This window comes from Urocampus carinirostris, chromosome 18 (assembly GCF_059441175.1).
Source record: "Urocampus carinirostris isolate Australia breed hairy pipefish chromosome 18, RoL_Ucar_1.0, whole genome shotgun sequence".
Taxonomy (NCBI): Eukaryota; Metazoa; Chordata; class Actinopteri; order Syngnathiformes; family Syngnathidae; genus Urocampus; species Urocampus carinirostris.
Genome location: NC_142366.1, coordinates 25,065,125 through 25,209,303, shown reverse-complemented (window position 1 = coordinate 25,209,303; position 144,179 = coordinate 25,065,125). Strand labels below are relative to the sequence as shown.

General features: G+C 43.1%; 1 protein-coding gene across 1 annotated transcript; it reads right to left on the bottom strand.

Annotated features, from left to right (window-relative positions):
• Positions 1-34,339: 34,339 nt before the first annotated feature.
• Positions 34,340-117,567, bottom strand: vstm2a (V-set and transmembrane domain containing 2A). The gene is made up of 5 exons (XM_088322248.1): positions 117,194-117,567; positions 116,473-116,633; positions 64,535-64,585; positions 51,752-52,088; positions 34,340-35,451 (listed from the first exon to the last, which is right to left on the bottom strand). The coding sequence occupies exons 1-5, from the start codon at positions 117,270-117,272 to the stop codon at positions 35,375-35,377; spliced, it is 705 nt and encodes a 234-aa protein (XP_088178374.1). The 5' UTR covers positions 117,273-117,567; the 3' UTR covers positions 34,340-35,374.
• Positions 117,568-144,179: the final 26,612 nt, after the last annotated feature.

Sequence of the window (144,179 nt, the reverse complement as noted above, 5' to 3'; positions counted from 1 at the left end):
AACATAACACAACCAACATTCCTCCAACAATCACGCACGCTCGTTTCTTGAGAGAAAAATGATCACACGGGAGGGGATGTTTATTTTTCCTAACAGGAGAACTAAATGTACTCAGGAGACAGCCGAAGAAGTGATGTTGAAGTCTTTGCGGGAAGTATTTTTCTGAAGTCCTATAACTATTTATTATTGGCTCACGTCTCCCTCCAAGACGGCGTCTCGGCTCCTCCCATGGGCGTGCCAAGCAGTTGTTTTGCGCCCATTGTTCTCACGACACAGCGCCTTGATGTCTGGCTTCCTAAAACAACATCTACGAGTCCTGTTATCAAAATTCCCTTGACAAAATATTATGCATTTCGAACAGCCTGCCCTGACCTTGTACATTGAACTTAAGCCCACTCAGTGAAAATCTTCATTGCATTAAACTGAGTCAATCGTATGAAATCCTTTACAGTGGAACCTGGGTTTTCGAACGCCTCTCAGTTCAAACAAATCGGTGTCCGACCCAAAATTTCCAGAAAGTCTTGCTTCGCTCTTCGGTCAAAAAATCGGAAATCGAACGCCGGTAATGCGTGAATGCGTACGCTAGGGTGCCATGCTGAGCGACGTACGGGTGTTTTAGCCCCTTATTATGCCTCAGAAGAAAGTCAGTGCAAGCAGCAAAGTTGCTGCAGGTGAAAAAGGAAAAGTAGTGCGTACAACTATTGCATTTAAGAAATAAATAATAGCAAAATGGGAGCGCCTTCTGCTGGCCACCACAAAGGTAAGAAATCCTATCCATAAGATTACGAGCCCATCCCAGCCATCTCCGGGCAGTGGGCAGGGGACACCCTGAACTGGTTGCCAGCCAATCACTGTATAGTCAAATGTATAAAATCATTAACTACACTAATCTAGATTGCACTATATTGTTTTAAACAAGTAGTTCCTCAAATCTAATCTTCTTGATCAGGGAAGCTTAAGAGACTTAGTCTCAGAGAAATATGTTTTGGGGATAAAATCATCGATATAAAATACTCAACATGATACAAAATATGTTCCCTGTTGGGCAGCACGGCGGCACAGTGGTTGGCGCATGTGCGGCACAGTTCTAAGGTCTTGGGAACCTCCTGCGTGGGTTCGAATCCAGCTCCAGACTTCCTGTGCGGAGTTTGTATGTTCTCCCCGTGCTTGCGTGGGTTTCCTCCGGGCACACCGGTTTCCTCCCACATTCCAAAAACATGCATTTCAGGTAAGTTGGCCAGTCCAAATTGTCCCTAGGTGGGAATGAGAGTGACTTGTCTAAGATCGAACCTCCTGTGTGGAGTTTGCATGTTCTCCCCATGCTTGCGTGGGTTTCCTCCGGGCACTCCGGTTTCCTCCTACGTTCCAAAGACATGCATTTCAGGTGACTTGGCTGGTCCAAATTGTCCCTAGGTAGGAATGAGAGAGTGACTTGTCTAAGATCGAACCTCCTGTGTGGAGTTTGCATGTTCTCCCCATGCTTGCGTGGGTTTCCTCCGGGCACTCCCGTTTCCTCCCACATTCCAAAAACATGCATTTCAGGTGGATTGGAGGGTCCAAATTGTCCCTAGGTGTGAATGAGCGAGTGAGTTGTCTGTCTTCGTGTGCCCTGCGATTGGCTGGCAACCAGTTCAGGGTGTCCCCTGCCTACTGCCCGATGATTGCTGGGATGGGCTCCAGCACCCCCGCGACCTTACTGAGGATAAGCGGTGCAGCTGATGAGATGAGATGTTCCCTGTTCAGGATGAGCCAGAAACTGAAGGTTGTGAACCCAGGGGAATGTTTTTCAAACTGCCGATAACATCTCACCCGGGCGATGACAGTGAAATATTTGTTTTCCGTCTATAATGAAGAGGCGGCGTCTCGGTCCTACTAATGTCCTGCTTTGCAGTCTGAGCGCTATTTACACGAGACTGCCGGATGCTAACCGCTGCAGGATTGAGCGTTCACGTCCGTAGAGCCGGAAAATTTATCGTCGCGTTTTGGAGAAGACGCAGGGGAGATAAACTCATGCAAATAGGAGTCGGCGCCATAACAGTAAAGCGCTTCCGGCTTGAGTTGTTTTTTTATAACAGGAAATGGAAAGAACTGTTCATTTTGTTGTCATTCTCAGATGAAAAAGTGTATTTAGTTGTGATTGCTTCAGCAAGGCACAACTACATTGCCAAGTGCTGTAAGCTAATGGACTCGTGTTATTGAGTTATGCTAACAGATACATGCTAAAAAGTTATGCTTAAGGCTAAATGCTAACTGTTTCATGCTAAAAAAATTTGGTAATGCCAATAGTTTAATGACTTCATATTTACAAATTATGCTAATGGGTTCTGGTAAATGAGTTTTGCTAATGGATACATACTAAAATTTTATGCTAACGGATAAATGCTACCTGTTTCATGCTAAAGCATTTTGGTAATGGCTATATTTTAACGACTTCATATTTACAAATTATTCTAATGGCCTCGTGTTATTGAGTTATGCTAACAGATACATGCTAAAAAGTGATGCTAAAGGCTAAATGCTAACTGTTTCATGCGAACAAATTTTGGTAATGCCAATAGTTTAACGACTTCATATTTACAAATTATGCGAATGGGTTCTGGTAAATGAGTTATGCTGATGGTTCCATACTAAAATGTTATGCTAACAGTTAAATGCTAATTTCTTCATGTTAATTTTTTTATATTGGCTATATTTTAACGACTTCATATTTACAAATTATCATAATGGGTACATGTTGATGAGTTATGCTAACAGGTACATGCTAAAAAGTTATGCTAAAGGCTAAATACTAACTGTTTCATGCTAAAAAAAATTGGTAATGCCAATAGTTTAATGACTTCATATTTACAAATTATGCTAATGGATTCTGGTAAATGAGTTTTGGTAATGGATACATACTAAAATTTTATGCTAACGGATAAATGCTACCTGTTTCATGCTAAAGCATTTTGGTAATGGATATATTTTAACGACTTCATATTTACAAATTATTCTAATGGACTCGTGTTATTGAGTTATGCTAACAGATACATGCTAAAAAGTGATGCTAAAGGCTAAATGCTAACTTTTTCATGCTAAAAAATTTGGTAATACCAATAGTTTAATGACTTCATATTTACAAATTATGCTAATGGGTTCTGGTAAATGAGTTATGCTAATGGATAGATACTAAAATGTTATGCTAACAGTTAAATGCTAATTTCTTCATGTTAATTTTTTTTATATTGGCTATATTTTAACGACTTCATATTTACAAATTATCATAATGGGTACATGTTGATGAGTTATGCTAACAGATACATGCTAAAAAGTGATGCTTAAGGCTAAATGCTAACTGTTTCATGCTAAAACATTTTGGTAATGCCAATAGTTTAATGACTTCATATTTACAAATTATGCTAATGGATTCTGGTAAATGACTTATGCTAATGGATACATACTAAAATGTTATGCTAACGGCTAAATGCTACCTGTTTTATGCTAAAGCATTTTGGTAATGGCTATATTTTAATGACTTCATATTTACAAATTATTCTAATGGCCTCGTGTTATTGAGTTATGCTAACAGATACATGCTAAAAAGTGATGCTTAAGGCTAAATGCTAACTGTTTCATGCGAAAAATTTTTTGTAATGCCAATAGTTTAATGACTTCATATTTACAAATTCTGCTAATGGGTTCTGGTAAATGACTTATGCTAATGGATACATACTAAAATGTTATGCTAACAGTTAAATGCTAATTTCTTCATGTTAATTTTTTTTATATTGGCTATATTTTAACGACTTCATATTTACAAATTATCATAATGGGTACATGTTGATGAGTTATGCTAACAGGTACATGCTAAAAAGTTATGCTAAAGGCTAAATGCTAACTGTTTCATGCTAAAAAAATTGGTAATGCCAATAGTTTAATGACTTCATATTTACAAATTATGCTAATGGTAAATGGTAAATGAGTTTTGCTAATGGATACATACTAAAATTTTATGCTAACGGATAAATGCTACCTGTTTCATGCTAAAGCATTTTGGTAATGGCTATATTTTAACGACTTCATATTTACAAATTATTCTAATGGACTCATGTTATTGAGTTATGCTAACAGATATATGCTAAAAAGTGATGCTTAAGGCTAAATGCTAACTGTTTCATGCTAAAAAAATTTGGTAATGCCAATAGTTTAATGGCTTCATATTTACAAATTATGCTAATGGGTTCTGGTAAATGAGTTATGCTAATGGATACATACTAAAATGTTATGCTAACAGTTAAATGCTGATTTCTTCATGTTGAATTTTTTTTATATTGGCTATATTTTAACGACTTCATATTTACAAATTATTCTAATGGCCTCGTGTTATTGAGTTATGCTAACAGGTACATGATAAAAAGTGAAGCTAACGGCTAAATGCTAACTTCTAAATGCTAAAAATTTTTGGTAATGGCTATATTTTAACGACTTCATATTTACAAATTATTCTAATGGCCTCGTGTTATTGAGTTATGCTAACAGATACATGCTAAAAAGTGATGCTAAATGCTAACTGCTTCATGCTAAAAAATTATGCTAATGGCCACATGCTAACGAATTAGCAAAATGAATGGGCTCAATGGATTCTGAATGGACCAACTCAAATCGAACGGCCCATTCTATTTGAACATGTATATTTTAAAAGTTTTTAAAGTGTAATAACAGTGTTATTACTATTAATTTTGGACCTCCACAAGGCATATCCTTGTTGTTAACGATTATGGGCCCATCCAAAATGAACTTGCCAGTACCGGGGGGGTTTGGGGGGGCCCCCCCCACAGAACCAAGTAAAAAAATGACACAAACATCACTCTGGGTTAAAAAAATGTATGCTAACTCATAATGCTAACAACCGGGGTTATATATACATGACGGGACCATCTTCCAGATCAATCACAACTCTTACAATTGCCGCGGGAATCGTCTAGTTGTCTTTAATATCCTCCGCGGTACAAAATAAGAGGCTCATACAGTCACATTTTCTGACAATTGAAAAATCAAATAAATAACGGACGCAAATGAAAATAAACCTTGGCATATGTAGGAAGTAATATCCCCTCATAAGCTGCAATAATATGAAATATTCATTAGCTTCCCCGTGCATAAATCCTCTCTATCTGTTATTTGCAAATTAAACATCCTATTTGTTTTGGACGAAGATCGGTGATAAAAGTAATCCAATGCTCGCTGATTTCTTAGGACGGGATTTTACTCTTGTTCTGGTTTCTGACATAGATATTGATGCAGCCACCGTCAGGGTTGGGTAGGGTTACTGGATTACTTTCAATGACTTTTGGATGACTCCAATAGCAAATATGCTAATAAAAGACAAAAGAAACTAAATGTGAATAAAATGATGACTCACAACACGTGGTAAGCTTTCTCTCCTGGCTTTGATCCCCGGCAAAACTAACAGAAAATAAAAACAGCTTGCCAACATCATTTTTGCCGTTCCATGTATTCCGTTACTCTGCACAAAATTGAGTCATTTTATTCATCTTTAGTTTCTTTTGTCTTTTATTAGCATATTTGGTATTGGAGTAATCCAAAAGTAATTGAAAGTAATCAAGTTAAGGGGCCTGTCACACAGACATTTGCGGCTGAATCACGGCTAAAATTTTGCGTCTTTTTTTTGCCCGTGGTTGCCCGGGATGGAAAATGCGCAAAATTTGACAACCCGCCGTTCGTCTGTGGTATGGCCGGAAAAAAGACGCCGGCGACTGTTCCGCTTCCTCATCGCGTCATTTCTGCGTCATTTTCTCGTGTGGACCACGGGTATAAAAGCTCCCGAGCCGGTGTTGTGCCCAAATCCGACTCCTACGCAACACGATTTCTGCTTAGTCCCTTTTCTCACTATTTACTTTCCAGTTTATTTAATTGGGTTTTCTTCAAAATGTCTGCTGGATTAAGGGCGTCACAAACAGGACTTGACTTGAGGTTTTGAGTTTTTCCTTGCCCTCATATAGGTTTTAGATCAGGGGATGGTGTAATAATAGTCTGTGGTTTGCAATAATCTTTGGTCTGCGCAGCCCTTTGAGACTCTTTGTGAAATTAAGGGCGTAACAAATAGGACTTGACATGACTTGAGGTTTTGAGTTTTTCCTTGCCCTCACGTCGGTTTTAGATCAGGGTATGGTGTTATAATAGTCTGTGGTTTGCAATAATCTTTTGTCTGAGCAGCCCTTTGAGACTCTCTGAGATTAAGGGCGTCACAAATAGGACTTGACTTGACTTGAGGTTTTGAGTTTTTCCTTGCCCTCATGTAGGTTTTAGATCAGGGGATGGTGTCATAATAGTCTGTAGTTTGCAATAATCTTTGGTCTGTGCAGCCCTTTGAGACTCTTTGTGAGATTAAGGGCGTAACAAATAGAACTTGACTTGAGTTTCTCCTTGCCCTCATGTAGGTTTTAGATCAGGGGATGGTGTCATAATAGTCTGTAGTTTGCAATAATCTTTGGTCTGTGCAGCCCTTTGAGACTCTTTGTGAGATTAAGGGCGTAACAAATAGGACTTGACTTGAGTTTCTCCTTGCCCTCATGTAGGTTTTAGATCAGGGGATGGTGTCATAATAGTCTGAGGTCGTTGCAGCCCTTTGAGACTCCTTGTGATAAAGCGCTATACAAATAAACATGACTTGACCTGACTTGATTAATATTATTATTACATCTTGGGCCAGTATTTCCAAGATCTATGTTGTAATTATGTTTTTGGCCTATTCATCCTAAAAGTTTTTTATCTCTATTCTCTTCAAAGTCTCTATATTAAATATTTTTACCCTGGAGTGCCATGTCTAATCTAGCTGCATCCAAATGTTTCACAACGTTGATATCAAAGACAATAATTCTAGTTCTAATATGTCATTTAAAAAAAACAGCAACTAACTTATTGTCACAGACCAGGAAGAAAAGCGGTCGGCAACAGGTATCAGGCAGGAAACAGGACAGGATAGTGTCGGAGAGTGCAAAAGCTTGCCTAGCTGAGAACATAGGTTCGCAGACGATCTGATGAGTTCTTTTCGGAAGACGGGAGTTTAAAAAGAGTCCAGCAGCCAATCAAGTCCCGTGGCAGTAATCATGTCACCTATCATGAATTTTCACGTTTGCTACCGCAAATCGTCATTGATTAATAACTCTAATTCATGGTACCAGTTAAGAAAGTCAGATGAAGGTATTACGGCACAGACTCAAGACGGACTACTGTTCAAAACTATCACTACAGTTGAGAGCAACAGGGAGTGATTTGGTCCAAGTCACGTAACTGCAAAAATAATTGAATTGGGATCCCAAAAAGCGCAACCGAGACAAATATAAGTCAAAACAATAGTATCCACGCAATCATTTTGCTTCTTCTTATGCTGTGCATTTCAATGAATTTCCAAAGATGAAACAAGAGCGATTGTGCAGATGAATTTGGTCATGAAGTACAGAAACCTATCCCTGGTTCACAGTTTTACAGGTTTTAAATTAAATTGTATTTATTTGTCATTGATATCAACTTATTATGTATTGTGTTCTGCAGCAGACAGTACATAGCTAATGCTATCACAGTGGCAGGTTAAGGAGGGCTTTGTGTGTTAGGTATGCGTGACTGTGTGCATGACCATGATTGTCAGGAACAGAACGGAAACAGGACCCACTCGCTTAATGTTTCTCAGTTTTATTGGCAAGAAAGGAAAGGATTACACGATCCGGTGATTGCGGGGAGCAGGTTGCTCTGAACATGGAAGTGGGGCTTCCGGGGCAAGCGATGGCGGTGTCGGGATAGAAGAACAAAAACGTGGTCGGGAACGGAAACAAGTCGAAAGCCCGGAGAGGAGAGTAGACGTGGTCGAGATAAAAAACAGATCGTTATTTGGGACGGGAGAACAGACGTGGTCGATAAAAACAGGTCGTAATTTCGTACAGGAGAGAAGATGTGGTCAAGATCAAAACAGACCGTAACGGGCGGCATGCAGGAGCAAAAAAACGGGACAGGCGAAAAAAGGGCTTGCCGTGTAAAAACAGATCTGCAGACGGACCGACAAAAGGGGACTGACAGGACCGAGTTTAAATACTGACAGGGAGCCAATCCGTCAACAAGCTGCAGCTGGCGCCACACGGGCGGAGCCAATTGGGCGCCATGGCAACTGTGACAATGATAGGCTGGTGTACGTTTTTAGTTTGAAAAATCATTGCTTCAATCGGACTCTGAGGAGGGTCAAAACAGCGCAGAGAAATGGTGATCGCCAACAGGTGCTCTGTGGATTGTTATCAGGTCCTGGAAGCGACTGAGTTGGTGTCATGAGAGAAAGCATTAACGTGGCTGCCTACCGCTAAGCTAAGCTTGGTAACAAACCCCCTCTGCAGAGCCTGTGTCTCAAACGCCAAACCCATTACCCTTAAAACAGATGACCTGGAGCTACAACTCGTGGGAAACTGCTACATCCGGAATTGGTATATTTCAATGATGGCAGACACCCGGTTCAATCTAAGGAGCCCCGCTGCTAGCGTGCAGCTAGCCGGCTGCTCTCTACATCGCTTTCTTACACTCCGACTTTTGTATACAATTCCGCGTATGTGTTTTTGTTCGTAGATTTTGAATTTTTATTAACTCTTAGTCGGTAATGACGCCGTCTCAAGGTAAGTTTGATGTGTCTGGGCTTAAAGAAGCTCTGCAACACTCGACGATAAAAATCTACAAAGACATATTTTTTAAGACGGATAGGAAATTGCCTCTCTGTCTCAAGTGTCATTATGCAAAGCACTCTAATAAGAACTTTAACAAACTCTTGACTTCTATTTTGGTGTCCTACCAAAAGTCACCTTTTATCTCTAGCATTTTTTATTTTATTTTTAAAATGCAATGTCTGTAGAAGCAAACTCATGTCAAACCAAACGAATGATTTTTCTGATAACATTTACAGTGCTGTTCAAAATAATAGCGGGACTGTGTGACTAACTAGACTATCTCAGGTTTTAGTCTATTTTGTTTATTGTTACAAACAAGTTAGCAGCAGATTCTCAGAAAATCAAAGACACGCTCCAAAAGGCTGTTCAATTGGACAAATATTTCAAAGGGGTTTGTTCAAAAAATAGCAGTGTCCGCTGTTGACTGTACAAACTCAAAATGAGTCTGTATTTCCAAAAAGAAAAGTATTATTTAACAATCCTAATATTTAGTTGCATGACCCCGGTTTTTAATTACTGCTTTGCATCTGTGTGGCATAGTCAACTTGTCAGAACCAGAACAGGAGGAGGACCCAGACGCGTCATGTTTTCACACAAGCTTTATTTTACGGGAATGGGGCGGTCATGCCCGTCAACAGAAATGATTTGGCGATCGCTGGGCGGAAGAAGTAAGACAGAAGTCCGGCGTAAAAAACAGGAAGCCAGAGGTCGATGAGATTGATACCAGATACACGAGCAGAAACAGGGAAGAAGGGGTTGATACCGGACAGGACGGGGCGGACAGGACGGGGCGGACAGGATCGATAACAGAAACAAGAGCAGAAACTGGACGGATTGGATCGGTACAGGGCGGGACAGACAGGAACGATATCAGATACTGGAGTCAGATATCAGACAGGATGAGACAGACGGGATTGATACTGGATACTGGAGACTGGCGCAGGATATCGACAGGATGGGGCAGGTGGAATCGATACCGGATACCAGAGACTGTAGCTAGATATCAGACAGGACGAGACAAACGGAATTGGTACCAGATACTGGAGACCAGAGTCAGATATCAAACAGGATGAGAAAGACGCGATCGATACCGGACACTGGACACTGGAGTCAGATATCAGAGAGGAGGAGACAGACGGGATTGATACTGGATACTGGAGACTGGCGCAGGATATCGACAGGATGGGGCAGGCGGAATCGATACCGCATACCAGAGACTGTAGCTAGATATCAGACAGGACGAGACAGACGGGATTGGTACCAGATACTGGAGACCGGAGTCAGATATCAAACGGGATGAGAAAGACAGGATCGATACTTGTTACTGGAGACTGGAGTCAGATATCAGACAGGACGAGATAGACGGGATTGATACCGGACAGGATTTGCAAGCAGGAAACACACGTCATGCGGGGGGAGAGGTTCGTTGACGGACTGACAAAGGGGTGAGTGAGCTCAGACGTCCCTATCCCCAGCCACCTTCTCCAGCTCATCCACCGGGATCCCGAGGCGTTCCCAGGCCAGCCCAGAGACATAGTCTCTCCAGCGTGTCCTAGGTCACCCTCCTGCCAGTGGTACATGCCCGGAACACCTCCCGAGGGAGGCGTCCAGGAGTCATCCTTATCAGATGCCCGAGCCACCTCAACTGGCTCCTCTCAATGCGGAGGAGCAGTGGCTCTACACTGTGTTCTCTGGGTTTTCTACACATTTTAAGGCTTTGGAGATCATTTTAGCTGGATAGCCAACACTCTTTTGCATACTTAGGTTCTTCTCCCTCCAACTTCTTCATCAAAGAACAGTATTCTACGGAGCAGTGTCTTGAATGACCCATTTTCTTCAACCTGTGCTGGGTTCATCGTCCTTAAACAGGCACCACTTGATTCCCCAAAATTGATGAACTCAGAGTTTGTTTGCCACACTGCTATTTTTTGGAACACACCCCTTTCAAGTATTTGCACAGCCTTCGGAGAGTGCCTATTATGAATGCTAGGTCTTGTTGTGTTCTAAGAATCTACTCCACCTACTGGTAACTTAAAAAACAGGAATATTCTGGTTAGTCACAGTGTTAGGGACAAAAAGTATTTTACAAATGTAGCATTTACCAATTAGTTATCTGACTCCATTAACCAAACATAAACTTTATTCTCCTAACAATGCATGCTGTTTTTTTGTAATTTAGGGAAACATATTGACAAGAGACAGGCTTTTCCACACGGGGGCAGATTTATTTTCTTAAATGAAATGAAATGATCTGCATTTCTATAGCGCTTTTCAAGTCAATGACTTCCCAAAGCGCTTTACAGTATGCTTCACATTTCCCAATAGCGGCCGTGCAGCCATGTAAGGCGCTAACCTGCTTATTGCCGGCATTAGGGGTTCAGTGTCTTACCCAAGGACACTTCGACATAGTATTTTACTAAGTGAATTCCATCGAATTTAGCCGAATATTTTTCGAATTAGTCTTATTAGTCTTTGTCGAGCCTCCCTCTTGTCTCCCATCTCTTGTCTCTGCTCCCGTCTCTCTTTTGTCTTTGTCTCACGTCGGGGCGTCGGCGGGCCAGGAACTCCCCACGTGGCACACTACGCTCCGTGGCTGACTCCTCACGTGGCCTCCACCCAGTCGCCACCTCCTCGCCGAAAGGCGCCGCCATGTCTAAAGGACTCACACCAACAAAGCTTATCAGATCACATGTCTCCTTTTCCCTGTTCTTGTTGTTTTTCTGTAAACATAATTCTTGTCTAGGCCACACTGACCCCAAGCCTTCCCTGTGAAAAATCCCCACTGTATTCAAGAAATGTAATTTGTATTATAATAAATCCCTTATAGTCAAATAAATAAAATAAAAAAATCCTTCAACAGTCACACAGATACTCGAGAGCATTTTTGGACCGACCATAATGAAGCTGTGGTGACATTGAATATAACAAGCGCACCCTGAGTGAATGTCTATCCAAACTTCTAAACGTATGTATTAATCCCGAAAATGTATACAACTGTTGGAATGTGGGGTGAGTGAATAGGATTAGCACATTAGTATTTCAAGAGATTATTTATTCCTCATGCCATGAGGCTTTTTAACTCCAACCGGGGAGTAAAAGCCCACATTTGCATAATACCCTATTTTATGACAGTGTGTATTTTCCGTAGCACTATTTAATTACTCTATATTAACACGTTATATTGGGGATTTTTGTATTGTATAGATTTTATTTCATTTTATTTTTCAACACAAGGATACTGCTGGAAGTGTCAATCTAGACAGCTATCCAAACACATATCTAGACATCTATCCGGACATCTAGACATCTATTTAGACATATATCTAGACATATATCTATCTAGACATCTATCCATCCCTCTATCTAGACATCTATGTCTATCTAGACATCGATCTAGACATCTATCTATCCAGACATCTATCCAAACATATATCTAGACATCTATCCGGACATCTAGACATCTATTTAGACATCTATCTAGACATATAACTATCTAGACATCTATCCATCTCTCTATCTAGACATCCATCTATCTAGACATTTATCCATCTATCCAGACATCTATCCATCTATCTAGACATCTATCCATCTATCTAGACACCTATCTTGACATCTATCTATCTAGACATCGATCTAGACATCTATCTCTATACATATATCTATATCTAGACATCTATCCAGACATCTATCTAGACATCTAGACATCTATCTCTCTAGACATCTAGACATCTATTTATCTAGACATCTAGCTATATAGACATCCATATCTCTCTCTCTCTCTCTCTCTCTCTCTCTCTCTCTCTCTCGCTCTCCTTCTCTCGCTCTCCTTCTCTCTCTCTCTCTCTCTCTCTATCAACAGTCACAGCTAATATTTTAAACAACACCGTTTGAAGATTCTTCTTATCGTGATCACATTCGAGGGCAAGTACTACGATTTCAACACTTAGCTTCATTTATATAAGAGATCGGGTATGGCAGTGGAACCGCCGCAGACCGAAACTAAGCTGTTCTCACTTCAGTGCCCTGAAACACAAACACTTTGCTTCATGACAGCTTTTAGGGTCAAAAGACTCGCCGCGTTTTATAAATCGATAGTTCAGACGGTTAAATACAGTTAAACGGCCCGCGGGGGTCAGGAATAATAGCAGGGAACAAAAACACCAGACTTGAATTGCAGCAATAAGAAGCTCTTATAGATGACAGGGTGTTGAGTCCATCACCATAAGAAGAATTGGTTTGTTCTTTGTCTTTTTTTTAACCACCCTGCTTTCATCAGGCTATTTTAGGTTCAATGAACCCTTGACCACCAGGGTCAGTGGGGCACCACCACATCCCGGTGTGTGTCTTGGGTCTGGCCTTTCCCTTTCGTTTTTTGGGTAGGGGTTTGCTTCCCCCCACATGAAACACAGCGTTCCATGGTTACCAGTCACAAGTAAAGCCTCAGCACCCTCATTATCTGGTCGCCGTTGTTTTTTGGTGTAAATTGAGACGTGCTGGACCTCAGGACTGACGGGCAGCAGCCAAAACTGATAAAACTGATACGAGATTCTAAATATTGTTAGTATAGGGAACTACAGGAGACAATAAACTTTACAGGAAAATTAATGACCAATAGTATTTGGAAAAACCTGAAAATGGAGGTAGGGGGTTTGATTCCCACACAAAACATAGAACTGGTTTACATGGTTACCAGGAGCAGAGGCTTCCTGATCCTACTCAGATTCAGCACCTTCATCATCTGGCTGTTGTAAAGCATGACGTGCTGGACCTCGGTACAGGCGGGCAAAAACTGGCAAAACTGATACTGGATCCTAAATCACAAGGAAGGGAAATACCTTTTTTCTCTTTTCTATTCGTCTCTCTATTTCTCTAACCTTCTCTCCCTCTGCTTTTTTTTCTGTCTTTCTTTTTTATGCTGTATTTATGTCTCCCTTTGTTTCTATTTCTTTCTCTCTCTCTCTCTATTTCTCATGCTTTCCTTTTTTTCATTTTTTCCCTCTTTCTTTTTCTCACTTTCTATTTCTCCCTTGTTTTTCTTTCTCTAACACCATCTTACTCTCTTTTTTCCCCTTGTATCTCCATGTCACTCTCTTTTGCTCTTCTTTTTTTTCTCACGTTCTCTCTCTTTCTCACACCCTTTTTCTCTGTCTCGTTGTCACACAATTTCTATTTTGGTCTCTCTCACTTTCTTTCTCTTTTTTTTCCTCTTTTTGTCTCGCTATCTATTGTGCTCTCTCTATTTCTGTCACTCTTTCTCCAATTATCTCTCTCTACGGCTCCCTTCTTCTTTCTCTTTTTTTCATTCACTAGTCCAGCTCCGAAATGTTTTTTCTTTCACTCTGTGTGGCTCATGGCTAAAACGACTTTGACACCCCTGTATGAGCTAATTTCCTCTCAAAGCCCTCGCCTCTGAGTCATACATCAGTCTCTACCACCACATCTTCACACAATCCTCGCTTTGCATCTATTGTCATATCTCTACATTTAACAATCCATTCAGCACACCCAATGCCTCGCACCCTTCGGCCACCATCTAAATCACGCTGAAGTTATATACTATTTTATACACAGTTTTATCTTACATAAAGTCAAATATACTTATCGTTGTCACAATATGTTAACCCATTTTGTAACAATGACAATAAAGGTATATTCTATTCTATTCTATTCTACTTGTTCTAAAATATTACTTCAATGTTTGAGGGCAAACTCTGAGAGACGGCTGTCGTAAAAACGCCTGTGCTTTGGAATATGTCTTTGGTTTCTGTTTGGGTAGATAACAATGACTTATCACCTAGCCTGGGGGCAAGGGCGATCACCTATCACCCTGCTCCCAATGCTTCGAAGGATCATTGGGATAATTACATCAACACGGCGTGGACCAATCAGCCAGAGGCTTGGTCATGGGGCGTAAACATTCCATCGGCATGGGAAGACCCTGCAACCCCGTCGTCTTCTGCACACGATTCTAATTGACACAGGCAGAATTACCTGATTTGTTCAACTCTTTGATTCAGCTAAATAAATTTACATGTGGACTATACTCGTTTCAATAACTTCTCCGTCTCCTGGACATGCTCCAACTGTAAGGCAGTGTTCTCGTTTGCCCGCGTCCCTGCAGCCTAGACGCATCATTTTTGATGGGGACGCATAGTGTCAAATCAACGTGCGTCCCCGGGACCAACTTTTTTAGGACACAAAATTGTCATTGTACAATTTTTAACAAAGATTTACTGTACTCAACATTTCGTGAGGCAGATACGCCATTGATGTTTTGGTCTCGTGGTCCGAGATTTCGTCCGCACGCCGATCTCGGCAAACGAGATCTCGTTGCTCCGAGATGACGTCATTGTTGTGGTAGTTGTTGTCGAGTGAAAGAGAAGTATGCCTCCGAAAAAACAGTTAGTATAAGGTGAAAATCAACACGAAATTGGTCATTTCTTCAGTGTCAATAATAAGTCGAAACTTAATGCAGAAAGTGATAACAACGGCAATAATTCCGGCACGAAAAAACGGCGGAGGAATTCTTCGGAAGATGGCGGAGGCAAGGAAAACACGTGTGTTGAAGCGAACGATTCGACGGAAGAAAAACAAAATACTCCTAGCAAGAAAATGACTTTTCAGCCAAAATGGACTCAATTATATTCCTGGTGATGCTATGAGGAGGATGATAATGGATTGGACCTTGAGAAGGCATTACAACTATGGCGGGACAGCTAACCACGAAGAATATATGAACTGAAAAATCTGAAGCGATAACTGCTTTGTATTACCAATTAACTGTGATGATTAAAACTGCATGAATATATAGACTAACATTTCAGGAATATTTGTATAATGTACAATATTTTGGTGAACTGGAAACTCTTGAAGTGATAACTGATTTGTATTACCAATAAACTGTGATGATTAAAACTGAATGAGTATGTAGATTTATATTATATACTTGTCGCCGATTTACAATTTCAACCTGGATAAGACTCAATTTTGGGGACCCATAGATCTCTCTTGGGACCCATACATTTTTGAGCATGCGAGTCATGCAACCCTTCATCAGCAAGAGCATACACTGGTTTACCCCCTCCGCATCATAGGTGTTGGTATTAGTCGGGACCCATCACTTTTCACAGGTAAAATGAACACTGGTAAGTGTTTTGGACAGTATACGTGAAGTTTCTTGGGGTCCGATGGCAGTATAGGAAATCTTACAACGTCCTCCCCCAAACCACCACCCGCTGCCACATAGCAACCAAACTCGACACCATTCAAAAAAAAAATCTCCGAGCAGTATGATTTACACGACGGGAAAAAAGAAGGAAAAAAAAAGACTGCATTAAGGTTCAGGTGTCGTATATGACTTGCCACCTGAGCGCCCCCAAGCAAATTGAACTTGAACTAATCTGACAGCATAGTGTCACCTTCATGTTCTTATGCTCATGCAGTCTACTTCTTGCTGGGTCTCGGAGGGAATGAAGAGAAATGAGAATACGCTTGGAGGGTCCTTGTTATTGCGGGCTAGAAACAAACAATATTTGACTCCTGGTTTTCTTTTTTTTCTCCCGATACTCGAGAGCATTTTTTGGACTGACTATAATGAAGCTGTGGTGATATAACAAGCGCACCCTGAGTGAATGTCATCTATCCAAACTTCTCAACTTATGTATAAATCTTGAAGATGTAGAGGTAAAGGAGGCGGATCCTTTTTATCATTTACAGGCTTGCATAGGCTAAAGGGGCAAAACAAAGCCTGCAATTGGCCGAAAAAGATGAATGTGAATAGCATGTTGGGTAGAAATACGGCATAGAGGAAACATGTTTTAACATTCTGTATTTGTAAATATTTTACTCTCCTGGATTTACTAAACTCCAATTATAAGAGGACCATGGTTGCGCATTATTATTGACCGCAACGACTTCGGTGAGCTACTCCGGCTATATATTTTCCCAGTATCTTGTTTCAGAGTGATCTAGATGTTTCTGTGATGGGTCTTTTTTTAAATTCAACTCAATTCCAAGTGTTTATTGTCATATGCACAGTAAAGTTGCGAGCGAAAAAGAAAATAGAAACTAAGGAATGGTTGGCATTTCTTGAATCCCAAGACTTTAACCTTCCGAATGATGGAACGATGCATTTGAGTGACATCGTACGGACACCGCATCTGCACGTGTCTACGACACGTATTTGCTTCTTTGCAAGCTTTGGGAATGTTAAGGGGATAATCAGTTGGACTGAACTATCTCACTGTTTTGTCCACGTTCCCATTTTAGCGCCTTATAATCCGGTGCGCCTTATCTATGGAAGATATAGGACCAAAAGCTGTGCGCCCTATAACCCGGTGCACCCTATCGTGCGGAAAATACGGTACTTAAACAATATTTCTTCAAAATTGTATTTAAAACTGATTTCTGCATCAGAAGTCTCCCACAAGAACATGTGAAATGTAAAAAAAATGAAAGTACATCTGGGCTTTATAGTGTAATACGCTCTGAAACTGATTTTTGTGACATTTTATACAGTTGTACATTCGACTTCTGGGAGTATATTAAGCTAGGTTCCGTATACCAACAACATCGATAAACATCTGCTTTTGTTTCCTAGGGGCTTTGGAGCTGCATGCGGCTCTTTGCCACCTTCTAGTGGCTTCGTGGCACTCAACAGTCCACAGCCCCAACAACCTCAGCCAAGGAGAATGCCCAGCAACGCCATTATCCTTGTTCACAATTACAACAAAATATATATATTAAGTGAGAAATATTCCGAAGACGCTGTAGTACCGAGTCTTATTGGTTCCAGACATTAAAAAAAAAAAAAAAAAAAAAATGCCTCCATCTTGGCTGGAACTCTGTGGCGCAGAGCTTTCTGCCAGTCTTCTTCTGGGGTCTTTCCAAAACCTTAATCTTCGTCTGGTGAAGTCGCAGTCTTGTGTACTCCAATTTGCATCTTCTTGAAAAGTGAATTGTCTTCCAATGTTCAGCTTATGAGCCGATGTTTTTTTGTATTTTTGTCCAGAAGTGACCGCGTACTCTTATTCCAACCAATACGAAATACACATGTTTATTTTTCCATGTATTCTAAAAAAACTCGAAAGAAAAATGAGTTAAACGTGCTATGCATGTGAGTTCTGTTCATTTAATGGAAGAGTGTGTGCAAGGGATAGTTAAGAAAGACTAATATCAACACCTATGATGCGTAGGGGGTAAACCAGTATATGTTGTCGGTCCTCCCGCTGATGAAGGGTTACATGGCACAGCGACTCAGCCTTTGTTGCGCTGTGGGCTTAATGTTTGGTGTCAGGTTGGGAAGAGTGAAGTGGAATGAATGTTTGGTGAATTTGTTTTTGACTCTAGCCACCTCCCACGAGAAGCTTTGGTATAACGATAGATGGATGGATAAATATATAGATGTCTAAATAGATAGATGGATAGATAAATCATCTGTAGAATATACTGAAAACACCAAAGCATCATCCCTTGGTTACATTGTTAGGTTTATTCATGAACATGTTTTTTCGGTCGGTGGTCAAAAACGGGTCGTTAGCCGGGACGGGAGATCAGAACGTGGTCGGTGGTCAGAAACAAGTCATAGCTGGAGACAAACAGGGAATAAGGAACAGACGAGTGGTATACGGATGAAAAAAAACGGGACTGACGGGAGTGAGAGTCAAACTGCTTGCCTTGCGTAAGCAGAGGTTCGCTGACGGACTGACTAAGGGCGAGTGAGCACTGAGCTTAAATAGCAGGTAAAAGGAGAGGGCACAGGTGAGTGCAATGAGTAATAATGACAAATACATCTGCAGAATATGTTTCATTTTTTCATTTAAATATTCTTAACTACAATAAAATCTGTAGTGTAAGGGTCGGTTTTGACGAACAGATATTAACTTCAAGAACAAACCTAAACATGTATATTCCAGCAATACAACTTCAACAGAACTATCAAATTTAAACAAGTCAAAGAGGAAAATATACATTTTCAAGACCATACAAACAACAGCGATGAAGGACCGAGATCGACTACTTGTTCCAAAACAAATAACAAAATTAGAGTAAAAGTATCTGCATGTCAGTTGCCATGTCGCTCAATTGGCCATGCCCCTGTGGCACCAGCTGCGGCTCGTTGACTGATTGGCTTTCTATCTATTTAAGCTCAGTGCTCTCTTCCTTTGTCAGTCCGTCAACGAACCTCTGCCCCGCAAGACGTGGGTTTTGACTTGGTCCTGTTTTCTGTTCGTATTTTCTGTCCGGTATTGTTCCCCATCATTTTGCCCTGTTTAATATCGGTTTCCAGTTTCGTTCCCGTCTATTTTGTCCTGTTTATTTTCGATATCCTGTTTTGATATCAATCCCGTTTGTCCCGTTGTTTAATATCGGTTTCCTGTTTTGTTACCGCCTAGTTTCTCCTGTTTATTTTTGATATCCTGTTTTGATATCAACCCTGTCTGTCCCGTCCTGTCGGGTATCTACCCCATCTGTCCGATAACTGCTCGGGCGATTGGTATCGATCTTGTCGGCCTCTGGCTTCTTATTATTCCACGCCAGACCGCTGCCTAACGTGCATGACTCCCGTAAAATAAAAGGCTGGTGAGAGAAACGTCACGCATTTGGGTCCTGATCCTGTTCCGGTTCATGACCCTGCAATAACCTACATGTGTGACACAATAGATTATCTTTTTAGTGTCTTTTTCTGCAGATATGACAGTCCATTATTAAATTGTTTTAATTTGTGTTTTTATAGCTGGTTCAAAACTGACTACATGACAAATGTAACAATTTAAATGAGATGTCAGGAACAGAACGGAGACAGAACCCACTTGCGTTACGTTTCTCTGTTTTATTAGAAGAAAAGAAAGGGTTTCAGCCACGATCCAGTGATCGCTGGACGCGGGAAACAGGTCGTTCTGAATGCGGAAGTGGCACTTCCGTTTCGAGCGATGGCGGTGTCGGGAACGGGAAAAAACGGGTCAGTAGCCGGGGCAGGAGAGCAAAAATTGTGGTCGGGATCAGAAACGAGTCAAAAGCCAGGAGAGTAGAGTGGACTCGGTTAGGATCAAAAAACGGGTCGAAGCCGGGAAACAGACTGGAGCAAAAGCAGGTGGGAGTCAGGGTCGAAAAGAACAGGAATCCCTGACAAATACATGTGTTTTTTCTTGTATTTAATATACAAAACGGGTCGTCGGGGACCCTAACACACGAGACGGGTTAAAACATCGAATCTAATGAAGAGATTAGAACACAAAATGTCCATTTCTCGCCTCAATGAGTCAGAATTACTCGACATTGCGTTGCTCTCGTGTCTTAGATGTTAAGTTCCACAGAATGCAACGCTATAAGTTTTTTCTCGCTTTGTGTCTTCCGGTGACAGGAACAATACAAGTGCCGTATAAACGATGGTGTAAAATACATATCGATACTCACATGAACTCATCGACACGTCGAGATTTGTCGGCCATCTGCGTCTTTGTTTGATGAACCGATACAATTTCCTTGTAGTTCATCGGGGGTATAGTATCGACCTGTCGGCCCAAACAACATTCTCATTCATTTGGGTCCTTTTGTGGAACAAAACAATCAAGCCGGGCTTCCAAAGTCACCAACTACATTATAGTGATGGATTCTGGAAAGCCCAATAAAGAGGCTTTTTATCAATGCCGCTCTCCAATTGATTACTTTTAATGAGTGCAAATAAATAATGCAGGTTGGGCAGACACACACTCACATTCACACACGTTGCCTTTAGCGAAGCCTTTCTTCAGCCTTTCCTTTTTGTGAACTTAGCTTAGAGGTAAGATGGCGCCTGAAATGATTCTCCTCAACCGGACCGGCTGGTACAAAAGCCTAAACCGATTTACTTGATTTGAGGGCCCGAAGTTACTCAAAGTATACACTTGGGCCCCAAAGCGCGTTTTTCGACGCAGAAGTACGCATTTGGCTGAGATATTTTAGAATAATATCACTCAAGTAGTAGTAAATAGTAATCGTCCAAATAATTACTTGAGTAGAAGTTAGTGTATGCTGAGCAGATCCTCCACAAAGAAAAAGAAAATAAGGAAAACACGGCAAGAGAGAAGCTATTTGCAATTTGTGACTCACCTGAAAATCAATTCCCAATCTGATTTAACAAATGACTTGAAATTAATATAATAGCTCGTTTGTTTTTTTTCCCCCCGCTGGGTTCTTTCTTTGTTGCAGTGGTTGCTGTTGTTGTTGGCTCCTGTTTATCTTGGCTGCTTACTGCATGTTTTTTTTTGTCAGCCAGCGTCCTCTTTTTTTCCACCGATCAGTGCGGGTTTGTTCTCTATCGCATCTGGCTAGCTCATTTGGTATATTTACGATTGGGTTTGTGTTTGTTGCTTAAGTTGTTTTTTTGTTGTCGGCTCCTGTTTATCCTGGCTGCTTACTGCATTTTTTTTTTTTTTTTGGCAGCCAGCGTCCCCTTTTTTTCCACCGATCAGTTCGGGTTTGTTCTCTATTGCATCTGGCTAGCTCATTTGTTATATTTACGATTGGGTTTGTGTTTGTTGCTTTGGTTGTTTTTTTGTTGTCGGCTCCTGTTTATCCTGGCTGCTTACTGCATGTTTTTTTTGTCAGCCAGCATCCCCTTTTTTCCGCTGATCAGTGCGGGTTTGTTCTCTATTGCATCTGACTAGCCCGGCGTGCTCATTTGATATATTTACGATTGGGTTTGTGTTTGTTGCTGTGGTTGTTTTTTTGTCGGCTCCTGTTTTTTTGTTGGCTCCTGTTTATCCTGGCTGCTTACTGCATGTTTTTTTTTTGTCAGCCAGGGTCCCCTTTTTTTCCGCCAAACAGTGCGGGTTCGTTCTCTATAGCATATGGCTAGCCCGTTGTGCTCATTTGGTATATTTACGATTGGGTTTTTGTTGTTGGCTCTTGTTTATCCTGGCTGCTTACTGCATGTTTTTTTGTCAGCCAGCATCCCTTTTTTTCTGCCGATCAGTGAGGGTTTGTTCTCTATTGCATCTAGCTAGCCCGGCATGCTCATTTGGTATATTTACGATTGGGTTTGTGTTTGTTGCTGTGGTTGTTTTTTGTTTGCTCCTGTTTTTCCTGGCTGCTTACTGCATGTTTTTTTTTTGTCAGCCAGCGCCCCCTTTTTTCTGCCGAACAGTCCGGGTTTGTTCTCTATTGCATCTGGCTAGCCCGGCGTGCTCATTGGGTATATTTACGATTGGGTTGGTGTTTGTTGCTGTTGTTGTTTTTTTTTGTTGGCTGGCTCCTGTTTATCCTGGCTGCTTACTGCATGTTTTTTTTTTTTGTCAGCCAGTGTCCCTTTTTTTTCCGCCGATCAGTCCGGGTTTGTTCTCTATTGCATCTGGCTAGCCCGGCATGCTCATTTGGTATATATTTTGACTGTTTTTGTGTTTGTTTCTTTGGTTGTTTTTTGTTGTCGGCTCCCAGTATCCCTGTCTGCCTACTGCATGCTTTTGGTCATCCAGCCTCCTGTTTTTCCACCGATCGGTCCTGGGTAACCCGTATTAGCAGCCAATTAGCCTGCCGTTTCCCAGGAAATTTAGCCCCTATTGGCTCTCTGTGACTATTACAAAAAATAGGAGACTCAGGGTGGGAATAGAATTCTAAAAGCCCCTGTTTCTCCTTGCAAGTTCAAATTCCATTGACATATTCTCTCCTTATTTTCAGCGTCTACTAAACTTAAACAGGATGAGTGCTGTTCGGAATCAGATTCTGAACTGTACGGTGGAGGTGTCACATTTGAAGTAGACGTCCTCTTTGCAGCCTCAATCCGTCCGACCTTCGATTGAATAGCCGTCAGTTGCCTCATCCCTCAGGAGCTCACTGTCATTCTCAACCCTGATCCATCCATTTACTTCAAGGATTGCTCGGTAAGCAACTTTGATCTCTACCTTCCTCGCTTACCCTATTCACAACCTCACTTATCCCTTCCCCTATTACCTGTTCTTTGCGTGTCATCGTCTTTTTTGTCTTTTTTGATGGCGTGTTCCGAATGCGGGAGCGGGAGAGCGTAGCGTAGTTAGACGGAAAACACAGGTCGTTAGCCGGAACGGGAAATCAGAACGTGGTAGGGATAAAAAAAAACGGGTCGTTAGCCGGGAAATGAGATCAAAACGTGGTTGGTGGTCAAAAACGGGTCCTAGCTGGAGACAAACGGGTTATCAGGAACAGACGAGTAGTATATTGATGAAAAAAACGGGACCGACGGGAGTCAGAGTCAAAGTGCTTGTCTTGCAAAAGCAGAGGTTCGCTGACGGACTGACAAAGGGTGAGTGAGAGCACTGAGCTTAAACAGGAAGGGGAACTAATCAGGTAACCAGCAGCAGCTGGCGCCAAACAGGGGGCACAGGTGAGTCTAATGAGTAATCATGACAATGCTATATAATCCAAACTACTTGAGATCTGTTTATGTGTGTGCGTGAACATATAGTAGTTCTTCACTCCCTTGGAGTGTCTTTCATTAGAAAGATAGATAGATACTTTATTCATCCCTGTAGGGAAATTCAGACTTCCAGCAGTATCTTCTTGTTTATTAACAAAATAACAGAGTGGCCTTGGGGTGTTGTGTTGTGGTTTAGAAACAGCGGAATGGATGACATCAAATGCTGGGCCAAAAGTTCGACGTCCCTAAATCTTTGTGCCCAGGGTTACACCACCTTGTGTTCACGTAGATAGCGAGTCCGCCTACTCTCCGCTTCCCGCAGGCTTTTGTGTCTCTGTCTATCAGTGCTGAAGCCGGGTAGCTCCGCGTTAGCTTCCGGGATGCTAAGTTTCCGTAGAACACAGCAAACTGCACTCCCTGTACGCTTTGATGTTTTTCACCAGCACAGCCAGTTGATCGGTCTTATTTGGTAGAGAGTTCCTATTCCCCATGATTACGGACAGAACCGAAGACTAACGCCGCTAGCCGCTTAGCTAGCTCCGGCTCTGCATCCATGATAGGGCCCCTTCATCACGCCAGCACGAGAATTCTTCAGGGCAAGGAGTTGATTCCTCGAATGAAGACATTTAAACCCATAACCATAGGATAGAACGTCATCCAAAGTTTAGTTGTCAAACGGGACAAAAAACACCGAAGTTAGAAGCAGACAATTAAAACAATAAATCACAAAAAGAGCTAAATAACATGGAGCTGCTGGAAAGGCTGCTAGGTTTTGTGTTAAAGCACCGTCATAAAAACCCAAACAAAATCGTTGGACATCTACTTTTGGGTACATGTGGCCACGCTGCTCATCGGCACTCCCTAGTGGATCCCTGGCGCTTTTTCAACAAACCATGGCCCCAACAACCTCGCTCAAGTAAAATGACCAGCAATGCTAATCCCTGCAACTATGGGCCATTATGCTTGTATATACCAATGACTGGAAGTAATGGGGAACACGGATTATCTAGTTCTTGTCCCAAATCTAAATTAACGGGAACAAATGTAACGGGTGGAATAATAACTTTTGTTTTATTGAAATTCCTGCTGAAATATGTATATAGTTTTTGGTAAGTGTCCTGCAATGATGAGTCCAACAGTGCCACCTGGTGGTATGGGGTAGGGTTTGTTTTGGCTTCTGCCATGTGACCGGAAGGCGGGTTTTGCTGGCAGTCTACAGAGCGAGCTGCCAACGGTAAGACACATCTTTTGGTGCTCAACAAAAGAAGTTAATTTTAAACATTATAACCACAGCTGACAAATCTCTCAACATGCACAGTAATGTGATTGATGTTGTCAAGCTGTTTGGATTTATTTTCGTTTTGTTTCTGTTGTGCTAAAATGTTAGTTCCCCTTATAGAGATCAAAGAGATCAAAGCCAGCAGAGAGGCTAATGTGTTGACTCATTTCATTTGCAGGTAAATTGTACTCATTATTATACTCATTATTGTTCTTATTTCTATTTTCTCATATGTATAAAAAGGATGATGATGGTTAAAATTCAGACTAAAGAAAAATATGTTGAATTCATTGTAATGTTAAAAAAACAACTATACGATCTCATGTTAAAAGTATCTTGTTAAAATGGGTGTAAAAATGTATTGTGATATTCTAAAATGTATTTTATGTAAATTGAAAATAAAGCTCTTTGATATGCTTTGGGCAGTCTACAGAGCGAGCTGCCAACGAGATCAAAAAGATCAAAGCCAGCAGAAAAGCTAATGTTGTGACTCATTTCATTTGCAGAAACTGTAATAAAAACCTAATCATCCAGTCCAGTGTGAATGTGGATCTTTGGTGGGACAGGTACACCGCGGTTACACACTGATGACGGAAGTAATGTTTAGAATGGAAACCGGATCAAAGAGACCACTTGTGAAATGATTTATTAGTCAGTAACTTTCATCATACAAAATGTTGCAAAGTTTCAATACAGATGTCACACACGACAGCAAATTTAAAGAGGATAATAAAACACGTTTAACAGCTCAGACGACATAGAATTGAATTACAACGGAAAAAAAACAAAACATCGATTGAACGGAATAAAAAACCTAAACTTGATGAAGAAAACAAATAATTATCAGCCATTTTAGCTGGGTACAATTTTTACAAGTAGTGAACCTTTTGCGGATTTTGAAATCAAATCGTCTTTATTGTTATTGTTATTATATCGTGATTGGCAAGATGGCGGCGCCCTGATGGCTGCGGCCGCATCGACTTGCAACGGTTTTTTTACGCGTCGGCCATAAGATCCAGTCTTCGACTCAGTTTTGATGGCGCACAAAGTCGGCTCGAACTGCAGATTAAGTTACGATCGCAGTTTTTTTTGCTGGATATGCGATCATCCAGACATCAAGCGCTTGATGTGTATTAGCCACGGACTGCTATGTCGACAAGACCCAGCAGCCTACAAGGCAGCGAAGCAGAGTGGCAAGACGGCGGCGTTACCGCCGAACGAGGACATCAAGCGCTCGGTGCTACGACCACTCGACATCAAGCGCTCGGTGCTACGACCACTCGGGAGTGTTTATTAGCCACGGACTGCTATGTCAACAAGACCTACAAGACCAGCGGCCTACAAAGCAGCGAAGCAGAGTGGCAAGACAGCGGCGCGAAGAAGAAGCGGGCCGGGCTAACAGCTAGGCTAAAGGCTAACCCCTCGACGAAGCGGGCCGGGCTAACAGCTAGGCTAAAGGCTAACCCCTCTAACATTCGCTCTCTGGACAATAAACTGGACCATTTAACAACTGGAAGAGGCATCGAACCGCGAGATGACGAACTGCTGCGCTAAAATTCTGACGAAGACATGGTTAATCTTATCTATCCCGGCTGACGTTCAAAGAAACTGTGCGGGTCAGATGTATCGACATTTCGTTCTGTATACACGTGTACACGAATGACAATAAAGTAAATCTGAATCTGAATCTGAATCTGATTTGTGTTCAGCAGACAGCACACAGCAAATGCTATCACAGGGGCAGGTCAGGGAGGGTTTTGTGTGTTGGTCGGTGTGTCTGTGTGCATGACTGTGATAGGCTGATATATGATGTCAATAAATGAGCAGGGAGGGTAAAAGAGTAGGCGGGTCAACCCAAAACAAAAATGACAGCTAGTTTTTAGCTGCTTGTTACATTGAAACGAAATTTGTTAAATAAATCGGACTCTGTGGTTAGTCCGAAGAGCACAGAGTAATGCCAATAGCCCGCAAGTGGTCCATGGTCTGTTATTCGGGAAAGGACTGAGGCGGTGTCGTGGAATTCTGAAGTCAGAGCTTATCGACAGATTGAGGCCACACTTGTTTAGACAGGAAATTCCAGGCTTGTTTCTCCCTAGTTTAAAGAAAGCAAAGCAATAACACTCGGCTTGGTTTGGAACAGCTTGCGAAGATGACAGGAAGTTGGCTGGGTCACAGCAACTTCTTCGGGGAAATTGCATGGTTTTGAGGAATCGAAGGGGGGGGAAACACTGGCTTGATAGAAACATGTGGACGATTGCAAAACCGTATTGGCTGGGATTGGTCAAATCCGGGAAAAACATTGTCAATTCTTGGAGGCATGCGGCCAGTAAGAGAAAAACAACACGTGATATGTCGGACGTGATGTTTCTGCTCCGGAGGGTATAAGAAAGCTGATTGTCTCTTAGACGAATGAGAAGGCTGTTTGAACGTTGACGAATATCAATAAACGACGTCTCCCTCTCCGTCAAACTTCTTTGCTCTTTTGTGTATATATTTGGGGCAAGGCCCAGATACGGTCTGCTCCGAAAAGGGCATAGGATGAGAAGCCAGTAACGAGGCAGCAGGTCAGGCCTGTTGCTACAGCTAGGCTAACAACTTTTAAGCCATTCCTGTGCCTGTATGTCACCAACACCGGATCCATTACCCATGAAACCTTGAGTTTCAACTCATGGGAAACCGCTACATTCAGGACAGTTGTATTTTAATCATGATGGACCTGGGTCAATCCGAGGATACCCGATGCTCGTGTAGACAGCAACTCACTTGAATCACTTTCTTCTACTGACAGTAGAATGCCTCCATTTTTTTTTGAATGTTTATTCTTCTGTAGGTAGTTTTTTTCTTACAGGTGTATACTCTAGGTCGGTAAAAACGGCATCTCGAGGTATGTATGGCCCAGGTTCATGAAGGTGTTCTGGATCACATTTACCATGGTAATGGAGAACTCACTGCATTCTCATTTGGCCAATCAGCAACAGGCTGGAATTTTTCCTGTGCATACCTGTTCTAAGAAGGTCATCCGATAGCAAATGCTTAAAACCTTCCGGAACTGTTCAGGATTCCGGGGATGAGACTTCCCTGCCCTTCAGTGCCCGCTCGTCCTGCTCCAGGGCTGAAAGCCTCTTGACAAGTAGCCGTCTCTGATGTTATCGTAGAGCTTCACACACGATCACTCGTTTGAACCACTGCCATGAATCAAGTTCACGTCCTTTTCCTCTCTAAGTGTGCGCAGCTCCTGTTTTGCTCCTGTTTTTGCTCCTGTTTTGCTCTCGCCACGATCGGTTTGATTTTGACCACTTCCGTGTTCCGAGCAACCTACTCCCCGCGACCAACGATCTCCGAATCGAGTGTGCGCTTCTTTCTCTTCTAAAATGACAAAATGTTGTGCAGGCTCGGGGAGTAACGGAACGGCATGGAACGGCAAAAACGATGTCGGCAAGCTGTTTGGATTTATTTTCAATTTTGTTTCTGTGGCATTTGATGTTCGTTTTGCCGGAGATCAAAGAGATCAAAGCCAGGAGAGAAAGCTTACCGCGTGTGGTGAGTCATCATTTGATTCATATTTAGTTTTTAAATATGATTTGACTGCGCCCGTGTCACGGTTGCCATGGTGCCCAATCGGCCCCGCCTATGTGGTGCCAGCTGCGGCTCGTTGACAGATTGGCTTTCCGTCTATTTAAGCTCAGTGCTCTCACTCTTACTTTGTCAGCCCGTCAAACGAACTTCTTCCCCACAAGACGTGGGTTCTGACTTGGTCCTGTTTTCCTGTGACATCTCTAGTCCGGTATTGTTCCTGTTTATTTTTGTACTGTTTCATTTCGGGTTCCAGTTTTTTTTTCTATTCTTGTCCTGTTGGTTAGTCTCTCCAGTTTTGGTTCCCGTCTAGTTTCTCCTGTTTACTTTTGTTACCCCATTCGTTATCAATCCCGTCGGCCTCTGGCTTCCTGTCCTTCTACGCCAGACAGGCTTCCCGGTTCCAGGGTTGGGTAGGGTTACTTTAACTTGATTACTTTCAATTACTTTTGGATTACTCCAATACCAAATATGCTAATAAAAGACAAAAGAAAATAAATAGGAATAAAATGACTCCATTTTGTGCAGGCTTGGGGAGTAACGGAACACACGGAACGGCAAAAACGATGTCGGAGAGCTGTTTGGATTTATTTTCAATTTTGTTTCTGTCGCATTTGATGTTCGTTTTGCCGGAGATCAAAGAGATCAAAGCCAGGAGAAAAAGCTTACCGCCTGTTGTGAGTCATCATTTTATTCCTATTTAGTTTATTTTGTCTTTTATTAGCATATTTGCTATTGGTGTCGTGGTTGCTAACTCGAGTCACCTGGAGCAATCACGTGGACGCCCTCTGATTGGCTAATTCTCCCATCTTAAGCACGCTACGCCCAGACCTCTTTGTCTGAGGATTACGTTTGTACCCTGTATGACTCTCCTGGTTACCTGTTCCGTCTTGATCTGCATTCTGCCTGCCTCCTAACCGACCTGCTTCCGTCCCACGCTACGATCTTCTCTCCAGCCCCGGTAAACTTGACCTGCTAAACTTCCGCACTCCGATTGGCTATGTGTTCCGAAACTACCTTCCCGGCTCCGCCGCTGACGTCCGACAGCCATCGCGTCTCCCGCTAGCCCTGTACGCTTCCCTAAATAAAGAACTGTAACAAACGCTCTGGGGTTTCCTGTTCTGTTCTGGTCCTTCTGACAATTGGAGTAATCCAGAAGTCATTGAAAGTAATCCAGTTAAAAGTAACCCTACCCAACCCTGCATGTTCTTGTGAATAGAAAGTGCTTGTTTTGAGTGCTGACCTGATCATAAAACAGAAGAGAACAGTTTTTTTATTAGCCATGCAAGGAGGTGGATATTCCGTTTTTACAACGGGCCTGCAGAAGCACTCGAAGATAAATCTCATCCAAGTATGTATTTACAACGTCAGGCGATGAGGAAAATGAAATTAGCAGTGAATAAACACTGCAGCAAAGATAGTTAGCAGCATTCAAAGTTAGGTTACTCAACAGACTATTATACAATTCCATAAACGGCCCATTAAAAAAATGAAGAATACATGTGAAAAGGTAATCACTATATAAACAGATTATGGGATGTTACCACCAGGAATCAGTGACAATTAAAACAGAAGTAGGAGTAGTTACAGAGTTGGGTAGGGTTACTTTAACTGGATTACTTTGAATGACTTTTGGATGACTCCAATACCAAATATGCTAATAAAAGACAAAATAAACTCAATATGAATAAAATGATGACTCACAACACGCGGTAAGCTTTCTCTCCTGGCTTTGATCTCTTTGATCTCCGCAGGGTTGGGTAGGGTTACTTTAACTGGATTACTTTCAATTACTTTTGGATGACTCCAATACCAAATATGCTAATAAAAGACAAAAGAAACTCAATATGAATAAAATGATGACTCACAACACGCGGTAAGCTTTCTCTCCTGGCTTTGATCTCTTTGATCTCCGCAGGGTTGGGTAGGGTTACTTTAACTGGATTACTTTGAATGACTTTTGGATGACTCCAATACCAAATATGCTAATAAAAGACAAAAAAAAAACTAAATATGAATAAAATGATGACTCACAACACGCGGTAAGCTTTCTCTCCTGGCTTTGATCTCTTTGATCTCCGGCAAAACGAACATAAAATGCGACAGGAACAAAATGAAAATCAATCCAAACAGCTTTTTGCCGTTCCATGTATTCCGTTACTCCCCAAGCCTGCACAAAATGGAGTCATTTGATTCCTATTTCGTTTCTTTTGTCTTTTATTAGCATATTTGGTCTTGGAGTCATCCAAAAGTCATTGAAAGTAATCCAGTTAAAGTAACCCTACCCAACCCTGAGTAGTTATATAGATAGAAACACATCTGGGAGAAGAAGGGAACCGAGATAGCTTTGACAATGTCCTGGATAGGCAGGAGTCGTAATCTGTTCTCCCCTTTTCTCTTGCAATCAGTCCACAATTTGTCACAGGACAGAGCTGCCATTTCTTTTACCCTGCCAGCAGCTGAGATGCTACCCGGGCAGATCACTCCCCGAAATATGTTTGTTGCTACAAATGTCACAAGTCGGGAACGGAGACAGGACCCAATAGCGTTTTTATTGAGACAGATGGCAGGAACGTGGAAGTGGTACTTCCGTGTCGAGCGAGGGTAGTCGTAGACAGCGGGAAAACAGGTCGATGGACGGGACAGAGGAGCAAAAGCAGTAACGAGTCCATAAAAGAGGTCGGCAACAGGTATCAGGCAGGAAAACAGGGCAGGATAATGTCGGATAGTAGAAACAGGTCCAGAAAAAGGTCGGCAACAGGTATCAGGCAGGAAACAGGGCAAAAGAGGTCGATGGCCGGGACGGAGGAGCAAAACAGAAACGGGTCCAGAAAACAGCTTGGCAACAGGTATCAGGCAAGAAAGCAGGGCAGGATAATGCCGGATAGTAGAAACGGGTCCAGAAACAGGTTGGCAACAGGTATCAGGCAGGAAAACCGGGCAGGAGAATGTCCGATAGTAGAAACAGTTCCAGAAACAGGTTGGCAACAGGTGTCAGGCAGGAAAACAGGGCAGAATAATGTCGGATAATAGAAACGGGTCCAGAAAAAGGTCGGCAACAGGTATCAGGCAGGAAACAGGGCAAAAGAGGTTGATGGCCGGGACGGAGGAGCAAAACAGAAACGGGTCCAGAAAACAGCTTGGCAACAGGTATCAGGCAGGAAAACCGGAGAATGTCGGATAGTAGAAACAGGTCCAGAAACAGGTTGGCAACAGGTATCAGGCAGGAAAAAGGGCAAAACAGGTTGATGGCTGGGACGGAGGAGCAAGGCAGAGACGGGTCCAAAAACAGGTCCGCAACAGGTATCAGGCAAGAAAGCAGGGCAGGATAATGCCGGATAGTAGAAACGGGTCCAGAAACAGGTTGGCAACAGGTATCAGGCAGGAAAACGGGGCGAGATAATGTCGGTTAGTACAAAGCTTGCCTAGCTGAGAGCATTGGTTCGCAGATGATCTGACAGCTTCCTCTTGGAAGACAGGGGTTTAAAAGAGTCAGGGAGCCAATCAGTGACAAGGCTGTTGGCTCCAACGGGGCCACGAATCAGCAATCAGAAAACAGATGAGTCACGATATCCTTCAAGTGGCATTGGACCTTGGTTTCCTTATCTCAGACCGTGTATAATTAGAAATTTTCATGGATTACTTTTGTTTTGCAGTAATTCCTGGAAACAATGTATTTCCCTTGAACGGTCATTGGTGCTTCCAAGTGGAATTTAATCCATAGCTCCTTCATCTTATTCATGTCATGTCCGATTCCTCCATCAGATTAATGTAGTTTTTGAAGTCCCTGGAATGACTGAAGATATCAATCATCACAGACCAGATGTCGGAGTCATTGTTCAAAGCTCTCAATGTACCCCACAGTCAACAGAAACACCTAGTATTCTTGTTGGACTTCAGTTCAACAGATTCCAGTTCACCCTCAATCCAAATCACCAGAACTTTGGAAATGAACAATTAACTTAACATGTCGACGATGAGTTGTTAATGGCGAGGAACGAAGCGGAAGTGGTTTGATGTCCTGTCCAGGTGGATTGTTATTCAGAGGCATCCTGATCCTTGTCAGAAGTTGAAACGTTTTGGCTTGTTTGTGTCAAGATTGTCAAAGCGATCAGTTAATAAATGTTCTACACGGATGCTCATTACTTTTGGATACAGTGGCTTGTGAAACTCGCACAGTGCTCCTTGGGATGTTCAAAGCTTGGGAAATAATATCCAAAATCCAAAAAAATAGTATCCAAATCCAGCTTTGAACTTCTCCACCACACAATCTCAGACCTGCCCGGTGTGTTCCTCGTTCTTCATGATGCTCTCCGCGCTTTAAGCAGACCTCTGAGACTATCACAGTGCAGTGCCTTTATAGAGACTTGATTCCATTTCAGGTTGATTCCATTTATCATTGTTAGTCATTTAGATCAACATTGAATCATTCAGCGATCCTCACAGAACTTCTGGACAGAGTTTGAAAGTAAAGGGTCCGAATCATTTTGCTCACCCACTTTTCTTTTTTTTTTCATTGAAAAAGTTTAAAATGTCCTATATAGTGTGTTCCACTTCATGATTGTGTCCCACTTATTGTTGATGGTTCACAATAAATGACAGTTCTATATCTTGATGTTTGAAGTCTGAAATGTGGCAAAAGGTTACAAAGTTAAAGGGGGGCGAATAGTTTCGCAAGCCACTGTATTTCTTTAAATGTGTTTTTGCCAGGGTTGGGTAGGGGTACTTTAACTGGATTACTTTCAATTACTTTTGGATGACTCCAATACCAAATATGCGGAAGTGGGTCTACCGGTGCAGGAGATCGTAGCGTAGTTAGATGAAAAACACAGGTCGTTAGCCGGGACGGGAGATCAGAACGTGGTTGGGATCAAAAAAACGGGTCTTTAGCCGGAACGGGGGGTCAGAGCGTGGTCGGTGGTCAGAAAGGGGTCGTTAGCCAGGACGGGAGATTAGAACGTGGTCGGGGTTAGAAAATGGGTCGTAGCAGGAGACAAACGGGGACATCATGAATGGGCGAGTGAAAAACGGGTGACAAAACGGGGCCGACGGGAGTCAAAAATGCTTGCCTTGTGAAAACAGAGGTTCACTGACTATAAAAGAAATAAAGTAAACATGAATAAAATGACTAAATTTTGTGGAAGTTTGGGGAGTAACGGAACACATGGAACGGCAAAAATGATGTTGGCAAGCTGGTCGGATTTATTTTCATTTTGTTTCTGTCGCATTTGATGTTCGTTTTGCCGGAGATCAAAGAGATCAAAGCCAGGAGAGAAAGCTGACCACGTGTTGTGAGTCATCGTTTTATTCCTATTTAGTTTATTTGTCTTTTAATAGCATATTTGGTATTGGAGTAATCCAAAAGTCATTGAAAGTAATCCAGTTCAAGTAACCCTACCCAACCCTTTTTGCACATGAGACCATCGGCTATAATCCAGCCAGGCTTTAGCGTTTGTTTTTGCAATCTATCCACAAAATGCAAAGTGATCCCTGTTGGCCAAATCGTCAAATTACCGTATTTTCCGCACTATAAGGCGCACCTAAAAGTCTTATTTTTTTTCAAAAGCTGACCATGCGCCTTATAATACAGTGCGCCTTATATATGGCTCAATATTAAATCGCAAGGTCTCGCAACGTACGCAACAGCCGCCGACTCGATTTTCCCCCGAACGTGGAGTAGTCTGCGGTGTATGCTGGGATTTATATACCGGCGTTTCATTGGCTAACCAATGTGTCAATCATCATTTGAATCGATCGCTATTGGCTAAAGTTATTCGGAGCCTTGGATAGGCTAGAGGGCCGAAACAAACCCTGCAATTGGCCGAAAATATGTGTCAATCATCCGTTAAATCGATCGCTATTGGCTGAAGTTATTCGGAGCCTCGGATAGGCTAGAGGGCCGAAACAAACCCTGCAATTGGCCGAAAAAGATGACTGAATAGCAATCTCGCTAAACTACGCCATAAAGAAACATGTTTCATTAGTCTGTATTTGTAAATATTTGACTCTCCTGGATTTACTACACTCACGGTTGTAAGAAGACCACGATTGCGTATCATTATTGAACGTGAGAACTTAGGTGAGCTATGCGGCTTTCTATTTTCCCGGTATCTTGTTTTAGAACGATCTTGATGTTGCTGTGATGAGTTGAGTGAATTTAACTCAATTCCAAGTGTTTATTCTCATATGCACAGTAAAGTTGCGAGCGAAAAAGAAAACAGAAACTAAGGAATGGTTGGCATTTCTTGAATCCCAAGACTTTAACCTTCCGAATGATGGAACGATGCATTTGAGTGACATCGTACGGACACCGCATCTGCACGTGTTCTCGACACGTATTTGCAAGCTTTGGGAATGTTAAGGGGGTAATCAGTTGGACTGAACCATCTGACTGTTTTGTCGACGTTCCCATTGTAGCGCCTTATAACCCGGTGCGCCTTATCTATGGAAGATATAGGACCAAAAATTATTTTTTGGGGGATGCGCCCTATAACCCGGTGCGCCCTATAGTGCGGAAAATACGGTAATTGTATATTTCTCACAAAGAAAGACCAACTAAAAAAAAATAAAAAAATCTTGGGTCGTAATAAACGATTTGCTGCGTGGTCAAATACCGGGAATTATTCATGAACTGTGACAACCATTTTTATTCATTCAGAGGGTGCAATACAAATAAAAATGGCAAGGACATGTTTTATCCCCCCCCCACATCAAAAGCTAGCACATTGAAATAAAGCTAAATCTGAAATACGGAAACACTGAACTCCAAGTGCTGACTCATGTTTAAATAATGCACTACGTACACTCCTCTCCTTGAAGCCTTGATCGACGAGCATGCACATTTCTAGCACAAACGAGATGTAAATGTATGCGCACTGGCTCTTTAAACAGCTTAAAGACAAATGTAACAAACCAAAGCTAACGGTAACAGTCAGGAACAAAATTCAGGTTTTTTTTTCCTTTTTTTTTTAATCGTTGTCAAAAAAGGGCCTATTCACAATGAAAAGCATGAGCTATGTATACGGCACAAACATGAACTCTAGGTGAGTCAAATAAAACAGATGTATATATAATTTTAGATATATATATATATTTATAACACAAATATAGATTCTTATTTTTTTCTGGTTTGACAAATGAAAACCCGACCCGGAACAGCCAAACCATAAGAAAGAGATTCCTCCGTTATCCAACAGGAGTCCGATCCCACATTGGAGCGTTGCGCCTCGGGTGATGCGAAGAGCACCGAAAGGTAATCCAGTTTTTTTTCTCGTAGTGGCGAATAATAATGTGCTCGGTGCAGGAGTAGTAGTGGCGGGGTTATGAGTCTATAGTGTGAAGTCCGCATGGAGGAAGGACGAAAAGAAAACAAGCAAATCTCTCGTTTACTTTAAGAGCGAACGTAGCAGACGTGAGATCTGGTTACAGTTCCTTGTACCCATCGGTGTTTTATAACAAGGCCTCCCTCACCAGACCGAAAGCCAGAAGGATGAGTGTTAGGAGGGGGCAGGCTGATATTCTTGAACCTGGGGAAAGAAGAAACACAGAAAGGGAAATCGGTCAAGTCGTGTTTATCTGTATAGCCCTTAGTCACAAAGAGTCTCACTTTTATGACACCATCACCTGATACTGTCAACATAAAATCTAGGTTATTCATATGCTATAGAATAGAAGTGTGTTTTAAGCTTAGATTTAAACATTTCCACTAAGGTTGCAGATCCAATCTCAGGGGAAAGAGCATTCCACAGCACAGGGGCCCGAAAATGGAGAACGCTTACGATCCTGCGGACCTCTTCTTGGCTCTTGGGATCACTAGTAGACCAGCATTTTCAGAAGGAAGGCTCCGGACCGGAACTAAGGGGGAAATTACATCTGAAAGATCTGGAGAAGCAATTCCATGAATGATTTGGTATATTTTGTATTCTACCAACAGAACCTTCAAATCACATCTTAAGCTAACAGGGAGCCAATGCAGGTTAGCTAAAATCTGGGTCATAGGATCAAACTTTCTTGTCTTAGTTAAAAGCCTCGCTGCTGTCATGATTACTGATTCAGGGGAAGCCGTCAGACCGTCCTGCAAACCTACGCTTTTGGTAGGCAAGCACCGTACCCTCCGACCATCACCTGCTCCGGTTTTTCCTGCCTGTTACCCGTTGCCGACCTGTTTCTGGACCCCTTTCTGCCCTGCTCTTCCGTCCCGGCCATCGACCTGTTTTGCCCTGTTTCCTGCCTGATACTTGTTGCCGACCTTTTTTCTGGACTCAATTACCGCCTTTGCTCCCCTATCCCGGCTAACGACCAGCTTTCCTGCCACCATCGGATCGTGGAAGCAAGCACTGCTCTGTATTTCAATAAAACTAAGTTTAACGAACGCTATTGGGTCATGTCCCCGTCTCTGGCTTGTGACAGCTGGAGCATTTTGTACCAGCTGAAGGCTCTTGATTTTGGACTCCGGGGGACCGGAGAGTAGTGCATTACAGTCATCGAGACGGGAGGTAACAAACGCGTGAATTATAATCTCCGCATCTGACTGAGACAGCATGGGACAAATTTTAGCAATGTTGCGAAGATGGAAGTAAGCGGTTCTACTAATATTCTTCACGTGTGTTTGAAAGGACAGATCGGGGTTAAAAAAGGGACACCTAATTTTTTAACTGAGTCGCTCTGGGTGATGTGACATTTGTCAATGTTCACAGCAGTTTTTGAGAACAAGTTATGTCATTTAGATGGACCAATAACTAATAGAATAGAATAGAATATACCTTTATTGTCATTGTTACAAAATGGGTTGAACATATTGTGACAACGAAATTGGACGTGGCACTCCAGCTTCACATTTAATATATTGAACCAACAGGGTTGGGTAGGGTTACTTTAACTGGATTACTTTCAATGACTTTTGGATTACTCCAATACCAAATATGCTAATAAAAGACAAAAGAAACTAAATATGAATAAAATGATGACTCACAACAGGTGGTAAGCTTTCTCTCCTGGCTTTGATCTTTTTGTTCTCCGGCAAAACCAACATAAAATACGACAGAAACAAAATTAAAATAAATCCAAACAGCTTGCCAACATCATTCTCATCTCATCTCATCTCATCAGCCGTACTGCTTATCCTCATTAGGGTCGCGGGGGGGCTGGAGCCCATCCCAGCCATCTCCGGGCAGTGGGCAGGGGACACCCTGAACTGGTTGCCAGCCAATCGCAGGGCACACAGGGACAGACAACTCATTCGCTCATTCACACCTAGGGAGAATTTGAACCGGCCAATTCACCTGAAATGCATGTTTTTGGAACGTAGGAAGAAACCGGAGTGCCCGGAGGAAAACCACGCAAGCACGGGGAGAACATACAAACTCCGCACAGGAGGTCTGGAGCTGGATTTGAACCCACGTCAGGTTCCCACGACATGAGCTGTGCCGCACAAGCGCTAACCACTGCCCCGCCGTGCTGCCCAAAATGGAGTCATTTGATTCCTATTTAGTTTCTTTTGTCTGAAGAGCTGTTCACTGTGTAATTAGCAAGACACGGTGTGTTGTTATTGAATCAATTTATTGTGAAGGTTGCAAAACTGAAGTAGTCCAGTAAGTGCCTCAGAACTGGTTTTAAACAAGCAGTAAATTAGTGTTGCTGAGTGAGTCTTTCAGTCTTTCTGAGCAAGTGCAGTGCGAAAAACAGCCTAAGGCAGATGAAAACCATTTAGCCTGTTAGAGAACCTATACAACTGACCTTCCTGTAAGCTAGTCCAGTATCTGGAGCATCATGTGTGGGTGTGATTAACCCCTTACGGTTCTTGTAAAATTCACCTGAAATGCCAATCCAAAGTCGTCTGATGTTATCTCCCAAATTGAAATGATCGCTGCAAGTGCTATTAACATTGAGTCATCCATGTCAAGGACTGGAAAAGTATCAGGACCCAAATGCACGACGTTTCTCACACAAGCTTTTATTTTACAGGGAATGGGGAGTCATGCACGTGAGGCAGCGGCCCGGCGTAGAAAGACAGGAAGCCAGATACCGACGAGATCGACACCAATTGCCCGAACAGATATCGGACTGATGGGGTCGATACCGGACAGGACGGGACAGACAGGATATATACTGAAACAGGATATCGAAATTAAACAGGACAAACTAAACGGGAAGGAAAAATGGAGAGAACAATGAACAGGATAAAATAAATGAAAACAATACCGGACAAGAAAAACCAACAAGGACCGAATCAGAACCCACGTCCTGCGGGGTAGAAGTTCGTTGACGGACTGAAAAAGTAAAAGTGAGAGCACTGAGCTTAAATAGACGGAAAGCCAATCAGTCAACTAGCCGCAGCTGGCGCCACACGGGCGGGGCCAATTGGGCACCATGGCAACTGTGACAATAGAGGTTTTATTCTCCCCTGATTATTTTTATTTTTTGCAATTAAATCCCTGCAGATGCATTTAGCATGAGTAGCTTAGCTGGAAAACAGGTGAGACAATAGCTAGAAGCCTTACTTTGTCAAATTTGATGAAAATCTGAAACGTAAACATTGTATTTTATACACATTTTCACAATGGTAGGTTAAGGCGCTTCCAAAACTGACCACTTGGAATCGACCAGTTTACAACACTAGAACCTTTGCAAATGGGGATTTTTCTCCGGCCAATTTTGTAGATATTGTGAAAGAGTATATGAAATATGAAAATGATATATAATGTGCTTGAAAAACTCCCCCATGTTTATTAGTTAAACATATCTTAATTGTTATTATTATTAGTTTTTCTATTTTTGTTTCTTTTATCATTTTTTTCTGTATTTCTGCTCCCTTAAAAGTTGTTAGTAGTGACTCTTTCATGCCAATTTTTCTTGTAATAATGCAATGCTAAATAAAAATCAATTATGATAGATTTTCATAAAAAAAAAAAACGGTCTCAAGCGCCCTCTACCAGACGAAAGTAGTACTACAGCTCTCTGATTGGGTGCACAATTATTTGTACTTATTTTTATCGATTTAACGTAAGGAGTGGCTCATAAATCAGGTGACACAACGAATCGATGTTCTAATGAGTTGCCAACACTAACACTTATACTCATCGATTTGTTGTTGCAGCCAAATTTTCAACAGTACTGAATTCCAAAAAACATCATGGCATTTTGTCTACTATGTCACCCCACCAGTCTCAGGGGAGCTTTAATGCGATTTGATCCTCCCCTCATTCTTCTTTTGTTGCGTATCCCAGGGGTGCGGATGATAGAACGAAACCTTTTCTTTTTCGTCCACATGATTCATTGTGCCAGTTAGAAATGTCACATCTTTTCAAAGCGTCCCGTTCCTTTTCTTCCGCAATGCCGTCACGCGATGTCTTTATCAATGCGTCCGTGACTCATTCGGATGCCGACTATCTTTACTTATAGTCAAGGCGAATGTGGAACTGAATTGCGTGCAGGAATGGGACTAATGACATGTTTGGGATAGACAGAATGGCCTGGAGCCCACATTGAAAATGAAAAGAGTGTTTCTATCAGCGATTCCGAACGTGAAAAATAAACTCCATTTTGTGTGAGGAATTTACAGCAGATTTAGGGATTTTATTTTGGCATTTTGAGTGATGGTTCTATTTCTGTCCCTCCTGTTGCATTGCGTTTCTCACAAATTTTATTGGAAGAAAGAGGAAGGGCTGCGCCCACGATCCGGTGTTCGCTGGACGCGGGAATCAGGTTACTCTCGTACTCGGATTGTGCTCCGAACACGGAAGTGTATCTTCTTCAAAGCGCTTTACAATGTGCTTCACACTTGCCCATTCACACACACTCTCACACACCAATAGGGAGTCAGCCTCCAAACGGTTTGAGGATAATCAAGATGCCAAATGGTAAATGGTCTGCATTTCTATAGCGCTTTTCAAGTCAATGAAGACCTCCCAAAGTGCTTTACAATGTGCTTTACACTCACACACCAATAGGGAGTCAGCCTCCAAACGGTTTGAGGATAATCAAGATGCCAAATGGTAATTGGTCTGCATTTCTATAGCGCTTTTCAAGTCAATGAAGACCTCTTAAAGCGCTTTACAATGTGCTTCACACGTACCCATTCACACACACTCAAACACCAATAGGGAGTCAGCCATGCAAGGTGCCTTCCTGCTTATGGGGGGCATTAGGGATTCAGTGTCTTGCCCATGGACACTTCGACATATAACACGGAGGAGCCGGGAATCGAACCTGCGACCTCTTGTTCCCAAGACGAGGACTCTACCTCCTGAGCTAATAGGGCAGCAGTTCTCAGGTCATCGAACCTCCTATGTGAAGTTTGCATGTTCTCTCTGTGCGGGCACTCCGGTTTCCTCCCACATTCCCAAAACATGCATGTCAAGTTAATTGGCCTACCAAATTGTTCCTCAGTGTGAATGAGCGAATGGCTGTATGTCTATGTCTCTGTGTGCCCTCTGATTGGCTGGCAACCGGTTGAGGGTGTCCCCTGCCCACTGCCGAAGATAGCTGGGATGGGCTCCAGAACCCCTGCGACCCTACTGAGGATAAGCGGTGCATATATTGGATGGAAGGATGGATATATATACCGTAAATTCCGGACTATAGAGCGCACCTGATTATAAGCCGCACCCACCACATTTTAAGAGGTAAACCGATTTTGTACATACGCAAGCCGCACATTTAAACATGTAACACAACCATAAAATTAACCCAAACCCGACTTCAAGTCCCGCGATTGAAACTAAATGTCCTTCATTAAAGTCCACAGTCCAAAAATCACAGCCGGCAAAATGAACGGAAAATGATACGGTACTTAAGGTTTAATGCAGACTGGCAGAGTCCGGGTCTCGTTGAAAGTAATCCAAGGAAAAAAGTGTATATTTCCAAAGGTAAGGGTGGGAAAAATATATCAGATGACCACATTTACTCACGCAACTCCTTTTTCATTAACCAACTTTTTACCCCCTCTTCTTTCCTTGTCCGTCCCTCACCTTTAGCGGTCCCCACTTAAACTCGGCACCCCGCGTTTGTTCCGCCCCTCCTTTTTCAGTCACCTGTGCAAAACATATCAGAATAAGTGTCTAAAATAAATACAAATACATACATTACAAAAATATACAGTTGCAAATACATATTTTACATGGGTTACACATATTTCGATATGGAGTTTCTAGCAGTATCATGCAGACCCTTCTATGTACCGGGAGAGTTAACTGTGGTCTTTGTGTTTGCTGTTTACTTTCCACCGCTAACCGTTTCACCGGATGCTAACGTTAGCATAGCGCTAAATCTCCTGCCCGCTGCTATCCATAAACAGCAGCTTGCACACCCCAACGGAGCTTTATCGTCGACGGCGACTTTAATCGGGCATGTTTATGGACTGTACTCCCAAATCCATTCAATTGTGGACTGAGCAATTCGGAAAAAAAACACTGGACTATGTGTAATGTACGATCAAACATCAAACATTCCGGTTGTATCCAGCAAATCTGTTTGAACCCGACCCCCCCCCCCCCCCCCCCCCCCCCCCCCCCCTGGAGGAAAACAAAGCCTACTTACAACAAAGTCAGTTAGTTCTTTGTTCCTTTATCTCATTGTTTCCTTATCCTCACTGTAAATGTGGAACTGGAGTCGTAGCATATCCATGTTGTAACAATGACAATAAAGAAAAGACGGTACACCGAGAGAGTTTTCAAAGCTTTGATAATAATAATATAGCTTTGACAGGGCAGTTAATGGTAGCGCATAAATTGGCCGCATCACTGAATAAGCCGCAGGGTTGAAAGTTAGGTAAAAAAGTAACGGCTTATAGTCCGGAATTTAGGGTATATATATACATATATATTTGACAGTGGAAGGTTCGGCGGCACTTAAAAAAACTTGAGTTTGAGACCCCCTGATGTAATCACCAAATCTGCTCTCATGACGATGTCCCGACACAAATAGAGAAATGAGCTTGCCCGCGAAAACACTTCAACTACAAAGTCTGGACAAACAATTTTCCCAAACAGCCGAATATTAGCAAATGGCCGCGGCAGAGGAGACGGACTTCAAACAAACCAGACAACACCATTTACGACGTCGGCAGACAATACGGGTGATAAGTCAAAGAGAAGCACGGCTCCCTTTTAGCCGGAAAGGGACCGTCAGGGACGGATCAAAGTGGCTTCAAACCAGACTGAGTTCCCTAAAGAGGTGATAGTGAGTCAGCTCATTGTCTAGATGACATTTTGGCAAACTTGAACATAATAGAAAAAAAATACAATTGTTACCGGCTAGAACCTGGACTAGACTCAGGGTTCCTCCAGTTTAAGGCAAGTTACTTTCGAGACTTTTTGAGACCTATTTAAAGTCTTTGGAAATCAAATGAAGACCAAGTTCAAGACCAACTTCGTCTATGTCCCAAGTTGCTATGTGTATTGCGGGCAATGTTCCCTGTCATTTTCCTTCCGGGTCTGAGCGTTCACACAAAGTCGGTGAGCAGCGCTTGAAACAACAGTGAGCAACGGCAATCCCAAGTGTGGCAACTAAGTCATTATCAAACATGTCCTAAAATTGACATCACGTTATATTTTGCTGAGTTTCCGGCAATGCAAAACAATTTTTCACTTTGAATGAATTGATTCATGTACGATTGCCTACAAACGTCATTTGTTTTTACAATTCTTTCACAAGATATCCATTTCTTTTTATTTCCTGATAGATTTTCTCGCATAATATTAGCATTTTGGGGGGCTTATTGAGTCAGTTTTAAGATACAGAACTGTACTTCATCACATTTTTGAGTGGAAGTACAATGTTGGCAACAAGATTCACTTGATATCATTGGAAATTATTTGAATGCAAAACAAAATTTTTCTTCTTTTTTCCGTGTTTTTTTCTCCTTTTTTATCATTTTTTTTTAAAGTCTCATTGTGTTTATTTTTTTCCGAGCTGTTACTTTTTTCTTTTTGTTCTCTATTTCCTTTTTTCCTACATTTCTTTCTTATCTTTTTTTTTCTGACTTTTTTCTAAATTTTTCCTTCGTTTTTTTCTCTTCCTTTGGTTTCTTTTTTTCTGAACTTTTTACTACTTTTTTATTTTGGTATTTTTTTCTTTTTTGGTCAATTCCTTTAAGTCATGTTGTGCATAATTCTACATAATATTTGGTCATTGAGGGATGAAAGAAGCAAAAACAACCCGAAGAGTCGTTTAGGACCCGAAAAAGCCGGTTCCTTTTAGTAAGCCGAGCCGGAGAAGCCGGTTCTCAACATACTCTACTAACTTTACCAACTTCGTTCTCCTTCGACTCGACTTCAAAATACCGCATTTAGGACACAACGTCAGGGGAACCCGTGTATTTTCCCCTTCATGCACTGTAACTTTGACTTAAGTCGCTTTTTATTTAGTAATTTCGAGCCCTGATTTTTGTGCGATGGCTCGAATTTCTTTTGCGCTGAGAATGTGCGAGCAGTGCGCAATTGCGCACAGCGCGCAGCTTAGAGGGAACACTGATTGCGGGTAGACCTAAGACATGTGTCTTCTCTGAAAAGCCCGACTGAAACCACATCACCGTTTTATAGTTCTATCAGTGTATTAATAATAAAAAAAAAACAATTCATTAATGTTACTATATCATTTATATCTATATATGGTAGATATGAACATTATTTTTGGGATGTCGAAAAATATCCGCACGTTGCCGCAAGTTTGATTTTGTATCGTGTGCACCTTTTTCCGAGTACAGGACAATACTGCAGTGCTTCGTTCTGCCACTACCGGCGTGTGGTGCTGTGAGAAGTCACCCAGCATCCACCCTGAAGAAGAAATCCGGCTACTACTTCCTAGTTCATGTTTAAACTGTATCTCCAGCGCACTAAGAACTTTGATGCTTTTATTGTTTAATATCTCATGCATCCATTTAATATGGTTGGTGTAAAGTGTAAAGAAGAAAGGGAGGTGGAATAAGAAAGCTTGATGCGGTTGAGAAAATGGTTGGATCGCCCTTTTTTTCTTTCTACCACGGAGGAGAAAATTCCCTAAATCTTAAAGGTCATCTTTCAAAAGTGAGTTAAACTTTATTTGAGTACAAAACAATACAGGTTACTTATTGTAAAGTAGGCTTAAACGTATTTGCTCAAAGGTGTGTATTTCTAATCAGTTGGCCCTTTTTGGCATCTCCTAGTTTTCCTTTCTTTGTTCAAAAGTGTTGGAACTGTCCCAGGGGGGGGGGGGGGGGGGGCAGAGGGGGTTTATTTTCCCGTTTCTATGTCTCAGTACTTCAATAAAACACAGCGCAGTGGGGGAAGGTTTTCAGAAAGGGCACGACCATCTAGACGAAAGGAACCTTTTCTTCAGCTGCAGCTGTCTGTGATTAGTCAATATTTTTTTAGCTCTCCCAAACGTAACTAGTCGCTTTAGACTCGACACTTATACATACTTCCATAAACCTTAAACATACAAAATTTTGCACTGAAGCAACTTACGAACAAATTAATCTTACAAACGATTGTCCAGAATAAGAGCTTGCTCTGTCCACTCCACGCATCGGCCCGGTATTGCAGTACCTCCGGGAACGGTGCATTCGTACTGATCGCTACTTGGCCCTGTGGCTAGGACCTTGACTCAGCCTCTTGGCTGGGAGCAAGTGTCTCGGCCTCTTGGCTTCGTAGTGTCTTATGATCTGACCGATAATGGATAATTGATAAAGAATATAGAACAATAAACCTCTACAAACACCCCGCCTATCTAGTTCGTAAGTAGGGCAGCTTCTGTCTATCTTACATTAGTTTGTATTTTTTAGTGTTTGTTATGTGAACACTTGGCTTTTTTATTATTTTCCATCATAGAATAGTCTGTCATTTTTCCATACATCCAAAAACCAGACGATTAAAAGGAGGACATAAAAAATATTTGCTGATTCATCAAACAATCGATGATGACAACAACTGACTCCAATTTTGCTGAATTCTTGCTAGAATTCCAGTGCTAAAAACCTCTCGCCGTCAGACAAGGTGCCCGTGGCTGCCATGGGTGTAAAACCCGCAGAGACACATTTATCAGTGTCAGCCACACAGCACAAGCGCCACGCGGCAACACGGTCGTCAGCATAACGTTCCCGTCTGATAATCTACGACACCGCAGCCCCGGGGTTTATTGAACTCGTTTCCATCATTCGCTAATAATCTATCTGCGTTTTGCTGCGAGGAGGTCTCGCCTGCCGGGAGCGTTACCGACTTCCACGAACCGTCGGCCCTCGGCAACATGATTGGCATTTAAAGGTGGGTCGGTAAAATGATGACTGAAATTAGTTTGATGGGAAGAGAAATGAAAAAAAATAGCGAGGTAATGAGAATTTCATCTCCTGAGGATAAAATGGAGACTTTTCGCCATACAAGGGCAGCTTCTGCTGAAGGGCATATGCAACATTTCATATGTAACTATAACAACACACTGTTGCTTTAAATTTGTCGGTAACATTTTGCAGAGGAATGCACCAATCCGGTTGAAAATATATTGTGTCCAATATTCTCTATTTTACATTCCTTTTGTATATTTATGTCATGATTACTGATTGGAATCATCTGATTGGCTCCCTGTCCCTATTTAAACCCTGTCCTGTCACTTTCCTGTTGTCAATCCGTCTGCAAACCTCTGTTTGTACAAGGCAAGCCTTTTTCGAACCTGACTCCCGTCTGTCCCGTTTTTTGCTCCCGTTTGTCTCCGGCTATGACTTAATTTGATCCTGACCACGTAAATGGTAAGTGGTCTGCATTTTATATAGCGCTTTTCAAGTCAATGAAGACATCCCAAAGCGCTTTACAATGTTCTTCACACTTACCCATTCACAGACACACTCACACACCAATAGGGAGTCAGCCTCCAAACGTTTTGAGGATAATTAAGATGCTAAATGGTAAATGGTCTGCATTTCTATAGCACTTTTCAAGTCAATGGAGACCTCCCAACGCGCTTTACAATGTGCTTTACACTTACCCATACACACACACTCACACACCAATAGGGAGTCAGCCTCCAAACGTTTTGAGGATAATCAAGATGCTAATTGGTAAATGGTCTGCATTTCTATAGCGCTTTACAAGCCATTAAAGACCTCCCAAAGCGCTTTACAATGTGCTTTACACTTACCCATACACACACACTCACACACCAATAGGGAGTCAGCCTCCAAACGTTTTGAGGATAATTAAGATGCTAAATGGTAAATGGTCTGCATTTCTATAGCACTTTTCAAGTCAATGGAGACCTCCCAACGCGCTTTACAAAGTGTTTTACACTTACCCATTCACACACACACTCACACACCAATCGGGAGTCAGCCTCCAAACGTTTTGAGGATAATTAAGATGCTAAATGGTAAATGGTCTGCATTTCTATAGCACTTTTCAAGTCAATGGAGACCTCCCAACGCGCTTTACAATGTGCTTTACACTTACCCATTCACACACACACTCACACACCAATAGGGAGTCAGCCTCCAAACGTTTTGAGGATAATCAAGATGCTAATTGGTAAATGGTCTGCATTTCTATAGCACTTTAGAAGTCATTAAAGACCTCCCAAAGCGCTTTACAATGTGCTTTACACTTACCCATTCACACACACACGCACACACCAATAGGGAGTCAGTCAAACGTTTTGAGGATAATCAAGATGCTAAATGCTAAATGGTCTGCATTTCTATACAAGTCCAATAGGCATTAGGGATTCAGTGTATTGCCCATGGACACTTCGACATATAACACAGAGGAGCCGGGAATCGAGCCTTGATCCCAAGACGAGTGCTCGACCTCCTGAGCTAGAGAAGGTATGAAACTGACTTGCTAGTCGTAACCTTCCAGTGTGAAAATATACAGTGAAGATGCAACTTCCGAAATGATAGCCTTTAAGACCATGCAGACCAAAACAAACCGGCAAAGGAAAAGCCACATCTGAAACTGTCTAACAAAAGAAATAGATTCTTAATGGCAAAAGAAAACAGACTGCTCTCCCGTCCCGGCTTATGACCCATTTTTGATCCCGACTCCGTCTACTCTCCTGTCTTGGCCTACGACTCGTTTCCGACCCCGACCACGCTGTCTCGGCTTACGACCTCCTTTTGTCCCCGACTACGTCTACTCTCCCGTTCTGGCTTACGACTTGTTTCCGACCCCGACCACGCTTTGCTCTTCCAGTCCCGGCTACCGACTCGTTTCCGACCCCGACCACGCTTTGCTTTCCCAGTCCCGGCTACCGACCCGTTTTTCCGTCCCTGACGTCGCCATTGCTTGCTACAGAAGATCCACTTCCGTGTTCCGATCACTTGCTTCCTGCACCCAGCGAACACCGGATCGTGAGCACAGCCCTTCCTCTTTCTTTCGATCAAATTTTTGGAAAACATTACGCAATTGGGTCCTGTTTCCGTTCTGGTCCTGACAATTTAATGTCCAAGGTCCATGCACGCCACTTGGTGATTGCCTGTTTCTGCTTTTTCAAAGGTTGCTTTTATCATTATTTGCATAATTGCTCGAAACTAATATTGTATTTTCAAAGATTGGAAAGTGCTTTTAAATGCTTGAAATTGTGGCCATGTTTCACAAATCTGCTTAAAAATGATGCGTTAACTGCAGCTGGCATTAGTTTGTATGGCATCGTCCTATGAAGCACCATCGCCTTCTAAGAGTCACGGGAACAAGTGCATGCTAGATCTAAACAGGGTATTATGAAATGTGTACTGTATTATCAATTGTCTGAAGCGCTTATCCTCAGTAGGATCACGGGGGGGCTGGAGCACATCCCAGCTATCTTCGGGCAGTGGACAGGGGACACAGAGACAGACAACTCACTCGCTCGTTCATACCTAGGGACATTTTGGACCGGCCTGGGTGGCAGCAGCTGGAGCTTGTTGAGTATTTAAACTCTGTCCAGTCAGTCCCCTTTTGTCGGTCCGTCTGCGAATCTCCGTTTTTACACGGCAAGCCCTTTTTCGCCTGTCTTGTTTTTTGCTCCCATTTGTCTCCCACTACAATGATCTCAACCACGTCTGCTCTCCCGTCCCGAATTACGACCTGTTTTGACATCGACCACGTCTGTTCTCCCGTGCCTAATAACGACCCATTTTCTGATATCGACCACGTTTTTGCTCTTCCACCCCAGCAACTGACCCGTTTTTTTTCACACTTGACACTCGCCACCTGCTCCCCGTGACCAGCGATCTCCGGATCGTGTGTGCACTCCTTTCCCTTCTTCCCAATCAAACTGAGAAACGTTACGCAAGTGGGTTCTGTCTCCGTTCTGGTCCTGACATAATCAAGCTCATTTTCTTGTGCAGCACAACAGACAAGAGGAAACAATGTCCTGGAAATTCGTTTTTGTTTAAATAGAAGTAAAATCCATTTTTAAGAATATTCCCGTAAACGAATCCCTGTTCCATTATTTCATATAAACCAACGATGCGAGACCACGACTATCTAATTGGCGAAGGGAATCACAATTTGATCCGATTCATAGGTGACTGAGTTCATTCGCAGTGTGCGTGCATAAATAGTCTGACGGATTTAATGGAGATGACTGAAGTGTGGAAAACCCTCAGAAGTGAAACATTTCCATTTTTGTTCTCCCGGACTCAAACGCCAGCCTGGCATTTATCCGACCACACAGCGCTCCCGTTTGTTCCTATTTTCTGCACCTATGCACTCGATTCCCTTCGGACTGATCAAGACTCTCAGTGTGACTGTAACCTATAACTGTTTTTTTAAAGCCAGGGCTAGGGTTGCATAAAAAAATACGATAGCAAAACATTGTCAGGACCAGAACGGGGACAGGACCCAATCGCGTAACGTTTGTCACGAGTTTATTGAGATAGAGAGAGGAAGGGCAGCGGGAAGCCAGTCTCAATCAGATTGGGTTCAAAACACGGAAATGGATCTTCCCTAGCGGGCGATGGCGGTGTCAGGGACGGAAAAACAGGTCGATAGCCGGGACAGGAGTGCAAAAACGTGGTCAGGATCGGAATCGAGTCGTAAGCCAGGACGGGAGAGTAGATCTAGTCAGGATCAAAAATGGGTCGTAAGCCAGTACGGGAGAGCAGACGTGGTCGGGATTAGAACAGGGCGTAGCCGGGACACACGGGAGCAAAAATCGGGACAGGTGGGAGTCAGGGTCGAAAAAGGCTTGCCTAGTGTACACTGAGGTTCGCAGACGGACTGACAAATGGGACAGACGTGGTCGGGGACCAAAAGAGGTCGAAAGCTGGGACAGGAGCACAGACGTGGTCAAGATTAAAAACGGGTCGAAGCCGGGGGACAGATGGGAGCAGAAAACGGAACAGGTTGGATTCAGGGTCGAAAAAGGCTTGCCTAGTATACACTGAGGTTAGCAGACGGACTTACAACAGGGGACTGACAGGACTGGGTTCAAATAGTGACAGGGAGCCAATCAGAACCCGCGGCGGTTGGAGCCAAATGAGACAAATATGGCAAACATAAGATACCCAGATCTTATCCCCTAGACCCCTAGGGATGCTGTCAACGCATGAAAAGGAATTCGCTTTTATCTTATCAAATTGTTTTTCTTACAGTACGAACCAACCGAATCATTGATGTTATTGTGCCGGGCCGCACGAATATTGTCACACATTAAACCGGTTCACGAGGTTATGAACTAAATGAAAACAAAGACATTGTGGGAAGTAATTTGGTTGTTCTGAACTGAATGAAGAGAAAGGCTTTTTGGCCACACATAATGTCAAAATGTTTGTCACCTACAATAATTAGTTTGAGCTGAAGAAAATGTGAAAGAAAATTCTCTCCACTCTAACATATCTAGGACCTTGCCTGTGCGGTCTAGCGTCTTTCATTAGGGTTTACACTGGTGGTGTACCGTGGGATTTATTTCAATGAAAAAAAAAATGTGCATTGGGTTAAAAAAAATGGTTACCTGCATCTACCAGGGTGACCTCTGAAAATACTTATAGTGCTGGGTCATTGTTATTTTCTAGTATTATGTTTTTTTAGGAGTTGCCTGTGTCTATTTAACTCATAGTAACAACATAGTGTCACGGTTGCCATGGCGCCCAATTGAACCCGCCCGTGTGGCACCAACTGCGGCTTATTAACAGATTGGCTTTCCGTCTTTTTAAGTTCAGTGCGCTCTCTCTTACTTTGTCAGTCCGTCAACGAACTTCTGCCCCACAAGACGTGGGTTTCGACTCGGTCCTGTCCCAGTTGGTATTTCCTGTACGGTATTGTTCCCGTTTATTTTGTCCTCTTTAATATCGGTTTTCAGTTTAGTGTCTGTCTATTTTTGTCCTGTTTATTATTTTCTCCAGTTTTCGTTCCCGTCTAGTTTGTCCTGTTAATTTCCATATCCTGATTCATTATCTATCCTGTCTGTCCCGTCTTGTCCGGTATCGACCCCTTCTGTCCGATATCAACTCGGGCAATTAGAATCGATCCCGTCGGTCTCTGGCTTCCTGTCTTTCCACGCCAAATCGCTGCCTAACGTGCCTGACTCCCCATTTCCCGGAAAATAAAAAGCTTGTGAGAATGGCACACGTTTGGGTTCTGATCCTGTTCTGGTTCATGACACATAGTAATAATAAGATGCATATAAAATTGGGGGCCCTTTGCGCCAATTAGTAACAAAAAGTAACCCTCATTTTGAAATAGTTTGGAGACCCCTGGTTTAATTGATAGAGTTCAGTGCTCCTCCCGCTGCAGTCCGGGATCGATTCCCGTTGCATCCAATGCTATTAAATTGTGACCAACCACCCATGTCCATAGCAGTTGTTTAGGGTTCAGTTTTCCTACCGGTATTGGTCCCGTCGCCACCGTTTTTATGCAATTGTGGTGAGTGATAAAATGTTTTCATATTTGCCAGTTTTTGTCCGTGTCTAATGAACGACGGATCACCAGGCACACCTTGAAATTTCTGGTCCATTTGGGGGTTTTACAGTCCGGAAATTACGGTAATCTGCAATAAATCTTCCACCTCTTCAGTTCCCATGTGTGTTTTGAAGGATTTTATACATTTGACTATAAAGGGTTTTATACGATCGAATACAAATTACAGTTAAAGCAAAAGATATTCACTGGCTGGGCTGTGGTGCGAGGTCAGGGCACCCTGGTAGAAAATGTTGTTTACAGGAACGGCGGGAACGGGACCTAAGGCTGATAACAAGGACAGTACAAACATCTTCTTTGTTCCTTTATCTCTTTATTTTCCTTATATCTTCACTGTAAAATGTGGTACTGGAGTGCCACGTCCAATTTTGTTGTCATAATATATCCCATGTTGTAACAATGACAATAAAGGTATATTCTATTCTATTCTATTCTATAAGATAATCAGCATACCCAGACTGCTCTGTGTTGTTTTCAGTATTCCAGGCATCACGACGCTCTTTGACAAGATGGTGAAGCCCATGGGAGGAGTCGGCACACCATTATGCGGGGAGAAGATGGCCAATAAGAGAGAGCGAAATGATTTCAGAAGAAGGCTTCACACAGACTCAAATGTCGCTAATAAATTGTTAAAAAAATAAATATGCCCAGTGTGAAAATGTCGGCTCTCTTGTTCATCATTTCCGTCAAGAAACGAGAGCGCATAAATTGTTGAATTGAACAATTTGCTAAACGCTACATTTTGATATTAATTCCCAACACTCTGAACGCGGAAGTGGCACTTCCGCAGCGAGCGATGGCGGTGTCGGGAGCGGAAAAAACAGGTTAGTAGCCGGGACGGGAGAGCAAAAACGTGGTCGAGATCAGAAAACGGGTCGAAGCCGGGAAACAGACGGGAGCCGAAACAGGAGTGAGTCAGGGTCGAAAAGCTTGCCTAGTGTAGTCTGTTTACGAGTATGTCTGATACCTGAGCTGTGGTTTTGTTTGTCTGTATCGGAGGACGTGTGAGACGAAGAGGACGAGTCCACCCTCTGATCCGAACTCATTCCGTCTTGGCCCAAAGGCGATGTGGACTTTCTGGATTTCTTGTCGGTCAGGTGCAGCGGGGAACTTTTCTTGGGAGGCTGTAGGGGGCGCCGGACTCTAGCAGAAGCGTTGACCCTCAGCCAGGCTTGGGCTTTGTAATCCACAATCTCTCCGTAGTTGGCTTGAGTCACCCGACACTCGTACTGGCCTTCGTCGCTCTTGCTGACCCTGGAGATCTGGAGCTTGTGGGAGATGTCGTTCCCCTGGACTTTAACTGTCTGTAGGAGAAACAACCAGAAGACAAACGTCATGGCTCTGAAAGGTGCTCCAGAGATCTCATTTTCTATCTATCTACAGGGTTGGGTAGGGTTACTTTAACTGGATTACTTTCAATGACTTTTGGATGACTCCAATACCAAATATGCAAATAAAAGACAAAATAAACTCAATATTAATAAAATGATGACTCACAACACATGTTAAGCTTTCTCTCCTGGCTTTGATCTCTTGGATCTCCGGCAAAACTAACATCAAATGCGACAGAAACCAAATGAAAATAAATCCAAACAGCTTGCCGATCATGTTTGCCGTTTCATGTATTCCAGGCGCAACATTTAGTAATTGTATTCATATTTAGTTTATTTTGTCTTTTATGAGCATATTTGGTATTGGAGTAATCCAAAAGTAATTGAAAGTAATCGAGTCAAAGTAGCCCTACCCAACCCTATCTATCTACATGACGGCGACAAAATATCATCTAAAGTGGATTGTTTCGAAACGGAAACGCTCTCTACATGAATGGAGGTGGTGTAACCCTGGGCACAAAGATTTCCATCTGCTTCAGGGATGTCGAACTTTTGGCCTAGCGTGTGACGTCATCCGCTCCGCTGTGGCTAACCTACAACACAGCACCCCGAGGCCATCCTGTTAATCGACACTGCCTGCTGTCTTTATGATTTTATTTTTCAACACAAGGAAACTTCCCTACAGGCAGGGTTGGGTAGGGTTACTTTAACTTGATTACTTTCAATTACTTTTGGATGACTCCAATACCAAATATGCTAATAAAAGGCAAAAGAAACTAAACAGGAATAAAATGATGACTCACAACATGTGGTAAGCTTTCTCTCCTGGCTTTGATCTCTTTGATCTCCGGCAAAACGAACATGAAATGCAACAGAAACAAAATGAAAATAAATCTAAACAGCTTGCAGACATCATTTTTGCCGTTACTCCTCAAGCAGTCTGGCGTGGAAAGACAGGAAGCCAGAGGCAGACAAGATCGATACCAATTGCCCGAGGTGATATCGGACTGATAGGGTCGATACCGGACAGGGCGGGACGGACAGGAATGATAATGAAACAGGATACAGGATGACTGCTATTGGAGTCATCCAAAAGTAATTGAAAGTAATCCAGTCGAAGTAACCCTACCCAACCCTGTCTATCTATCTATCTACCTTGGTCATATCCCTCAAGAGGGGGTGACCGACAGCAAGACAAAAAAAAGGGAAATAGTAGTAAAAAAACACCAATTTTTGGACCATGGCCTGCCCAAACACCCAAATAAGTTAGGCACCTCTGTACCTAAGTTGGTATTGTGGAATAAAGGTAGAAAGATCTGGAAGGTGTGTAACTGACAGGACTTTGGCTGGGTCAAGGCGACTCCAACTCTTTGCTTAACTGATAAGAATTTGGACTCCAACTATGTGCTTAACTGATAAGAATTTGGCTGGGTCAGGGCAACTCCAACTATTTCTGGGATATTGCATAGTTTCGGAGAATCGAGCGCCAGGCTAGAGAAAAACAACACGTCATCGCTGACCGAAGACAGTATAAATGCCACTGTCGCCGGGACAACTCTGGAACACGACTGAATGTTCGGATGAAATAAACAACGTGTCCCCCTCTCCTTCTAACTCTCTCTGCTGTGTTGTGTATGTTTTGGGGTGGGGCCGATAGACGTCCTGCTCCGAAATTGGTCATGCATTCGTCCCTCCAGATGAAACGGGACAGAAGAAAACGGCCATGTCACTCAGGTCAAGGTGACACAACACACTCTTCTGTTCAAAAGCAGGGCCTGACAGCTTTCGCTGGTTTACCTCTGCTGTATCATAGAACACATCCAAACATCCCACTATCCTTATCCAACACCTCTCCACTCATTTCGATCACCAACAAGAGCTCTAGCTTCCACTACATTTCAGCCTCTTTCCTGTAGTGCATACGTAACACGATCCATCCACGTCAATCACGGCCTTCCTCTTGGTCTCCTTCCATTTACTACTGCTCTGTAGATCCTCTTCAACATCCTTTCCAGACGTCCAAACCAACCGAGTACTCCCTCATCCACGCTTGCTCAGTTCCACTACTACTCCAGTTCTGCCTCTCACGATTTCATTGTCACTCCTAACATACTCCTCAAACAGTTCATCTCAAAAACATTTAATTCCCCTTCTATAATCTGCGTTCAGGCTCCAAGTCCCTAAATTATTACAGTCCAAATTATTAAAATTAGATGATTTTGTCAAATTTTTCACTGCACAACTGCTATTTAAGGTCAACAAAAACATCGTGCCAGAAAACATCCATAAATTATTCATTCGGAAGGAGGGAAATTATAACTTGAGGGGTTCTGGTGAATTCATAACTCCAAAGGTGAGAACCACCAGGAAAAGTATGTGTGTGTCTGTGTGTGGAGTCAAACTTTGGAACAATGTCCAACTATTCAGGTGTTCAAATTTGAATCCCAAAGGTGAGAACCACTAGGAAAATTATGTGTGTGTCTGTGTGTGGAGTCAAAATTTGGAACAATGTCCAACTATTCAGGTGTTCAAATTTGAATCCCAAAGGTGGGAACCACCAGAAAATGCGGTATGAATGATACTAGAGATTGTAAATACTGCGTTTACAACTATAGTGAACCTTATTGTTATTGTTACTATTGTTATATCATAACTGTTATTATCAACATGATTACAATTGTTGTTATATCATTGGTGTATTTAATAGGGAAGATGAAAGGGTAGGGAAAATTAGCATTTGCTTCTTACTACCCCTTTTCGAACATATTATGTAACATTATTTTGTTAAGTTATTGTTTTTATTCTGTTTTTATTTTAATGTTTGAATGCACCATCCCCATCCCCTCTTATCATCCATACTCATGCCCTCCTCAGAGCAACCAAAACCTTGCTTCCTTGATTCACTCTGTGCCATACCTCGCATTCCATTCCAACAACTGCAGCCACATCTCAACCCAAGTACCTAAAGCTTTTCAATATATTCCATGCAACCTTATTACCATCACGTGAGTCTTCTCAACATTCACACATAACTTATTTCTATCACCTACTCTTCCAAACTCCATGACCGACCTTTTCAACGTTTCCTCATTTCTGCAAAAGTTTCACATTATATTGTTATAATGAACAATTTTCTGTCTTGTCTATCCGAATACTTCCACGGATGCTGAAAATGATGGAGTGTTGCTTAGCAGAGAGCATGCATGCAAGTTTAGTGCAGGGAAGGAAGATGATTGAATGACTGGAAGCCATTTGATGCTTATAATACCCTCCCTGTATATTCTGCTGATTAGCTCTTTAGGAAGACCGTGTTTGGAAATCAGTCGCTATTGTGTATGCGCAGCATGCCTCGGTGCATCACCGAGGGGTTTAATATAGTCGGGCGCCTCCACATTTGCAACTCTGGAGTTAGTATTTAGAGCATTCATTTTCCTAATGCGTTTTCTGGATTGGTTATTGTGAAGTTGCTTAAGAATGTTCTATATATATATATTTTGTGTACCGTATTTTCCGCACTATAAGGTGCACCTAAAAGTCCGCGGTGTATGCTGGGATTTATTTACCGGCGTTTCATTGGCTAACCAATGTGTCAATCATCAGTTGAATCGATCACTATTGGCTAAAGTTATTCAGAGGTCAAGGGGCGGATCCTTTTTATCATTTACAGGCTGGCATTGGCTTGAACGGCAACACAAAGCCTGCAATTGGCCAAAAAAGATGGATGTTTATGGCAGGTGGCTGACGGCATAGAGAAAGCATTTTTTTCTATTCTGTGTTTGAAATTATTTTATTCTCCTGGATTTACTACCCTCACGGATTTAAGAGGACATTGGCTGCACATTATTATGAACACAACGACTTCGGTGAGCAACTCCGGCTATATATTATCCCTGTATCTTGTTTCAGACTGAACTCGATGTTTCTGTGATAAGCGGTGCAGATAATGGATGGAATGGAGTGTCTGTTTTTAAATTCAACTCAATTGTTTATTGTCATATGCACAGTAAAGTTGCGAGCGAAAAAGAAAATAGATACTAAGGAATGGTTAGCATTTCTTGAATCCCAAGACTTTAACCTTCCGAATGATGGAACGATGCATTTGAGTGACATCGTACGGACACCGCATCCGCACGTGTTCTCGACACATATTTGCGTCTTTGCAAGCTTTCTTTCGGAATGTTAAGGGGGTAATAAGTTGGACTTAACTATCTGACTGTTTTGTCCACGTTCCCATTGTAGCGCCTTATAATCCGGTGCTTCTTATCTATGTCAAAAATAGGACCAAAAACTATTTTTTCGGGGTGCGCCCTATAACCCGGTGCGCCTAATAGTGCGGAAAATACGGTATTTCTCTGAACATTCCCCTACTATTCACTGTCTATATATCTTTTGCTGTTCTAGTTTAATGTCCACCCAATGATGTGTCAGTCTAAAGTCCACCATACTTGTCCTAAATAAAGCCAGCTGAGGCGAGGAAGAAGCAGGAGGACGATTGTGGAGCCGAGAACACATCCCCTGTGTTTCTCCCCGTTTCTCCCCCGCTGCAGCGGAACGAAAATGTATATTGTCGTTACCTGAATTCCTTTTTAGATCTGATGAACGGCCACACGGGGTTTGCCCATAATTTGGACCTCACAGTTATGATTTGGATCAGTTGTGTATTTGAAAGGATGAGGTATACTCTGTCGAGACCAGGGCAAAAACAGGAACCATTTGCGTATGTTTCTCTGTTTTATTGGGAAGAAGGAAAGGGATTGCACACACGATCAGGTGATCGCTGGTCGCGGGAGCAGATCACTCTTGAAGGATTTTAGACATTTGACTATAAAGGATTTTATACGATTGAATACAAGTTACATGTATTGAGTTTAATGCAAGATATTCACTGACTGGGCTTTAGTTCAATGACAGGTCACGCTGTTCCAAATATAGAATATTTTGACTAGATAGATAGATGTGTCACAATTACCCGGATCGGGAACACCTGTGTTCAGGATTTGGCGCCAACAGCCAGGACAGCTGATTGGCGCACCCTGTACATTTAAATCCCCAGCTTCCGGTAACACTTAGTCCGATTGTACTATGCGATCTGTTGCCATCTGCTCAGAAAGCCCGTACCTCCAACTCTTTGCCTGCCTCCTGTTTTTCTACCTGATCTCCGTTGCCGACCCGTTTCCGAATTTGCCTACGACCTGCCCTGCCCGCCTGACTCCTGATCTCTCTTCCGAACAAAACGACTCCCTTCTTCTCCAGCCCCGACCGACAACACGACGACTACGCCTGTCCGCGACCATTCCCGCCTGTCAAGTCTCGACAATCCGTCAAACAACGGATCGAAGATTCACGTCTTGTCATTCCTTCCTTCCAATAAAAACCAAGAAACGAGTGCAAGTGATCTCAGTTTTCCTTCCGTCCCGCCTGACAAGATGGATACTTTATTCATCCCCTTAGGGAAATTCACAGATAACAGGACTCTGACGGAGGACGGCGGGCATTGTTTTGAGAACACGGCCCTGATGACGTAGAAACGCTAGGCGTTGTTTTGAGAAGCCCCACGTTCGGCTTTCTTGGCACGCCCATGGGAGGAGCCGGCACACCATCTTGCGGGGAGACGTGGGCCAAGAAGAAAAAAAAGCTAAAGGACTTCAGAAGGGGGCTTCCCAGAGACCCCAAAGACACTAATTTTCGATGGAGAACATTTAGTTAAATTATTACTGGAATTATTTCTGCCCCGAAAATGTCGGCTTTCCTGTTCATCTTTTCCGTCAAGAAATGAGCGTGCATAAATTGTTTTTGGTTAATGGAGTCAGATAACTCATTCGAACAATTTGGTAAACGATACATTTTGATATTGATTCCCAACACTCTGAATGCGGAAGTGGCACTTCCGTGGCGAGCGATGGCGATGTCGGGAGCGGAAAAAACAGGTCAGTAGCTGGAACGGGAGAGCAAAAACGTGGTCAAGATCATAAAATGGGTCGAAACCGGGAAACAGACGGGAGCCAAAACAGGAGTGAGTCAGCGTCGAAAAGCGTGAACTTAAGTTTGCCGACGGACTGACAACAGGTGACAGATAGACGAGGGTTTAAATAGTGACAGGGAGCCAATCAGAATCCGAGGCAGTTGGCGCCAAAGGAGCGGGCACAGGTGCCTCGCATCAGTAATCATGACATAATCGATTTGTTTTTGTTTTTTTTGTTTTACTTTTTGACCGAATGGCAACGTTTTTGTTCAATAGTTAAATCGTCAATGACAGGGTAAAATATCTGTGGAGAATATATCGCTGATAGATACCTGTTTTCTTGTTTTATGCTGCTCATACTGAATGGATATAATGTGTTTTGCAAATGGCACACTTTTGTGGAATACCCTATTATCTCATTTGTTTTTATCCTCAACATCTTCCTCCTCTTGATAGATAGATAGATAGATACTTCTGCGAACCTCAGTTTAACACTAGGCAAGCCTTTTTCTACCCTGACTCCAACCTGTCCTGTTTTTTGATCCTGTCTATTCCCTGGCTTCGACCCGTTTTTGATCCTGACCATGTGTACTCTCCTGTCCGGGCTCTTGACTTATTTTGGTCCCCGACCACGTCTACTCTCCTTTCCTGGTTTACAACTCGCTTCCGACCCTGATGATGTTATGTTCTCCTGTCCCAGCTACTGACCCGTTTTTTCTGTTTCTGACACTGCCGTCGCTCGCCACGGAAGTCCCATTTCCGGGTTCGGAGTGACCTGTATCCCGTGTCCAGCAATCACCGGATCGTGAGCGCAACCTTTTCTCTTTCTTCCGATAAAACTTGTGAGAAATGCAAGTGGGTTCTGTCTCCGTTCTGGTCCTGACAAAATCAAATAAAATTAGCTCAGAAAAGGGATTGTAAAGATTGACTTAGCGTATTGACTTCACGTAAGGGTGACCGACTTTGCCCTCGACTAAATCCGCAGCATCGGATCCGAGGAGAAAGACGTTTTACCCGAATACTTCACGGATCAGGTGCTGGTGTTTCAACATATTGTTGATATTCTGTTTTGATGTTTGTAAGCCAGATTCTGGGTACGTTTTCTTTCGAGGTTTCAAAGTAAAACGGTGGCAGGTTTTTAGTTTACATTTTGCAAAATAAAATGTATGCATTAACTGTGAGGGAATGTAATGCACTTGTGCTGTGATTTTTATTGTAGTAAGATAGATAGATAGTGTCACGAAGCGGGACGGGACTGTCTTGAAACGGGTCGGGAAGCAGGAAGTTGGAACTCATTTGCGTAGACAATCTGTCTCTTAATTGAGAAAGAAAAGTTGTCCAACACACAAACGGACCAAAAACAAAACAAAGCAGGCTCAAAGGCAGGCAAAACTACAGATTAGACATTTAACGGGATTAAAAAGAATTTGCAGGAATCTCTCAGAATGTTACACCGGAGTGCAACAAAGTCCAACAAGCAAAACAAGAATAAACAGGTATCAAACAGGCATGAACAGGTTTTCAACAACGATCTGGCAAAGGGCAGTTCCAAAAGGCAGGTTTAAGTACCCATAGGAGTAATCAAGAAATGCAGGTCAGCTGATTTCAAGGGGCGGGGCCAGCTGGGCGCCATGACAACCCTGCAGGACATGACAGATAGATGGATAGATTTCCAGTTTCCTTCCCGTCTATTTTTGTCCTGTTTATTATTCTCTCCTGTTTTTGTTCCCATCTAGTGTTTCCTATTCTATATCGATATCCTGTTTCATTATCATTCCTGTCCGTCCCTCCCTGTCCTGTATCGACCCTATCAGTCCGATATCACCTCAGGCAATTGGTATCGATCTTGTCTGCCTCTGGCTTCCTGTCTTTCCACGCCAGACTGCTGCCTAACGTGTACGAGTCTCCATTTCCTGTAAAATAAATGGCTTGTGTGAGAAACGTCACGCGTTTGGGTCCTGATCCTGTTCTGGTTCATGACAGTTCCATTCTCCTAGAATTCCTTAATTCCAGACTTAAGATATCTTTAGCATGGAACCCGGCAGATGCTAAATACTCTTTCTTTTTTGGTGCATGGGCTTCAGGCAAGGCGTCCTTTGTATACTGAGATGATTACAATGTCTTCTCATTTTTTGATTTGCTGTTTTTTATGTGTTGGCTGCGAAAACATTTTTGTGCAAAAAAAAAAAAAAGTGATTGTCTCATGTCTTTCATGCGCTGCCATTTTAAAGAGCACAAAAATGGGGAAAAGGCCCCCCCTCCCCTCTTTCACAGTAACACTCTCCTGGAGTAGTTTGCCAGCTGGCTGCTTGTTGGATGAATGTTGTTGAATACTGAAATGAAACTAAAGGTTTACGGCACATTTGTTTTGTTTTGCGCTTCAGTTATCGCTGGTTCAAGCCTTGGCGGGATAAAAAAAATAAGGAAAATTAAATGAGATCGATTTAATAAAAGCAAAATATGCTTCCCGCACTACTGAGGAACATTTCGGACAGCTGAGATTCCATTAAAATTTAAAGCATTTCTGAAAATAATATATTATAACGAAAATAAATAATGCTTTCCGCACCACAGGACGGTAAAAATTCTCGACTCGGGATTTCCAACTCTGATTGGCCAATTCATATAAGAGTGTCTATCATACTGTACTGTGAACATGCACCTGTACTGCGTTGTTCTGCATCTCGCTGAGAAGAGGTTTTGTCGACACTTCTATCTACCGAAAGAGCTAACTATGGTCATTGTGGTTGCTGTTTATGTTCTACCGGATGCTAACGTTAGCATGGAGCTAAATCTCCTGCCCGCTGCTATCAATAAACAGCATCTTGCACACCCCGACGGAGCTTTTATCGTCGCCGGCGATTTTAATCGGGCATGTTTAAGGACTGTACTTCCCAAATCCAATCAATACGTGGACTGAGCAATTAGGGAACAAAAAATGGACCGTGTGTACAGTAACATCAAACCTCTAGTTGGATCCGGCCATCTCTGTCTGTCCCTCATCCCCTCTGCACCCCCCCCTCCGGAGGAAAACAAAGCCTATGCAACAAGGACAGTACAAACATCTTCTTTGTTCCTTTATCTCTTTGTTTTCTTTATCCTCACTGTAAAATGTGGACCTGGAGTGCCACAATATATTCAACCCATGTTGTAACAATGACAATAAAGTTATATTCTATTCTATTTTAAATTGAACCAAGTCAGTGCTAAGTCATTTTGACTGAATATAAAATCAGCCACTGACCTTTTTGAAGCTCAGAGCTAGTTTGGGGGCGATTAGCGTGAAGTACTACCTGTTTGATTATGCACTCATAAGATAATTACTGTTACCACTAAGATATTAGTAAGTCAGTAATGCGGAGCAACTACTTAGTGACTAGTACGTTTAATACCGAGTCACTACTTAGTTACAATTAAGTTTAATGTCGAGTCACGACTTAGTTACTAGTAATTTTAATGTGGAGTCACTATTTAGTTACCAGTAAGTTTAATGCTGAGTCACTACTTAGTTTTGAGTAAGTTTAAAGAGGCGTCACGACTTAGTTACTAGTACGTTTAATGCAAAGTCACGACCTAGTTACTAGTACGTTTAATGCCGAGTCACGACTTAGTTACGAATAAGTTTAATGCGGAGTCACGACTTATTTACGAGTACGTTTAATGCGGAGTCACTACTTAGTTACTAGTAAGTTTAATGCGGAGTCCCGACTTAGCTACTAGTAAGTTTAATTCCGAGTCACGACTTAGTTACTAGTAAGTATAATGCGGAGTCGCTACATAGTTAAGAGTAAGTTTAATGCCGAGTCACGACTAAGTTACTAGTAAGTTTAATGCCGAGGCACGACTTAGTTACTAGTAAGTTTAATGCCGAGTCACTACTTAGTTACTCGTAAGTTTAATTCCGAGTCAAAACTTAGTTACTAGTAAGTTTGATGCCGAGTCACGACTTAGTTACTAGTAAGTTTGATGCCGAGTCACTACTTAGTTACTAGTAAGTTTAATGCCGAGTCACTACTAATTTACTAGTGAGTTTAATACAGTCACCGCTGGGTTACTAGTACGTTTGGTGCCAAGTGACTAAAGTACTAAGTTACTATGATGTTACAAGTGGAGACTTAGTAGTAACTTGATAGTACTCAGTTACTAACTTGGCAGTAACTTATTAGTCAGGAGACGTGGAAGTGACTTAGTGGTACTTAGTTACTAACTTACTAATAACTGGTAACAGTAATTATCTAAGACAACATGGTTCCGGGCAGCACGGCGGCGCAGGGGTTAGCGGGTGTGCGGCACAGTTCTAAGGTCTCTGGGAAACACCTGTGTGGGTTCAAATCCAGCTACCGGACTTCCTGTGCGGAGTTTGTATGTTCTCCCCGTGCTTGCGTGGGTTTCTTCCCACATTCCAAAGACATGCATTTCAGGTGGATTGGCCGGTCCAAATTGTCTTTAGGTGTGAATAAGCGAGCGAGTCGTCCGTCCCTGTGTGCCCTGCGATTGGCTGGCAACCAGTTCAGGGTGTCCCCTGCCCACTGCCCGATGATTGCTGGGATGGGCTCCAGCACCCCCGCGACCCTACTGAGGATAAGCGGCGCAGCTAATGAGATGAGATGAGAACATGGTTCCATTACTAAGGCAGTACTTGGCAAATATGTGTAGTGATCAAGATTTTTGGACAACAATTCAAATCTCCACAGAAATGCTGAAGCGCTTCCAATTAGTCAATGCAGTTTCACCAAACCCCCTAAATGTGTTGGGCATCAAACGAAGCCCCGCCTTCTGAAACGAACCCCGCAGAGGCGCGACAGAGGCAGGTTGTATTTACAGTAGCCGTTTTATGGATATGTTTTGTTTTATGGCTCCGAGCCTAGAAAGGATTTACTACAAGGGCCAAGACTCTGCTAAGCTGTACAACTTCATCCTTGACCAGCAGCAGAAGCCGCTGACAGAGATAAAACAAGACATAAAGGGAGTCTGTCTCTTTAAAGTAGATGTTGGTGGACTCTGCTAGCTAGTGCTTCATTTACTGACTCACATAGGCTCGGTGATTATACCCTATGTCTATCTGAAGAGAAGAAAAACATCTAATGGACCGCTTAATGCTAAAAAAAGGATCTGGGTCACATGTAGCCTTTAAAACGTTTTTCCTCTCAGTGATCATTAAAAACAGTCTTTTTTTTTGCTCCGAGTCAGGAACAAAAACAAAATCCTGACGCAGGACAATGAGGGAAGAGAGTTGAGTTGTTTGAAGTTGCTGTTCCGACCCAAATGGCTGCTAGACTCTGTCCTAGTTTTATCATTTTGTGTACAACTTGAGGAGAAAGGTGTCATGTCCTGCACAGTTGTCGTGGTTGAACGTGATGAGAGCATATGGAATTTTAGGAGAATGGAACTGACATGAACAAGAACAGGATCAGGACCCAAACGCGTGACGTTTGTCACACAAGCCTTTTATTTTACAGGAAATGGGGAGTCGTGCACGTTAGGCAGCAGTCTGGCGTGGAATGATAGGAAGCCAGAGGCCCACGAGATCGATACATATTCACTGAGTTGATATCGGACAGATGGGGTCGATAACGGACAGGACGGGACAGACAGGAATGATAATGAATGGGATATCAATATAGAACAGGAAACGCTAGATGGGAACGAAAACAGGAGAGAATAATAAACAGGACAAAAATAGACGGGAAGGAAACTGGAAATCTATCCATCTATCTGTCATGTCCTGCACGGTTGTCATGGCGCCCAGCTGGCCCTGCCCCTTGACACCGGCTGACCTGCATTTCTCGATTACTCCTATGGGTACTTAAACCTGCCTTTTGGAACTGCCCTTTGCCAGATCGTTGTTTACCCATGTTGAAAACCTGTTCAGAACTCAGACTAGGAATACTCACAAAACAGGCTTTTACTCAGAACGGGTAAGTACAGGTTTCCTCAAGTCAAACAGAACAAAATATTGCAAAGTAATGCAATGAACCCGCAGAACCCGCCCTTAAGAAGCACACACGCAAATTAGAAAATCTGCCAAGAGGGCGGGGCCAGCCAATCGCTACGGCGACCATGCTGGACATGACATTTACAGGTATGTACATTCCTAGAACACTAATTTCCACTTTCGGAAACCTAATAATCGACGAATATAGACATCAACAAAGAAGAAAAAAAGAAAGAAAAACAAGCTTGATTGTCGTCACAGCGTGATTTTCGTACCTCGACGCAATTTGCCACCGAAGTAATTACGATTCGATACCACGGCAAATATAAATGAGCCGCACCGCTGCTTGAAAAGTGCTTCTATACCATCCCTCATTACACTTAGAACAGACAATTGATCTCCAGGCTATTTATGATTTACCTCTGAGCAAGCCGGTACTTCAAAATTTCCAATTTCTGCCTATGACTACTGTGATTGAAATTATAATCGGAGCTTTTGATTGTTTGATGGTTTCGGACTTACACTTATTTTGGTCCCTTCGTCGTCAGGATGAGGCTCTGGTGTTATCTCCATCTGCGAAAGGGAAAACAAAACAAGAAGGAAAGAGTATTAGAACAGGATCAGGACCCAAACGCGTGACGTTCTTACACAAGCTTTTTATTTTAAGTCTGCTTAAAAACGACAGTGACTCCGTTTTCTGATGGCTTCGCTTTACCACTGTATTTCGTCTTTTCTCGTGATTAACTGCAGCTGACATTAGTTTGTTTGGCATTGTCCCAGGAAGCATCATAGAGTCCATCCTAGAGGACAGGTGTCAGGAACCAGAACAGAATCAGGACCCGATCGCGTGGTGTTTTCACACAAGCCTTTTATTTGATTGGAAATGGGGAGTCATGCACGTTAGGCAGCAGTCTGACGTGGAATGATAGGAAGCCAGAGGCAGACGAGATCGATACCAATTGCCTGAGTTGATATCGGACGGATATCCGGACCGGGCAGGAAATATCAACAGGAACAGAACTGAGTCGAAACCCACGTCTGGACATTGTTGCCATGTTTCTCAACAAGTCTGCTAAAAATAACACCAACTCTGCTCTTTGGCGCTTCTCTCTGCAGTTGCATTTCTTCTTCCCCTGTGATTAACAGCAGCTGGCATTAGTTTGTACGGCATTGTGAAATGTAATTGTCCCTACAATAAAGGTGCATGCTTGTCCTAAACAGGCCACTAGGAAATGAGTTTTAGTGCAAGGATTACCTATCGATACAGGACATTTAAAAAAAAAATGAATGTGGGTTTTTCTAGTAATGCGGAAAAACTTCCTGCAACTGAAAATGTCAACTACATACTACTGTCGTTTCTACCAAACACCTACACCCGGCTACAGTGCTGTTAGCGCAGACAGAGACACAAAATCCTGCGAGAAGCGGAGAGGAGGTGAACTCGCTATCTACTGATCACGAGGTGGTGTAACCCTGGGCACAAAGATTTCCATCTGCTGCAGGGACGTCCAACTTTTGGCCTAGCCTGTGACGTCATCCACTCCGCTGTGGCTAAACTACAACACAGCACCCCGAGGCCATCCTGTTCATCTGTTAATAAACAAAAAAAGGATACTGCTGCAAGTGTGAATATCCCTACGGGGATGAATAAAGTATCTATATCCATCCATCTATAAATCTATCTATACATCTATCTATAAATCTAGCTAGACATCTATCTAGACATCTATCTATCTATCTATCTATCTATCTATCTATCTATCTATCTATCTATCTATCTATCTATCTATCTATCTATCTATCTATCTATCTATCTATCTATCTATCTATCTATCGAGACATCTATCTAGACATCTATCTATCTATCTATCTATCTATCTATCTATCTATCTATCTATCTATCTATCTATCTATCTATCTATCTATCTATCTATCTATCTATCTATCTATCTATCTATCTATCTATCTATCTATCTATCTATCTATCTAGACATCTATCTATCTATCTATCTAGACATCTATCTATCTATCTAGACATCTATCTAGACATCTATCTATGTATGTAAGAACCCTGTTTAAAAAAATATCGGGGCCTTCAAACCATGGTTTTCTTGACATAGTACTCCAAGAGAAAGAAATCTAGCTCAACAATTTCACAGTCCGCAGTAAAAGTATTATCGCCGAATAAAGATTATGACAATAATAAAAGCTTGCGTAGTCATAAAACACACTAAATTACATGGCAGGAATAACAACAACCTCGTTTGTTCCGTGTGAGCATAATGAAACTGCTTCAGTATAAACAAATTAAAACAAAAAATGAAAAAGAAACAAAAATAAAGTCGCATGATGAAGTAGGCTTAGGTACGGAGACTCAAAGTGACCAAAAACCTTCCTTTTTCATCTCATTTTCACGCAGGCTTTCACAAAGAAAGACACGGAGAAGGGGAAGTGTTTTCAAAAAAGAAAAGGAATGAAAATGGGAAACAAGGGAATAAAGTAAAATGGGAATTAAAAAAAAGGAGAGGAAAAGAAAGAAAGAAAGGACAATGAAGAAAGAGAAATAAATGAGGAAAGAAAAGATAGCAATTAAAGAGAAAAAGAAAAAAAATGGCGCTAAAAAACATTTTGCTGTTTTTAAAGGGACAGTGAAATTTACTAGTCCACTAGATGTCACTGTCATGTTTAGTGCAAGCAAAATTAAGTCCAAAGAAGACTACAAACTACAGAGACTAAAAGTGACCAAAAACCTTCCTTTTTCATCACATTTTTATGCAGCCTTTCACAAAGAAAGACACAAAGAAGTGTTTTAAAAAAAGAAAATGAATGAAAATGGGGAAAAGGGTGAAATGGGAATAAAAAGAAAAGTAGGGGAAAATAAAGCCAGAAAGGACAATGGAGAAAGATAAATAAATAAGGAAGGAAAGAAAATAAAATAAGTAAAGAAAAAAAGGAAAAAAGAAAAGAAAAAAAGAAAAAAAACAGCGCTGAAAAAACATTATGCTTTTCTTAAAGGTACAGTGAAATATGTGTGTCCACTAGATGTCACTGTCATGTTTAGTCCAAGTAAAAATTAGTCCAAGGAAGATTATTTTCTATTCCATTTTATTGTATTGTATTGTATTCTATTATATTTTCTATTGTATTGTATTGTACTGTATTGTATTATATTCTATTCTATTCTATTTTTCTATTCCATTGTATTGTATTGTATTGTATTGTATTCTATTCCATTCTATTTTCTATTCAATTTTATTGTATTGTATTGTATTCTATTATATTTTCTATTGTATTGTATTGTACTGTATTGTATTGTATTCTATTCTATTCTATTTTTCTATTCCATTGTATTGTATTGTATTGTATTGTATTCTATTCTATTCCATTCTATTTTCTATTCCATTATGTTGTATTGTATTGTATTGTATTGTATTCTATTCTTTTCTATTCTCTCAGTGTTTATAAAATAGAAAAAGAGAAAAACACTATGCTAGGACACACTACACTAAGAAACACACGTAGACAGCAAGACAGATAAACCGTCTAATACACACTGTCACTTTAAAGCGTCAAGTCGGAGACCCCTGTTCTAAACCTGGAACACAAGGAGAAGGGCAGGAGAAGGATAAAATGGCTACCGCAGCAAACACTCTGCTGTAATTAGCATCCAGAAAGCGGCTCCCCGGAGAAGGTTCCTCTAGACAGGTGATTAATGAAGAGAATTACTGCAGGATCTCCGTCCGCATGTAGCCTGACTTTTACATCTTGATTCCGAAGATAGAGACGACATCCTCCGTTGTAAGGAGGAGGTGTCATTTAAACGGGGAAGAGGCAGCCGTTGCCCTCCTCCGCCGCATTCGTTTCAGCCTCCTTTTTTACAAACTTCGAGGTTTTACAGGCCGGACGTGCAGTCTGTATCCGGCACCTGGGAGGGATCGGGTTTAAGGAGTTCTACTTGCCGAAATCGGAATCTGGTGTTAGGGAGACCGGGGACAGCTGGAGCAGTCGACGCTTTATGGACGCCATTGCTATAGGACGGTGTTTTTCAACCAGTGTGCCGCTGAAATTTGCCCCCCCCCCAAAAATAAATCAGGCCACTATTCAGGAACTGTAATACTAGCAGGGTTGGGTAGGGTAACTTTAACGTGATTACTTTCAATGACTTTTGGAAGACTCCAATACCAAATATGCTAATAAAAGACAAAATAAACTAAATATGAAGAAAATGACTCAATTTGTGCAGGCTTGGGGAGTAACGGAATACATGGAAGGGCAAAAATTGGAAAAATTAATTTTGTTTTTGGCACATTTTATGTTCGTTTTGCCGGAGATCAAAGAGATCAAACCAGGAGAGAAGGCTAACCACGTGTTGTGAGTCATCATTTGATTCCTATTGAGTTTCTTTTGTCTTTTATGAGCATATTTGGTATTGGAGTCATCCAAAAGTCATTGAAAGTAATCCAGTTCAAGTAACACTACCCAACCCTGTGTAATAGTCATCCATATCAGTAGGTGGCAGTAGATTTGTATATACTTTTTATATACTAATTATCTGCTTATGAGGTGGTACAGTGAAATATTTGACATCACTTCATTATCAAATTGTCACGGTTGCTATGGAGCTGCGGCTTGTTGACAGATTGGCTTCCCTTCTATTTAAGCTCAGTACTCTCTCCCACCCTGTGTCAGTCCGTCAATGAACCTTTGCACTTGCAAGACGTGAGTTTTGACTTTGTCCTGTTCCCCGTTTGTGTATCCTCTCTGGTATCGATCCCGTCTGTTTGTTTTGATTTCGGTCACCAGGCTTCAGTATGCATAAAATGGAATGTATTGCTCTTCCTTTGTTTTTCTTTTGTATGATGAGTTCAAATCTAATATGATCTTTGGATCAGGTTATGTCATCATCACTGAACTGCCACAGGTTCTGATTGGCTCCCGATCAGTACTTGTACCCAGTCCCGTCTGTCCCTTTTTGTCAGCCCGTCTGCGAACCTCAGTTAACACTAGCAAGCCTTTTTGGACCCTGACTCCCACCTGTCCTGTTTTTTGCTTCCATCCGTGCCCCGGCTTCTACCCGTTTTTAATCCTGACCACGTCCACTCTCCCGTCCTGGCTTTCAACCTCTTTTTGTCCCGACCTCGTTTTCTCTCCTATTCTGGCTTACAACTTGCTTTCGATCCCGACCACGTTTTTGCTCTCCTGTTCTGGCTACTGACTTGTTTTTCCGTCCCAGAAACGCCATCGCTCGCCACGGAAGATCCACTTCCGCGTTCGGAGCACAATCCGAGTATCAGAGCGACCTGCTTCCAGCAATCACCGGATTGTGGCCGCAACCCTTTCTCTTTCATCCAATAAAACTTGTGAGAAACGCAACGCAAGTGGGTCCTTTCTCCGTTCTGGTCCTGACAGGTTGTGTAAAATGAGTATTTTACATACTTAGAATATAATAGACTAGAATAGAATAGAAGAGAATATACCTTTATTGTCTTTGTCACAACATGGGATATATTGTGACAATGAAATTGGACGTGGCACTCCAGTTCCACATTTTACAGTGAGGAAAGGAAAACAAAGATATAAAGGAACAAAGAAGATGTTTTAACTGTCTTTGTTGTATGTATGTATTACAGGTGTAAAGCATATTTTTACACCCACCGAAACTCCCCAAAAAGATGTAGTGCATTCAAGAAAGTGGGGTACTTGCACGTGCCACACAAGGAGGTTGAAAAAAGTACCAATTTGAGGCAGAAGATGGCGCCAGCATATGTAATTTTTTTGGATTCCATACAGTACCTCTAATGTCAAAGTATTTGGTAATTGTAAAAATCTATTATCACCATCTATCTTACTCAAAATATTTTAGGTTTTGACGGTGATGAATAAGCTTAAGATAACTGTGAGAAAATGTTAAGCGACGCCAAAAACTCATTATTTCCTCTTTGACATGACGTTCCTCTCCACTTTATCTCACCTTACTTAAAGTATTTCAAATTCAATCTTCCGTCACCTCATTGAGAAGCCTGTCCACCGTGACGCCATTCTTCTTGGCAAAAAAAAAAGCCTCATTGAGAACTCGTAAAATATGCTCGACAATTACCCGGCATAAAAAGCTTCATTGACACCACGGAACTCCATTATCTCCACATAAAGAAAAAACGGTCCTGACTTCGAGCGGAATAGAAACGAGATGATTTTCTTTTTCTGTGATTGTTTCTTGAAGGAAAGCTAAAAGCATGATCAACGTATTCGTCTGTCAGGACCAGAACGGAGACAGAACCCACTTGCGTTACGCTTCTCACAAGTTGTATGAGAAGAAAGGGAAGGGTTGTGCCCACGATCTGGGGATTGCTGGACGCAGGTCGCTCTGAAGATCCTCTTCCGTGGCGAGCGATGGCGGTGTCGGGAACGGAAAAATGGGTCACTAGCCGGGACAGGAGAGCAAAAACGTGGTTGAGGTCAGAAGCGAGTCATAAGCCAGGAAAGGAGAGTAGACATGGTCTGGATCAAAAACGGGTCGACGGGATGAACGCGGAAGAGGATTTTCCGTGTCGAGCGATGGCGGTGTCGGGAACGGAAAAACGGGTCAGTTGCCGGGACAGGAGAGCAAAAATGCGGTCGAGGTCAGAAGCGAGTCGTAAGCCAGGAAAGGAGAGTAGACATGGTCAGGATCAAAAACGGGTCGACGGGATGAACGCGGAAGATGATCTTCCGTGGCGAGCGATGGCGGTGTCGGGAAAGGAAAAACGAGTCAGTAGCCGGGACAGGAGAGCAAAAATGTGGTCGAGGTCGGAAGCGAGTCGTAAGCCAGGAACGGAGAGTAGACATGGTCAGGATCAAAAACGAGTCGACGGGAGCAAAAAACAGGTGGGAGACAGGGTCGAAAAAGGCTTGCTTAGTGTTAACTGAGGTTTGCAGACGGACTGACAAAAGGGGACAGACAGGAGTGGGTACAAGTACTGATCGGGAGCCAATCAGAGTCCGAGTCTCGGCTACCGACCTGCTTTTCCGTCCCTGACACCGCCATCGCCCGCCACGGAAAATCCACTTCCGCGTTCGGAGCACAATCCGAGTATCAGAGCGACTTGCTTCCCGCATCCAGCGAACCCTGAAACGTGGGCGCAGCCCTTTCTTGTGAGAAACGCAAGTGGGTCCTGTGTCCCTTCTGGTCTTGACACCTTTTTGGAATGAAATATTAAGTTGCAATGTTTCTGTTCTTAATCGACTGACACCAGATCTAGCATTGAATGAATTCAAACAGATTTTAGTGTTTCGGCGCCAATCGCTGAGGGTTCTGATTGGTTCCCTGTCACTATTTGAACCCAGTGCTGTCAATTCCCTTTTGTCAGTCTGTCTGCCAATCTCCGTTTTTACACGGCAAGAATTTTTTCGATCCTGACTCCCGCCTGCCCCGTTTTTTTCTCCCTTCTGTCTACGACCCGTTTATGACCCTGACCACGTCTACTCTCCCGTTCTGGCTTATGACCCCGACCACGTTTATGCTCTTTGTCCTGGCTATCGACCTCTTTTGATTGGCTCCCTGTCCCTGTTTAAACGCGCTCCTGTCTGTCGCCTTTTTTCAGGCCACATGTGAACCTCAGTTAACACTAGGCAAACCTCTTTTTGACCCTGATTCCCACCTGTCACGTTTTTGCTCCCGTCTGTCTCCGGCTACGACCCGTTATGATCCTGACCACGTTTGCTCTCCCGTCCTGGCTACCGACCAGTTTTTACCGTCCCTGACACCGCCATCCACTTCCGTGTTCGGATCACGATCCGATTACGAGAACGATTTGCTTGACACCTCCAGGGAACGCCGGATCCTGTGTGCAACACTTTCTCTTGTCCTGTTTCCGTTCTGGTCCTGACAGGAACCCCTTACTTGGTTTTAACTTCAATAATATGTTCCCAGCCGGCGGAACATTTTCAAGTAATCGTTTACTTTCACATACATGTCCAATTGACGGCTTCGCGTGTAATTAACACGTCCCCTGTCATAAATCGACGGGTCGTGAAACGGATTCATGTTTTCTAGTGAAAGGAACGGCTGTCAACCGTGAGCTGTAATTAGGGTTAACAACTAAGCTCGGATCCAAAAACATCCGAACAGGAGTCAGTGAGCACTGTAATTAAACTTCTCTTTACACTTACTACAGTAATTATTGTTCTCTACATAACATTATCCTTGTTAGTCTCCACCTCTTCGGTTTGAAACCTATGTCTATTCAAACAATTTTAGCAAATCCGTTCTCCCCTCAAGGTCTTTCCGAATACACTTCTTTGTGCCGGTGCGTAGTCATGTTTTTTTATTGCGATTAATTCTCTGCTCCGTGCCTTTGCTTTCAATTTAAGTACGATATGTAAAGCAGCATGGGACAAAACACTGGGATTAAGTAGGCCATCCCTACAAACCCTTTGGGAATAACAGATTTACGTCCCTGGAATAGAGTGGGGCTTTTGTGAAATTTGACGCGACAGAGCTCAGTGCTGCAATGTTTCATTTTTTTTTTGAATTGTGATTAGTTTTCTGCCAAATGCTTTCATAGTTGTCAGGGTTGCCATGGCGCCCAATAGGCCCCACCCGTGTGGCACCAGCTTGTTGACGGATTGGCTTCCCACTATTTAAACCCTGTCCTGTCAATCCCCTCTGGTCAGTCTATCTGCAAATCTCCGTGATACAAGGCAAGCATTTTTTGACCCTGACTCTCGCCTGTCCTGTTTTTTGGCTCCTGTTTGTCTCCCGCTACGACCTGTTTTGATATCGACCACGTCTGCTTTCTTGTCACAAATTACGATCCGTTTTTTGTTCCCGACCACGTCTGCTCTCCCGTACTGGGTTACGACTCATTTCCGACCACGTTTCGCTTTCTCAGTCCCGGCTACCGACCAGTTTTCCGCCCGTGACACCACCATTGCTCGCTACTGAAGATCCACCTTCGTGTTTGGATCACAAGTTGAGTGCGAGAGTGAACACCGGTTCGTGGGCCAGCCCTTCCTCGTTCCTTCGATAAAACTTGTGGTAAACAAGTGGGTCTTGTCTTCGTTCTGGTCCTGACAGTCTGATTTAACAAGACGTCCCTGTATCTGTCACCCGTTGTCAGTCCGTCTGCAAACCTCAGCTCCCGCTAGGCAAGCCCCTTTAACCCTGACTTTCTCTTGTCCTGATTACTGTGATATTCCCAGCTCCGACCCGTTTTCTGAACTTGACTACGTTTTTGCTCCCCCGTCCTGGCCACAGATCTGTTATTCCCCGCTCTCGACACTGCCTTCGCTCGCCACGTCTGAGTAACCTGCTCCCCACAATCAACCGTCTACAGATCCTGTATACTACGCTTTCCCTTCCCCCTAATAAAACTAAGAGAAACATACGCAAGTGGGTCCTGTCTTCGTTCTGGTCCTGACAGTCTGATTTAACAAGACATCCCTGTATCTGTCACCCGTTGTCAGTCCGTCTGCAAACCTCAGCTCACGCTAGGCAAGCCCTTTCGACCCTGAATTTCACCTGTCCTGATTCCCTTTTGATTCCCGGCTCCGACCTCTTTTCTGAACTTGACTACGTTTTTCGTTCTGGTCCTGACAGTGTGATTTAACAAGACGTCCCTGTACATGACAACGCGTTCCCGATTCCCTTTGAGCTTGAAAAATACAGCTTCTGTTTTTTTCTTTGTTGTTGTTGTTGTTGTTGTTTTTTTACCGTGGGCAGTTCTGTCGGCAGCTTTATTATTGCACGAGCCGAAAGCCAATACAGCTTCTGAGTATTTATGTCTGTGGCAGGCAAGGCTGGAACATCGGTAAATATGTCTACGTTTGAAGGGGAGGATAAGAGATGAGAAGAGTATTAATGGGATCTGCAGCGTTTTATTTATATATCTATGGAGTCATTGCATCTCATCATTTAAATCTAGCTCTAGCTGCAAATTATTCAGTCGGGGACGGCAGGGACACTCGGGGGACTTGTTGTTATCACATAGGCAGTATTTTATTCGGCATATTGTCATGATACGTTTCTAAAGTGTAGAAAATGTCAAGAACCAGAACGGGATCAGGACCCAAACGCGTGACGTTCTAAATGGTAAATGTTCTGCATTTCTATCGCGCTTTTCAAGTCAGTGAAGACCTCTCAAAGCGCTTTACATTGTGCTTCACACTTACCCATTCACACACACCCTCACACACCAATAGGGAGTCAGCCTCCAAACGTTTTGAGGATAATCAAGATGCTAAATGGTAAATGCTCTGCATTTCTATAGCGCTTTTCGAGTCAATGAAGAGCTCCCAAAGCGCTTTACAATGGGCTTCACACTTACTCATTCACAGACACACTCACACACCAATAGGGAGTCAGCCTCCAAACGTTTGGAGGATAATCAAGATGCTAAATGGTAAATGGTCTGCATTCCTATAGCGCTTTTCAAGTCAATGAAGAGCTCCCAAAGCGCTTTACAAGGTGCTTCACACTTAGCCATTCACACACACACCAATAGGGAGTTAGCCTCCGAACGTTTTGAGGATAATCAAGATGGTAAATGGTCTGCATTTCTATAGCGCTTTTCAAGTCAATAAAGACCTCCCAAAGCACTTTACAATGTGCTTCACACTTACCCATTCACACACACACCAATAGGGAGTTAGCCTCCAAACGTTCTGAGGTTAATCAAGATGCTAAATGGTAAATGGTCTGCATTTCTATAGCGCTTTTCAAGTCAATAAAGACCTCCTAAAAGCGCTTTACAATGTGCTTCACACTTACCCATTCACACACACACTCACACACCAATAGGGAGTCAGCCTCCAAACGTTTTGAGGATAATCAAGATGCTAAATGGTAAATGGTCTGCATTTCTATAGCGCTTTTCAAGTCAATAAAGACCTCCTAAAAGCGCTTTACAATGTGCTTCACACTTACCCATTCACACACACACTCACACACCAATAGGGAGTCAGCCTCCAAACGTTTTGAGGATAATCAAGATGCTAAATGGTAAATGGTCTGCATTTCTATAGCGCTTTTCAAGTCAATAAAGACCTCCTAAAAGCGCTTTACAATGTGCTTCACACTTACCCATTCACACACACACTCACACACCAATAGGGAGTCAGCCTCCAAACGTTTTGAGGATAATCAAGATGCTAAATGGTAAATGGTCTGCATTTCTATAGCGCTTTTCCTTCCCCTTCTTCCCAATAAAACTGTGAGTAATGTTACGCGAGTGGGTTCTGTTTCCATTCTGGTCCTGATATCTGTAGGGGTAAGAACATTCCTGGGACATCTAGTGCTAATGTAGGCTGAATGATCAAGTATAATACCGTAAAAAAAAAAAGGGAAAATGTGGAGTTGACATTATTTTACTGATTTGGCCGACCTGGTAACAATTAGTGTGGATCCAGAGCCAAACTGATTTTGTCATGCCATTGGGAAAAGCCATATGACCAATGTTCCCTGTCATTTTCCTTTCGGGTCTGAGCGTTCACACAAAGTCAGTGAGCAACGCTTGAAACGACAGTGAGCAACGGCAATCCCAAGTGTGGCAACTAAGTCATGATCAAACATGTCGTAAACTTCATTAATTTACATTTTGCTGAGTTTCCGGCAATGCAAAATTATTTTTCTCTTTTGAATGAATTGACTCATGTACGATTGCCTACAAACGTCCTTTGTTTTTACAATTCTTTCACAAGATATCCATTTCTTTTTATTTCCTGATATATTTTTCCCATAATATTAATATTTTGGGGGGCTTATTTCGTCGGTTGCAAGCTACAGAACTGTACTTAATCCCATTTTTGAGTGGAAGTACAATGTTGGCAACAAGATTCACTTAATGTAATTGGAAATGATTTAAATGCAACACAAACTTTTTCTTCTTTTTTCCGTGTTTTTTTTCTACTTTTTTTTAAATTCCTTTAAAAAAAATCCCATTGTGTTGATTTTTTTCCGAGCTGTTACTTTTTTTCTTTTTGTTCTCTATTTACTTTTTTCCTTTGTTTCTTTCTTTTCTTTTTTTCTGGCTTTTTTCTGAATTTTTCCTTCTTTTTTTCTCTTCCTTTTGTTTCTTTTTTTTCTCAGCTTTTCACTACTTTTTCATTTTGTTATTTTTTTCTTTTTTGTTCTATTCCCCCCTTCCTTTAAGTGATTTTGTGCATACATTTACATAATATTTGGTCATTTTGGGATTAAATAAGCAAAAACAACCTGAAGAGCTGTTTAGGACCCGAAAGAGCTTTTAGTGAGCCGAGCCGAAGAAGCCGGTTCACGACAAACTCTAGTAACTTTACTCAACTTCGTTCGACTTCGACTCGACTTCAAAATACCGCATTTAGGGCACACTGTCAGGGGAACCCGTGTATTTTGACCTTCATGCACTGTAACTTTGAGAAGTCGCTTCTTAAGTAGTCATTTTGAGCCCTGATTTTTGTGCGCTGTGAATGCTTAAAGGAACACTGCATATGACATGACTCAACTTCGATATTTTGCTTCCGTCTGCAGGTATCTTTCTCATTATAATCACTAGAATCAGATAAAACAGACTATTATCTGATTGTTGTCTTAATCAAGATAACCCAACCGACCAGGTAGCCTTGATCCACCAGCCGCCACCGCTTCTAATTGAAAACGAGAGCGATGCCTCCTGCAGGTTTATGTACGATTTCAAAGCCTTTTTCCATAGATCCGCTGAGCCTTTATTTTACCTGCCCTTGGGGTTCTCTCCAACAGCCTTGCATAATGCAATGCAGTAAGATGACAAGAGCCTTGTGCGGTGCTTTGAAATCTGCATCACCTGAAACATAATCGGGCCTTGAACTCATACAGATTACGCTTTTTTTTTTTCTTCAGGAAAGAACCAAGGCTAATGATGCTAATGTGTTACGATTAAAGAGTTAAAGTCTAACTCTTCTACTGCCGGTCCACCTAAAGTGGAAGCTTGATGTCTATAGCTCTCGAAGGGAAAGAGGGTGTGGCTTAAAAAGTTGTTATGGTCACCATTTTGAGTTGGAAAACTGTTGGGTCGAAAGAAAATGAGCTAACTCTAGAAGGAAATTCAGGCAAAGACTTGTTTTGTTTTTTTAACAACTGCAGTTGGAGAAGAAGCGCGGGAGGAACGGATAATTTACTCGCTCTCGTCTCGCTGATAAGGATCCCTCTGGCTTTTCCCCAATCCGCCTTTGTGTTTTATTGAAATAAGAAGACATGGACAAGTACTGGTGTGTTGAGACAAAAGGCAAAGACAAAAATCACCCCCCTGGGAAAAGTACCAACACCTTCAAACAAAGACAGGAAAACTAAGACGCCAAAAGGGAACAACAAACTGATTAGAAATACACACCTTGAGCAAATACGTTTAAGCCTACTTTACAAAAACAACAGGGTAGTTTAAGTTATTTGTGTATGTCAGCTGTAAAAATGGAAATGATATTCTGATTCAACATGCTTGTTGCTAATTGTTGACGCTAATGGATAGCAGAAGCTCATTTTGTTGTGGGTCCGGAACCTATGTCACGTGACCTATATGTGGCTCTTTTCTTGATCTGGTCCAGAGATAAAATGAGCTCCAACATATATTATATACATCATTTAAACCATGATACACGCAATGTTGATTTTTCATTTGCAAGCCAAGATTGGTATCGATCTCGTCGGCCTCTGACTTCCTATCATTTCAGGCCAAAATGCTGCCTAACGTGCATGACTCCCCATTTCCCGTAAAATAAAAGCGATTGGGTCCTGATCAATGTTCCCTGTAATTTTCCTTACGGGTCTGAGCGTTCACACAAAGTCGGGGAGCAACGCTTGAAACAACAGTGAGCAACAGCAATCCCAAGTGTGGCAACTAAGTCAGTAGTACGATACACAACTGTATTTAATCCCATTTTTTAGTGGAAGTACAATGCTGGCAACAAGATTGACTTGGTATCATTGGAAATTATTTGAATGGAACACAAACTTTTTCTTCTTTTTTCCTGTTTTTTTTTATTCCTTTAAAAAAATCTCATTGTGTTTATTTTTTCCTATTTGTTACTTTTTTCTTTTTGTTCTCTATTTACTTTTTTTCCTTTGTTTTGTTCTTTTCTTTTTTTCTGGCTGTTTTCTGAATTTTTCCTCCTTTTTTCTTTTCCTTTTGTTTCCTTTTTTCTCAGCTTTTCACTACTTTTTCATTTTGGTATTTTTTTCTTTTTTGTTCTATTCCCCCTTCCTGAGTTATTGTGTGCATAATTTTACATAATATTTGGTCATGTTGGGATGAAAGAAGCAAAAACAACCTGAAGAGCCGTTTGGGACCCGAAAGAGCCTTTTAGTGAGCCGAGCCGAAGAAGCCGGTTCTCGAAAAACTCTGACTTGACTCAACTTTGTTCTACTTCGACCTTGACTTCAAAATATCGCTTTTAGAACACAGCGTCAGGGGAACCCGTGTATTTTTACCCTCATGCACTGTAACTTTGACTTAATTGACTCCTTAACTAGCAATTTCGAGCCCTGATTTTTGGGAGCTGGCTAGATTTTCTTGTGCGCGGAAAAGCTCTGGGTACATGCAGCTTAGAGGGAACATTGTTCCTGATCCTGTTCTGGTTCTGACATGGCTGCTTTTGTCCATTTTTTTTTGTAAAGTTTTTCCAAAATTTCGGCCATAATTTGAAACAGGAAATGCTATCTTGGAAAATTGGTGATGAATCTGGACTTCATACCACACTCCCACTCACGTTGAGCCCTTTGTTCCTGAATTTAGCATTTTAAAATCTGATTACAGCAAAATTCTCCTCTGCACAGAGAAAATCGTGATCAAAACAAAGTTGTAAAAAAAAAAAAACATTATGTGAAGCTGACATTGTGCAAAAAAGGGGGCTGGACGTCGGCCAGGACCCGCCACATTAATATTCCTACCTTCGGGCGACAGAAAGACTCCAATTAACCTGAAGTGATATTTTTGGACTGATGGTTTCGCCAGAAAACCAAAATAAGGAAAAAAGGAAAAGAGAGCAGACGTGGTCGGGGACAAAAAGAGGTTGAAAGCCGGGACGGGAGAGTAAAAAAAGAAAAAAAGTTTTTGATTTGTAAGGGCTAGATCAGGGGTCTCAAACTCATTTGAACTTGGGGGCCACACAATAGAACGAACATTCCCTCGGGGGCCTGACTAGTAGATTAGAGGGAAAGAAAAAGAGTGAGAAAGAAATAAGAGAAAGAGAGGGTAAGAAAAAGAGGGTGTGACAAAGAAAAGGGAGAAAGAGAAAGAGAATGTGAGAAACAAATGAGATAAAAAGAAAAATGGTGAGAGAGAATGGGAGAAACAGAGAAGAGGAGAAAGAGAGAAGGGGAAAGTAAGAGAGAGAGAAAAGAGAGAGAAATGAAAAAAGAGAGGGCAAAAGAAGGTAAAAGGACATACAGAGAGGAGCAGAAACAGGACAGGCGAGAGTCAGGGTCGAAAAGGCTTGCCTTGTATCAACAGAGGTTCCCAGACAGACTGACAAAAGGGGACTGACAGGACAGGACTGGAGTTCAAATAGTGACAGGGAGCTATGATACAGAATAACTATGTTAAGCTAAATATTTTTATTTATATTTCTTTTTTTTTAATCTGAACTGCCTGAAAATGAAAAGTCCAAACTAAGTCTCTCGGAATTGGGAGACGTTTGAACCATCTGTGTTTTGTTTTCAATTTTGAAACGCTTTCACCTTTCTGGTTTTAATCGGAAGCCATTGTGAGAAATGAAAAAAAACTTTTCTGCAAGGGTCACGGGGCAAAAAAATAGTCCTTATCATTCTGGAGATGTGATGAAACGAAGTGATGAAATAAAAGGAAAGGACATTTTCATCTTTTGATGAAAAAAAGGATGGCCATGGCTGCTCTACCGCGGGACATTTTTCCGTGACCTATCAATATTTCCGACGCCTCGGTTTTGAAATCGGGATGAAAAATGTCGAAAAATGCGAGAGTTTGATAAATGTCCCCGGGTCCCTGCCTGAAAGAATTTCAGGAAGGACATGTTAGGGTCTGGCATACCTCTCACAACTAGAGGGCCCCAAACGGTGTTTTGAACTGGGCATTGGTGTGTCCAATCATCCTGAACCTATCAAAAGGACAATTTTGTTCAGCAAACTATTTGGGGTTATTTTGACATTGATTGTCATTTTCACTTCTTCACCAGGTTTGTTTCTTTAGTCACAATTGCCATGATGTCCAATTGGCCCCGCCTGTGTGTGTCACAGTTGCCATGGTGCCCAATCGACCCCGCCCGTGTGGTTTCTGTCTAGATGAAGCTCAGCGCTCTCTTGCTTTGATTGTCAGCCCATCAAACGAACTTCTGCCCCACAAGACGTGGGTTCTTACTCGGTCCTGTTTTCCTGTGATATCTTCAGGTATTGTTCCCGTTTATTGTTGTCCCGTTTAATTTCGGGTTCCATTCTAGTTTCCGTCTGTTTTTGTCATGTTTACTATTTTGTCCAGTCTTCATTCCCGTCTAGTTTCTCCTGTTAATTTTCAATATCCTGATTCGTTATCTTTTCTTTCTGTCCCTTCCTGTCCGTAATCAACTCCATCTGTCCGATATCGACTCGGGCTATTGGGATCAGTCTCGTCTGTCTCTGGCTTACAGTCCTTCCACGCCAGACCGGCTTCCTAACGTGCATGACTCCCGATTTCCCATAAAATAAAAGGCTTGTCACGCAATTGGGTCCTGTATCTGCTCTGGCTTCTGACAACTTTAATCCTTGCTGTTTTAATTCCCGGTTTCAGTCATTTCCCGTTTGAACTTTGTCAGGTTTGTGTTTTGTTTCTTGTTAATAAATATAGTCCCTGTTTGAGAACCTCTGCCAGCAGTTCCCGCCTCCCCCGCATGGGTCCATCTACCACTTGAACTTTGTCTGGTTTGTGTTTTGTTTCTGGGTAATAAATATCGTCCTTGTTTGAGAACCTGCGCCAGTAGTTCCTCTCTCCCCCACATGGGTCCATCTACCACTTGAACTTCGTCTGGTTTGTGTTTGGTTTCTGGTTGGTAAAAATTGTCCTTGTTTGAGAACCTCCGCCAGCAGTTCCTGCCTCCCCCACATGGGTCCATCTTCCACTTTAACTTTGTCAGGTTTGTGTTTTGTTTCTTGTTAATAAATATCGTCTTTGTTTGAAAACCTCCGCCAGCAGTTCCTGCCTCCCCCGCATGGGTCCCTCTACCACTTGAATTTTGTAAGGTTTGTGTTTTGTTTCTTGTTAATCAATATCGTCCTTGTTTGAAAACTTCTGCCTGTAGTTCCTGCCTCCCCCACATGGGTCCATCTACCACTTAAACTTTGTCAGGTTTGTGTTTTGTTTCTTGTTCAAAAATATCGTCCTTTTTTGAGAACCTCCGCCACTAGTTACCGCCTCCCCCGCATGGGTCCATTTACCACTAAAATCATAACAGGCGGTCTTGATTGATCGAGCAATGACGGGTGCTCACGACAAGGGTTAGTGCAACAATACTTTACCTTTAATATCCTTGGACCGCTATCCTGGGCCCCAAAGCAATTAACGGGAGAATCGATACCCCGAGTCAAAACACTGCGACAGCTCTATTATCCCTCAACGTGAGAGGCCAAGCGGGGGGGCGCACCGTTTTCATTCGGGGGAGTAATACTTTCGACTGTAATTGATTGTCGAATTGAATGGTCTTGTCTTTATTGTCATTGATAACAACGTAGTAAACACTGCAGGTGATTAGGTTAGACAGGGAAGTCTTGGGAAAACATGTAATAAAGATCGTAAATAGGAAAAAAAATGGTGGAACGGAACAATAGAGCAATGGAAAGAAGTGCAGCAAAATACTTGCCAAAATGAGACACAACGTATATATTTTTACAGTTTTGCGCAATGACATTTAGCAGCAACAAAACAGAAAACTCCCTAAATAAGTCACAGTTTTTGTCAGGACCAGAACGGAGACAGAACCCACTTGCGTTGCGTTTCTCACAAGGGAAGCAGGTCACATTGAATGTCGGGAACGGAAAACAGATCAGTAGCCGGGACAGGAGAGCAAAAACGGGGTCAGAAGCGAGTCGTAATCCAGGAAAGGAGAGTAGACGTGGTCAGGGACCTAAAATGAGTCGAAGCCGGAGGACAAACAGGAGCAAAAAATGGGACAGGCGAAAAACGGCTTGCTGTGTAAAAACAGAGATTCGCAGACCGACCGACAACCGGGGATTGACATGACAGGGTTTAAATAGTGGGGAAGACAATCATGGTCTGGGTCGGAAGCGAGTCATAATCCAGGAAAGGAGAGTAGACGTGGTCGGGGACGAAAATACTTGTCGAAATAAGACACAACGTAGATATTTTCATAGTTTCATAGCATGACATTTTGCAGCAAAACAGAAAACTCCCTAAATAAGTCAGTTTTTGTCAATACCAGAACGGAAACAGAACCCACTTGCGTTGCGTTTCTCACTCAAGTTTTATTGGAAGAAAGACAAAAGGTGTCAGGTACCAGGACAGGAAACAGAGAGCAGAACCCACTCGCGTAAAGTTACTCACTTTATTGGGGAGAAGAGAAAGGAGCGCACACTCGATCCAGAGATCATTGTTAGCGGAAGTGGTCAAAATCAAACAGATCGTAGCGAGAGCAAAACAGGAGCAAAAACACAGGAAACACTGAGACTCTCAGGGCTTGATGAGTTTCACAGACGCTCCGACAATGGACGACTCATAGGACAGCGTTTAATAACTGACAGGGAGCAATCAGTCAATGAGTTTCAGCTGGTGTCCATGGGTGGGGCGAATTGGGCACCCTGGCAACTGTGACAGAAGCTAGCGCCAGACGGCAAGGGACGATTGGGCGCCATGGCAACCGTGACAAAAGGTTGTGCCCACAATCCGGTGATTACTGGACGCGGGAAGCAGGTCACCCTGAACGCGGAAGTGGATCTTCCGTGGCGAGCGAGGGCGGTGTTGGGAACAGAAAAACGGGTCAGTAGCTGGGACAGGAGAGCAAAAACGTGGTCGGGGTTGGAAGCGAGTCGTAAGCCAGGAAAGGAGAGTAGATGTGGTCAGGGACAAAAAGAGGTCGAAACCTGGGGACAGACGGGAGCTAAAAACAGGTGGGAGTCAGGGTCGAAAAAGGCTAGCCTAGTGTTAACTGAGGTTCACATACGGACTGACAAGAGGTGACAGAAAGGAGTGGGTTTAAATAGGGTCAGGGAGCCGATCAAACGGAAAAAACAGTCAGTAGCAGCCATGGTCCTCTTATATCCGTGAGTTTAGTAAATCCAGGAGAATAAAATATTTACAAATACAGAATAGTAAAAAAATGCGTTCTGTATGCCGTCAACCACGTGCTATACGCATTCATCTTTTTCGGCCAATTGCAGGCTTTGTTTTGCCGCTTCAGCCGATGCCAGCCTGTAAATGATAAAAAGGATCCGCCTCCTTTACCTCCGAATAACTTTAGCCTATAGCGATCGATTCAAATGACGATTGACACATTGGTTAGCCAATGAAACGCCGGTAAATAAATCCCAGCATACACTGCGGACTACTTGGCGTTCGGGGGAAAATCGAGTCGGCGGCTGCAAGTTAGTTGGAAGACTTTGCGATTTAATATTGATCCATATATAAGGCGCACTGTATTATAAGAAGCATGGTCAGCTTTTGAAAAAAAATTAAGAATTTTAGGTGCGCCTTATAGTGCGAAAAATACGGTAAGTCGCATCGTCATCGTCTGTCCAGTGAGGGATGACGTTTCGTGCACGTTGCAGGAACGCGGTCCCCTAAGGGTGACAGAAATGTGTGATCACCGGAAACATGGGGGGCTGAAAGTTCTTGCAAAGTTCATGAATTGCTCATGCATGTTTCACGCATCAATTCAGTCTTCTTGCAATAACATTTTATTTTCCAAGCAAAGTACCTTTGTGTTTTGGAAAAGTATTGTTTCGATTTTGGAGGTACCAAAAAAACAAAAAAGGAAAAAACGTTCTGAGAAAAAACAGCCTTTTGTGAAAAAAGATGCATTTCAGGTAGACATTTTCTTGGAAATGAGTGTTTTCAAAAGCTTAGCAATCAAGTCAAATCCAAATCATTTGTAAAGCTCTTTTCAGGCAAAATTGCTCCTCAAAGTGCTGTATAAAAGCATTCCGCGTACAACAAGTCAATAAAATTCCCTCTTCCCACCCAACAACCCAAAACATCTCATACGCAGACTCCCACAAAATACTGAAAATACAGTAAAAACAAAATATATGATAATATAAATAAAATGTGATCACGCCAAGGCACAGACTAACCATGTGAGGAAGGGTTTACCGACACCGATAGGGACGGCAGCAGGATTTTAGCCATTGAACATTGAACCCTAACAGTGTGCCGAAATGAGAAAAAAATGAAATATGAAAATAGAAAATTGTGGTGGGTTTTTTTGTCCACTAGGTGTCACTGTCATGTTTAGTGAGACTCAAAAGGAGTCCAAAGAAGACTACAAACTACAGAGACTATAGGGGAGGAAAAAGCAGCCCTTTGCGCCCAATTGGCCCCGCCCGTGTGGCGCCAGCTGCGGCTCGTTGACAGATTGGCTTTCCGTCTATTTATGCTCAGTGCTCTCACTCACCCTTTGTAAGTCAGTCAACAAACCTCTGCCCCGCAAGACTCGGGTTTAGGGTCCTGTTTCCTGTTGGTATTTCCTGTTCGGTATTGTCCCCGTTTATTTTTGTTGTATTGTATTTAACTCATAGTAACAACATAGTGTCACGGTTGCCATGGCGCCCAATTGGCCCCGCCAGTGTGGCACCGACTGCGGCTCATTAACAGATTGGCTTTCCGTCTTTTTAAGCTCAGTGCACTCTCTCTTACGTTGTCAGTCTGAGAACGGACTTCTGCCCCACAAGACGTGGGTTTCAACTCGGTCCTGTCCTTGTTGGTATATCCTGTCCGGTATTGTTCCCGTTAATTTTGTCCTGTTTAATATCGGTATTCGGTTTAGTGTCTGTCTATTTTTGTCCTGTTTATTATTCTCTCCAGTTTTCGTTCCGGCCCAGTTTGTCCTGTTTAATTTCTATATCCTGTTTTTATATCATTCCTATTCGTCTTGTTGTTTAATGTCAGTTTCCAGTTTCGTTCCCGTCTAGTTTGTCCTGTTTATTTTCGATATCCTGTTTTAATATCAATCCTGTCTGTCCTGTCCTGTCCGGTATCGACCCCATCTGTCCGATATCTGCTTGGGCAATCGGCATCGATCTCGTCGGCCTCTGGCTTCCTATCAGTCCACGCCAGACCGCTGCCTCACGTGCATGACTCCCCATTTCCCGCAAAATAAAAGGCTTGTGTGAGAAACGTCACGCATTTGGGTCCTGATCCTGTTTCGGTTCTTGGCAAAAATAACAACTGCAGAACAAAGCATTACAATGTGAAATTAAGAAAAGTAAAGTATGATACAGTAAAGTCTGGTGACAGTAGTCCGAAATGGAATTCATTGCCAACAATTTCTAAAATCGTTTAGTCTCAAAGGGCTGTACAGACTATTATACATCCCCTGATCTAAAACGGGCTCCGGCACCCCCGCGTCCCTATTGGGGATAAGCAGTGCAGATAACAGATGGATGTCAAAAAAACATGTTCTGTAGCCGGAATGAGGAAAAAAATTGCAAAAATTGAGAAAAACGAGTTAAATCATTAGTAGGTAGACGGATGGATCCCTTAACCACTATGGTCATAGGGGCACCATTTCCTGTTGTCAGGACCAGAACAGAGACAGGACCCACTCGCGTAACGTTTCTCATCAGTTTTATTGGAAGAAAAGGAAAGGGCTGCGCCCACAATCCGGGATTGATGGACGCGGGAAGCAGGTCGCTCTGAACGCGGAAGTGGAACTTCCGTGGCGAGCGATGGTGTTGTCGGGAACCGAAAAAACGGGTCAGAAGCCGGGACAGGAGAGCAAATACGTGGTCGGGATCAAATCGAAAGCCAGGAGAGGGGAGTAGACGCCGTCGAGATAAAAAAACAGATTGTTATTCGGGACGGGAGAACAGATGTGGTTAAGATCAAAACAGATCATTGCGGGAGACAAACAAGAGCAAAAAAACAGGTCAGGCGAAAAAGGGATAGAAGAGCAAAAACGTGGTCGGGGTCGTAAATAAGTCGAAAGTCAGGAGAGGAGAGTAGACGCGGTCGAGATAAAAAACAGATTGTTATTCGGGACGGGAGAACAGATGTGGTTGAGATCAAAACAGATCGTAGCGGGAGACAAACAAGACCAAAAAAATGGGACAAGCGAAAAAGGGCTTGCCATGTAAAAATAGCGAATCGCAGACAGACCGACAAAAGGGGCCCGAAAGGACCGGGTTTAAATACTGACAGGGAGCCAATCTGTCAACAACCTGCACTGGCGCCACACGGGCGGGGCCAATTGGGCGCCAAGGCAACCGTGACACCTGTGGCCTGTCTTGGGTTATTACAGTCTGGTGGCGCCCATCTGTCTCCAAGCCAAGATTTCAATGTATTATCTCCAGGACAGCAATAACTACATTCATGGTTCTTCACGCTAGGAACAAATCGCGGCAGTAGTATTTTTCAGAAAACGACTGCTTCAGCAACACAGGCTTCACCTCCGCTATTTGATCTCCATCTTAGATATTTCCACCCTTCTGATCCCTTCTTCTGTTAATTCCTTGGCCCGCCTCACTGTCAGCATCGGTCTTTTGCCGTGCGTCCTTCACCACGTTGACAGCACTTTTATCTCCAGGGACTCTTTAATGTTCTCCGGCTCATCTTATCCTCCGAGGAAGCACAAAGGTAGAAATCCTTCTTTTCTGCATTTGTTCATTTTGCCGACTAATCTCAGGCTTGATTGACCAAGTGAAGCGACACGGCGCTTTGAAATGAACAGAAGGAAATCATTCCAAATGACGTCTGGCTCCTTTTTTCGCTGATTGTATTTTATTTTTTCCTAAAGGCTAATGCGCTTCATAAACCAACCAAAACCTCAGCTGTCTTGCGAGAAAAATATGTATTATAATCCACAAAGCTGAGGCGTTCTAACTCGTTTTTAGTGTAAATCAGTGTCTGAAATAACATCTGCCCAGTCGCCCGGGCGTGCATCTTTCATGTCGAGCGTACAACTTACAAAACGTCTTTTTTCGAATCAAATCTTAATTCCGATTTTCAAATCTTCGTTCGGTTTGGAAATTTCTATCCGTTTGGTAATTTGCATACTCGGCAGCCAATCAGAAGCCTGCATCGAATAACGTGCTTCTGAACTTTCCCGAGCCTTATAAGGTCATGTGTTTGCATATTCATTTCCAAAATAGATGCAAAGAGAACACAAGAAAAATGGAGAAGTGGTTAGGAATCAAGCCAAAACCGTAGCCCCAGAAGAAAGATTCAAAAGAAGCTAACAAAATTGATGACGCTACAAAACGTAAACGTACATTAAAAGCATCGTGCAAAGCAGGAAGCGGAGAGGAGGCGGACTCGCTATCTACGTGAACACGAGGCGGTGTAACCCTGGGCACAAAGATTTCCATCTGCCGCAGGGACGTCCAACTTTTGGCCTAGCGTGTGACGTCATCCACTCCGCTGTTGCTAAACTACAACACAGCACCCCGAGGCCATCCTGTTCATCTGTTAATAAACAGCAAAAGGATACTGCTGGAAGTGTGAATTTCCCTGCGGGGATGAGTAAAGTATCCATCCATCTATTTATCTATCTATCTTCTATGTTTTGACTTTGGAAATTGAGCAACACTAAATACACAAACGATGCACTGTAGGATTTTTTTTCAACCAATTTTTATTGAAATATAAACTCGGGTCTCAAAAAGGGAGAGATGTCGTTGTATTCGTTGTATTCGGTTGTGCAGCCGAAAATGAGTGCTAAAAGAAAACAAAATGCGGATATTTAAAGTTTCCTAAAAGGTACGTTATAGTCATGATTACTGATGTGACTCAGCTGTGCCCGCTCCTTTGGCTCCCTGTCACTATTTGAACTCCGTCTGTCCCCTTTTTTCAGTCCGTCTGCGAACCTCAGTTAACACTAGGCAAGCCTTTTTTCGACCCTGACTCCCAACTGTTTTTGCTCCCGTCTGTCCCCCGGCTTCGACCCATTTTGATCCTGACCAGGTCTACTTTCCTGTCTCGGCTTTTGACCCGTTTTTTGATCCTGACCACATCTACTCTCCTTTCCAGGCTTACGACTCGCTTACGACCCCAAGCACGTTTTCGCTCTCCTGTCCCGGCTACTGACCTGTTTTTTCCGTTCCCAACACCCCTATCGCTCGCCACAGAAGTCCCACTTTTGCGGTCAAAGCGACTTGCTCCGAATCGTGAGCTGCCCTTCCTCTTTCTTCCAATAAAGCTTGTGAGAAAACACTGCAAGTGGGTCCTGTCTCCGTTCTGGTCTTGACACTTTATTACTTTAGAAAAAGAGAAGAGAAGATCATTTTCTGTTGCAAAATAGCAAGCAATACAGCTTCTGTTTAACATCCTACATGCCGACATTTCTTGTGTCAATATTGTGTAAATTATAATTATAACCTTATCCTCCTTGTTTTATAACCTTATCTTCTCTGTTTCTTTATCTTCTTGGCTTTTTTACCTCACTCTGAATGTGTGAAACTGGAGTGTCATGCCCAATTTCGTTGTCACAAGATGTTAACCCATTTTGTAACAATGACAATAAAGGTAGATTCATTTCTATTATATTCTATTCTAATGTCATGTCTTGCACGGTTGTCATGGCGCCCAGCTGGCCCCGCCCCTTGACACCGGCTGAGACACATTGGACTGATTGCTCTTGGAGTACTTAAGCGCGCCTTTCGGAACTGCTCGCTGCCAGATCATTGTTTAACCCTCGTTGAAACCCTGTTCATGCATCTGAGTAATGCCTAGTTTGTAATTTTGCCTGCCTTTGAGCCTGCATTGTTTTTTTTGCGTGTTGGACAATTTTTCTTTCTCAATTACAGTGACAGATCGTCCACGCTAATGAGTTCCAACTTCCTGCTTTCCGATCCGTTTCATGACAGTTAACCTACAGTTGTCATGTCCCGCATGGTCGCCGTGGCGACCGGCTGGCACCGCCCCCTTGGCACCGGCTGTAGCAGATTTTCTAATTTGCGTGTGTGCTTCTCAAGGGCGGGTTTCGGGGATTGCCGGTTGCGGGTTCATTGCATGACTTTGCATTATTCTGTTCTGTTTGACTTGAGGAAACCTGTACTTGCCCGTTCTGGGTAAAATCCTGTTTTGTGAGTATTCCTAGTCTGAGTTCCTGTTTGCCCGTAAGCCTGTTTTTGTTTTTGTCCCTGAGTGTTGGACGACTTTTATTTCCTTAAAAAAAGTAACTGATCGTTAACGCGAATGAGTTCACCCTTCCTGCCTCCAATCTGGTCCGGTCCCGTGACAACAGTAGCATATCACGTGAAAATTATAGGGAGCTCTTATGTTTTTTGCAGTCTTCCTTCTCTTTTGTCCCCTGATTAATAAATCGGCATGTGTCACAAGCAATACAAGCTGCAAATCCAAAGTTGATGCATCCTCTCATGACTCATTTGTTTTATTCATTTCGATGTCATCGAGCGAGAGAGGATTAGACACGCCATAATTAATTACTAAGAACTGCAAGCTCATGCCGTCCCTTGGGTTTTTATGACGGAGTCGGTGTCATTTTTTCGGGGGACTAAAAATGTTTCATTACCGTTTCAAAATTGAGATTAAACATGCGAAAGTGTATTTTTTAAATGGCCTTGTCCCGTAACACACTTCGTATCTCATATTAGACAAGCTTGATTTAATTAGATGTTAAGATGAGCCTGACGACTCCGGGTCATCGGAGACATTAATCTTGATCATCCTTAAAAGTCCTCGACATTTGCCATCGCCTCTTCAGGCAAAGCATTATGGGCCGACAAATCATCCTCTTCGCGTCCTCGGGGTTGGGGCCGGTTGCTATGTAAAACGTGCAATCAGAACCATACACGGGGTAGGATATCGGGATCATACTCATGTTTTATTACTGCAGTCCTAATGATTTAAATTGGATGATTTAGTATTTTTTTTCACTGCACAACTGGCTATTTAAGGTCAACAAAATCACAGTGCCAGAAAACATCCAAAAATTATTCATTCGGAAAGAGGGAAATTATAATTTGAGGGGCTGTCGTGAATTCATAATCCCAAAGGTGAGAACCACCAGGAAAAGTATGTGTGTGTCTGTGTGTGGAGTCAAACTTTGGAACAATGTCCAACTATTCACTTGTTCGATTTTAAATAGAAAAAAAACATTACTGGTGGAATACTGATAGGTTGGTCGTTTTGGTTGTACAATTTCTCAGAATTCACTGTGTGAATATAACTTGTTTTTATATTCCAAAATATAAAAACAATCTTTCACACACACACACACACATGAAGTAACGTATCAATAATCAGTCTAATTGCATCTCTTGTACGTTTATCAATCTTATATTATTTTATTGTGAAATGCTCATGTGTGCTGTTTCTCCCTGAAGTATAATAAATCACGCCCACGTTGTGGGCGGGGTCTCTTTCCCCTCCTTCTTCAACATCATGGAGGACGTGAGTGAAATCTGCTCTTGGTATGATTCGATTTTAACAATATATATGTATTTTATTTGTGTAAATATGGCCACGAAATAGTCTTAATAATGATTGACTTTAACAATACAGAGATGAAGAAAATGGGGTATGAACTATGGTTAACTTTGCTGTTATTGTAGCTATTGTTATAACTGTTATTATTAATATTATTACTATTGTTGTTATTATCATTGGTGTATTAATAGGGAAGATGAAGGGGTAGCGAAAAAATTATGTATGTACAACCCGGAATTGTCCAGGTATGCAAATCTCTCACCTTTAGGAAATTCACCGTTTTGAAGTCAAACAGGGTGTCCTGTGTGAATTGTATAGATCCGAGGAGAAAATGTTTTGAGGTGGGGAGGAGGGTGTTGTTAGATTTCCCGGAGCGTTCGAATTAAAACCAGTGAAGTTCACGCGTACAGGAGTTCTGTAGTTTTTCTTAAGTACTGCGCAGTAGATTTCATCTAAGTATGACTTTATTTTCATTCACAGTGGGTGAAAGAAGAAATACAGAAGTCTGGCGTGGAACAACAGAAAGCAAGAGACCAACGAGATGTCTTTTGTGTGACCTCAGCCTTGAGTACATTTCTTTAGAAGGCTGTCGTAACTGCATTTCCTTTGGAATGTGTCTTTGTTTTCTGTTTGTGTAGATAACAATGAATTATAACCTCGCCAGGGGGCAAGGGCGATGACCTATCACCCTTCTCACAATGCTTCAAAGGAGGATTGGGATAATTGCATCAACACGGTGCGGACTAATCAGCCAGAAGCTTGATCAGGGGGCGTGGACAGTGCATCCCATGTGTCATAAAAGGGGCAACCTGGAAGCCCCCGACGTCTCCTGCACACGATTGCAATTGGCACAGACAGACACCCGATTTGTTCAACTCTTTGATTTGGCTAAATAAATTAATATGTGGACTTTAAGCAGCGCTCAGCTAAAAAATGTCTCCGACTTCTGGACATGCTCCAACTGTAAGGAATAAGACAAGACACGTGAAGTGTCTTCGGAGTCAGATTCAGTTTAGTAAATGTTAAAACCTTAGAGAGTCAAATGGCAAACATTGTCAGGCAACGGCACGTCCCATTCTCACATTTTTTAAGTCCTGACCCCGCTTCTACTTTCATTTTCGAGTTTAAAGATTTAAAGCAGTTTAATTATCGCACTGAAAGAAAAACAAATGAGCACTCGCGCGATCGATAAAAACAAAAGGGAAATTACAATTTAAACGAAGCGAGTTCAAACGTATCGACTGATGAGTAAATGTCATTCTTATTTTCTTTTCGGCAAAGCTCCGAGATTAAAATGTACCCTTGTAGTTAATTCGCTTTCTGAGAAAACAAGTGTGCATACCACCTAGTGGCTGACTATTCATCGGTTAGTTGAGAAAAGTTCTATTTATATAATTTGATTTGAGTCCCTACAGATCAGAAGTAGGCAAACTACTACCGGGCAGCATGCGACCCATCAGGCTTTTTAATCCGGCCCTCCGAATTAAACTGGTCCAAATATCATAACGACACAATAAAAAAATACCATCACTACAACTACTAAAAACTGTCAGAACCCAAACAGACAGAGGACCCAGATGCATAACATTTTCACACGAGCTTTATTTTACAGAAATGGGGCAGTCAACACAAACGCCAGTGATTCGGGGATCACTGGGCGGAAGAAGTGAGTCAAAGAAGTCAGGCGCGGAAAAAACAAGAAGCCAGAGGCAGACGGGATCGAAACCGGGCAGGACAGACGGGATCGATACCAGATACAGGATACACGAGCAGATACCGGACAGGACGGGAGAGACAGGGTCGATCCCGGATATACGAGCAAGATACAGTCAGGACGGGACAGACTGGATTAATACTGGAGACTGGAACATGATACCGGACAGGACGAGACAGGCTGGATGGAAAGCGGATACTGGATACACGAGCAGGATACTGGACGGAATCAAAAACAAGTCTTGCAAGTGCAAAGGTTTGTTGACGGACTGACAAGGCGTGAATGAGAGTTTAAAGACGAGGGCAATGGGCAACCGGGACAAAAACGTGTTCTTTTTTGGGTTCCGACTTTGTCCACATTGTTCCTTTGTGAGTCTAAAACAAAAATACTAGTACAGAAATACAACAACAAAAACTACAAAACCACTGAAACTAAATATGAAATTTAGTGCTTGAAAACAGATACACAACTATAATTATATTATGGAAAAACTACAGTCTTGTTCCCAAAATTGTATTATGCAACTATTAAAAAACTAACATAAACATTCTAAATAATACTATTGTTCAAAATAGTACAAGAATACAACCAAAATACTACTACAGTAAGACTACAAAAAAACTACAGTACTACAACAAAAATATAACTGCAAAAATACCAAAGAAATACTACAAAACCTACTACAGTTATACGACAATAATTCTACTATAAAAATACTTCAAAAATTATATTATGCAAATACATCAAAAATTCTACAAAAAAACAAAAAAAATACTATTATTACAATACCACAAAAAAAACAACAAAAATAAAACTACGGTAATATTCCTAAAATACTACAGTACTACAACAAATATGACTGCAGAAATATTACGGAAATGCTACAAATTTACTACAGTTATACACCAGGATTTCTACGATGGAAATACTACAAAAATACTACAGATTTACGACAAATATATATAATGCGTATACTACAAAAAAACTACAGATATAATGAAATATACATTTATTGAAATATTACAACTACTGTTAGTGAAAGGTAGCACGGCGGCACAGTAGTAAGCGTGTGTGCGGCACAATTCTGAGGTCATGAGAGCAAACCTTTCTCTGTGGAGTTTGCATGTTCTCCCTGTGCTGCGTGGGTTTCCTCCAGGCAGTCCGGTTTCCTCCCACATTCCCAAAAACATGCAGGTTAATTGGTCGGTCCAAATTGTCCCTAGGTGTAGATGAGCGAGCAAGTTGTATGTCACTGTGTGTCCTGCGATTGGCTGGCAACCAGTTCAAGGTGTCCCCTGCCCACTGCCCGATGATTTCTGGGATAGGCTCCAGCACCCCCGCGACCCTAATGAGGATAAGCGGTGCAGACAATGGAGGGATGGATACTGTTAGAGACATACTACAAGAATCTATTACCAAAGGAAAAGAACATGTAGATTCTTAGGAACCTCCTGTGTGGGTTCAAATCCAGCTACCGGACTTAGTGTGCGGAGTTTGCATGTTCTCCCCGTGCTTGCGTGGGTTTCCTCCAGGCACTCCGGTTTCCTCCCACATTTCCAAAAACATGCATGTCAGGTTAATTGGTCGGTCCAAATTGTCCCTAGGTGTGAATGAGCGAGCGAATTGTCTGTCCCTGTGTGCCCTCTGATTGGCTGGCAACCCGTTCAGGGTGCCCCCTGCCCACTGCCTAAAGATAGCTGGGATGGGCTCCAGCACCCCCCGCGACCCTACTGAGGATAAGCGGCCCAGATAATGAGTGGGCGGATACTGTTAGAGACATACTACAAGAATTTATTACCAAAAGAAAAGAACATGTAGATAGATGTCTGCGTGTGTCTTTTTTCATAAATGGCAAAATATTGATCAGGTCTCCAGGATGTCCCCCCAATTTTAAACACCGATGTGTCCCCCGACTCCAAATAGTGTCTAATTCCCTTTGGTTCATGCACCGGTTATTTTTGTTTCGGCTGCTCCAATTTCACTAGCAACACATAACACGCTCCATTGATGCTTCAATTAATGAACAGCTGACTACAGAGTTCTTCCCATTTGTTTATGGACCAGATTTTGGTTGTTTTTTTTTAAATCGTAATTTTGAATTTTTTTTATTTTTTAGTATCCCAGATTTTAGCTCCGTCTCCCTCAAGTATATTAAGTGTGAGACCCCTGGTTCATAGGCCTCATTTTCACCTATATTTCTTCATTAATAGTGGTTTCTAAACAAGGTGCAAGCAGAGTTATTTTATGGAAATGTCAAAAAATACAGCAAACAAGGATACCAATGTATTTACCTTTGGTGCAGATGGTGTTGGCAGAGAGGAGTAAAATAAATTGCTCCGTGCGCTTACCTGGTGTTTTTGGGTGTTTAAAGTATTCTCCATAGGTTTTTATCATAAAGTGTCTCAACAGAAAATATAGATTGTTTAATGAGCTACCAAATAAAGGATTCCTTAGCGACGTAAGGTATGTCGGTGCTACACCTTGACTCACTATGAAATCAACATGCTAAAACTGTATTACGATATCAAACCGTATGTAACATCCTACATGCCGACATTTCTTGTGTAAATATTGTGTAAATTATAACTATAACCTTATCCTCCATGTTTTATAACCTGTTCCTTTATCTTCTCGGTTTCTTTACCTCATTGTAAAGAAAGGGGCGGCAGTAGCTCAGGAGGTAGAGCGCTCGTCTTGGGATCAAGGGATCCCAGTTCGAATCCCGGCTCGTCCGTGTTACATGTCGAAGTGTCCTTGGGTAAAACACTGAACCCCTAATACCCCCAATAAGCAGGTTAGCGCCTTACATGGCTGCAAGGCTGCTATTGGGAAATGTGGAGCACATTGTAAAGCACTTTGGGAAGTCATTGACTTGAAAAGCGCTAAATAATTGCAGATCATTTCATTTCATTTCCGTGTGAATGTGTGAAACTGGAGTGTCATGACCAATTTCGTTGTCACAATATGTTAACCATGACAATAAAGGTCTATTCTATTCTATTCTAAAAAACGAACGGTGAAAGATGAAAATAATCCTCATTCCGGCAAAGGGTGATAGATTCGGTGCCCAATCTGTGCCGTCGTCCCCGCCCATTTTCACTCCGAGCTCATCAAAAAGTCATGCACGCTAACCGGCTCTTGATGTGACACGATGCCGCTAATAGAGATTTGATCCCAGAGGGTCAAATTCTGACACATTGTCTTCCGGGCGCGTAGCCAATCAGGCTAAACCAAGACAATCGCTTTGCCTTGGGTGCTGGAACACTCTGCAGTCAGACACTTTTGCCCGACGCTAAATCGCTATTATTTGATAAAAGCGGGAACAGAGGGCATCAAGCCAGACATCGGAATTGCACCGAATTTGGTTTGGCTCTCATGGAGGATTGTTTCTCGGAAAAAGCTATGATTGCGATTGATTAAAGACTTAATTGTTCTAATGAAATTGGAGAAGTGCTAACGAGTGCTAACGAGCGCTAACGAGCGCTAACTAGCTATCCCTGTTCTTTCTCCCAGAGTACTGAGAAATCTCATTTGAGGGAACGATCTGGAAAGACAGAGAGAACAAGCTGGTTAAACACGGGCACCGAAACTGTAAATATTGCCGAAAAGGCCAAATGCCGACTCATGATTTGTCGCCTCATGTTTTCAACAAAGGCTGCAACATCGTCTGGGCGTATTCTAATTGAATCTGTAATCATTCATTGAGGCTGACCTTCAGAAACCTACAAGCATTTGACTAATTAGCTATACTTTAGAATTGCCATTGCAATAAATACCTTGTTTTCAGTGGAAAAAGAAAAAAAAAACATCTTTCGCACCCGGTTCATTTTTAATTAATTCATTCAGTGGCATGATGTACAAATACGTTGAAGGATTTTATACATTTTGACTATAAAGGATTTTATACGATTGACTCATAATGCAATGAAGATTTTCACTGAGTGGGCTTTAGTTAGTTTAGGCTGTTTGAAATGCAGAATATTTTCATTTAATCTCATTAGCCGTACCGCTTATCCTCATGAGGGTCGCGGGGGGGCTGGAGCCCATCCCAGCCATCTCCGGGCAGTGGGCAGGGGACACCCTGAACCGGTTGCCAGCCAGTCGCAGGGCACACAGGGACAGACAACTCATTCGCTCATTCACACCTAGGGACAATTTGGACCGGCCAATTCACCTGAAATGTATGTTTTTGGAACGTGGGAGGAAACCGGAGTGCCCGGAGGAAACCCACGCAAGCACGGGGAGAACATACAAACTCCGCACAGGAAGTCTGGAGCTGGATTTGAACCCACGACAGGTTCCCATGACATGAACTGTGCCGCACAAGCGCTAACCACTGCGCCGCCGTGCTGCTTCTGCAGAATATTTTGTCTAGGGAATTTAGATAACAGAACTCGTGGAAGCAACATTGTTTTGGAAAGCCAGACATCAAGGCGCTCGTGGATGAGATTGTGAAGCCCGGGGGACTTCCTTGGCACGCCCATGGGAGGAGCCGGCACACCATCTTGTGGGGAGACGTGGGCCAATAAGAAAAAGCTAAAGGACTTCAGAAGAAGGCTTCACACTGACGACACTCAGTTCTTCTGTTAGGGAAAATAAATCCGCCCCCGTGGAATGTCGGCTTCCTGGTCATTTTTTCTCTCAAGAAACGAGCGCGCATGATTTTTGGGCGAATGTGGGTTGTACGGTACATTTTGATAATTAATTCACAACATTTTCAGAAGCATTGTCCCTGAGTGCTGAAACATCCAAAAACAATTTTGCTTTGTTTGTTTTATTTAACTAACCTATATTGAAGTCTTTGGCGCTGCTAATCAATAAGTATCAAGCCTGTTGGAACGATTTCAGTATGATAACATACCACGAGATGGCACAAATGGATTTGATCAAAACTTTGTCCACATATTGAGGAGCCCCAACTTTCTTGTGTTGTTTTACTTTCACTCAGCGAGTGTGTAGGCGGCCCCCTATTGACCGAAATTGTGTAATCGCGTCACGGGAAACATTGGTCTCTGAAACGATCTTGCAAAGTTCATGCATCGTTCATGCATGAGTTCAGTAATCTTGAGAAGAGCAACTTCAGCTGTCACAGTCTTGTTCCACGGACAGATTGAGGAGATTATTTCATCCTCATGCCATGAGGCTCATTAACTCCACCCGGGGGTGTAAAAGTCAAGTCAAGTCATGTTTATTTGTATAGCCCTTAGTCATAAAGAGTCTCAAAGGGCTGCACAGGTCAAAGACTATTGCAAACTACAGACTATTATGACACCAGCCCCTCACAATCTATCTATCTATCTATCTATCTATCTATCTATCGATCTATCTATCTATCTATCGATCTATCGATCTATCGATCTATCGATCTCTATCTATCTATCTACCCGGTCCTGTGGAATGTTCTGCTCTATGAAATTGGATCTACAACCAAGGTGGAACTGTTTAAATCTAGGTTTAAAACACATCCCAATTCTATAGCTTATGAATGATGTTTGCCTCAGGAAGCTGTCAATCGAATATTTTGTTATTACTTTTATGTCATAATGTTGATGTCTGTGTATTGTCTGTACGGTTCATCGAGAATTCTTGTGATGAAGGCCAATGTTGCACGTCTGGAACTTTGAAAATGTCCCCGATGCAATAAAGAGCGTTCCCTTTTTGCCATATCTTCTCTCTGCGTATATTTTAGGGCGACGCCCAACGGCGTTCTCTCCAAAACCTGCTCCTGGGTACTAGTGATCCCATCCACATGTTTGAGAGCGTTCTCCATTCAGGCCCCGGTCCTGTGGAATGTTCTGCCCTATGAGATTGGATCTGAAACCACGGTGGAACTGTTTAAATCTAGGTTTAAAACACACTTCTATTCTGTAGCCTATGAATGATGTTTGCCTCAGGAAACTGTCAACCGAATATTTTCTTATTACCTTTATTTCATAATGTCGATGTCTTTGAGAATTATCGTGATGAAGGGCTATACAAATAAACACGACTTGACTATAGCTGGAGAACTGAAAGGTATAAAGGGAAACAATGGCGGCACCCGCATTTCCCATTTGAGAGAAACATCTAGTATTGAGCAAGTTAATAAATACTAGAAACAGAAAATAAAAAGAGAAGGAATATACAGTCATCTGTTTTTTACAGACTATCGGAGTGAAGTGCTTCCACCAAGAGGCTATAAAGTCCAGAGTAGTGCTGCGAGACTTATAATAACAGCCGCCACTAGAGGTGTTAGCGAGTGATGCATTAGAGCAAGACGAATCACTCTGATTCAATTGGAAGCAGGGTTGGGTAGGATTACTTTAACTGGATTACTTTCAATGGCTTTTGGATTACTTCAATACCAAATATGCTGATAAAAGACAAAATAAACTAAATAGGAATAAAATGACTCAATTTTGTGCAGGCTTGGGGAGTAACGGAATACATGGAACGGCAAAAATGATGTCGGTAAGCTGTTTGGATTTATTTTCATTTTGTTTCTGTCGCATTTGATGTTCGTTTTGCCGGAGATCAAAGCCAGGAGAGAAAGCTTACCATGTGTTGTGAGTCATCATTTGATTCATATTTAGTTTCTAAATATGATTTGACCGCGCCCGTGTGTGTCACGGTTGCCAGGGTGCCCAATCGGCCCCGCCTGTGGGGTGCCAGCTGCGGCTCGTTGACACATTGGCTTTCTGTCTATTTAAGCTCAGTGCTCTCACTCTTCCTTTGTCAGCCCGTCAAATCAACTTCTTCCCCACAAGTGGTGGGTTCTGACTTGGTCCTGTTTTCCTGTGATATCTCCAGTTCAGTATTGTTCCTGTTTATTTTTGTACTGTTTAATTTCGGGTTCCATTATTTCGGGTTCCATGTTTTCCGTCTATTTTTTTCCTGTTAGTTTCTCCAGTTTTGGTTCCCGTCTAGTTTCTCCTGTTTATTTTCGTTACCCTGATTCGTTATCAATCCCGTCGGTCTCTGGCTTCCTGTCCTTCTACGCCAGACAGGCTTCCCGGTTCCAGGGTTGGTTAGGATTACTTTAACTGGATTACTTTCAATGACTTTTGGATGACTCCAATACCAAATATGCTAATAAAAGAAACTAAATAGGAATAAAATGACTCCATTTTGTGCAGGCTTGGGGAGTAACGGAACACATGGAACGGCAAAAATGATGTTGTCAAGCTGTTTGGATTGATTTTAATTTTGTTTCTGTGGCATTTGATGTTCGTTTTGCCGGAGATCAAAGAGATCAAAGCCAGGAGAGAAAGCTTACCACGTGTTGTGAGTCATCATTTTAGTCATATTTCGTTTCTTTTGTCTTTTATTAGCATATTTGGTATTGGAGTCATCCAAAAGTCGTTGAAAGTAATCTAGTTAAAGTAACCCTACCCAACCCTGCCCGTTTCTGACAGGAACTGCGATCGAGTATAGAATAACCACGCTTTGCCGACCGATGGCGGATCCTGAACCTGACAGTCGCCTTCAAGGAACCCAATAGAGACATGAGAACAACAAGCACCTGCCGGTGTATGTGCGCATGCGGGGGCGGCCCACCGATCCGAATCGAGAGCCCGTGTTCGTCGGAAACCATTTTGAAAGCATTATAATCATCGAAGCTGATGGCAGTGGTTACCGGAATGACGCATCGTATGTCCCCACTCTAGGTAGTAAATGCGCCTAGGCCGCTCCCTAAGTGCTCCGCATCCCGACCGAATTTCTAACCCCTTAATAGAGCCGTCTTTTCGCTGATATTCAATTACCGTATGTTGATATTTCCACTGGCTCATCCGGTACTTTGCTGCAAGGCACGCCGATGCTATATTTATTACTTTAATGCAAATACGGGCGAACATCGCCCAATACTAAGGTGGCGCGATGCACTTCAGGCAAGGGAGATATGAAATGGAAAATCATTTGGAAATGGGCAACACGGAGGGGCAGTGGTTAGCGCGTGTGCGGCGCAGCTCTGAAGTCATGAGATCGCACCTCCTGTGTGCAGTTTGCATGTTCTCCCCGTGCTTGCGTAGGTATCCTCCCACACATTCCAAAAACATGCATGTCAGGTTGATTGGCCTAACCAAAATGTCCTGAATGAGTGAGTGATTGTCTGTGTGGCAACCAGTTGAGGGTGTCCCCTGCCCACTGCCCCAAGAGAGCTGGAATGGGCTCCAGCACCCCCGCAACCCTACTGAGGATAAGCGGTGCAGATAATGGATGGATGGATAGAAAATTGTGGGCAGCACAGCAGGGCAGTGGTTAGCGCGTGTGCAGCACAGTTCTGAGGTCATGAGATCAAACCTCCTGTGTGGAGTTTGCATGTTCTCCCTGTGCTTGCGGGGGGTTCCTACGGGCACTCCGGTTTCCTCCCACATTCCAAAAACATGCATGTCAGGTTGATATCCCTAACCAAATTGTCTCTAGGTATGAATGACCGTGCGTATTGTCTGTCCCTGTGTCCCCCGCCCACTGCCTGAATATAGCTGGGATGGGCTCCGGCACTCCCGTGACCCTACTGAGGATAAGCGGTGCAGATAATGGATGGATGAATTGGATACGTGGTATTTCCGTACCTTTTGTCATTGCGGTCATGGAAATACACAGTTTTTATGTTTTCCTTAATCCTTTCATCGTCTATGTTTTGCTACTTAACTCTGAAAAGACCGAAATGTTAATGATTGGTCCATTTAAATGCCGTGACTTGTTCTCAAAAACTGCTCTGAACATTGACAAATGTAATATCACCCAGAGTGACTAGGTCAAAAATTTAGGTGTCATATTTGACCCCGATCTGTTATCAAATACACGTGAAGAATATGACTAGAACAGCTTTTTTCCATCTTGGCAACATTGCTAAATTACCCCCCATGCTGCCCCATATGTTTGTTACCTCCCGTCTCGATGACTGTAATGCACTACTCTCCGGTCTCCCGAATTCCAAAATCAAGCGCCTTCAGCTGGTAGAAAATGCTGCAGCCAGGCTTTTAACTAAGACAAGAAAGTATGATCACATGACCCTGATTTTAGCTATAGTGCATTGGCTCCCTGTTAGCTTAAGATGTGATTTGAAGGTTCTCTTCTTATTTTACCAAATCATTGATGGACTTGCTCCCTCATATCTTTCAGAATAATACAGACTGTCCCTTTACTTTCCATATTAAATAATAATCATCCTGGGGGCCCCAAGTTTGAAACAGCTGGGTCAAACTATTGTAAAGGCATTGTTGCTGCTGATCAGTGAGTATCAAGCCTCTGGAAACGATTTCAATATAATAAATCGGCGTCAGATGGCAGAAGTGGCTTTGTCAACACACTTTGTACCTGATTTGGTTTCCTGTATCTACCGTATGACATGGTCTAGCAGCAAATCGGCGGCCCAAAACAAATATATAAATACAGAGCTTAAGAAGTGATTTTTTGCAGGTTGGAGTGCGTTCTCCATTCGGGGCCCGGTGCTCTGGAATGCTCTTCCCTCAAGATTGGATCTGCAACCTCAGTGGAAATGTTTAAATCTAAGCTTAAAACACACTTCTATTCCATAGCATATGAATAACATATATTTTATGTTGACAGTATCAGGTGACGGTGTCATAATAGTCTGTAATGATAGTTTGCAATAGTCTTTGATCTGTGAAGCCCTTTGAGACTCTTTGTGATTAAGGGTGTCACAAATAAACATGACTTGACTTTAAGATTTATGAATCCTTTCGGAAAGGACCACGTAAGGGTGACTGACTTTGCCGTCTACTAAATCCGCACCATCGGATCTGAGGAGAAAGACGTTTTACCCGGATACTTTACGGATCAGGTGCTGGTGTTTCAATATATTGCTGATATTCTGTTTTGATGTTTGTAAAACAGATTATGGTTATGTTTTTGAAAGTAAAATTGTTGCAGAAGCTTGGTTTTTTTAGTATACAATTTACGAAATAAAATGTATGCATTAACTGTGACTGAATGTTTTTTGTTGTACATGTACGAAACCATGATTTAATATAGGCGTGTTAAACTCATTTAAGCTAGGGGCCTAATGCTTGGACAACAGGGGCCAGACTAGTAGAATAAAGAGAAAGAGAGACAGAGAGAGAAAGAGAGAGAGAACACATTATAGAAATAATACAATAGATAGAAATGCCAGGACCCACTCGCGTAACGTTACTCACAGTGTTATTGGGGAGAAGGGAAAGGAGCGCATAAGTGATCCGCAGATCGCTAGTCACAAAGAGCAGGTTGCACAGACGCGGAAGTGGTATTTACGTGGCGAGAGATGGCGGTGTCGGGAACGGAAAAAAAAGTCGAAAACCATGAGAGGAGAGTAGACGTGGTCGAGATTAAAACAGATCGTAGCCGGAGAAAAACAAGAGCAAAGACACAGGACAGGCGAAAAAGCGCTTGCCGTGTAAAAACGGAGATTCGCAGACGGACCGACAAAAGGGGACTGACTGGACGGAGTTTAAATACTGACAGGGAGCCAATCTGTCAACGAGCTCCAGCTGCCGCTAACTAGCGGGGCCAATTGGGCGCCATGGCAACCATGACACACAGGCGGGACCAATTGGGAGGCCGAAATCAACCGTGACATGAAAGGGACAGAGAAATTTAGTGTTATCTATATACTCATTCAGTTTTAATCATTACAGTTAATTGGTAATACAAAGCAGTTATCACTTCAAATTTTTCAGTTCATATATTCTTTGTGGTTTCAACTCCCGCCATAGTTGTAATGCCTTCTCAAGGTCCAATCCATTATTATCCTCCTCATAGCGTAATCAGGAATGTAATCGAGTCCATTTTGCCAGAAAAGTCCTTTTCTTGCTAGGAGTATTCTTTTGTTTATCTGTCGTCGAATCATTCACTTCAACACGTGTGTTTTCCTTGCCTCCGCTATCTTCCGAAGAATTCCTCCGCCGTTTTTTCGTGCCGGAATTATTGCCGTTGTTACCACTTTCTGTATTATGTTTTAACTTATTACCGACACTGAAGAAATGACCAATTTTTGGTTGATTTGCACATAATACCAACTGTTTTTTCGGAGGCATACTTCTCTTTCACTCGACAACCACCAAAGCAATGACGTCATCTCGAAGCGACGAGATCTCGTTTGCTGAGATCGGCGCGAGACCAAAACAACAATGGCGGATCTGCCTGATGAAAAGTTTAGAGTGCGGTAAATCTTTGTTAAAAAAAAATTGACCCAATGCGTCCCCAGCAAAAATGACGCGGTACAACCAGAACACTGCTCATACTGCATCCTTCCATTTTTTCATGCTACGTTTCTGCGTCCCACCAGGGCACGAGAGACTCCCTCAACTAGCGTTGTTAGCATTCCGCTAGGCGTCTCAATTATTTATGGTGGTGTGAGAAACAACCAGCAGCTCCAGAGTCCACTGCATACGTCCGTTTTTCGCGTAGCAGCACGATTTGAAATTGAGGAAAATAAAATGACTCCTGACGTGTCCAATAGGTGCACTAGGGGATTGTCCAACACAGCTTCTATTAAGCAGTACCTTTGTGGAGACATTTTAATATCAGGTACTTGATGTCCTTGTATTTAAATACTGCGTTTTCAAGGTCCGGAAAATATTTGAATTTTGAGTAAAGTGCTTGAAAATGCTTGAAATTGTGGCCATTGTCGGGTTTCATGGCAGTCTGACTCGATAGATCATGTTTTTAAATGAAGAAACAATTAAAATGTGTGTAAAAATGACACCAAAGGTAGCTCCAGTCCTCATTATCGAGTTGTCATGTGAAGTGGTACTGCCCTCTACTGTCCAAGAGAACAAGTTTATCACATGAGTCATAGGAACTTTTTTAAGAAGTGGCACTTTTGGCTAAGCTCAACAGCTCCTCAGATGTTTTTTTTTTTATTTTTTTATTTTTTTTTATATATATATATATATTATTATTAATACTAAAAACTAAAAAAACATTAAAATAAGTCAATTCAATTATTACCAAGCACCTAGAGAGCCCTCTTCCCTGTTTGTAAACAAGTGTGACCTATTTAAGCTCTATGTGCATTGTTGTAGCCAAATGGCAGAATTAATGTCAGTTTATAGCATGACTTTAAAAAGGATTTTTGTATTCTATATTGCTTATTTTATTCTATTTTCAACATAAGGATACTGCTGGAAATGTGAAGTTACCTATGGGGATGAATGAAGTATCCATCTATCTATCTATCTATCTATCTATCTATCTATCTATCTATCTATCTATCTATCTATCTATCTATCTATCTATCTATCTATCTATCTATCTATCTATCTATCTATCTATCTATCTATCTATCTATCTATCTATCTATCTATCTATCTATCTATCTATCTATCTATCTATCTATCTATCTAGACATCTGTCATGATTACTGATGTGACTCAGCTGTGCCCGCATTTGGTGCCAACGACCACACGTTCTGATTGGCTCCCTGCCACTATTTGAACCCAGTCCTGTCTGTCCCCTGTTGTCAGTCCGTCTGCGAACCTCTGTTTGTAGAAGGCAAGCGTTTTTCGACCCTGACTTCTGCCTGTCCCATTTTCTCCCGTTTGTCTCCAGCTATGACATGTTATTGATCCCGACTATACTCTCCCGTCCCGGCTTACGACCTGTTTCTGACCCTGACCACGTTTTTGCTCTCCCGTTCCGGCTATCGATCTGTTTTTCCGTCCCTGACACCGCCATCGCCCACTACGGAAGATCCACATCCGTATTCGGATCACAATCCGATGGCGAGAGAGACTTGCTTCTCGCGCCCAGCGTGCACCGGATCGTGGACGCAGCCCTTCCTCTATTCATTAAAACTTGTGAGAAACGTTACGCGATTGGGTCTACCCTTTGTGCTGGTCGTGACACTATCTATCTATCCATCTATATATATATATATATATATATATATATATATATATATATATATATATATATATATATATATATCCATCTATCTCTATCGGTCTATCTATCTGGATCATAGAAAGGAACATCTCAAATTAGCACAAAGTATGTGTTAGCAGCAAGATAGCAATTGTATTTTAATCATTCATACAAACATTATTTTGATCGGTGCTAAATATCTTTCTTCGAAGGTACTGGAAAAAATGTAAATATTGACCTTGAGAGAGTGCCAAAAGTGCTTGAATTCGGCCATGAATTGGAAGTACGAACCCTGTTATATAGGCGGAAGGGGGCAAAGCGCAACACTGTGCTTTCTCTACAATAGGTACTGCTCCCTATCTGTTGCCCCTCCCCCCTCCCCATCATTTTTGTCATTGAATGACATTTCGGAAAGGGATGCAGGACACATAGCATCCCACAGGTGTCGCTCTCGTATTCGGCGACTTGGACCTTGTCGTAGTTCAGGCAAATCATTCGAGTCCTTCTTTTTTTTTTTTTTTTTTTAATTTGTGCATGTGTGCGGGCGGGTCGATTTTCCCCGCTCGCGTGTGTTTATCAGCTGCCCCCTTCTTTGCCCGAAGGACCCCGGGGTTAAAAAGTCCTCTTCTGATGTGTTATCGGCTCTCCACAGGCCTGCAAACTGTCCATTGGCCAAGTCGTTAGTGGATAGAAAGAAGTGCGCTAAGTGGTGCGGGATCGTTTACTCTATATCTTGCTGCTTCCCTACAAGAACACCTCCATTTTCTGGATATGTTTTATGCCGGGATGTCAAAATAAGGAATCTATGGAGACGATTGTCATGCAAAGAATCTCGATTGCCAAATTTATATTGGGATTTCTCCGCCCTTGGAAAATATGAGCTGAACATAATATCTATTACACTACAGAAACCATGTCAAAAACGGATTATTACCTTAACATTCTGTTCCTTTTAATAAAAGACTGCAACAGTGCAGGAGTTCATGTCAGGACCGGAACGGAAACAGGACGCAATTGCGTTACGTTTCTCACAATTTTTATTGGAGGAAAAAGAAAGGGCTGCACCCACGATCCGGTGATTTCTGGACAAGGGAATCAGGTCGGTCTGGACGCGGAAGAGGATTCAGTAGCCGGGACAGGAGAGCAAAAACGTGGTCGGGGTCAGAAGCGGCTCGTAAGTCAGGAAAGGAGAGTAGACGTGGTCAGGGACAAAGAGAGGTCGAAAGCTGGTTCGGGAGAGTAGATGTAGTTAGGATCAAAAATGGGTCGAAGCCGGGGGACAGACGTGAGCAAAAACGGGACAGGTGGGAGTCAGGGTCGAAAAAAAAGCTTGCTGAGTTCAGTTTGCACTGAAAGAAAATACGCTGATTGTCAGGACCAGAACGGAGAAAGGACCCACTTGTGTTGCGTTTCTCACAAGTTTTATTGGAAGAAAGAGAAAGGGTTGCGCCCACAATCTGGTGTTGGGTGGACGCGGGAAGCAGGTCGCTCTCGTACTCGGCTTGTGATCCGAACGTGGAAGTGGATCTTCCGTAGTGAGCGATGGCGGTGTCGGGAATGGAAAAACGGGTCAGTATCCGGGACAGGAGAGCAAAAACTTGGTTGGGGACAGAAACGAGTTGTAAGCCTGGACGGGAAAGCAGACGTGGTCGGGATCAAAAACGGGTTTTAAGTCGGGACGGGAGAGCAGACGTGGTCGGGATCAAAAAAAGGTTGAGCCGGAGACAAACGGGAGAAAAAAACGGGACAGGCGAGAGTCAGGGCCGCTTGCCTAGTATACACGGAGATTCACAGACCGACTGACAATAGGTCACAGAAATGAGTGGGTTTAAATAGGGACACGGAGCCAATCAGAGGGAGCTGGCGCCAAAGGAGCGGGCACAGGTGCATGACATCGGTAATTATGAAAAAAAACGCAGACTGGTACGCGGTAAAAAGAGGTCAAAACGACAGTAATCACGAATATACGTCGAAAAAAAAATCCTGAATATGAGAATTATTCACCATAAGACAAACATGTCGTATTTCAAGGCAGCCCTCGTTTTATGTAAACGCTTCAGGCAATGTTTGACTTCATTTTTAACGGCCGTATTAAAAAAGTGTCCAGGCTATCGCCCACACTCTGAAGTTTCCTGAAATATACATCGCTGAGCATTATTATATAACAGGCTTGTCAAACATAAGAGCCGCGGAATGGAGGATTTAAATCCCACTTTCCATACAATTCTGATTGTCAAGTATTTAGCTCATATCTATCAAAAGATGTAATTACCGTATTTTTCGCACTATAAGGCACACCTAAAAGCCTTTATTTTTTTCAAAAGCTGACCATGCGCCTTATCATACAGTGCGCCTTATATATGGATCAATATTAAGTCGCAAAGTCTTGCAACTAATGCAGCAGCCGCCGACTCGATTTTCCCCCGAAAGCCAAGTAGTACGCGGTGTATGGTGGGATGTATTTGCCGGCGTTTGATTGGCTAACCAATGTGTAAATCATCATTTGAATCTGATCACTATTGGCTAAAGTTATTCGGAGGTAAAGGGGGCGGATCCTTTTTATCATTTACAGGCTCGCATAGGCTAAAGGCACAATACAAAGCCTGCAATTGGCCGAAAAAGATGTGTCAATCATCAGTTGAATCGATCACTATTGGCTAAAGTTATTCAGAGGTAAAGGGGGCGGATCCTTTTTATCATTTACAGGCTGGCATAGGCTAAAGGGGCAAAACAAAGCCTGCAATTGGCCGAAAAAGATGAATGTGAATAGCAAGTTGGGTTGACGGCATACAGAAAACAGTATTTTACTATTCTGTACTGTATTTGCAAATATTTTACTCTCCTGGATTTACTACACTCAGGGATATAAGAGGACCATGGTTGCACATTATTATTGAACACAACGACTTCGGTGAGCTACTCTGGCTATATATTTTCCCTGTATCTTGTTTCAGACTGAACTCGATGTTTCTGTGATAAGCGGTGCAGATAATGGATGGAATGGAGTGTCTATTTTTAAATTAAACTCAATTCCAAGTGTTTATTGTCATATGCACAGTAAAGTTGTGAGCGAAAAAGAAAATAGAAACTAAGGAATGGTTGGCATTTCTTGAATCCCAAGACTTTTACCTCCCAAATGATATTTGGAACGATGCATTTGAGTGACATCATACGGACACCGCATCCGCACGTGTCTACGACACGTATTTGCTTCTTTGCAAGCTTTGGGAATGTTAAGGGGGTAAGAAGTTGGACTGAACTATCTAACTGTTTTGTCGACGTTCCCATTGTAGCGCCTTATAATCCGGTGCGTCTTATGTATGTCAAATAAAGGACCAAAAACTATTTTTCCGGGGTGCGCCCTATAACCCGGTGTGCCTTATAGTGCAGAAAATACGGTATTTAAATGCATGCAAAAGCTCTCTCTGCCTGCTAGGGGGCAGTGATGAGTTTGTATAGCCTGGTGAGTTGGTTCAGGTCTAAAACTGCATTTACTTAACTGTTAAAATAAACCATTCAGATGATTCCAGGATAGCTTTCACCCTTTACATTAATACATTATCCCACTAATGTTAAGGCGCAGATACAGGACAGCAAGATTTAGGAGGGCCCACCTTGGAAAAAGCCTGATCCCTTCTTTTATTACCCTTCTAAACAAGAGGCCCTGTTGACCGATCCAATCAGTCTTACTTCCTTGTCCCTCGGTTATCTATTTTTGTCATTTTGCTGTTTTAATCATGTTGGACTGTTGTTTTCCCCCAGTACAGTCTGTGGTAGTGAATTTATTTAAGAGGTTCAATAAAATTTACCATTTAGCATCTTGATTATCCTCATTTTGCTCCTGACTACGTCTGTTCACCCGTCCCGGCTTATGATCTCTATTTGTTCCCCGACTACTCCTTCTCTCCTTTTTTGGCTTATGACTCGCTTCCAACCCGGACCACGTTTTTGCTCTCCTGTCCCGGCTATCAATCTGACACCACTATTGCCCGCTACGGAAGATTCACTTCCGCGTTTGGAGCACAATCCGACACTCTTCCGGCGTCCAACAAACACCGGATCAGCCCTTTCTCTTCCCTCCAATAAAACCTGTGAGAAACGTAACGCACTTGGGTCCTGTTTCCGATCTGGTCCTGACATGTATGTGTTGTGTTTAGACAACATCCCTTTCATCCATGATTATAATATGTAGGGTAGGTTACTAATGAAGGTCAAATGATAAAGTATAATGCTAACAAAAATGGAGTTGACTTTCCTTTGCTGAACCGGCATGAGATCAGAAAGTCTGAATACTGCCCCAGAGCCAAACCGAGTTTGACGTCCCTGTTTTTGCCATGATTACTGATGTGACTCAGCTGTGCCCGGTCCTTTGGCGCCAACTGCCACGGGTTCTGACTGGCTCCCGATCAGTATTTGTACCCAGTCCTGTCTGTCCCCTTTAGTCAGTCCGTCTGCGAACCTCAGTAAACACTAGGCAAGCCTCTTTCGACCCTGACTCCGTCCTGTCCAGTTTTTGCTCCCGTCTTTGTCCGGCTAAGAGCCATTTTGCTCCTGACCACGTCTGTTCACCTGTCCCGGCTTACGATCTCGCTTTGTTCCCCGACTACATCTTCTCTCCTTTTCTGGCTTACGACTCGCTTCCAACGCCGACCACGTTTTTGCTCTCCTGTCCCGGCTACCGACCATTTTTTTCTGTCATTGGAAATGCCATCGCTCTCCACGGAAGATCCACTTCCGCGTTCAGAGCAACTTGCTTCCCGTGTCCAGCAATCGCCGGATTGTGGGCGCAACCCTTTCTCTTCCCTCCAATAAAACTTGTAATGTCTGTCCCCTTTTGTCAGTCCATCTGCAAACCTCAGTAAACACTAGGCAAGCCTCTTTCGACTCTGACTCCCACCTGTCCCATTTTTTGCTCCTGTCTCTCCACGGCTTGGACCCGTTTTTTATCCTGACTATGTCTACTCTCCTGTCCCGGCTTTTGACCTCTTTTTGTCCCCGACTACGTCTTCTATCCTATTCTGGACTACCACTCGCATACGACCCCGAACACGTTTTTGCTCCCCTCGACCTTGTCTTTTTCCCGTTCCTGACTCCGCCATCTCTCGACACGGAATATCCACCTCCACATTCAGAGGGTCCTGCTTCCTGCCTCCAGCAACCACCGGATCGTGTGGGCAACACTTTCTTTTCCTCCCAATAAAACTTGTGAGAAACGCGACGCAAGTCGGTTCTGTCTCCGTTCTGGTCCCGACAATATTTGTATTCGTGCAAAACAAACACGGATTCCCATAACTTTTTAAAAAGTCACATCAAGTAATACTTTTTCCAGTCCTCCATATCAAATACCCCAAGGACCGGGACAGGGCGTAAACATAAACACAACTAATGAGGTTACAGAATGATAGAAGTCTGCAAAAATCATCTCAGTTTTGGTTTTATTGGCAGGCAGATGTGGGACAGAAGCGGTTACGTAACAAGAACATATTTCGGGGACACTTCCAGTCTGAAAAATATGACGAGGCAGCACAAGCGTCTTCGTGTTTAAGGTGCACTGCGACAAACGGGACTTTGCGCCTGATTTAAGGTCCGAAAGAAGCGGGTACTGATCATTTCTTGGTAGAAACTAAATATGAATACAATTATGACTCACAACAAGTGGTAAGTTTTCTCTCCTGGCTTTGATCTCTTTGATCTCGGGCAAAACGAACATAAAATGCGACAGAAACAAAATGAAAAGAAATCCAAACAGCTTGCCGACATCATTTTTGCCGTTATTCCCCTAGCCTGCACAAAATGGAGTCATTTGATTCATATTGAGTTTCTTTTGTCTTTTCTTAGCATATTTGGTATTGGAGTAATCCAAAAGTCATTGAAAGTAATCCAGTTAAAGTAACCCTACCCAACCCTGAAGACGACTCATCCCAAAAAAACACGTTTCAAAGTATTAAGGATTGATAATCAGAATATATAACAGAACAACACTTTCAAATGAAGTTTATTCTAAATCTACTTATAGCATTCATTGCATTTACATGTTTTCCATCTGGCATTAGTAGGTATCTGTATTGACTCGTCTTGATTCATACAATGTTTGCGTTGTGTCATCTGCTACAAGCCACGTGAACTCCTCTTTACGCGATGCTTTTAATGTACGTTTACGTTTTGTAGCGTCATCAATTTTGTCAGCTTCTTTTGAATCTTTCTTTTGGGGCTGACATTTTGGCTTGATTCCTAACCATCAGTATGTACCTGTATCAACTCATTTTCTTTCGTGCAATGTTTGCGTTGCGTCATCTCCTACAAGCCAGGTGAACTCCTCTTTCCGCGATGCTTGTAATGTACTTTTACGCTTTGTAGCGTCATCATTTTTTTTAGCTTCTTTTGAATCTTTCTCCTGGGGCGGAGGTTTTGGCTTGATTCCTAACCATCAGTATGTACCTGTATCAACTCATTTTCTTTCGTGCAATGTTTGCGTTGCGTCATCTCCTACAAGCCAGGTGAACTCCCCTTTCCATGATACATTTAATGTACATTTACGTTTTGTAGCACCATCATTTTTGTTCGCTTCTTTTGAATCTTTCTTCTTGGGCTGAGGTTTTGGATTAATTCCTAACCATCAGCATGTACCTGTATCGACTCATCTTCATTTCACGCAATGTTTGAGTTGCGTCATCTGCTACAGGCCAGGTGAACTCCTCTTTCCATGATACATTTAATGTACATTTACGTTTTGTAGTACCATCATTTTTGTTCGCTTCTTTTGAATCTTTCTTCATGGGCTGAAGTTTTGGCTTGATTCCTAACCACTTCTCAATGTTTGCGTTGTGTCATCTGCTACAAGCCACGTGAACTCCTCTTTCCACCATGCTTTTAATGGACGTATACGTTTTGTAGCGTCATCATTTTTTTAAGCTTCTTTTGAATCTTTCTTCTGTGGCTGAGGTTTTGGCTCGATTCCTAACCACCAGTATGTACCTGTATTGACTCTTCTTCATTCATTAAAGGTTTGCGTTGCGTCGTCTGCTTCAAGTCACGTGAACTCCTCTTTCCATGATACCTTTAACGTACATTTACCTTTTGTAGCGTCATCAATTTTGTCAGCTTATTTTGAATCGTTCCTCTGGGGCTGAAGTTTTGGATTGATTCCTAACCACTTATCCATTTTCTTTGTGTTCTCTGTGCATCTACTTTACAAAATGATATGCAAATGCACGACCATATACCGCTCGGGAAAGTCTGGAAGCAGTAAGTTATTCGATGCAGGCTGGCGAGTATGCAAATTGCCAAACCGAACGAAGATTTCAACATCGGAAAAAAGCAAACATTTGATTTGAAAAAAAAAATATTTTGTTCGTTTTTTTCCTTGAAAAAGTTGCCGGTGTTATGCCTAGAAATGCATCTCTGCTGAGATTTGCATCCCCTAGCTACTATAAGCACTTTTATCTGGTTTTATCTCACTTTTATATCACTTTTCGGGAATGTAAGGGCGAACATATAACCAAAGCCACTTCGTCTTGCATTTGTTGGGAATGTAATACAACTTGGATGGATGGATGGATTTGTGTCATGAATGCTGATTCGGGGCACCTGCAGATGCCCCGTTGGCGCCAAAAGCCACGGGACCTCATTGGCTGTTGGACTCTTTTTAAACTCCCGTCTTTCGAAAGGAAGCCGTCTGTCCGTCTGCAAACTTATGCTCTCAGCTAGGCAAGCTTTTGTACTCTCCGACATTCTCCTGGCCTGTTTTCCTGCCAGATACCTGCTGCCAACCTGTTTCTGCACTCGTTTCTACTATCTGACATTATCCTGGCCTGTTTTCCTGCCTGATACCTGTTGCCGACCTGTTTCTGGACCCATTTCTGCTTTTGTCCCGGCCATCGACCTTTTTTTTTTTTTTGCCGTGTTTCCTGTCTGAAACCTGTTGGCAACATGCTTCTGGACCTGTTTCTACTATCCGACATTCTCCTTCCTGTTTTCCTGCCTGATACCTGTTGCCAACCTTTTTCTGGACCCGTTTCTGCTTTTGTTCCTCTGTCCAGGCCATCGACCTCTTTTGCCCTGTTTTCTGCCTGATACCTGTTGCCAACCTGTTTCTGGACCCGTTTCTACTATCCGACATTCTCCTGCCCTGTTTTCCTGCCTGATATCTGTTGCCGACCTTTTTCCGGACCCGTTTCTGCTGTTGCTCCTCTGTCCCGGCCATCGACCTCTTTTGCCCTGTTTTCTGCCTGATACCTGTTGTAGACCTGTTTTTGGATCTGTTTCTACTATGCAACATTACCCTGCCCTGTTTTCCTGCCTGATATCTGTTGCCGACCTTTTTCTGGACTCGTTACTGCCCTTGCTCCTCCGTCCCGGCCATCGACCTGTTTTGCGCTATTTCCTGCCTGATACCTGTTGCTGACCTCTTTTCTGGACCCGTTTCTGTTTTCCTCCTCTGCCCCGGCCATCAACCTGTTTTTTCGCCTACCCTCGCTCGACACGGAAGAGCCACTTCTGCGTTCCTGCTTTCTGCTACCCGTGTCCGACGATCCTCGGATCGTAGATGCCATCACTGTTCTCTCTCTTTCTTAATAAAAATTGAGTAAAACAAACGCTATTGGGTCCTGTCTCTGTCCCTTGCTCGTGACAGTCTGTGGACTTGCAGGCGCGTCCGTCCTTGAAAATGAACTCACACATCAACATTTCGCCGTATCAAATTGCCTCTGATTTGCCGCAAATGTCACCCCTCTAAACGCGTGGCAACGTCATCATCTCTTCGTGTCACCGTTACTAAAAATTCCATCTTTCTCTTCCCCGACCGGACCAACCGGCCAAGTGATAAACGTCTCGTTACGGTGCAATAACCTCTGCATCATCAGTAGGCCTCTTAAGCCAAACACCCAAGAGCCAGACGGGAACAAATACACATCAAAGCCCGGGCAATGATGTCGTAAAGCTGGGCCACAATACAACAATAATGAAATCCTGGTGGATTTGGAAAACAGTGTCACAAACACACACACACACGAGGAAGTAGAGCGCTCGTCTCGGGATCAAGAGATCGCAGGTTCGATTCCCAGCTCCTCTGTGTTATATGTCCAAGTGTCCTTGGGCAAGACACTGAATCCCTAATGCCCCCAATAAGCAGGTCGGCGCCTTGCATGGCTGACTCCCTATTGGTGTGTGAGTGTGTGTGTGTGAATGGGTAAGTGTGAAGCACATTGTAAAGTCTTCATTGACTTTAAAAGCGCTATAGAAATGCAGACCATCTACCATTTGGCATCTTGATTATCCTCAAACCATTTGGAGGCTGACTCCCTATTGGTGTGGGAGTGTGTGTGTGAATGGGTAAGTGTGAAACACCTTGTAAAGTGCTTTGGGAGGTTTTAATTGACTTGAAAAGCGCTATAGAAATGCAGACCATCTACCATTTACCATTTAGCATCTTGATTATCCTCAAAACGTTTGGAGGCTGACTCCCTATTGGTGTGTGAGTGTGTGTGTGTGTGTGAATGGGTAAGTGTGAAGCACATTGTAAAGCGCTTTGGGAGCTCTTCCTTGACTTGACAAGCACTATAGAAATGCAGACCATTTACCATTTAGCATCTTGATTATCCTCAAAACGTTTGGAGGCTGACTCCCTATTGGTGTGTGAGTGTGTGTGTGTGTGTGTGTGTGTGTGTGTGAATGGGTAAGTGTGAAGCACATTGTAAAGCGCTTTGGGAGCTCTTCCTTGACTTGACAAGCACTATAGAAATGCAGACCATTTACCCTTTAGCATCTTGATTATCCTCAAAACGTTTGGAGGCTGACTCCCTATTGGTGTGTGAGTGTGTGTATGTGTGTGTGTGTGAATGGGTAAGTGTGAATCACATTGTAAAGCGCTTTGGGAGGTCTTCATTGACTTGAAAAGCGCTATGGAAATGCAGACCATTTACCATTCATTTTTATTTCCGTCACACAACACGGCAAGATGTCCAGTAGACAATTCAGTTCCCTGTCCGTCTTGAATTCAGCAAAAAAGTCCAGTACATTCTCAACCACCGAGTAGCAGCAAGACACAAATGTACTATCATTTTAGTCCCTGAGTTTGATTTTCTTTTTTTTTTCAAATATTTATATTAGCGGGCAGCGCGGCGGCACAGTGGTTAGCGCATATGCGGCACAGTTCTGAGGTCATGAGATCCAACCTCCTGTGTGGAGTTTGCATGTTCTCCCGTGCTTGCGTGGGTTTCCTCTCACATTCCAAAAACATGCATCTCAGTTGAATTGACCTAACCAAATTGTCCCAAGGAGCAAATTGTCTGTCCCTGTGTGCCCTGTGATTGGCTGGTCATCAGTTCAGGGTGGCCCCTGCCCACTGCCAGAAAATAGCTGAGATGGGCTCCAGCACCCCCGTGACCCTACTGAGGATAAGCGGTGCTGATAATGGATGGGTGTGTATTGTCTTTTTTTCGCAAGTAAATGCCTTTTACCACTTATGCATAGGTTTCCTGAAGAATTCCATCTGTAGTCCTCTTGGATGGTTTATTTTAGTTACGGTGCATGATTAAAGGGTTCTTTGATGCACAAGTTTCTGAAAAAAAGTGTTTTAGCAGTCTTCTAATCATTAGTGTCTTATGTTTTTGTGCAGGATTCATTGAAATAATTTCTATTTCTTTGTACATGTGTCTATTACATTTCTCTCCAGAGCCCATCCATCTATACATTATCTGCACCACTTATCCTCAGTAGGGTCGCGGGGGTGCTGGAACCCATCCCAGCTATCTTCGGGCAGTGGGCAGGGGACACCCTCAACTGCTCACTCATTCACACTTAAGGTGATTTTGGTTAGGCCAATCAACCTGGCATGCATGTTTTCGGAATGTGGCAGGAAACCGGAGTGCCCGGAGGAAACCCAGGCAAGCACGGGGAGAACATGCAAACTCCACACAGGAGGTTCGATCTCATGACGTCAGAACGAAATTTAAGGACAAAATATATATTTTTCCCCAGTTCTTCAGGATATTTTTTTTTCTGTGGAGTGGGATAACGCTTTACACTGAAAACAACAGAGGACAGATGATGAGGTTGCTGTATCTGAGTCACAGGAGGTTCGATCTCACGACCTCAGAACTGTGCCGCAGACCCGCTCACCACTGCTCCACCGCGCTGCCCTCTCTCCAGAGTCCTTGACTAATATTCATTTTTACATTGTTTTATTTGGATCTTCCTTCTGTAGTCCATGATAAATATCAGAATCACGATCCAAATGTGGTTGTGGTCCACCAGTGTTGCAGACAAATGCAAACTTTCCGAGGTTTTTACATTCCTCACAGCTTGTGGTAAACAACCCCCCCCCTCCCTGTTTTTTTTTTTTTTCTTACCTCTTCAGTATCCACCTCCTCTTCGGCGGGTTCGGGCGTTTTGACGAACCACCACTGGATCTCCAGATAAACCGCCGTGGTCCGGCTCTGGAAAGCGCACGCCATTTCTATGTTTTGCCCCTCTTTAACAGTCATGTTGGAGGGGAGTTCGGTGAAGCGACCTGCAGAAGATGGAAGGGAGATGTGGGGGTGTGAGGAATTGGGGGGGGTCGTTGCAGAGGTAATGAGTGGGGTGGGTAGAATAAGAGAAAGCATTGTGGGGATCATTTGGGTGCTGAAAAAAAGCGGAAAATAACTACCTAGAATATTTTTTTGGTTTATATCTGTACATATGCTTGTCTTTTCATCAAAATGGGTATCAAGAAAAATGCAGTATGACACTGCAAGTCCGAGAGGAAATTAATTTTAAGACACGAGGCAAAATATATGTAATGAAATGCACAAGAAGCTTGCTATGGGTGTCAGGGCAGATGGGTTTTAGGTTTCAGCACCTCGGACAGCGACAGCTTCGAAAAATATATATTTGATGTATTAAAACATGGCAAGCGATCACCAGTTGCTTTTTCTTTTCCCTCTGTATCTTCCGTCTTGCTACTGTCGGCTGGGACGTTTTAACAAGCAATCTCTTTTCGAATAAAAAAATAAAAATAAAAATAAAAAATAAAACACCGCATTTCTAATGGTCACCCCTATTTTCTTTTAAAGGTTTTAACAGTCTTACCTTCAAAAGAGAATCCAAAATGCACGCAAAAGCCAGCCAGGAATATAAATCCAGCGGTATCGTGAGAGGTCCACATCATTGCACTGTTGAGCTGTATTTTGCCAAAAAAAACCGGAAGAAATAAAACCGATCAAACACTCGCCGGGTGGTCGTTTTGAAAGGGACGTCGCCTCAGATTGAACATGCCGCAAACTAGCGCCAGTCGTTGCGCAACTTCTTTTTTTTCTTTTTTTCTCTCTCTTCTTTCTCGTCACTGCAGCGGCGCCCGTTGACGACCGCTCGCTTCGACTGGAGCTTGGAGAATAAGCGAACGAGCTGCGCAGCGTCGGAGCGACGTCAGTCAGTCTTGCTGCTGCTGAGTCTCTCTGTGTGTGTTTTTTTCCCTTTTTTTCCCCTCTCCCCCCTTTCCCACCTCACCAGTACATCCCCGGGCTATTCATTTCATTTCTTGGCTGTTTCCAGCCAATCTGTTTATCTATTTAGAAAAAGCCACGCAGTTTCTACACTGATAGAATATTTAAATGAAGAGATATTTAAGGCGTGGGCGTGGAAATTCAAGTCCTGGAGCGTGGAATAAGAAGAGGGGGTGAGGGGGAATGGAAGCAAGTCATAAGTCATTAGTATAGAAGGGATCCTGCCGGAATATTAGTCTCATGGGCAGAGGGAGAACATGCAGCACTCTTGCATTATGCACACGTGGTGACATTCAATGGATTTGCGGAAATGTGTGCAGAGCGCAATCTGGGTGCAGCCATCTGGAGAAATCAACTTTATTCTTTTATTGATTAGGAAGATGAAGTGGAATATTCGAAGAAAAATCAAACGAGTTGTTACCGAGAGATTGCAGCGGTATATGAGCGGTGTAAGCGAAAATAAAACGCCATGAAAGGGAAAATAGTTTTGTTGCGTCATCCTAAACTGGAGCAAATTTTAAATGGTGGCTCACAACTCTTACTTTTCGTCTTCAAAATAAAATCTATGGACAAAGTTAGTTTTTTAGCAAAGAACATGTAAGCTACTAGCGATTTAATTTGTATTTTTTAATGTGAATGTGAACAAAACAGGCATTCTCGTATCCTCAGTAGGGTCGCGGGGGTGCTGGAGCACATCCCAGCTATCTCCAGGCAGTGGGCAGGGGACACAGGGACAGACAACCAGGTACTCATTCACACCTAAGGACAATTTGGACCAGCCAATTAACCTGACACGCATGCATTTGGAATGTGGGAGGAAACCGGAGTGCCCGGAGGAAACCCACGCAAACACGGGGAGAACATGCAAACTCTACACGGGAGGTTTGATCTCATGACAAAATTGCAGGACAAAATGTGTTTTTTTTCTCGCAGTGATTTAGATGTTTTCTTTCTGAGGAGTAGGATAACGCTGTACACTGAAAACAACACAGGCCAGATGATGAAGTTGCTGTATCTGAGTCTGATCAGGAAGCTTCTTCTGTTACTGGTAACCATGGAAACTAGCAGGTATGGGTGCCGCCAGACTGTACTTGCCAGAGACACACCGTAGAAAGTGATGGCCCTACGGGCATTTTGAAGCTATGTCAGGACCAGAATTGAAACAGGACCCAATTGCATAGCGTTTACCACAAGTTTTCTTGAAGGAAAGAGGAATGGCTGCGTCCACGATCCGGTGTTCGCTGGATGCGGGAAGCAAGTCGCTCTTGCACTCGGATTGGGATCCGAACACGGAAGTGGATCTTCTATAGCAAGCGATGGCGGTGACAGGGACGGAAAAGTTGGTCGGTAGCCGGGACAGGGAGAGCAAAACGCGGTCGGGGTCGGAAACGAGTCGTAAACCACAACGAGAGAGTAGACGTAGTCGGGAACAAAAAGTGCTCGTAAGCCGGGACGGGAGAGCAGATGCGGTCGGGATCAAAACAGGTCGTAGCAGGAGACAAATAGGAGCAAAAACCGGACAAGCGAGAGTCATGGTCAAAAAACAGTATACACTGAGGTTCGCAGATGGACTGACAACAGGGGATTGACAGGACTGGGTTCAAACAGGGACAGCCAATCAACAGGTGAATCACATCGGTAATCATGACAAACTAGCAAGTTTATTTTCAAATAGGTAACAATGTCTGAGACAACTTTTCTGCAAACAAGTATGAATAAAACCATATATTTTGATGCATAAAATTTTGCCTAAAAGCATAAAAAAAACTTTCTATGGGATTTTACAGTTTAAAAAAAACATAAACGATTCATCCAAAGCGTTGTTTAATCTATGTTTGGGGTGTTTTGACTCGGTCCTGTTTCCTGTTGGTATTTCCTGTCCGGTATTGTTCCCGTTTATTTCGTCCTGTTTAATATTGGTTTCCAGTTTCGTTCCCGTCTAATTTTTCCCTTTTAATTTCGATATCTTGTTTTGATATCAATCCTATATGTCCCCTCCTGTCCGGTATCGACCCCATCCGTCCGATATCTGCCCGGGCAAATGGTATCGATCTCGTCGGCCTCCCGTCTAGTTTGTCCTGTTTAATATTGGTTTCCAGTTTCGATCCCATCTGTTTTTGTCGTGTTTATTATTCCCTCGAGTTTTCATTCCCGTCTAGTTTGTCCTCTTTTATTTCGATATCCTATTTCATTATCAATCCTGTCTGTCCTTTCCTGTCTGGTATCGACCCCATCTGTCTGATATCTGGAAATTGGTATCGATCTCTTTGGCCTCCCGTCTATTTTGTCCTGTTTTGACATCGGTCTCCGGTCCCCAGTGTCTGGTATTGTTCCTGTCTATCTCGTTCCGTCTGATCTCTGGTTCGCAGGTGGAGGACGATGAAAAATGAACGCTGACAAGTTTTTATTTGTGTGGTTTTTTTTTCAGCAGATATCGTACAGATGGGGTCGAGAACGGACAGGACGCGGCAGACAGGGTTGATATCGAAACAGGATATGGAAAATAAACAGGACAAACTAGACGGGAACGAAAACTGGACAAAATAATAAACAGAACAAACTAGACGGGAACGAAAACGGAAACCGAAATTAAACAGGAAGGTGAATAAAATCATGGTTTGCAGGTGGAGGATGCTGAAAAATAAACTCCGACAAGTTTTTATTTGTGTGTTTAACTTTGTAGTCAATGCTTAAATAAACTTTAACCAAACTCAGTTTTGCTCCCTCTGTAATATTTAATGCACGCACTTTTATACTTTTTCTTTGTTGTCTTTGCAGAGGACACCCGCACCTTATCTTGCGTTGCGCCCTGTGCAGTGTTAAATAGAGAAATAGAACGACCTAAGGAGACTGCGCCTGTTAACACTGTCAAGACCAGAACGGAGACAGGACCCACTAGCGTTATGTTTCCTCAGTTTTATTGGAAAAAAATGAAAGGGGTTGCACCCACGATCTGGTCTCCTGTATTTGTTATCAATCCTGTTCTGTCCAGTATTGATTCCTCTAACTGGTATCGATCTCGTTGGTCTCTGGCTTCCTGTTGTTCCACGCCAGACTTCTGTCTTTCTTCTTCAGCCCAGCCATCACTGAATCACTGGCGTTCGTGTTTCTCTGCATGACTCCCCATTTCCTGTAAGATTGTCATGGTGGCCGTTTTGGATGTAAAATCTCTCAGAAATTCAGTTTAGTTAAAATAACTTGTTTTTATATTCCTAAATACAAAAACAATCTTTCTCACACACACACGCATAAAACAACATTTCAATAATCAGTCGAATTATATCTCTTGTACGTTTATCAATCTTATATTCTTTTATTGTGAAGTCGTGCTCATGTGTGTAACGTGTGTCCCTGACGTAGAATAAACCACGCCCCCCGTTTGGGTTCTCTTCCCTTCTTTCAACCAACATGGAAGCCTCGTGTAAGTACTTGCTCCTGGTATCACGATTTAGTTTTTAGTTTTTAGTGTAAATACAGCCACCAAAGAGTCTTAATAATGACTTTCCCTGACAAAAATAAAAAGCTTGAGTGAGAAACCTCACGCGTTTGGGTCCTGATCCTGTTCCAGTTCATGACAGAGATAGGATTGATTTGACGGACTAATAAGGGAAATGATGTCAACACAATATTAGTTTATAAGCAACATCTCCCCAGCATAGTATGAGACACTTCTCCAACCTCAGCTTGATATTCGGTCCTTACAGTACGGCGATGATTTGCCACCTGTAACACATAAATAGGATTATGGGCGGATTTTTGGAAATAAGCAGCTTATGTTGACACTCAACATATTAGAAACATACTCAATGATTGGGTTAGTCTTGTTCATGTCAGCACAGGCTGCGATAACATCTTTTCATTTCGGCTTCTGAAACTCTCAGTATTGTATCCGGCTTCCATCTTCCTTTGTTCAATAATCGTCTTTTCTATGACACTTCACCCAAAACACTTAAATACATAAAAAGAAGAAAAATGTTTGGGGTGTATACATCCAACTTGGACTAGATAGATAGAGAGATAGATAGATGGATACTTGATTCATCCCCGTAGGGAAATCCACACTTCCAGCAATATCCTTTTGTTGTTTATTGACAGATTAACAGGATGGCCTCGGGGTGCTGTGTTGTAGTTTAGCAACAGCAGAGTGGATGACATCACACGCTAGGCCAAAAGCTCGACGTCCCTGCAGCAGATGGAAATCTTTGCACCCAGGGTTACACCGCCTCCTCTTCACGTAGAGAGCGAGTCTGTTTCAAAACAATCCACTTCAGATGATATTTTGTCGCCGTCATGTTGATAGATAGATATAGATAGATGGATTGATATTTTATTCATCCCCGTAGGGAAATTCACATTTCCAGCTGCATCCTTGTGTTGTAAATAATAAAATCATAAAGAAAGCAGGCAGTGTTGATTAACAGGATGGCCTCGGGGTGCTGTGTTGTAGTTTAGCAACAGCGGAGTGGATGACATCACGCGTTAGGCCAAAAGTTCGACGTCCCTGCAGCAAAAGGAAATTTTTGTGCCCAGGGTTACACCGCCTCGTGTCCATGTAGATAGCGAGTCCAACTCCTCTCCGCTTCCCGCAGGCTTTTGTGTCTCTGTCTAACAGAGCTGAAGCCAGGTATCTTTGGGTAGCTCCACGTTAGCATCTGGAATGCTAGACATGAGCCACGTTTCTGTAAAACACAGCAAACGGCACTCCCTGTACGCTTTGATGTTTTTCACCAGCAGAGCCAGTTCGACGGTCTTATTTGGTACCATGATTACGGACAGTACCGAAGACTCATAACGCCGCTAGCTGCTTAGCCTTCACCTTAGCTCCGGCTCTGCATCCAAGATAGGGCCCCCTCATCACGCCGGCACGAGAATTTTTCAGAGCAAGGAGTTGATTCCTCGAATAAACGCATTTTTGTACGTTAAACCCATAACCATAGGACAGAAAAACACCGAAGACAGAAGCAGACACTTAAAACAATAAATCACAAAAAGTGCGAAATAACACGGAGCTGCTGGAAAGGCTGCCGCTTTTTAGGTTAATTTGAGACTCGCAATCATTGAGATGTGCGAATGGGTGTTCCTGTTCAGAGTCCGCCTCAACATTTGAAAAGTTAAATCTTGGTCTAATGTCACGGTTGCCATGGCGCCCAATTGGTCCCCGCCGTGTGGTGTCAGCTTCTGTCACGGTTGCCATGGCGCCCATTTGGCCCCGCCCATGGACACCAGCTGAAATGCGTGACAGATTCGTCTGTCTTATTTGGTACCATGATTACGGACGGTACCGGACACTTATAACGCCGTTAGCCGCTTAGCCTTAGCCTCTGTTTCCACAATAGGGCCCCCTCACCACGCCGGCACGAGAATTCTTCAGGGCAAGGAGTTGATTCCTCGAATAAAGGCATTTTTGTGCGTTCAAACCCATAACCATTGGATAGAAAAACACCAAAGATAGAAGCAGACACTTTAAACAATAAATCACAAAAAGTGCAAAATAACACGGAGCTGCTGGAAAGGCTGCCGCTTGAGTATTTAAGCCTTGGCCTTAAAGAAACCTCTGCTAGTTCACCGTCCTAGAGTACCTCCAACTGGCCTTCATCATCTACAAAGCCTCGTGCAGCCCGACTTCACCCCCGTGAACTGGTTTTCACCCCCCAGCTCGCTCACATCAACTGATGACATTAACACGGAGAGACAAGACGTTTTCCGTCCCCTGTGGAGAGCTGACCGAACTCCACTTGAGAGAAAAGAACTAGCGCCTGCAAATTGCTTCAAAAACTATGTTCCAGGATGGCTCAAAAATCTGCTGAAAGGTATAATTGAAAGCACATCACTCAGTGGGGCGGCAGTAGCTACATGTCGAAGTGTCCTTGGGTAAGACACTGAACCCCTAATGCCCCCAATAAGCAGGTTAGCGCCTTACATTGCTGCAAGGCCGTGATTGGGAAATGTGGAGCACACTGTCAAGCGCTTTGGGAAGTCTCATCTCATCTCATCTCATTAGCTACACTGCTTATCCTCAGTAGGGTCGCGGGGGTGCTGGAGCCCATCCCAGCAATCATCAAACAGTGGGCAGGGGACACCCTGAACTGGGGACAGACAACTCACTCGCTCATTCACACTTAGGGACAATTTGGACCGGGTAATTCACCTGAAATGTATGATGTGAATGTGGACAAAACAGGCTTACTCAAAATGCATCCATTATCTGCAGTAGGGTCGCGGGGGTGCTGGAGCACATCCCAGCTATCTCCAGGCAGTGAGCAGGGGATACAGGGACAGACAACCAGGTACTCATTCACACCTAGGGACAATTTGGACCGGCCAATTCACCTGACATGAATGTTTTAGAATGTGGGAGGAAACCGGAGTGCCCGGAGGAAACCCACGCAAGCACGGGGAGAACATACAAACTCCGCACAGGAAGTCTGGAGCTGGATTTGAACCCACGCTGGAGGTTCCCTAGACATGAACTGTGCCTGTTCATTTCAAAAAGAGAAATAACATAGAAGTACCATAGTTGGCTCTCTGCCCCTATTTAAACCCACTCCTATGGCTCCCCTTTTGTCAGTCGGTCTGCAAACCTCAGTTTACTCCAGGCAAGCCTTTTTTGACCCTGACTCCCGTCTGGCCCCTGGCTTTCGACCCATTTTTGATCCTGACCACGCCTTCTATCCTGTCCCGGCATTCTACCTCTATTTGTCCCCGACCACGTCTACTCTCTTCTACTGGCTTTTGACTCATTTTTTGCCCTCTTGTCCCGGCTACTGACCTGTTTTTCCGTTCCCGACACCGCCATCGCTCGGCACTTCCGCGTTCAAAGCGACCTGCTTCCCGCGCCCAGGGATCACCGGATCATGGGTGCAACCCCTTTCCAATAAAACTGAGAGAAACGTAACGCTTTTGGGTCCTGTCTCCCTTCTGGTCTTGACAGTGTTAACAGGCGCAGCCTCCTTAGATGGTTCTATTTCTCTATTTAACACTACACAGGGCGCACCGCAAGATAGGGTGCAGGTGCCCTCTGCAAAGACAACAAAGAAAAATAAAAAAAAGTGTGCGCATTTAAAAATACAGAGAGAGCAAAAAGTTTGGTGAAAATTTATTTAAGTATTGACTACAGCGTAAAACACACAAAGTTCATTTTTCAGCGTCCTCCACCTGCGAACCATGAATTTATTCGTCTTTAATTTCGGTTTCCAATTTTGTTCCCGTCTATTTTTGTCCCGTTTATTATGTTCTCCAGTTTTTGTTCCCGTCTAGTTTGTCCTGTTTATTTCCGATATCCTGTTTCGATATCAACCCTGTCTGTCGCGTCCTGTCCGTTATCGACCCCATCCGTACGATATCTGCTCAGGCAATTGGTATCGATCTCTTCGGTCCCTGGCTTCCTGTCTTTTCACGCCAGACCGCTGCCTAACGTGCATGACTCCCCATTTCCCGTAAATTAAAAGGCTTGAGTGAGAATGTCACGCGTTTGGGTCCTCATCTTGTCTAACTCAATATGTACTTTTGGAAATACATTATTCCCTACCAATGGTGTCTTTAGTTTTTGAATGAAATTAAATGATTCAATGTGCTTCACACTTACCCATTCACACACACACTCACACACGAATAGGGAGTCAGCCTCCAAACGTTTTGAGGATAATCAAGATGCTAAATGGTAAATGGTCTGCATTTCTATAGCACTTTTCAAGTCAAAGAAGACCTCCCAAAGCACTTTACAATGTGCTTCACACTCACCCATTCACACACACACTCACACACCAATAGGGAGTCAGCATCCAAACGTTTTGAGGATAATCAAGATGCTAAATGCTAAATGGTCTGCATTTCTATAGCGCTTTTCAAGTCAAAGAAGACCTCCCAAAGCACTTTACAATGTGCTTCACACTTACCTATTCATACACACACTCACACACCAATAGAGAGTCAGCCTCCAAACGTTTTGAGGATAATCAAGATGCTAAATGGTAAATGGTCTGCATATCTATAGCGCTTTTCAAGTCAAAGAAGACCTCCCAAAGCACTTTACAATATGCTTCAAACACACACTCACACACCAATAGGGAGTCAGCCTCCAAACGTTTCGAGGATAATCAAGATGCTAAATGGTCTGCATTTCTATAGCGCTTTTCAAGTCAATGAAGACTTCCCAAAGCGCTTCACAATGTGCTTCACACTTACCCATTCACACACACACTCACACACCCCTAGTGTCAGCCATGCAAGGCGCCAACCTGCTTATTGGGGGCATTAGGGGTTCAGTGTCTTACCCAAGGACACTTCGACATGTAACACGGAGGAGCCGGGAAATCGAACCTGAGACCTCTTGATCCCAAGACGAGCGCTCTACCTCCCGAGCTAGTTTTGAACAATTTTCACTACATAGGATTCTATTTATCTTGTTCTGTTTATCTCCTACATATTCAAATTCAGAGCGGAAGAATTCGCCTCATTCCCACAACCGCAGGAATCATTATGAGTCGAACTGGCACATTGGTTGCGCTTTTGAAGTGGTCCATGGGAAGGACCCCCCGATGAGCTTAACCTGGAGGAGGTGCGTTTGTGCAAATGATCTCAAAGGAGTGCAAATCTGGAGCACTTATCGAATTTCTGGTGGTCCACTTGCCACCTCGGTGGGTACAGTAGATGGAGAAGGGAGAACAGAGAGAGCATTATGGGACCTTTACCTTGTAGTTGAAACACATTTTATTTCTCGGTTCTTGAAGCCAGGTCGAGTCAAGTCAAGTTACATTTATTTATATACCCCTTAATCACAAAAATGTTTCAAAGGACTGAACAACAGTGTTCCCTCTGCTCACACATTCTCAGCGCACAAGAAAATCTAGCCGGCGCCAAAAAATGAAGGCTCAAAATGACTAATTAGGAAGCGACTTAAGTCAAAGTTACAGTGTATGAAGGTAAAAATACATGGATTCCCCTGATGTTGTGTCCTAAATGCGGTATTTTGAAGTCGAGTCGAAGTCGAACGAAGTTGAGTAAAGTCGGTAGAGTTTTTCGAGAACCGGCTCCTTCGGCTCGGCTCACTAAAAGGAACCGGCTCTTTCGGGTCCTAAACGGCTCTTCGGGTTGTTTTTGCTTCTTTCATCCCAACATGACCAAATATGATGTAAAACTATGCTCAACATGACTTAAAAGAAGGGGGGACTAGAACAAAAAAAAAATTACTCAAATGAAAAAGTAGTGAAAAGCTGAGAAAAAGAGAAGGAAAAATTTAAGAAAAAGCCAGAAAAAAAGAAAAAAAAATGTAGGAAAAAAGTAAACAGAGAACAAAAAGAAAAAAGTAGCAGCTTGGAAAAAATAAACACAATGAGATTTTTTTTAAAGGAATTTAAAAAAAAGAAGAAAAAGTTTGTGTTGGATTCAAATAATTTCCAATGATATCAAGTGAATCTTGTTGCCAACATTGTACTTCCACTCAAAAAATGTGATTAAGTACAGTTCTGACGAAATAAGCCGCCAAAAATGTTAATATTATGGGACAAAATATATCAGGAAATAAAAAGAAATGGATATCTTGTGAAAGAATTGAAAAAAATATGACGTTAGTAGGCCGTACAACCTTTGCAATCGTACATGAGTCAATTCGTTCAAAAGTGAAAAAAAAATTTGCATTGCCGAAAACTCAGCAAAATGTAACGTGATGTCTAGTTTTTGATAATGACTTAGTTGCCACACTTGGGATTGCTGTTGCTCACTGTTGTTTCAAGCGTTGCTCACTGACTTTGTGTGAACGCTCAGACCCATAAGGAAAATTAGAGGGAACATTGCTGCACAGGATTACAATGACACAATGACCTGATCTTAAACCAACATGCGGGCAAGGAACAACTCAAAACCTGAGCGTGAGGACAAAGAGAAACCTTGAGAAGGGACCTCACAAGTGGTACCCCCCTTCCAAGATGACCAGGGTGAATCCCAATTAGCATTACCATACACAAGCATAGTAAACACTAGGTAAGATGTTGAAAATGTGTCCGGAAAGTTCATGACAGGAGCGACGCCGCCAGCCCATAACCTAGTCCAGAAAGTCTATGACGGCCACGACGCAGTTTCCCATCTCCGCCAGCTGGTCCATGCAGGCGTTCACATGCTTCAGGTCAAATGCTAGTCCGCTGACTCATCTCCAATCGTCCTTCTCCTTCGTATCACCACCAGGCAGGCAGTCGGAAAAAGACAGGACAGTACAGAATATGAGGTGGGCATCAACAATTACAGTGCCTGACAAAATAATGGACCCACCAAGGACGTTTCCTCACAATGTCACGTTTCAGGCTTCAAACATGAAGGTAAAAAATGGAAAACTGTCATGGTTACTGATGCGGGTCACCTGAGGCTCCCCCGTTGGCGCCAACAGCCAAGGACGCTGATTGGCTGTCAGACTCTTTTTAAACTCCCGTCTTCCTGAAAGTCAGATCATCTGCAAACCTATGTTCCCAGCTAGGCAAGCCTTTGTGACTCTCCGACTTTATCCTGCCCTGTTTTCTGTCTGATTCCCGTTGCCGACCTCATTTCTGGACCTGTTTATGTTTCAGCTCCTCCGACTTGGTCATCGACCTGTTTTTTCACGCTGTCAACGACTACCTTCGCTCGACACGGAAGTTCCTGAAGTCCTGTTCTTCTTCTAAATAAAACTGAGTAAAACCAACGCATTTGGGTCCCGTCTCCGTTCCTGGTCTGTGACAGAAAACATTATCAAATAATCAACAACATCTGAGACCTTCTATATTTTATTTACAAACAAGAAAAGTAGGTGTTGCAAAAATATTGGTCCATGTTCTTTTAGCTCAGCAATGACAACCTAAATAACACTGACAGAGTGCAAATGAGTATCCATACGTCTCAAGGTTTGTGGAAGGAGACACTGGAGAACATACCGCATTAAAAAGACCAAAGCACACACCAGTGATTCACATCGGTGATCATGACACAGACATATTTGTGTCTGCATTAACTGTCACGGTTGCCATGGCGCTCAATTGGCCCCACCCGTTAACAGATTGGCTTTCTGTCCATATTAAGCTCAGCGCTCTCATGCTTTCTGTGTCAGCCCGTCAAAGAACCTCTGCCCCGCAAGACGTGGGTTCTGACTTGGTCCTGTTTTCCGGTTGGATTTTCCTTTCCGGGTATTGTTCTTGTTTATTTTGTCCTGTTTAATTTCGGTTTCCAGGTTTGTTCCTGTCTATTTTTGTCCTGTCAATTATTTTCTCCAGTTTCCATTCCCGTCGATTTTCGACTGTTCATTTTCGATTTCCTGATTCGTTATTTATCCTGTATGTTCCTTCCTGTCTGGTATAGACCCCATCTGGCCTGTATCTACTCAGGCAATCGGAATCACTCTCGTCGGTCTCTGGCTTCCTGTCCTTCCACGCCAGACCGGCCTCCTAACGTGCATGACTCCCCATGCTTGTGTTTCCTGTCTGGTATCGTTCCGGTCTATTTGGTCCTGGTTAATAACAATCCCCAGTGTCTGGTATTGTTCCCGTTTATTTTGTCCTGATTGATATTGCTCTCCAGTGTCTGGTATCTTTTCCGCCTGTTTTGTCTTGTTTGATATCGATCTACAGTGTAAGGTATCATCCCTGTCTATCTTGTCCTGTTTGTTGCCAGACTCCAGACTGCCAACCTGTTTCTGGACCCGTTTCTGTCTGATATGAGTCATCTCTGTACCGTCCTGTCTGGTATCCACCCCATCTGGCCTGCATCTACTCAGGCAATCGGAATCGCTCTCGTCGGTCTCTGGCTTCCTGTCCTTCCACGCCGGACCGGCCTCCTAACGTGCATGACTCCCCATGCTTGTGTTTCCTGTCTGGTATCGTTCCTGTCTATTTTGTCCTGGTTGATATCAATCTGCAGTGTCTGGTATTGTTCCCGTCTATTTTGTCCTGATTGATATCGCTCTCCAGTGTCTGGTATCTTTTCCGCCTGTTTTGTTTGATATCGATCTACAGTGTAAGGTATCATCCCTGTCTATCTTGTCCTGTTTGTTGTCAGACTCCAGACTGCTAACCTGTTTCTGGACCTGTTGCTCTCTGATATCAATCATCTCTGTACCGTCCTGTCCGGTATCAACCCCATCTGTCCGGTATCTGCTCCTGAAATGGTATCGATCTCGTCGGACTGATGCCTTACTACTTCCGGCCAGCGATCGCCGAATCACTTGCGTTTGTGTTAACGTGCATGACTCCCCATTTCCCGTAAAATGGACCCTTGTGTGAGAACGTCACGCGTTTGGGTCCTGATCCAGTTCTGGTTCATGACATTGAATTCGATCATAAAACTTCTACGAACCCTGTCATAATATTCCATAACCCGGATGTTCTACGACAACATTTTGATCATCCGACGGACGACGCTGAGTCATTCGTAACAGCGCAGATCTCAGTTGAACTCGGAGCACAAGGGATAGCATCTGGTCTGCCAGTACAATGGCCATTAGGCAGTGAAACTGCACTTTAGCTGCTTCCCTGCCAGCATCCATTTTGTCAGCCCGTGCACACTCCGCCATGCTCTCCGAGTGCAACAGAGTGCAACCGAAAATAATTAAACCCTGTTTTTTTTTTTCATTTTCCCGGGCTGAAAGTGCAAATAGTAATTAATTGCCTCGGCAATGTTCATTAATATGACTGCCACAATAATACTGCTTTCCGCCCGACTCTCATCTTTCTTATCACTTCGCCCAAAGTTGTCGTGTGTTCAAGTAGAAAAGAAGTGAAATTTCAATTAATTGGTGGGGACACACCAATACCTGTCATGATTGCTGATTCAGGGCACCTGGGACTGCCCCTGGTTGCTGATTGGTTCCCTGACCCTTTTTAAACCCCCGACTTCCAGGAGGAAGCTGTCAGACCGTCTGCGAACCTATGCTTTCAGCTAGGGGAGCACTGTACTAGCCGACATTCTCCTGCCCTGTTTTCTCCTGCCTGAACCTGTTGCCGACCTCTTCTGGACCTGTTTCTGCTTTGCAGGGATTATGACAGACTACAAACTATGAAAGACTACGGACTATGTTAGAATTCAGACTATGACAGACTACAGACTATGGCACATTACAGACTACGACAGACTACAGACTATGTTACACTACAGACTATGACAGACTACAAACTATGACAGACTACAGACCATGGCAGACTACAGACCATGGCAGACTACAGACTATGGCAAACTACAGACTATGACAGACTACTGACTATGACAGATTACAGACTATGACAGATTAAGGACTATGACAGACTAGAGACTATGCCAGACTACAGACTATGGCACACTACAGACTGTGGCACACTACAGACTATGACAGACTATGACGGACTACAGACTATGTCAGACTACAGACTATGACAGATTATAGACTATGACGGACTATGACAGACTACAGACTATGGCAGACTACAGACTATGACAGATTATAGACTATGACAGACTATGACAGACTACAGACTATGGCAGACTACATACTATGGCAGACTACAGTCTATCACAGACTACAGACTATGACAGACTACAGACTATGGCACATTACAGACTACGACAGACTACAGACTATGTTACACTACAGACTATGACAGACTACAAACTATGACAGACTACAGACCATGGCAGACTACAGACCATGGCAGACTACAGACTATGGCAAACTACAGACTATGACAGACTACTGACTATGACAGATTACAGACTATGACAGATTAAGGACTATGACAGACTAGAGACTATGCCAGACTACAGACTATGGCACACTACAGACTGTGGCACACTACAGACTATGACAGACTATGACGGACTACAGACTATGTCAGACTACAGACTATGACAGATTATAGACTATGACGGACTATGACAGACTACAGACTATGGCAGACTACAGACTATGACAGATTATAGACTATGACAGACTATGACAGACTACAGACTATGGCAGACTACATACTATGGCAGACTACAGTCTATCACAGACTACAGACTATGACAGACTACAGACTATGATAGTATACAGACCATGACAGACTTTAGACTATGGCGGACTACAGACAATGACAGACTACAGACCCTGACAGACCACTAACTATTATACTATGGTTATTTTATTATGAAAGTCATCTCTTCACGGGGAACCAGATTGACGCAGCTGACCTTTGACAAAAGGTGCTCGACGGCGCCCACGCAAGTCCTTCCTCTTATCAACGATGATTGAAGCAAACACAATCAGCGGCGAGGGGAACCCGTAAGCGCCTCTTAGGCTACAATTGCCAAGCCGGTCACACATCAACGGAGACGTCTCATCAAATATTGAAGCTATCGGCTCCGCCGCCGCTCCGTTCCAACGTGTCGAGCCGCGGGTATAATTACCGCGCAGGGATGATAAACGCCGTCTTCGGCAAAAGTTGCGGGGTCGCGTTGTAACCGTGTGTTACTTCCAGCCGGGTGATGAGGTAAATGATAGCAGCGAGACAATCTCCAAACAGTTTCTCATTTAATGATAATCGACCTGCCTCGCCGGGGAGGAATTCGTCAAGATCCTGTATACGAAACGTTCGCTTGTGTGTCGTGTTGGATCTGAAAGTACAAATAGGTTCCTCGTTGTAGAGCGCTGGGGCAGCAAACATGAGGCCCGTGTGGCCGGATCAGGGCCGCCAACAAGATTGAATCGGGCCCACGAGAAAAATAGAGTTGCACTTTTGAATATGTCCACCAGGGCGCCATTTCTCAAGACACTGTAGCCGTATCTATTTATTATTTTTAGTATTTTTAATTTGTATTTTTGTATTTTTATTTATATTTTCTTTCTTTCTCTCTCTCTCTCTCTCTCTCTCTGGTTCGCTGTATAAAAAAAGTATATTTACGTTTACATTATCTCTCTAATGTTATTTCTCTCTTTTACTTCCTTCCTCTTTCTATATCCTTATTCTACTCTATTTTTACCTCTCTTTATGTCTATTTTTTTATCTCCTTTGTCCTTCCTTCTCTCACTTTTTTCTCTCTTTTTTCATTTTCCTGTCTTAGTCTATCCTTCTATCCCTCTTCTCTCTCTTTCAATTTCAATTTCTCAATATTTCTCTTTCTCCCTCTTTTTCTCTCTATCTCATTAGCTCTCTTTCTCTCTCTTTATCTCTGTCTCTCTCTCTCACTCACTACATATCCCTTTCTAATCCCCCCCTCCCTCTCTTCTCTCTCTCTCTCTCTTCTCTCTCTCTCTCTCTCTCTCTCTGAGCTCAAATGAGTTTGACACCCTGAGGCATATTAGCTAGTGTTTGTTTTAAGTTTAGTTTTTCTCTATTGTCTATTGGTGTCAAAACCAGAACAGGAGGAGGACCCAGATGCGTATCGTTTCTCACACGAGCTTTATTTTACAGGAATTACAGTCATGCACGTTAACACAAATCCTGGTGATTCGGCGATCACTGGGCGGAAGTAGTAAGGCAGCAGTCTGGCGTGGAAAAACAGGAAGCCGGAGGCTGACGAGATCAATACCAGATACAGGAGCAGATACCGGACAGATGGGGTTGATATCGGAAAGGACGGCACAGACAGGACTGATATCAGACACTGGAGACTGGAGTCCGATAACAAGCAGGACGAGATAGACGGGAACGATACCAGACACTGGAGATTGATATCAAATGAGTCAAAATAGATGGGAACGATACCAGACACTGGAGATCAATACCAACCAGAACAAAATATATGGGAATGATACCAGACATTGGAGATCGATATCAAACAGGACACAATAGATGGAACACTACCAGACACTAGAGATCAATTTCAACCAGGACAAAATAGACTGGAACGATACCAGACACTGGATATCGATATCAAACGGGACAAAATTGACAGGAACGATGCCAGACACTGGAGATCGATATCCACCAGGACAAAATAGACGGGAATGATACGAGACACTGGAGATCGATACCAAACAGGACAAAATACATGGGAACGATACCAGACACTGGAGATCGATATCAACCAGGACAAAATAGATGGGAACAATATCAGACAATGGAGATCAATATCAAACAGGACAAAATTGACGAGAACAATACCAGACACTGGAGATCGATATCAAACAGGACAAAATAGACAGGAAGGTCACCAGACACTGGAAAACAATATCAAACAGGACAAAATAGACAGGACAATACCGAACAGGAAACACAAGCAGGAAACCGGACAGAGTCAAAACACACTTTTGCGGGTGCAGAGGTTCGTTGACGGACTGACAAAGTGTGAGTGAGAGCACTGAGCTTAAATAGGAGAGAAGCCTTTCAGTCAACAAGCCGCAGCTGGCGCCAATTGGCAACCTTGACAATTGGACATTATTTCCAAGTGGTCTGTCTGACATTGCAGAACAGTGATATGTTAGCATTAACTAGTTAGCTTTTGGCTAACTGTAATGGACTCTTCGGTTTATACCGCAGCAACATGTGATGTTCAAACCTTGGCTTTGGGCTGATGAGGGTTACAGCGTTGTTGGGGTTAGCATCCTGACGTTAGCTACTGTAGCACCGAGCAAATCCATAGCAATAAACCTCTCTCCTCGCCTTTTCTATTACTTTGAGTTTCAAGCTAATAGTTAATTTTTGTATTCATAAAAAAACAAAAAAACACACACAAAAACAAAAAAAGGACGCAATCATGGTCAGTAGATACGAACAAAAGTCAAACCCCGTCGCTCGGGAACGGAATCCAACACTATTCACTCCCCTAATCCGTCACACTAATTATCTCATCATGGAGCCATAAATGAAGCATATGTCAAGGAAAGACCTTTTGAATGGATCTGAACTTTTGAATGCATAGCCAAGCCATAATTCGCTGACCTTGGCAAATGGAAAAGGAGGAAGAATAGGTTCCGGTAAAAGTGTGTTTTCAGACTTTTGATTGAAACCGTGGCAGGATCGCTAGAGGAATCTCAACATAACTTTTGTAATTTGACGTGTATCTAATCGAAAGATTAGAAAACAGGCGTATTTCTGTCATGTAAAATCGACAGGTGAACCCTGAGGACACCATGTGCCGCCGTTCACACCGCAGGGCTTAATACTCAATTCCCAATTTAAGGTGAAATCAATCAAACGGATCGTTATTCGGGACGGGAAAACAGACGTGGTCGAGATCAAAACAGGTCGTCACTCGGGACGGGAAAGCAGATGTGGGCTAGATCAAAACAGATGGTAGCGAGAGCCAAACAGGAGCAAAAAACGGGACAGGCGAAAAAGGGCTTGCCGTGTAAAAACAGAGATTCGCAGACGGACCGACATAAGGGGAATGACAGGACAGAATTTAAATACTGACAGGGAGCCAATCCGTCAACAAGCTGCAGCTGGCGCCCATGGGCGGGGCCAATTGGGCACCATGGTAACCGTGAGAGATGTAGGCTTATATATGAGTACAGTACTTGAAGTCGGTTTACTTTGTTACCATGTCTCTCGGAGCAGAGGTTCATTGACGGACTTACAAAGGAAGAATGACAGCACTGAGCTTAAATAGAAGGGAAGCCGATCCGTCAACAAGCCACGGCTGGATCAGAACCCAAATGCGTGACGTTTCTCACGCAAGAAAATTAATTGAGTAAATTAATTCTTTTATATTTGCTTTAAACTGCGAAACCCTCTGCAAAGTGGATTTTTTTTATTTATAGGTGTTGACGTCCGATTGTTGGAGAACCAGTGCTTCAAAGGATAAGCGGGACAGAAAACAGGCCTTGGTTGGGATACGTTGATCAATTTCATCAAGAATAAGCAATGATTAAGTGACATATTGGGCAACTTGGCTCATGTTTTCAACGTTCCAGCTGCTGCTTCATCAACAACCTGGCTGCCGTCCCGCTCACCAGTCCGTTCCCCTGCAGCCGGGGGTCGGGACGGGAACGGGGAGGGGGGGACGTTTGGCAGCTGAAAACAGGACACGTCCGTCAAAGACCGAAAAGGGGGGGCTTCTTCAACTGTGCCACGGTGATTGAGGCGCCCCGGGTAAAATACAATTAAGGGAGAACAGCTTTTAGTCATTAAGCAGCACGGTGCCGGAACAAAACGCTCCAAAAAATGTCTGGAGCCATCGACGGGAATGTAATTGTTCTTAAATGTCGTATAGAATTGACTTGATTTTTTTAAATTTTAGATTTTGATTTAATTTATTGACCTCCTAAGGGCCCGTGATCACACTGTTACTAGTCTGCTGCCTGTGTTATAAAATAAATAGTATGTGCCCCCCAGTAATGCCGACAGTAGTATAAAATACATCTGTACGAAAATTTCACCAAATCATGGCAATTAAGAGTAGCACCTTGGCCCCTTGTTTTTGGCTTTTTTGTGAGAATTTCATCCCACCCCAATTTCCAACATGTTAACTGAAAATAAAAAAAAGGAAAATTGACTGTGAGGGCCACCGCTTCCAGGGAAAGTGAAAATTGGAGTGTGTTCAGCTTTCAGTTTGCCGCCGCGAGCGGCAGCATTTCCGGCAGCTCCGTTTTATTTCGCACTTTTTGTGATTTAGTGCTTTAAGTGTCTGCTTCTATCTATGTTTTTTTTTCCGTCCCGTTTGACAACGACACTTTGGATGACTTTCTATCCTATGGGTATGGGTTTTAATGCACAAAAATGCGTTTATTGAGGAATCAAATCCTTGCCCTGAAGAATTCTCGTGCCGGCGTGATGAGGGGCCCCTATGGTGGATGCAGAGCTGGAGCTAAGCGGCTAGCAGCGTTAAAAGTCTTCGGTACCGTCAGTAATCATGGTACCAAATAAGACCGACGAACTGGCTGTGCTGGTCAAAAACATCCGTCTAGCATCGTGGACGCTAAAGTGGAGCTACCCCGGCTTCAGCGATGTTTGACACAAAAGCCTGCGGGAAACGGAGAGGAGGCGGACTTGCTATCTACGTGAACACGAGGTGGTGTAACCCTGGGCAGAAAAAATTCCATCTGCTGCGTGGACGTCGAACTTTTGGCCTAGCTTGTGACGTCATCCACTCTGCTGTTGCTAAACTACAACACAGCACCCCGAGGCCATCCTGTTCATCTGTTAATAAACAACAAAAGGATACTGCTGGAAGTGTGAATTTCCCTATTGGAATGAATAAAGTATCTATCTATCTATCTATCTATCTATCTATCTATCTATCTATCTATCTATCTATCTATCTATCTATCTATCTATCTATCTATCTATCTATCTATCTATCTATCTATCTATCTATCTATCTATCTATCTATCTATCTATCTATCTATCTATCTATCTATCTCTATGTAAGACAGCAGGGCAATGAGGACAGACTAATGGGTCGGCGGGGCGTGCTGTTCAAAAGGATAATGACAGAGGGAATCAGGCTTTACTTGATCAAAAATATAAACAGGGTCTACAAAAATACTATAAAACTCAGATAAACTTTGTGAATATTCTGTTCCAGTTCCAGGAAAGTCCACCTCAGAGAGTCTTTTTTGCAGAGTGTTCATATTGCAACCTGCTGATGACACTCGGTGACACCCGGAACCCCTCGGCCGCTCCCTTCTGAGAGCGTCCTGTTTGAAGCCTCTCAGCCATGAACCATTGAGCCGCGGGGCAGGTTAGGGATTTTCAAAGGTGAGCTGCTATTGTGTGTTGCCTCTCGGCTGGTAGGAGGAGAGAAAACTGCACAAAAACCGGAAAGAAATTGCAAACTGCATTCAAAAAGTTTGGAACAGTTGCATGCGGGCTGGATTTCAGGTAGTGAATAATCCCTGAGTGGGGTGTTTGGATTCTGTAAAGCCTCCTTTTGTGTAAGGGTCGCCACTGACCAGTTTTTGTCAAGAACCAGAACAGCATCAGGACCCAAACGCGTGACGTTTTCACACAAGCCTTTTATTTTGCAGGAAATGGGGAGTCATGGACATTAAGTAGCCGGTCTGGCGTTGAAAGACAGGAAGCCAGAGACCAACAATCGGACAGATGGGGTCAATACCGGACAGGACGGGACAGACAGGATAGATAATGAAACAGGATATCAAAAATAAACAGGACAAACTACACGGGCACGGACACTGAAGAAAAATATAAACAGGACAAAAAAATAGACGGGAACAAAACCGGAAACCGAAATTAAACAGGACAAAATAAACGGGATCAATACCGGACAGGAAATACCAGGAACAGAACCGAGTCCGGGTCCTAGAAAAGTCATCAGGGAACTCGATTGAATTTAGAGAACAAGGGGCAAACACTTTTGCAACACCTATTTATCAGTGTTCTCCTTGTAAAAATCATATCAAATGTTGAGTTCGACTTCAACATTGTGTCTCACGTGTTGTCGATTCTTGGAAAACATTTTCTGGTTTTTAGCTTGTTTTAAGCTGGGGCAGCACGGCGGGGCAGTGGTTAGCGCGTGGGCGGCATAGTTCTGAGGTCAAGAGATCAAACCTCCTGTGTGGAGTTTGCATGTTCTCCCCGTACTTGCGTGGGTTTCCCTCAAATGTTTAGTTTGACTTCACAATTGCGTCTCACGTGTTGATACTTGGAAAGCATTTTCAAGTTTTTAGTTTTATGTTTGAACCCTGAAACGTATGGGCAGCACGGCGGCGCAGTGGTTAGCGCATGTGCGGCACAGTTCGTGTCTTGGGAACCTCCTGCGTGGGTTCAAATCCAACTCCAGACTTCCTCCGGTTTCCTCCCACATTCCAAAAACATGCATTTCAGGTGAATTGGCCGGTTCAAATTGTCCCTAGGTGTGAATGGGCGAGTGAGTTGTCTGTCCCTGTGTGCCCTGCGATTGGCTGGCAACCCTTTCAGGGTGTCCCCTGCCCACTGCCCGATGATTGCTGGGATGGGCTCCAGCACCCCTGCGACCCTACTGAGGATAAGCGGTCCAGATAATGGATGGATGGATACTGTTAGAGACTTACAACAAGAATAGATTACCAAAGGAAAATAACATGTAGATTCTTGAGAACCTTCTGTGTGGGTTCAAATCCAGCTACCGGACTTCCTGTGCGGAGTTTGCATGTTCTCCCCGTGCTTGCGTGGGTTTCCTCCGGGCACTCCGCTTTCCTCCCACATTCCAAAAACATGCATTTCAGGTGGATTGGCTGGTCCAAATTGTCCCTAGGTGCGAATGAGCGAGCGAGTTGTCTATCCCCGTGTGCCCTGCGATTGGCTGGCAACCAGTTCAGGGTGTCCCCTGCCCACTGCCCGCTGATTGCTGGGATGGGCTCCAGCACCCCCGCGACCCTACTGAGGATAAGGGGTGCAGCTGATGAGATGAGATGATGAGCCTGAAACGTGGCAATATAACAAAAAGTATTCGAGGGAGGGTACTACTCCCACTAGGCACCGTAAGTCATACATCAGTGGGAAAATCAGGTGAGTGGGTGCATGTATCAGAGAAACTATATGCACAACAGGCACGCGGGGCCCATCTCTTCTGAAAAGCACTTTCATTACACGGATCCTGCCCTTTAGTGTCGATGGCACACGGCCATCAAGATAACAATGATCAATTCAGCCAGCTCACTCGATGCGGCTGGAGATGGCTTATTGATGTCCTCACATCCTGTGGAGCAAGGATGATGCCGCCGACTGCTGGACTCCTAGCTCCGGGCCGGGGGGGCGTCCGGAATGCTAAGTGGCGACGTTCACCGTTTCCAGGGTTGGGTAGGGTTACTTTAACTTATTCTTAATGAAGAAAAAATAAGTAGTGAACGGTTTTATACATTATACTATCAAGGATTTTATACGATTAAATACAAGTTACCGTAAATTCCGGACTATAGAGCGCACCTGATTATAAGCCGCACCCGCCACATTTTAAGAGGATAACCGCTTTTGTACTTGCACAAGATGCACCTGTATATAAGCCGCATGCACCCTCTATAGAGCGCACCTGATTATAAGCCGCACCCACCACATTTTAAGAGGAAAAGCGCTTTTGTACTTACACAAGCCGCACCTGTATATAAGCCTCATGCGCCCACTATAGAGCGCACCTGATTATAAGCCGCACCCACCACATTTAAAGAGGAAAAGCGCTTTTGTACTTACACAAGCCGCACCTGTATATAAGCCGCATGCACCCACATTAAAACATGTAAGACAATCACAAAAGTAACCCAAACCCGACTTTAAGTCCCACGATTGTGACTGAAAATAATGTACACAGTCCAAAAACCACAGCCCACAAAATAAACTGAAAATGATACCAGTACTTAAGGTTTGATGCAGACCTGCAGAGTCCGGGTCCCGTTGAAAGTAATCCAAGGAAAAAAGTGTATATTTCCAAAGGTACGGGTGGGAAAAATATATATCCACTATTGTCCGCCGCGTCCACAAACACGTCTCACGTTTACTCCACTTCCCTCACCCCCCGTGGTTTTCGCCCCTTCTTTTTGATTCGCCCGTGGAAAACATATCAGAATAAGTCTCTAAAATAAATACATTACAAAAATATACAGTTGCAAATACATATTATACTGTACATGGTTACACATATTTACAAAGAAAGACGGTACACCGAGAGAGTTTTCAAAGCTATAATAATAATAATATAACTTTTATTCCAAACCGTGACTGTGACAGGTAGCAACACGCAATTACAACACGCTCTCAAAACAGTAAACAGGTCTGTTAAAAAAACATACCGTACTTGTAAAAATCAGGGTAAACCGTCCTCATCTTCCTCCTTATAACTGACGCCATCAAAGTCGTCTTCCTCAGTATCGGAAAGAAACTTGGTCACATAGACGTCGTCCCACGCTCCCTTATTCCAAAACACGCTAGCAACACGCTCGCAAAGTAAAGTTTACTTGCAGTAGCTCTGTTTCCATCTTTATCGGATTGCTCGATTGCTTTTAAAGCTGCGTCATGTGCCCTTCTTTTTGCAATTTGCATGATGAGGATATGTCTACGCTAATTTAATTTGTGCACAAGCTAAGAAGTTGCAGTCTTCCTCGGCGCATATATTCCAGCGGTCTAAATCTTACCTTTTGTACTCGAGCGCCGCTGGCGGCCGTTAGAAAAATGACATAAATTGGCCGCATCACTGAATAAGCCGCAGGGTTGAACGTTTGGGAAAAAAGTAGCGGCTTATAGTCCGGAATTTACGGTACATGTATTGAGTGCAATGAAGATTTTCACTGAGTGGGCTTCAGATCACGCTGTTCCAAATGCGGAATGTTTTGACTAAGCAATTTTGATAACAGGACTCTGATAGAGGACGGCAGGCCATGTTTAGAGAACAAGGCCCTGATGATGTAGAAACGCTCGGTGTTGTTTTGAGTTTTTCAAGGCGAGCTGGTGGAGCCCACGTGGGGGCTTTCCCGGTACGCCCATGGGAAGAGCCAGCACACCAGCTTGCGGAATAAAACGTGGGCCGAAAGAAAAGCAAAAGATCGAGAGAGGAGGCTCGACAGAGACTCGAGCGACACTAATTCGGCTCATTCGACCGAGTTCACTTAGTTAAATTGTTTAAGAAATTAAATCTGCCCCCATGTGGAAATGCCGGTCTCTTGTCCATCTTTTCCATCAAGAAACAAATGACTCCATTTTGTGCAGGCTTGGGAAGTAACGGAATACATGGAGCGGCAAAAATGATGTCGGCAAGCTGTTTGGATTTATTTTCATTTAGTTTCTGTGGCATTTTATGTTCGTTTTGCCGGAGATCAAAGAGATCAAAGCCAGGAGAGAAAGCTTACCGCGTGTTGTGAGTCATAATTTTATTTATATTTTGTTTATTTTGTCTTTTATTAGCACATTTGCTATTGGAGTCATCCAAAAGTCATTGAAAGTAATCCAGTTAAAGTAACCCTACCCAACTGTGACCGTTTCGTACCCGGGTGCAATTCCCAGGATGCCGTCGCAGAGAACCAAGAGTCACTTATCGGAATTGTGGCATAGAATAGCTCAAATTCAGTGAGTGGTTGTTTGTGTTTTTCATCCTAAATGACTTGTTTGTCCTACAGTGTCATAAAGCAAATCAGCGGCAGTGCTCATAAATCATCTCTTTAACAAAAAGCGGATGTTTAACTTTGCATATTTTTGCTATTTTTATAGGAACTGGAATGACTTCATTAGTGGTCTATGCATTACAGAAGGGAGGCGATTGCAAGGATTACCGATGTGAATCACTTATGCCCGTTCCTTTGGTGCCAACTGCATCTGATTGGCTCCCTGTCCCTATTTAAACACACTCCCCGTTTGTCAGTCCGTCTGCAAACCTCAGTTAACACTATGCAAGCCTTTTTCCACCCTGACTCCCACCTCTTTTTTGCTCCCGTCTGTCCCCCCCGGCTTCGACCCATTTTTGATCCTGACCACGTCTACGCTCCCGTCCCGGCTTTTTCCCCTTCTCTTACCGATCAATGAGTCGGCCAAGAGCACATGCATCTTCTTGCAACCTAAACGTGCCCTCTCATTCATCTATGACACAACTGAGGAGAAAAAAAATATATTTTCCCTGCCGAACTGTAACTCAGTGACATCAAAATTGATTTTTTTTAATTTTTTATTTTCTATTTATTTTTAACCTATCCAGGCAATGCCGGGAGTTCATATATAACATCACGGGCAGCATGGCGGCGCAGTGGTTAGCGCTTGTGCGGCACAGTTCATGGCATGGGAACCTGTCGTGGGTTCAAATCCAGCTCCGGACATCCTGTGCGGAGTTTGCATGATCTCCCCGTGCTTGCATGGGTTTCCTCCGGGCACTCCGGTTTCCTCCCACATTCCAAAAACATGCATGTCAGGTGAATTAGCCGGTCCAAATTGTCCCTAGGTATGAATGAGCGAGCGAGTTGTCTGTCCCTGTGTGCCCTGCGATTGGCTGGCAACCAGTTCAGGGTGTCCCCTGTCCACTGCCCGAAGATAGCTGGGATAGGCTCCAGCCCCCCCGCAACCCTATTGAGGATAAGCCCACTGATGAGATGAGATGAGATATAACATCACTCTGCATGCCGAGGTGTTAGGTCTGTTTTTTTTGGCAAGGAACAGAAGGCTGGCCCACCAGGGTTTTAAATCCGGCCCGCTCAAGAGAAAAATGAGCTGCAGTTTGAAATCTGTCCACCTGATGTCACCAAAGCCAGACACCACTCATAAAAACACCCTAGCTGTGTTATGATTACTCATGTAACCGCCACAGGTTCTGATTGGCTCCCGATCAGTATTCGAACCCAGTCCCTTCTGTCCCTTTTTGTCGGTCTGTCTGCAAACCTCTGTGAACACTATGCAAGCCTTTTTCGACCCTGACTCCCACAAGTGTTTTTGCTACCGTCTGTCCCTGGTTTCGACCCGTCTGCTCTCGTGTCCCGGCTTCCGACCTCTTTTTGTCCCCGACTACGTCATCCCTACTCTTCTGGCTTACAAATCGCTTCCGACCCCGACCACGTTTTTGCTCTGTTGTCCCGGCCACCGACCCGCTTTTCCTGACACCATCTGCTCTCGTTTTGCCAAGCCCTGTGAATCCCCATTTTGCCTGTATTTTTGCTCTTGTTTTGCCAAGCCTTTTGAATCCCCATTTTTGCCTGTTTTGCTCCTGTTTTGTTCTCTCCCCGTTTGATTTTGACCACTTCCTCGTTCCGATCAATCTACTTCCGCGACCAACGATCCCCGGATCGAGTTTGCACTCATTCCTCTTCTCCCCAATAAACTGTGAGTAACGTTACGCGATTGGGTTCTGCTTCCTGTTTCCTGTCCTGGTCCTGACAGTTAACGGGATGCGCCATGTTGGAAGTGATATGTTCCTTCGATGACATCACAGCTCTACAAGATATGAGTCCAATCGCTCGACTTTGGGATTGAATTCCTCGAGTCCCCCGGCGCATGGGATATTTTGCATAATTGTGCAGGAAAAAACAGGACACGTTCTGTGCCTAACTTAAAAAAAAATGTTATTTTGACTACCTTTAAGCCTCCATTAACGCTCCTGTTTGAAATGTGAGTCACAGATAGGATAGAGAGAGGGAGAAAGAGCTAGCAAATGATTGCATGGTATGTGTGTGAGGAGGAGGCTCCCACTCATTACATACCTGAGCAAAGGGTATTGATCAAGCGTCTGGACAGCTACTGATAGAAAAATCCTTTTCAAGAGAGACGGCAAAAATGTGATGGAGGAGAAACGGGCGTGGGCCGAGTGAATTTACTATTTGTTGACGAGCGCTGGCTGATACGTGCTGAGATTGCGACAAAGTAGAGCCTCTTGTGTACAGGATGAAAAATAAAAACTGTGACAGATGCAGTCCAGGACTTAAGGTGGATAGAATGGGAAGTTAAAACGTCAGTCCGTCAGCGAACCTCTGTTTCTACAAGGCAAGCACTTTGATTCTGACTTCCGTCGGCACCCGTTTTTTTCCACCCGTCCGTTCCTGGCCCTGACTACGTTTGCTCTCCTGTCCCGGCTTATGACCCGTTTTTGATCGCGACCACGTTTTTGCTCTCCGGTCCCAGCTATCGACCTTTTTTTTCCCATCTTGACACCGCCATCTCTTGCTCCAGAAGATCTGCTTTCTCTTTCTAGCAAAAAACTTGTGGTTAACGCTACACATGTGGGTCCTGATTCTGTTCTGGTTGTGGCTATATATATATAT

What these genes read in the sequence shown, in the direction of transcription:
- vstm2a (XM_088322248.1), bottom strand. Translation starts at nt 117,272, where the DNA reads ATGATGTGGACCTCTCACGATACCGCTGGATTTATATTCCTGGCTGGC. An exon ending in TTTTGGATTCTCTTTTGAAG is followed by an intron (nt 116,634 to 117,193) that starts GTAAGACTGTTA and finishes CATCTTCTGCAG; the next exon opens with GTCGCTTCACCGAACTCCCC. An exon ending in CAAACAAAACCACAGCTCAG is followed by an intron (nt 35,452 to 51,751) that starts GTATCAGACATA and finishes TTCTTTCCCCAG; the next exon opens with GTTCAAGAATATCAGCCTGC.